Consider the following 144,179-nt stretch of genomic DNA (forward strand, 5'->3'; position numbering starts at 1 on the left):
TTCTACAGACGTCCAAAGAGTATCACGTTTGGCCAATAACCTTTTTTTGCTTAGTTTAAATCTACCTCTGCTCTTCAGTTATTAAAAATAAAAAAGACGCCAGCCTGGTGGTTAAGTTCGTGCACTCTGCTTTAGCAGCCCAGGGTTTGCCAGTTCGGATCCTGGGCATGGACCTAAACAGCACTCATCAAGCCATGCTGTGGCAGCAACCCACATAGAAGAACTAGGAGAATTACAACTAGGATATACAACTACGTTCTGAGGCTATGAGGAGAAAAAAATAAAAGAGGAAGACTGGCAACAGATGTTAGCTCAGGGCCAATCTTCCTCACCAAAAAGATATACACCCTGACTGGATAGAGTTTACAATTAAAAAATAAATAAATAAAAAATACTTCAGGGACCGGCTCCGTGGCCGAGTGGTTAAATTCACGCACTCTGCTGTGGTGACCCAGGGTTTGGATCCTGGGCACGGACATGGCACTGCTCATCAGTCCACGTTGAGGTGGTGTCCCACATCCCACAACTAGAAGGACATGCAACTAAGATATACAACTGTGTACAGGAGGGGTTTGGGGAGATAAAGCAGAAAAAAAGAAAAAGATTGGCAACAGTTGTTAGCCCAGGTGCCAATCCTTAAAAAAAAAAAAAAGGAAGATTGGCAACAGTTCTTAGCCCAGGTGCCGATCTTTAAAAAAAGAAATATTTCAAATGATCTTAAAGATAAGGCAATTTGGAAGACTAATGCATTGGCATCCAATTATCAATCTATTTATATTAAGAAGTTAAATTTAGAAGTAAATGTAGAATAAAAGACAAAAACGATGCATTGATTAACACATCCTGGAATTTTAAGCGATATCTAGATAACACTTTTTAATATAGATTTTATAAATTCATAGTAAACTAACAATGAAAGCACAGTAAACAAGAAAATCTTGCAAAAAGTAAAACTAAGATTTACTGCCAAGTGGTATCCAAAATCTGGGAGGTATTTCCACCAGTAAAAAGCTGACAGATTTGCACTGGAGGCTAAAATGAGTGATAACTAGATAGAACACTAATGAAATAAAAAGTGAGAATTTCATTAAACTCCAGGTGTATCACTTAGCGATAGCATTTGGCTCCGAGTAACAAAACATTTGACAAAACAGGGGCTTAAACAAACAGGGTTTATTTTTTCTCACATAACAAGAAGTCTGGAGAAGGGTGATCACTGGTGTAATTAATTAAATTAATAAAAGCATAAGGAAAATAGAAATTGATCTGAAAGCAGATAACGGTAGAATAGATAAATTCAAAAGCTGATTCCTTATAAAATTTAATGTGAAACACAAAATTCTTAAGAGTCTAATTCAGGAAAACTGAAATCCACAAAATAGGAAAGTGAAAGAGGCTCTGCACGCCTCCTTTCCTCCACCTCCCACCTTCCCACACACACTTCTTCCACCAGCTGAGGCCTCCTGGGAGTTTCACAATAAAGTCATGGAAACAGAAATGGATGCTGAAGTATTTTTAATTACTGTTTGATGTATATAGGCAAGGGGAAGGGCAATGAGATATCTCAAGCATAGCTCAAAAGAGTCAACTTTCATTTAACTTTATAAAAAAATAATCCTTCTCCAAGTTGCAACATTTTCCCCAATCCCCTCCTGTTATGCCGCTCTCTCATCACCATAGCAACTCTTGTCCTTTAATAAACAGTAACTGCCATTGTAAGAAGATGGAGTGAACAAGCCTGAAAATGTGATTTTTCTCCTAAGTCAGAGTTATTTCCTTGGATGTTTCCCCCTTGCAGGTGTCCCTGTAGATTTGGAAAGCTCCAGCTAATCAAGATTAGAAAGACTACCCACCTGGGTCTGAGCCTACAGATTTCTTGCTGTAGTGATATTTACTCAAAACCATACAAGTTCTCCTCAGACCAAAGTTATTTAAATTTTATATAGCATGTATGAGAAATGTGTCTAACTCACTCAGTCATTCTTAAATGTAATAGTGGGGAGAAAATATTAGAGATGCCTACAAAATTTTTCAGATTTCAAATCTACTTGCCCATGTCTTCCCATGCAAAGATTTAGTTTCACCATCTCTTCTTCCCAATTCCACAGCACAGATTTACACAATCATTGTCACAGAAAACTCCTGCTAGACTTGGGGTAGGAAAAATATCATACCTATGGCCCAATTAATATCACAATCATAATGGAGAATGTAAGATAGTATAATAAGAAAAAGAATGTCAGAGGTCAGTGGGTTGCTTATGAGCTATCAAAAAGGCACTAGCCAATTGCAAATGTCATTATTCAGAAGAGCAAAAGGGAATAGGAATGCAGGCCAAATGAGGGAGATAAATTTGACTTACCTTCTGGAAGCCAATTATACTTCACCAAAATTCTGCTTGATTATTCCTTGTTTAAAACATCCATAGAAGGTATAATCATATACACAGAATATATTAAATGTCAATATTTTTGGAATCTGAGTGAAGGTATGCAGGCGTTCCTTGTTCTGTTTGAGTAAATTCTGTTTAACTCTGAAATTACTTCAAATAAAAAGAAAAAAGATTTAAAACAGAAAATACGGCTTCTAGTTCCACATGTAAGAAGCTTGGAAGTCGCCATCTTGTCCTAACAACTGATCACACTGAAAAATCAACAACTCTTCTTGGGTCCATTAGAGAAAGGAGGACACTGAGCAAACTGCTGCCCCCAAAATTAGAGAGACAGGCAAATACAAAGTCACAACTTACTGGCACAGAGACTAAAGAGCAGAAACTTCGGGAACTAGTGCCTAGACAGGAAAACCTGAGCTGTAACTGGTGAATTGCTGGAAGCTCAGTGTGGACAACTCTGAGAGTTAAAAACTCTAGGGGGACCCAGTCATAGAGGAACCCCCACAATATTGTGAGATTTATCTCCAGGAGCCCAACTAGTTTCGCCAGTAAATATCAGAGCTTCCTCAGTTACCAGCAGGGAGAGGGGAAAAGAAGCCATTTTTAAATACTCCAGAGCACTAGGTTCTTCTTCACAAGGCCTGGCATCAAGAAAAACTAGGTAACCAGAGCCTCATCTGCTGGGATATTATCAGATCCTAACTGAACTGGGGGAAGGGAAATACCCAACTCCAGGCCACTGCAGTCATCTTGTCCTGTCTAAGGGGGAGAAAAAAACTGAGAAACACCTGTGAGGTTCATAGTCCAGATGCATAGGCTCCCTAAAAGACTGAGAGCTCATCACAGGACTATAGAACACTCTCCCCTACCCCACCTCACCACCCATTTAATAAAAGCCTATTTACAGTGGTTCCTTTTACCCACTACATCATGTCTGACTATCAAGAAAAAGTTAAAAGGCATACCAAAAGGCAAAAAGCACAATTTGAAGAGACGGAGCAAGCGTCAGAACCAGATATGGCAGGGATGTGGGAATTATCAGACTGGGAATTTAAAACAACTATGATTAATTTTCTAAAGGCTCTAATGGACAAAGTAGACAGAATGTAAGAACAAATGGACGTAAAGCAATATACAGATTCAATGCTATCCCAATCAGAATCCCAAGAACATTCTTCACAGAAATTGAACAAACAATCCTAAAATTCATATGGGGCAACAAAAGACCGCGAATTGCTAAAGCAATCCTGAGCAAGAAAAACAAAGCCGGCGGAATCACAATCCCCGATTTCAAAACATACTACAAAGCTACAGTGATCAAAACAGCATGGTACTGGTACAAAAACAGGTCCACAGATCAATGGAACAGAATTGAAAGCCCAGAGATAAAACCACACATCTATGGACAGCTAATCTTCGACAAAGGAGCAGAGGGCCTACAATGGAGAAAAGAAAGTCTCTTCAACAAATGGTGCTGGGAAAACTGGACAGCCACATGCAAAAGATTGAAAATTGACCATTCTTTTTCACCACACACCAAAATAAACTCAAAATGGATCAAAGACCTAAAGATTAGGCCTGAGACAATAAGTCTTTTGGAAGAGAATATAGGCAGTACACTCTTTGACATCAGTTTCAAAAGAATCTTTTCGGACACTGTAACTCCTCAGTTGAGGGAAACAATAGAAAGAATAAACAAATGGGACTTCATCAGACTAAAGAGCTTCTTCAAGGCAAGGGAAAACAGGATTGAAACAAAAAAACAGCTCACTAATTGGGAAAAAATATTTACAAGCCACTTATCCGACAAAGGGTTAATCTCCATAATATACAAAGAACTCACACTGCTTAACAACAAAAAAACAAACAACCTGATCAAAAAATGGGCAGAGGACATGAACAGACATTTCTCAAAAGAAGATATGAATATGGCCAATAGACACATGAAAAGATGTTCATCATCGCTAATCATCAGGGAAATGCAAATCAAAACTACACTAAGATATCACCTTACCCCCGTTAGATTGGCAAAAACATCCAAAACCAAGAACGACAAATGTTGGAGAGGTTGTGGAGAAAGAGGAACCCTCATACACTGTTGGTGGGAATGCAAACTGGTACAGCCACTATGGAAAACAGTATGGAGATTTCTCAAAAAGTTAAAAATAGAAATACCCTATGACCCAGCCATCCCATTACTGGGTATCTATCCTAAGAACCTGATATCAGATATCTCAAGAGTCCGTTGCACCCCTATGTTCATCGCAGCATTATTTACAATAGCCAAGACGTGGAACCAGCCTACATGCCCAGAAACTGATGATTGGATAAAGAAGATGTGGTATATATACACAATGGAATACTACTCAGCCATAAAAAAAGACGAAATTGGCCCATTCACAACAATGTGGATGGACCTCGAGGGCATTATGTTAAGCGAAATAAGTCAGGCAGAGAAAGACGAACTCTATATGACTCCACTCATAGGTGGAAATTAGTATATTGAGAAGGAGATCTGATCGGTGGTTACCAGGGAAAAGGGGGGGTGGGGGGAGGGTACGGAGGGGGAAGTGGTGTACCCACAACATGACTAACAAAAATGTACAACTGAAATCTCACAAGGTTGTAATCTATCATAACATTAATAAAAAAAAAAAATAAAAAAAAAATAAAAATAAAAAAATTGGAGATATGGATAAAAAAAAAAAAAAAAAGAACAAATGGACAATGTCAGCAGAGAGATGGAAATCCTAAGAAAGAATCAAAAATAAGTACTAGAGACCAAAAAACACTGTAACAGAAATGAATAATACCTTTGATGGGCTTATTAGCAGACTGAACACAGCTGAGCAAAGAATCTCTTAGCTAGAGGATATATCAATAGAATTCTCAAAAAACAGAAAGCAGAGAACAAAGACTGAAAAAGCAGACCAGAATATCCAAGGACTGTGGGACAACTACAAAAGCTGTACCATATGCATAATGGGAATACCATAAGGAGAAGAAAGGAAAGGAACAGAAGAAATATTTGAAACAACGCTGACTGAGAATTCCCCCCAATTCATGTCAGACACCAAACCATATATCCAGAAAGCTCAGAGAACACCAAGCATTATAAATGCCAAAAATAAAAAAAAAAAAAGCTACACCTAGGCACATTGTCTTCAAACTACAGAAAATCAAAGATAGAGAAAAAATCCTGCAAGAAGCCAGAGGAAAAAAAATCTCACCTATAGAGAAACAAAGATAAGAATTACATCTGACTTCTTCTTAGAAACCATGCAAGCAAGAAGAGAGTGGAGTGAAATAGTTGTGTTGAGAGAAAAAAACACCAGCCTAGGATTCTGTGAAATTTTCCTCCTAAATGAAGAAGAAATAAAGACTTCTCAAACAAAAACTGAGATTTGTTGTCATTAGACCTGCCATGCAAGATATGTTAAAAGAAGTTCTTTAGAGAGAAGGAAAATAACATAGGTTATAAACTCAAATCCACATAAAGAAAGGAAGAGCACCAAAAAGGAATAAGCGAAAGTAAAATAAAAGCTTTCATTTTTTTAATAATTGATCTAACAGATAGTAGTTTGTTCAAAATAATAATAGCAACATTGTATTCGATGATGAATGTGGATGTATATATCTTATGTATATTTGTATATGCTTATGTCAGTTTATATATGAGTGTCATTCATTATGACAGCAGTGACACAAGGGGCAGGAGGAAGGAATTAGGATTAATTTGTTATCATAAGGTACTCATGCTACCTGTGAAGTGATATAGTGTTATTTGAAAGTGAACTTAGATTCATTGTAAATGTATACTGCAACCTCGAGGGCAGCCACTAAAAAAGAAAGAAGAAACCCAAAGAATAACCGATAGGCTAAAAGAGCAAATGCAAGGCTCATAAGTTTATGAAAGATTTTCAACTTGACCAGTTGGCAAAGAAATATAGAAAACAAAAGTAATATGCCATTTAAAAAATTACAATATTCAATATTGGTGGCATTGTAGGGAAATTATTAGAACTTCTTAAATGTTCATATAATTTGTCTCAGTGTAATTCCACTTCTAGAAATTTCTCTTGAGGAGCTATAGAAATTCATTTAAAGATTAATGTGGAACAATGTTATCATGGCATTATTTATAATAGGAAAAAATGGAATTCACCTAAAGATGCAACAATAAGGATATATTTAAAAGAATTATGGTACTTCCAAAATAGTAACTATTTGTTAATAATAATCATCACACATAACTTTATTTTATTTTATTTTTTTGGTGAGGAAGATTGGCTCTGAACTAACATCTGTGCCAGTCTTCCTCTATTTTGCATGTGAGACACTGCCACAGCATGGCTTGATGAGCAGTGTGTAGGTCCACATCCAGGATCTGAACCCATGAAGCCTGTGCCACTGAAGCAGAGCATGTGAACTTAACCACTACACCACTGGGCTAGCCCCAGACATGACTTTTAAAATGTGGAATAGTGTAGTTTAGAATAAATGATATTTTTATAATATAATACTAATAGGAAAGAATGGAATATAAATCTGCATATAATATATGGCCTAATATACAATATAAGGACCTGTCTCTGGATTATGAATTGTGTCTTTTCTTTATATTTTTCTCCATTTCTAAAGACTTTTGTTTAATGTAAATACACTATTTTTATAATGAATAAAAACAGGTTAACACTTTAAAAAATCAAGTTACTTTTCCCCTTGCTACAAAGAATGGCTGATTTCCTAAACACATGTTTGTTGTGGTCCTACAGAAAGAAGAGGGAGGAGTTAGATATCAGATAAATCATTGGAACAACTGTGATGTCATTAAAAATTGGGAAATCTGAAACATAAGATAAATTCTGCCCTCCATCACTTCTATTTTATGACAAGTTTATCAGTTCTTTCAAGATTATTCTGCATTAAGCTCAATAAATGAATAGAAAAGTATTATCTCTTTAATTTTTAAATTGAAATTGCAGGTAATTATTGTAGCCCCAAAACCCACTGGTCCAAAGGGTCGCTATATTCAAATGAACAAATCAGTATAAAAGCCAACCTAGTATTTATACATGAAAAGGGGAAAATGTTTTTCCTTTTTTTTTTTTACCCAGTTGATACCTTTGATTTTGGGGGATCACCATGGGATAGCTTTAGCCTCATGAGTAGGGACTTGTCCATTAGGCTAATCCCAGAGTTGTGTCCAGAGTCACAGTGTCCCAGTGATCGTGGTGAATGTATACTCTTCTGAATGAGTGGGTGGAATACAGGATCCTGAGTTTCTAGACCAGTGCTCTCCAAAGGATTTTGATTGCATACCCTTATCAATGTTTTTTAATTGAACATGCCCTCTGCTATGTTTTACATATGTACTGCTGTTACTACCTAATATCCCAAGGCACAATATAAGACAAAACTTATTGTTATTAATGATGAGTGTACAGCTGTAATTCAAGTAGCCTTCCTGAGTGTTTGAATTTTTGGCGTCTTGTCAGATTACTGCTTTAACCATCTGTGGGACGACTGAAGACGTCATTCAACTCACAGAGAAGTAGCAGCTGTGCCTCTTCAGGATTTCCATGTCTGCTTGCATTATTAGAACACTCTTCACATCGCTTTCCCTCTGGAGGAATCTTTTTAAGCCATTTGTCCATTGTTGAGGATTAGTTCAAGTTGAAACTAGATAATATCAGGCATTATTCCACCTAACCAGTCACAAGTAAACAGCATGTGTCACAAAACACTGAAAATAAACTGAATGAGAACACTCTTGGCAGCCTCCCTGTTGTTTTCTACTCTGAATTATTGAGCGAACCTTGTGTAGTAGTTCAAGTCCTTTTAGCTACTATTACAGAGAAACCTCAGAACTTGTCTAGCTTAACACAAAAGCCCAAAATGGTTGTTCAGCAGCAGCTTTTCTCCAGGAAGTGATTTAGGGTCCCACGTCTCTCCCATTTTATGCCTTTGTTATCTCCAACATGTGGCTCCCAAGATCTCCATGTTCATCTCCACCAAGTTGTGAAGATCATGCATATGAGGTCTATTATGAGACAACGGGTCAAGAATAATGTGCCACACTCACTTCCATATTCTGTTGACCAGAACTCAGGCAAATGGCCACACCCAACTATAAGAGTCTCTATGATGTAGTCAGTCTTGGAGCAGGAGGATTAAAGACGTTTGGAGAAGAGCTAGCCAGTATGCAACAATTCCCATAACAAAAAGACTGAATGATAGCATCAGTGTCAATCTGAATATTAAGTATCAGTCATGCTTAATCTGTTTCTCTTAAAATAATCACACCCATAAAGATTTTTTAACATTTCCAATAGATCAGTAAATAGAAAGAGGCCAATACAAAAGGATTGAATGTCTACCTTGTTTTCTGCTCATATTATTGAGTATGAAAACTCTAAAACTAAGGAAAACTATAGTTTCCAATCAGAAAACTCACATCAAAATCAAGCTATCATAAAGCAGTGGTTCTTAATGTAGGGTTCATGGACTGCCAAAGACCTATGGCTTAGAATGTGTCAGGATCATACACCATTGATATTGTAGGTGAAATTGTGTGCATATGGTTTGTGTGTGTGTGTGTGTGTGTGTTCATTTTTGCAGAGAGGATTGATATCCAGCATCAGAATATGGGAAGAAGGTATGACAAAAATAGTATAATTTTTAAAAAAGAGCAATTAAGAGGCAAACTTTTCTCAAACTAGTTAGCAAACATAAATCTGTAAATCTATTCTCCAGACTCTATCAGAAGTCGTTATACATACATGTTTAATAGTATGTTGCTACAATACTATTCTGTTATTATCAGCAAAGAAAAAACCAATTATCTCGTTACATACGCTAGGAGGGAGATCATGGTAAGAAAAAGTATGGCCATACGATTATATTCTATACTTCTCACTGACAAATATGAAGAATTGAAGGATTCACTGGTGATGTTCGGATAGGCATACAGCAATTGGAAGGTCAACAAGCCTAGGAATGCAGATTAGTGAATTACATTTTATTTAACTCTCAAGTTATCCCCTGCACTAGGGAGAACTTGTACCTGTAAGATAATAATCCTTCCCCTAGGGAGAATCAGTGTACAATATGCATACAGTCTTGTAAATCCCAATGCAAATCCATTTTTTCCTAATATAAATGCTGTAATACAGTTTAAAACATATTGGTGAATCTAACAGAACTTGGTTATAATACCTGCAGCCTAGCTCCTTAGTTATTAGAGGATTGATAATATATTACTTTTGTAAGATTTAAAGTTCTTCGGTAATATGACTAATCAGTCGTTTAGCTACATTTAGCAAAAAAAGGCAATACCATATTTTGTTTGTTTCTTTATTTATTGAAGTATACTTGACATACAATATTGTATTAGTTTCAGGTGTACAACCTAGTGATTTGATATTTATTTGTATTACAAAATGATCACCTTGATAAGACTAGTGACTGTCACCATACAAAGGTATTACAATACTGTTGACTATTTTCCCTATGCTATACATCACATCTCCGTGACTAATTTTGTAACTGGAAATTTTTACCTCTTGATCCTCTTCACCTATTTCCCCCACTCTTTTAACCCTGCTCCCCTCTGGCAACCACCTATTTGTTCTCTGTATCTATGAGTCTGTTCCTATTTTGTTTGTTCACTTGTTTTTTTTAGATTCCACGTACACAAGTCAAATTATACAGTATTCTTTGTCTGGTTTATTTCACTTAGCATAATATCCTCTAGATCCATCCATGTTGTCAAAAATAGCAGGATTTAATTCTTTTTTATAGCTGAATAATATTCTACTGCATATGTGTACCACCTCTTCTTTATCCTTTCATCTACCAGGGGACACGTGGGTTGCTTTCATGTCTTGGCTATTGTAAATAATGCTGCAATGAACTTGGGGGTGCATGTATATTTTTGACTCAGTCCTTTCATCTTCTTCAGATAAACATTCAGAATGGTATTGCTGAATTCTATAGTTCTTTTTTAATTTTTTGAGGAACCTCCATACTGTTTTCCATCATGGTTGCACCAGTTTACATTCCCACCAACAGTGCACAAGGGTACCCTTTTCTTCTCATCCTCACCAACACTTTTTATTTGTTGTCTTCTTGTGTGTGTGTGTGTGTGTGTGTGAGGAAGTTGGTCCTGAGCTAACACCTCTTGACAATCTTCCCCTTTTTGCTTGAGGAAGATTGTCACTGAGCTAACATCTGTGCCAATCTTCCCTCTATATTTTATGTGGAACACCACCACAGCGAGGCTTGATGAGTGGTGCTAGGTCTGTGCCCGGGATCCAAATCTGTGAACCCCAGGCTACCAAAGCAGAGTGCATGAACTGAAGTACTACACCGGGCCAGCCACTTGTTGTCTTTTTGATAACAGCCATTCTGACAGCTGTGAGGTGATATCTCATTGAGTTTTTGAATTGCACTTCCCTGATGATTAGTGATGTTGAGCACCTTTTCATGTACATGTTGGCCATCTGCATGTCTTCTTTGGAAAAATATCTTTTCAGGTCCTCCGCCCATTTTTTAATCAAACTATTTGGTTTTTTGCTATTGAGTTGTATGAGTTCTTTATATATTTTGGATATTAACCTTTTATTGGACATGTCATTTGCAAATATATTCTCCCATTCTGGAGGTTGCCTTTTTTGTTTTGTAGATGGTTTCCTTTGTTGTGCAAAAGTTTTTTAGTTTGATGTGGTCCCATTTGTTTCTTTTTGCCTTTGTTGCCTTTGCCTGAGGAGACTGTCCAAATAAACATGGCTAAGACTGATGTCAGAGTTCAGTACCTATGTTTTCTTCTAGGAGTTTTATAGTTTCAGGTCTTATATTTAAGTCTTTAATCCATTTTAAGTTTATTTTCATATATGGTGTAAGGAAGTGGTCAGTTTCATTCTTTTTCGTGTTTCTGTCCAGTTTTCCCAGCACCATTTATTGAAGAGACTGTATTTTTCCCATTGTATATTCTTGCCTTCTTTGTAATATATTAATTAATCTTTTTCACAGAACTAGAACAAAGAATCCTAAAATTTGTATGGAACCACAAAAGCCCCCAAATAGCCAAAGCAATCTTTAAAAAGAAGAACAAAGCTAGAGGTATCATGCTTCCTGATTTCAAACTATACTACAAAGCTATGGTAATCAAAACAGTATGGTACTGGCACAAAAACAGACACAGATCAATGGAACAGAATAGAGAGTGCAGAAATAAATCCACGCCTATGTGGTCAATTAATCTATGACAAAGGAGGAAGGAATACACAATGGAGAAAAGAGTCTCTTTAATAAATGGTGTTGGGCAATACCATATTTTAAAATTGCCTGGTCCTCTGCCACCACCTCCTTACTAACCTTTGTGATTTTCAAACCCACTCACTTAAACCAGCAGTGCTTTCTCAAGAGTCACACAGCAATCAGTGGTAAAACTAACACCTCTCCTCCTGAAATAATTATTTTCCTTCCTGATTAGTGACATTTTGAATAAATTGCTTGAAGGCTATATTTGTGAATGAGATAGAAAGAAGGAGATGATTGAGAAGTAATTATGAGGTGGAGTTTTTCCAACATTGTAAATTCCGTGATCTGAGATTAAGCCTCTTTGGTCTTGGGAAAGTTAGAACTTCAGTTTCCTTAGGAGGGATTGTCTTGCCTTAAAAGTTCAACTCAGAGATAAAGGAGGCCAGAGTTTGGTGAGTCCAAGCAGCAGAATGAGAGTGGGCCATATCCACACTTCAGGGAGCCAAGGCAGTGTCTGCCCCTTTGAAGTTCTCCATTGTCTACCCTGCAAAGGACAAAATGTACTCCACTTAGAACGGGAAAATAGTTACACGTGTTAGAATAAGGCAGTATCATTCAGAAGAAAGCTTCTTCATTTTCTTTGCAAGAGGGATGGCTCTGTGTGTTGGGAGTGGACTAACATGAATCAGTTAAAAAGTAAGGCAAGGATTGGTTTTTAAGGCATATTAACATCCTCCATCATCTTTTGCTGGATTAATGCTATAACAAATTTTCATTTCAGAAAAAAGATATGATTTGATCATCCCCAGAATATAGTAGGCATGAAAACAGCCTGGAATTAAACTGGACTGGAATAATCTACTAGGTGGTAATCCAGGTTGATTTTTCTGTTTAGGGGTATCCATATTTTACATTTATATGATGCTATTCTTTTGTGACAATAGCAGAAGGGAAACTTGATTAAATTATGCTCGCATGGATTATCTAGTGTTAAATTACTTGTGTTTATCTAATGAATGTGTTTTGAGTAGCTGCTCTATTCCAGGCATCATCTGGAAGGGCGTCTTCCTTCACCATCGCCATCTATGATAGGAAGCAATGGGGACGTCAGATTCTATGGGCATTTAAGTGTAACTGCCCCAGCACAGCTCCATTACCAACAACTAATGGAGCTGGCTGATTTCTTGACTTTGAAGAACAGCAACAAAATGGCAAAACCATTCTGCCAAACACCTTATGACAACAACCCAAAAAAGGAAACTACGAGGGTCCCTGCGTTGTGTCCTCCAGAGGCATCTCATTTCAACTATCCATGTACTCACTCCATTTCTTAAGCCTGTCCTTATTTTCTCTGCTTCTGAATTCTAACATTGCCTCCATTATGTAAATATATGTCTTGGGATTCCAGGATTGATGCTACTGCTCTGATATTCACCTTGGCTCAATTCTTCATACACAGTCTGAATCAGACTTGCTTAAACCCCTTCAGGATATAGCCCAGCCCCACATATTCTATCTGCTGGCAGCTCAACCCATCAATGCTGAGTCTTTTCACTCCCAACATACATAGATCACAGGCCAGGGAAATACCAACCAAGAAGAACGTCAGATGAGACAATCAAAGTTATTCTCCCAGAGAGGTAGAGGGATGGCCTTCTACTCTACGTAATTTGAAAGGTGCTCAAAGGCCCTAAATTCTAAGCGAAATGGCAAGAACCCATTAGTGACACTTCTTTTAAGTGCAAATTAACTGTTTCATAATCTCACATTTTCTTTTCTTTCCAACCTGATTTATTCCAGCTATGAGGCATTAATTTACTTGGCTGGATTAATAATAACCAATCAAAAAGAAATTTTAAGTATCACTTTCTAGGTGAAAGGCACTAATTTCCTTCACAAATGACTTGAGTCACCCAACCACTTGTGAAATAACATCCTTTAAGAAGATTCTGCTCTGACTGCAGAATCTTAGTACGTCTCTTAAAGCAGGGATCAACAATGTTTTCTTTAAAGAGCCAGATAGAACATTTTTAGATTTTAGATTTTAGATTTTGCAGGCCATGCTCTGTTGCAACTACTCAACTTTACTATTGTAGCACAAAGCAAGACAATATGTAAACAAATTAGCTGTACCACAATAAAACTTCATCTATAAAACAGACAAATAAGTGGGGCACAGTTTTCTGACCCTAGTCTTATCTCATGATTTTGCTAAGATGTAATAGATCCTTCTTGTTTAATTTGTTTAAAAATATCTTCCTAATATAAGTGATTTCTGATAAGAGAATTAGAACTAACCAAGTCTGGGGAGGGTAAATAACATCTGAGAGAAAACACCCACTATATCTGGCATACAGTAAACATGAAGCAAATGTTGGCTGAGTTAAAAATCTAATTCACACCTCAAAAATATACCGACAGTTCCCAACTTATCATAGTTTGACTCACAATTTTTCAACTTTACAATGGTGAAAAAGCAATACAGATTCAGTAGTAACCATACTTCGAATTTTGAATTTTGATCTTTTCCTGGGCTAGTGATGCGCGGTAGATACTCTCTCATGATGCTGGGCAGCGGCAGTGAGCCACAGCTCCCAGTCAGCCACGCGATCACAGGGGTAAACAACCAACACACTTACAACCATTCTGTACACATACAACCATTCTGCTTTTCACTTTCAGTACAGTATTCAATAAGTTACATGAGATATTCAACACGTTATTGTGAAATAGACTTTGGTTAGATGATTTTACCCAACTGCAGGCTAATGTAACTGTTCTGAGCATGTTTAAAGTAGGCTAGGCTAAGCTATGATGTTCAGTAGATTAGGTGTATTAAACACATTTTCACCTTATGACATTTTCAACTTACAATGGGTTTATCAGGACTTAACCCCATCATAAGTCAAGGAAGATCTGTGTAGCACAAAGTTAGCCAAATTTGAAATAACCTTGAAAATAGTTTTCTTGTTTCATGACTTTTTGCTGTCTTTTCCTTCCAATTACAAGATCTTTTTTTAGATTTTCTCAGTGTCTTCATTATTATGTATATTCGTTTTTTATAGTTATTCAGCAACTGTAAGCTTTCAAACACACTGGGACTCTTCAATATTGCTGTATTAAGGGAAATTATAATAGCCTATTGACCGCAGTTCAGTCAATGATCCATTCATTATTCTGTCTTGAAGGCTAAGTTCGTAAAATAATGGATGTGATTATCACAAAAGTCAATATAAGTATAAGTGTGAGGATGGAACCAATGATGAGCCCAAGCAGTTAACTTACATTATCGTACCGTTTCACAAATATGTGCAACCAGATTTGGACATTCTTTTCCATCTATTGTCTACTTGAGTGATCATCAAAGTGAGGTGTGAGCACTTCAGTGGGTTGGCAAGATGTTCCATTGTGGTGCCAGGCAAAATTTTCAAAATTTCTTTCTATTGTTTTATCTCATTCTTTTATTTTCTGTTTTTGTGAATTTCATAATGTGATCAATATATTATTAGAGTTGTACATGTATATAATGGGGGATGCATGTTCAAAAACATTTGGAAAACTATTGCTGTACTCTATGTACTGCCATGTAAGAATGTCACATGCTCTTCTAAATACCTACTGTAAACATTCATAGAGATATTAAAGTTTTAACGAAATTTTTATACCATGGGTATAATACGAATATATCTTTTGATAAACAGAGAAAATAGATTGGAATATGGCTTCGATTACATAATTAGCAGCACTCTGCTACTTCATATTATATGTGTCTAACTTGTTCACTGGTCTGAGTATTTTAGAAGTACACCCTATAATGAATGAATGAAGAAGTAAATATCATTCAGAAAAATTACATGAATTTTGCTGCATCAAAAACCAACCCAAACTTAGTGGCATAAACCAGCAATCATTTTATTATGCTCATGAATTCTGTGGGACAAGAATTCAGGACAGGGCATAGCAGGGGTGACTTGTCTCTGCTCCACATTGTCCGATGCCTCAGCTCGGAAGAGTTCACTGGCTGGGGATGACCAGAATGACTGGGAGCTAAAATGATAGGAGGTTTCTTCACTCCCATGTCTGGTGCCTGAGCAGGGATATACTGAGGCAGGATTTAGCTAACACTAGTCCTTTCCACGTGGCTTGAGCTCCTTCAGCGCATGGAGGCCTCGGGACAGTTATAGTTCTTACATGGTGGCTCAGAGCTCCAAAAGCAAATGTTTCAGCCATCAAGCGGAACCTGCAATACTTGTTATGACCTAGCCTTAGAAATTACATAACATCACTTCCAAATTACTCTGTTAGTTAAAGCAGGCCAGGCCTGCCCAGAGGAGGGGACTTAGCTGTCACTTCTCAATGGGAGAGTGTCAAAGAATTTGCAACCATGAGTTAAAACTACCACAAACAATAACTTCACACACACACACACACTTGTGATCATCAGACTACTTTTTACCAACAAAAATAAGTAAAATTAGGGGCCAGCCTGGTGGTACAGTGGTTAAGTTCGCACGTTCTGCTTCAGTGGCACAGGGTTTGCCAGATTGGATCCTGGGTGTGGACCTACGGACCGCTTATCAAGCCATGCTGTGGCAGGTGTCCCACATATAAAATGGAGTAAGATGGGTACAGATGTTAGCTCAGGGACAATCTTCCTCAGCAAAAAGAGGAGGATTGGTGGTAGATGTTAGCTCAGGGCTAATCTTCCTCAAAAAAAAAAAAAAGTAAAATTATATTTTTAAAAATTGGAATATTTAGATTGAGAAAGAAAATATTTCTGATAACAGAAAAATTTTACAAAGACACATATATAGACTTTAAAAAATATTGCATTAGATGAAGATAGATATTAAATTTTATAGGAATTCAAATAATAGACCTCTGAGATTCCCTTCATTCATTCTTTGGGGAGGCATAGACTATTAAACACATGAAATTTTACATTATAATAATTAAATTGAAACAATTTACAATCTAAAAATGGTTGTAAGGCATTGCAACATGGAAAGAACAAAAATATTTTTAAAAAATTTACACACACCAAAATGTATTTCTTCTTTTGTTGTTGAAAACTATTAGGAAGACACTGTTCTAACTCTGAAATTTTGTTATACTATAAAAATATTTTGCACAATAATTTGCTTCAAACAAAAGAAAGCTCTTTTTGAAGACTTTCTGGGCAATCTCAAAGTTATTTAAATTAAATAGTATTAATTCCTAGTTTTACATTTTCCTATCCACATTTCAAAATATTCTTTTCTATATTTTTTTAATTCAAGTCTTTGAAACTCCATGTTATTTTTTCTCTAGGTAGGAAAAATTTAATTTGGAGAGTTATCATTTATTGCTGCAGGACTAGAAATTGACTAGGGTAGAGAAACGTTGGGAGTGCCAGTAGAGAAGATGGAACCGTGTAACCTCCATCTGGATATTTGGTGGAGTCTCTGGGGATCCAAATTAGTAGGGACCTGATGAAGGACTTTTCATTTCCATTATTACCAAGTTACATCCTCCCGGGGTTAGACACAAAGATATAAATATTAACAACCAAAGGAGAGTTTTGCTTGCAAAACACTCTGATAACAATGAACTTTCTTTATTTGTTCATACTGGGTAAAAAGATCATCTTTCTTATAAAGCTGCCAGGCATTGGTTTTTTTCCACACTAATATCTCGGTTGACCTACTTATCCTTCCATTTCTCCATTTGCCATGCTTCTTCTTTCATGCAAATGAAAGCATATCTGACTGGTGATAAGATTTTAGTAAAAACACATTAGTTTTGAAATAGCAGTCACTTATATCCACCATTGTTTGCTGTAGAATGATTCTCACTGGTGATTTCCCTGTGTTTTTTGTGTGTGTGTGTGACCAAAATCATCTCCACTGCTAGGGCTATTTCACATACAACGTGGAAAGTCCAATGTCTTTTTTTGAAAAATTGCTTTTTGGTTATTATAAGCCACCGATGAATCTTTCTCCCACCATCTCATTGAAAAGCTTCCAGGCTCAAAATGTGCAGACAGTGAGGATAAGGCCAGTGTCTGGAACAACACAGTTTTTTTTTTTCCTTAATAGAAAGGTATGAGGGGTGACTGTACTGTACAAAGACTGATTTCATGTGGGCCATATAGACTTCCTGCCAATGTGTCATTGCGTCATCTTCTACATATTGTAGAAAGAGAATACAAAGCAATATTCTGCTGAAACTACCTGTGGGTCTAGTACTTTAAAATACTAAAGCTTAGAAATCTAAACATTAATCATTTTCTTGCTAAAATGCTCATAGACTTACAGATTCATAGAGATAGAAGGGATCCCAAAGTCCTTTCTTCCTTTTGTAGATGAGGAAACTGAGGCCCAGAGAGTTATTTGCCCCAAGTCAGGACTCAGGTCCCAGTCCAACAAGCTCTCTGCTACATTGCAGGTCTTCCCTGGAATCAATTTTCTGGTAATGAGAACAATGAGCCTATTCTCTCTTCCTGGGTTAGGAAAAATTACTCAGTTTCAGAAAAGATGGATGACAGATAACTAGATAGGGAAGAAGGGAGGAAGAAAGGAAAAGATGATAAGCAGAGAGAAATGAATTAAGACAGCAAAGAAAGAACAGAAAGAAGGGAGGAAGGAGGCATAAGTCAAGTGGAGAAAATCTAGCTGGAAAGCACGATAAGGTGACTTGTCTTGAAGCTGGATTTGCATAAAAATCCCTTAGAGATTTTTTACATTGATTTCTTTATTTTGGGGGTTTGGATTTAATGAAGTGGAGTAGCTTAACCCCATAGGCTATACTCTGTCTTCTAAGCACATTTATGCTTCCTGTAAATTCACTCAAACACCCAAACTCAGAGAAACCTCTATTTTAAAACAAGAAGAAGAACAACAACAAAAGATCATGACACATGCATTTGATTGTGTGGCTGCCAGGAGGAGCCCACAAACTCACTCATTTATGCAACAAATTGTATTGAGTGCCTGCTGTGTGCCAGGATTGTTCAAAGTGCTAAGAATGCAGGAGTGTGTAAGAACAACAAGATTCCTGTTCTCATGGAGTTTATTTTAGTGGGAAAAACACACAGTAAATTAGTGAGACGTAAATGAACAAGATAATTTCAGATAAAAATAAATGCCTGAATGACAATAATAAGGGAATACTGTATGTATAGGGAAGAAGGTTTTGGGGGTTTTTTGAAACGGCAGTCATGAAAAACTTTTCTGAACAAGGAACGTTTGAGTTGAGACTGAACTCAATTATAAGAAATAGCCAACCACAGGACAATCAAGTTTTTTTCCAACTTTATTGAGATATAATAGACAAATAAGATTATGTAAGTTTAAGGAGTGCAACATGATGGTTCGATATATGTATATATTGTGAAATAATTACCAAAATAAGGGTAGTTAACAATCAAGTTGAAGGGCATTCCAAGTTGAGAATTTTGTAGGAGCAAAGGCGGCATACTTGGGAAGACATATTCTTGGATGGATTTCTGAACATATTTCGTTAACTGACCTGCTAAACGTGCTTCCTTCTAGTTCAAGTCTCTTTGCCAGACTTCCAGAGGAAGGAACTGTACTAGTTCTATAAATAAGTAGTATATATTGTAAATTGATATTTGCTACAAGAAAAAAATACATTTTCTAAACAGCTGGCACCAGAGGTTCTCTCAGAGATATAACTATCTTTGGGAAAATACTGTGAGAATCAGGTCAGGATCAATCCAGTCTAGATCCCAGGCATCAAAAGATGAGCGCTAAATTGTGCCACATACATAGAAACATTTGTTTTGCTCCTGATGCGCAGGGATGATATGAAAGAGATGATCTGATGGTCTGCAATAGATCTGTAGTGTGAGCAAGAGATACGTCTGTTGCTTTGAGCTGATGAGCTGTGGGGGGTTGCTTGTTACCACGGTATAACCTAGCTTATCCTAATTGATATAAAGAAATAGGAGAAGAGAAAGGAGAGGAAAGAAAAAAGAATCTAAGATGGGGAGAAGCAGAGACCAGGTGGAGTGAACAGCCCCTGGGGCTCCTCTCTCCGAAGTGTTGGCTTGGGGGCATTTTTAGATGGTTTAGTATTCCACTTGAAGCTGATGTGTTGCTGCAACATGGATCCCTCTTCCTAGTCCCCCAACTCTTCCTAACAATTCTTCTATGAAGCCTAGTACACAAACAAGACTTACTATGGGTTGCTTCTTTCACAGAAACCACGTAGGTTTCAGATCACCTTTGGGAGTGATATAATACACACAAGACACACGGAACACAGAACCAACCACGAAGAAAGAGTTACTCAGAGAACATAGGCCTCTTGGAAAGTCACAGCACTCCTGTGATGGGACTCGGCCTTTCCACTAGACGTGGAATGGAAGGTTTGAGTCAAACTCACCTACTTCTCAAGGGGACACCCCATTGATTTGCAGGTCACATAGATGTGAATGCACAACCTCGGCAGAGAGGCAGTGATGGAGTGAATGTAGACAGCCAAGGTGCTTATTCTATCCTCCCTGATGTATCTACCTTTTGATTGACAGTAATACCTGAATGAATGGGGTTCATACGGGTTCCACAGCACTTTGTGCCTCCATACAGTTTGGTTCTTCCCTCTTTCATAACTTGACATATAGTTATGGCTCTATAATTACTTAGCTTTATGTCTCTTCCCCACTAGACTGGTTACTCCTTGAAGCTGAGAGCCCCATTATGTTCCTTTGTGTGTCCCCCATACCTAGCACAGCGTCTGATACCCAGCAGATGATCAAAATGTTTGTTGATTCAGTTAAACTCTGATATGCACAGACTTACTTAAATAGGGGCAACTAGGTCTCAATAGCCATCAAAAGCAATGTCTCAAAAATATTTCTTTTAGGAGGAGAAGTAGATTAGCAATTGGTTCTGTTTCCTAATTATTCCGAGCTATCTATTTGCTGGGCTCTTTCTGACCCCCTCCCTGGGGGTGGAGTGGAGTCGTGGGACTAGTTCTGCCCAATGAGGTGTGAGCGGAAGTGGGGAGCGAGCGTCACTTCAAGGCCAGAGCATTTAATTGCTGGTGTGAGATACTCCATGACTTTTTTTCTGTCGAGCAAGCAGCAATACCGTAAAGGGTGGCTGCTCTATCAAACTGTATCTGGGCTTAAAGATGATGTAAGCAGAAGCCCTTGCTAATCTACAAAAGACATGAGACATAAGCAAGAATAAACCTTTGTTGTTTTAAGCTACTGAGATTTGGGGGTCGTTTGTTACCATAGCACAACCTAACCAATCCTAATCGATGGAAAAATGAACAAAATCCAGATCTTATTCTCCCTACCCTGCCCACCAAATCATTTTTAACACAGTAATAACTATTACAAGAAGGGATAAGCACAAATTATTTAAGAAGGAAAAATAGAAAATGAAAAGCCAGCACTTGGGAGCAGGACTGAGTAGCCCATAGTCAGAGAACGGAAAGAAAGAGGTGATGAGCTGAAACCTGTGCAGGTGGAGGGGCCATCTGCTCACGTGCCTGCCTGTGTGAGCTACACAGTTAAGAAGAATGGCGGGCCATAGGAAGAAATCATGTATAAATGGTGCATTCATTTTTGGCAGAAAAAAGCTAACAATAGTGGTTAAAACTCTAAGCATAAAAGCAACGAAGCTTCAAAAAGAAAAGCAATGAGGCAGAAAAAAAGATTTAATAATAGGCTGAAAAGAGTTATTTTCCCCAATACAGTGGCTATCTGGTATCTAACCAGACTGCATGATAAAACTCTCTGCAGATTCCAGAAGGACTTTATTACTAATAGTTTGTGGTCATTTATTTCCCCTGTAACACCTACATAAAATTCTGAGTGTGTTTGGAATGCTTGAATTTGACTGTCATTTTTAGGGCCTGAGTTAGTAAGTTTTAATTGAAGGGCATCTCAAGGTCCGATGTCTTCAAATTTGTATTTGCAAAAGTTCCACTGCTATTGTTAAAACGGGCTTTGTGCAGAAGCAAATCACTAAGTTCTTAACAGCATCTTTTCAGGCTGAATGTTTATTTTTAGAAATGCTTAATTTTTTTTCTGATTGTTGCTCAAAACTATAGGAAATAGGAAATAGAAAACATAAAAAAGAAAAGTAAAAGCACTCAATCTCATATTCAGAAGAAACTAAGGTAGCCACTTGCTGATAATCCATTCAGACTTTTTCCAGGCATGCACATGCATTTTAATATGATTTTAGTATTTAGGCCCCTACGTTTTTCTTCATACAACGTTTAATCATGAGCACTACTCTAGAAGATTAAAAAAAATCTTTAAAAATGTACACAATTATTTATTTAATTATTTCCCCATTATTTTGTAGGTCAAGAGCTCTCTTTTTTTTAATGACTATAAATGACACTTGGATGAACAGAAATACTTCACACATCTCTGATTATTTCCTAGACGAAGAACTAATGAAGCAAAGGATGGATATTTTTGGATTCTTAAAACAACAAGACCAATTAGCTGCCATAACGTCTATCCTAATTTATACTCCTATATGTTTATGAGGGTACCTTTTCCCTACTCTCTGCCAACTCTCTTTTAAAATGTTTAGCAATTTGTTTGACAAAAAATGGCATTGCAGTGTTGTAATAATTTGCTTTCATTTTTCTGGCTAATAGTAAACATAAACATTTCCTCAAGTATTTAAAAGTCATCTGCATTTCTTATTTTTTGTTTGAATTTTTATGCCCATTTCATTTTTCTATTTAGCATATTAGTAATGTTTCTATTGATTTTTAAGTTTCCTTTACATAGTTGGCTATTAATCTTTGGATATAAAATATTTCCAAGATTAGCTTCAGATTTAAGATATTTGGGGTCAATAAAATGAGACAACATATGTGAAAGTTGCTTTTAAGCTTAAAATGCTACAGCACTTTTGCTTTATTGATTTTTTTTTAGTTTTTCAGATTTGGATTTGTGTGACTCCTGTCTCTTCTCTTTTGATATTATTGAATGACTCTAACACAGAGTTAGCAATCACCTGAGTACTTGATTCTTCACACACAAATGTATACATAATTCCATATACGATAACTTTAGAGTTCCTTGATATTGGTATTACAGTGTGGTGGTTACAACACAAGCTGGAGAGCCAGAGTCCCAGAGGGTACCTCCCAGTTCTGTGCTCAATTAGTTATGTGACCTTGAGCAAGTTATTTAACCTCTTTGGTCCTCATTTATCACACCTCCAAAATCTCAGAATAATGTGTCAAACAAGGATGTAACAGACCTCGCAGTATTGCTGCAAAGATTAAACAAGATAACAAGGTAACTGGTTAAACTAGACAGCTAATTTAATTAATCCTGAAAACTGAGGCCAGGCATCTAGTAAACCGATCCAAGTGCTGGCTCTTGATAGGACATTTTGCATGTTCATTGATTGGAGATAAGCCTTTTGATCTAGTTTATTTTTTAGGCATTTGGAGTGAAATACATCTCTGCCTCTGATAACAATAGTTAACATTTTCTGGAGCCTTTTGCAAGACTTAGCTGGTATTCATGATTCATTCAATGATTATTTATTGATTACCTGAGCTGCCAAGCAATATTCCAAACACTTCAATTGTGAACAAAACTAATAAGCTCCCCCCGACAGAGAGTTTCCATTCCAGAGAAAAAAGATAAAATGAAGAAAAAATGCAACTAAATAAACTAGCTAATTTCAGAGAAAGATAAATGTTATGAAGTAAGTAAGGCAGGAGAATGCACTGGAAGATGATTGTTGGGCTAATTCTTTGGATGGTCGGGGCAGGCCATGGTGAGGAAGAGGCAATGTGCAAAAACCTAATAACAACAGTCTCATGTCATGGGCATCGTCTTTACTCCCATTTTATAAACAGAATGATTAAGTTACTGAAACCAAATTGTTGTTGCTTTAATAAAATACATATGTCTTTCTCTGATTGCAAATGTAACACTAATTTATGATACAAAACACAGCTAAGGACAAAAAACTAAAGAAAAATCATCTGTGATCTTATGGCTAATACTTTGTAAGTATATTTCCTGTTCTCTTTGTCTGCATATGTATCCATATATTTAACAAAGGGAATTGCCATATGCATAATATTTTTAACTAGCTTTTTCCATTGAGCAATATTTTTCCTTGTCATTAAAGAGCCTTCTGAGACATCATCTTTAATAGCCGTATAGTCTCATATTATATGGAACCATAATAGTTTCTTTAATTAGTTTCTTACCAATGGATATTTATGTCATTCCAACTATTCATTGTTATAAACAATGCTATGATAAAGAACCTAATAATAATAATAATAATAAAGTAATAGCTAATGTTTACTCAAGTGCTTATATACAGCATGCATTGCACTAACAAATTTATAACTCTTAACTAATGTGTACAACAGTTCTATGAAATAGGTACAATGACAGTCCTCCCTTTAGAAATTGAGGAAACTCTGACAAAAATGAAGTTAAGTAATTTGCACAAGGTCGCATACCCAGGAAATTGCAGAGCTAGGATTTGAACTTAGACATTCTGGTCCAGCCAGAGCAAAAACTTAATCATGGCACTCTATTTCTGCCCCTGGCAGGATTTCTACGGATTTACAGATAAGTCTTAATCTTTATCAGCATTATTTCTTTAGGATAAGCTTTTAGAAGTGAAATTCCTCAGAACTCAACTCCAGATCTAATGCTTCTATACAAGAACCACAGCTCCCCTCATCCACACGTAACGCCCACTCCGAGGTGCCCTAATGGAAGATCTGAAACTCTGTCGGATTACACATCAGACTGCAGCCTGCAACGAGAAGCAGAGAACAAGCAATAGTCTAAGTAAAAGGGATTTCAGCCCCTGCCAGCCCCTCTCGCCCTTGGTTCTCTTCACAGCCTTTGCCAAGGAAAGCTTAGCAAAAACAAAGAGGAGGCTGCTGAAGTTCAACCTGTATTCATTCAGTCAGTTCCTTTTTTTTTTTTTTTTGAGGAAGATTAGCCCTGACCTAACTACTGCCAGTCCTCTTCTTTTTGCTGAGGAAGCCTGGCCCTGAGTTAACCCTGAGCTAACATCCATGCCCATCTTCCTCTACTTTATATGTGGGACGCCTACCACAGCATGGTGTGCCAAGCGGTGCCATGTGCGCACCCGGGATCTGAACCGGGGAACCCTGGGCCGCCGAGAAGCGGAACGTGCGAACTTAACCTCTGCACCACCGGGCCAGCCCCTCAGTTAGTTCTTGATCCCATCCCCTAAAGAATATTCTCTGCACATATTCCTGTAGTCTAAGCACAGAGAGAAATGGAAAGGCAGAGGCAACACATGAGTGGCTTTGAGCTCACAAGGTAGAAGCTTTCCATAACGCCCAGGGTGTTTCTCTTAGGCTGGCTGTACGTCCTTTGTAACCTTCTGGACCTCCTTCCCTCTCTGTGTGGCCCTAGGAGGCCATCGAACAGATTAGCTAACAGATAATTGGGCCACACTCAGGGAACAAAAAGAGTCCCATGAAGGTGTACGGCTAATTGAGAGACACAAAGTAGACCCTCCTGGGTGCTCTGGGCTTGCACTAACTGGAAATCATGACTCACTAGACACCATTTTATCTCATCTTTCAAAAAGTGTTTTTTTCCTTGAGAAGCTGGTTGGCCAGAGAGATGAAACAATTCATCTCTGTTACTTTTCCCAGGATTCAAAGATAACCCAGAATCACACGTTTCTATTTTAGCAAAGGAGGCCCCTGAGTATAGTAAACTCTCTGTTATCTCATCTGGTCAAATGATAGAGGCTTTACTGGGGAGTGGAGAGATCAATCGAGTTACTACATCTACCCTATATAGTAGACTATCACTCTTCAAAGAAACAGAATATGGAAAAATAAACCTAACAAACAGATTAAAGAACAGGTAATCATTCTTTGTTAATTCAGAGGCCACTTTTGAATCTTAAAGAGCTTCAAGGTCATCAGCACAATCAAACTACTGCACAGGAAACTTCCAACTGACAACCTTGGGTTCCAATGATCTGCTTGTAAAACTTCTGGTTGGAAATCAGAGGCACGTTTGTAATAAATAGTGCCCAGGGCCTGAGGACAGCCCACACAAATGTTTTTAACCCATAATGTAGCTGAAGAAAAGTACTAATAATGCTAAAGAACTTCGCTATCATTTTCATATTATTCTAGTGTTTCTATCAAGAAAGTGTGCTTCAAACCAACAAAGTGAGACACCAGGAACATGTCTCCCGCATTCTGGTGGCAGATACAGGAACTTGCGCTTAATGTCTTTTGTGACAGAGCCAGGCCAGTGGAAGAGAGGGTATCTCATGAGACTGAAACACTTCAATCGAGATAGAAAAGGGACAGGAGCAAGGGTTGTATTGAATGGGCTTAAGGAGTCACAGCTGCCACTGAAATGTAAACGCCCCAATGGTAGGTGCCCTCATCTGTTTTGTTCACTACTGTATTCCCAGAGCCTAGAAAGGTGCCTGGTATACAGCAGATGTTCAAAAAATAGTTTCGAATGAATGAAGGTGGCAGTGATAAAGGTGGAGAGAAATTGAAGTAGAAGAAGCCAGATGCAAGAAGTAATTTGAAAATCAGTCAGCTTGCACCATAGTGGAGGATAAATACTAGTTAATATTCTTGTTGATAAAATGTCAAACAGAGAGATATTGTAAAAATGTAGGCACACCAGGAAATTTAGTCATGATGGTCTAGTCTTCAAGTGAACCAAGGAGATAACGCACACAATTTTCTAAAGATCAGGGAGTGAACTCAGGTATCAAGGATAAGAAAGTCTATATAACTCAATTTTCCCCCATTGAAAAAATGAGACCCAAGAATTATAAGCCTGACTTCACTGTGCCATTCAGGACTGAAGAAGATGGAGACCAGCATCACACCCGTCTACACAGAGGCAGGCAGAAAAATAAAATCAAAGGATCATATATGTGAGAGCTATAATACGCCGGATAAACCAAAACAGTGCTATTTAAAAAGCAACAGAAACCATTTTCTCTGGGAACGTCAGAGTTGGAGAATTCTAATGAAGGATAGACAGCTTATTGTATACCCCTATTAATCGTGAAAGTCTGGCCAAGGGCCAAGTATCATATAGCTCAATGTGGTATTTTACAAGCAATTTTAGACAAAATGCACCTCTTTTCTTTAAAAGCGTCTAATTTCATGAACCTAAGACTATGTTATAAAAACTAATGACCTTCACAAAATGTAATCACAAAGACTTGGACTTTCACTAAAATTTCAACTAGGGGGGAAATGTGTATCATGCCCTAAGTCTCTCTTAAAACGGCGCATGACCATCGGGCCATGGAACAAACTCCAATAGCTCAATCTGTCCTCTCATTAAAGCTAGAGAGAGGAGCACAGGGCTCTGGCTCAGACAAAGGTGTCTGTGTGTCAAGCATGGATAGAACATCACTTTTTCTCAAGTAGCTGGGTGAAAGTCAAGGAGGGTGAAATCCAAAGAAGACTCTTGGGAAAAAGAAAGCTTGATCAACAACAAGGCTGCACATCAGAAAATGCTGTCAGTCTGCAGAGACTCAGACAAGAGATGGTATAAATATGTGAAGCAACAGAAGAGAGACCAGGGATTCAGAGGGAGTTAAAGATCTCTAATTAAAGGATGGGAGGCAGCGCCTGGAGCAATTCCCTGGACCAGAAATGAAGCTGTTTGTTTTTATAGAATGCTTTTAATTTGAAGTTAGGCAAGGAGAGGCATGTTCAAGTTGCCAAAGTTATTCCAAGTCAGGAAAGCAGTCACAATTTCCTTCTTAGGAGTGGTAAGTAGAGGGGACAGACAGGGAGGAAACTACACAGGAACTTGAATTTTACCCCAGTCACACTGATGCAGCTGAGTTAGCCACTCACTAGCTGATTCAATTTAATATTTCGGAGGTGCAATCCACTATTTTTAATCATAATCTCTACATCCTAATACAACATTTACCTTCTTATTCTTAATCTCCAAGAGTTTTCTAATTAGCAGAGGGACGGAGGCTTAGAAATAATAATAAAAATTTTCTTCTAATAGGAAAAAATTATCTGCATGCCATGTTACATCTTTGATGAATACTTTTCTGTAAAACCACAGTGCAGAATATGAAAATGTACTAATTTGATTTGTCATAGAAATGTTCTTTCTTTTAAGATCCAAGATAAATCAGCAAATGCTTTCAAAGCTGCCATTTAATTCATGAATTCAAATCATTTCCAAGATTTATGATCCATTAGAAAGACAGTTTCAATTTCCTTTGCCCTTGTGAGAGTTTAATGTATAGCTGGCAGAAAATGCATTTACACTGCACACATTCCAGGACAACAATATCATTTATTGATAAGACTTTTCAAGTTTGAAAAAATGATGTTGCTAGTTATGTTTATTTTGATTTGTTTATCTGTAAGTAGTAGATGGATGCTTCACTCTGGTAAAGTTTCCTAAAATGTAGCAGATTAACAGATACCCATGTAACAAAGATTGCCTACTGAAGATTAAAAGATGTCTCCCACAATTATAATAATGATACTATAAATAGATAGGGATATCTAAGGATAGACTAGGTGTCCATATATAGACTCAAATACAGATACAGATATAGCCAAGATCTAAAGAGGATAAAACATCAGACTCACAAAAGGGCACAATTAACTCAGTTCCAATTTGCTTTTATTTCCCCTCTTCTATTCTTTAGCCTTTGTTCTAAGCTGAATGATTCTGCCTGCCAAAAGTATTAGCAAAATTTATTGGACTTTCAAGAGAAGTTCTCCAAGTATATTAACCCAGCCTTAAGCTTCAGAAACAGTACCAACAGATGGAATACCCATTAGAGAAGATGCTCCTCTTTTCCAGCAATTTAAGTCTTCAACATGTAGCTACTAAATTACTTATATATTAATTATTATACTAGGAGAGGAGCTACAGGAGTGCACAAGATGGTTATGCCTTTGAGGAGCTTAATGGCTTAGATGATAAATGAGTGGATTCTATGTTAGTGGGTAAGTTAATATATCTGTGGTTAATTAGAGGAAAAGAAATCTTCTCCTTAGGAACAATTTGACTCTGGCACCATTAGGAGTTACAGAACTTGTTAAATTTCATACAGAAAAATTATAAAGTGCTAGAATGCCAATTTTTTCACTATACATATGATAAAAAGGAATTCCAAAGAGGAAATTTATTTCCTCAAGGTCATAACCTTGTCAGATCTGTGTCTGCCCCAACTTGGGTATTAACCAGCAAAATGAAAAGTAAATGTTCTTCATTAGCTAATACCAGCTCATTAACTCTGTCTAACATGACCCATAGGTATCACTCAACAACCATGTTAGTTATCTACTGCTACATAACAGACTACTCCAAACTTAGCAGCTTAGAACAACAAACATTTATAATTTCATAGTTTCTGTAGGTCATTAATCTAGGAATGGCTTTGTTGGGTAATTCCAGCTCAAGGTCTCTCATGAAGTTGTAATCCAGGTGTCAGCCGAGGCTGTATCATCTAAGGCTTGACTGGGTCTGAAGGATCCTACCTCATTCACATGACTGTTAAGAGGACACTTCAGTTCCTCCATGTGGGTCTCTCTGTAGTGGTGCTCACGATACAGCTTTCCCCAGAGCAAGTAGTGATCCAAAAGAGAGAGACTGAGATCCCAAGGCAATACAATAAACAATACAACAATAAAACAATACAGATTCATAACTTAATCTTGGAAGTGACATACCATCACTTCTGCCGTATGCTATTAGTCACCCAGAACAACCCTAGTACATTGAGAAGGAGTCTACAAAAGGGTCTGAATACCAGGCGGGGATCATTAGAGGCCATCCTGGAAACTGGCTACCACAACTAACATCTCAAAATCCAGGGGACCTGCTCATACTTTGGAAGATGCATTACTTTTAGCAAATCTTACTTTTCTGATCCACAGATGACCCAGAACTGCTCCTGAAGAACACTTTCTACACTTCCCTATATCCAATCTGACTGCCTCACAATTGAAATAATAAAAACAATATAAGCCTAAATGCCTCTCTCATATGTTCATTCAGTAAATGTTTTTTGAGTAACTACCATATGCCAGGAACTCTCTTGGGAGCTGAAAATACAATAGTAAAAAAGGTATTATCTCTCCTCTAAACTATTTGATGAGAGAGAGAGAGAGAGAGAGAGAGAAGAAAATTGGAGGGGGAGGAGAGAGAGAAGGAAGAGAAGGAAATGGAGAAAGAAGATAAAAGAAACAGTGAGAGAGAGAAAGAAAGACATGAAAAAGGCAGAGAAAGGGAGAAGTATGGAGGTAGAAACCAAAATTCATGGGAAATAAATGCAATCATGGAGGTATTTGCTTGTGATGTCCTGCATTAAAATGCAGATATGAAACTTTCAGAAGAAAGAAGTAGGAAGATATTTGCTTAACATATACATCCATATTCTCAATGTATAGTGCATTGAGCACAAATTTCTAAATTTAGAAATTTTGCCTAAATGTATGCTTTTCTGTATGCAAGAAACTCACACCTCAAATCAGAGCTTCTCAAGTCTTTGAGTAAAGAAACTGATAAAAGCCTTGGACCCTCTTTTCATAAAGAAAATGAGGATGCATGCACATACATACACACACATGCACAAATTTCTGGAGTCCAAGGACCTAAAATTAACAACCACTATCTTAAAAATATTATTAAATAACATTTGAATTAGTTGTCCATGTTAGCTGTCTTTGTCAATATTCAGGATATGTTCTAGTTAAAGGCTTGCTAGATCTCCATGAAATGATGATGTTTGTCCAGAATTAGGCAGAATATTAAAGTATTTTGGTCTTCAGGATATTTTGCTAAGCTAACAGTTTCCACCCTGAATGCAAGAACTAGTCTTGGAGGAAGAAGACAAGAATGCTCACTCTTGCCACTTTTATTCAAAATAGTATTAGAAGTCCTAGCCAGAGCAATTAGGCAAGAAAAAGAAATGAAAGTTATCTAAATTGGAAAGGAAGAAGTACAACATTTGCAGATGACACAATATTAAGTATAGAAAACCCTAATTCCATCAAAAAACTGTTAGAACTAAAAAACAAATTCAGTCAAGTTGCAGGATACAAAATCAATACACAAAAATTTGTTATGTTTCTATACACTAATAATGAACTATCAGAAAGACAGATTAAGAAAACAATTCCATTTACAATTGCATTAAGAAGAATAAAATACCTAAGAATAAATTTAATCAAGGAGATGAAAGACCTGTCTATTGAAAACTACAAGACATTAATGAAAGAAATTGAAGAAAATATAAATAAATGGAATGATATTCCATGCTCATGGGTTGGAAAAAATTAATATTCTTATAATGTCCATACTACACAAAGCAACCTACAGATTCAATCCAAACCCTATCAAAATTCCAATGGCATTTTTCACAGAAATAGAAAAAACAATTCTAAAATTTGTATGGAACCACAAATGACCCTGAATAGCCAAAGCAATCTTGAGAAAGAAGAATAAAGCTGGAGGCATCACACTCTGATTTCAAGCTATATTTCAAAGCTACAGTAATTAAAACAGTGTGGCATTGGCATTAAAATAGACACATAGGTCAATGGAACAGAATAGAGGGCCCAGAAATAAACCCATGCATGTATGATCAATTAACTTATGACAAAGGAACCAAGCATATACAATAAGGAAAGGATAGTCTCTCCAATAAATGGCATTGGGAAAATTGGACAGGCACAGGCAAAAGAATGAAACGGGACCACTATCCAACACCATACACAAAAATTAACTCAAAATAGATTAAGGACTTGAACAAAAGATCTGAAACCATAAAACTCCTAGAAGAAAACATAAGCAGTAAGCTTTATATAGGTCTTGGTGATGATTTTTTGAATCTGACACCAAAAGCAAAAGCAACAAAAGCAAAAATAAATAAGTGGGACTACATCCAGCAGAAAAGCTTCTACACAGCAAAGGAAGTCATCAGCAAAAGGGAACGGCAACCTAGTGAATGGGAGACAACATTTGCAAATCATATACCTGATAAGGGGCTAATGTCCAGAATATATAAAGAACTCATACAACTCAATAGCAAAAAGAAAAAACAATTGGATTAAAAAATGGGCAGAAGATCTCAACAGAGATTTTTCCAAAGACACACAGATGGCCAACAGGTACATGAAAAGATATTTAACATCATTAATCATCAGGGAAATGCAAATCAAGACCACAATGAGATATTGCTTCACACCAGTTAGAATAGCTATTATCAAAAAGACTAGAAATAACATGTGTTAGTGAGGATGTGGAGAAAAGGGAATCCTTGTGCACTGTAGGTGGGAACATAAATTGGTGCAGCCACTATGGAAAACAGTATGGAAGTTCCTCAAAACATTAAAATAGAACTACCATATGATCCCACAATTCCACTTCTGGGTATTTATTCAAAGTAAACAAAAACACTAACTGGAAAAGATTTATGCACACCCATGTACATTGCAGCATTATTTACCATAGCCAAGGTTTGGAAGTAACTTCAGTGTTCTTCAATGGATGAATGGATAAAGAAGATGTGGTGTATATATATATAACTGAACATTAGTCAGCCACAAAAAATAATGAACTCTTGCTATTTGCAATAACATGGATGGACCTCTAGACATTACGCTAAGTGAAATAAGTCAGAGAGAGAAAGACAAATACCATATGATCTCTCTTGTATGCGGAGTTTGGCCAAAAAAAAAAGGTCATAGATTCAAAGAATCAGAGAACAGATTGGTGGTTGCCAGAGTTGGGGTATGGAGGCAGGTGGGAGAAATGGGTGAACTGCTTTTTTTTTTAGTTTAAATAAATTGAATTAAAAAAAAGAACTTGTCTTGGCAAGGAACAAGGGTAAACAGCATTGTGTCTAAAGACAAGCTCAGGTCAAAGTTGATCAATCTATATGTAAGAGCCACTTAGTCTAATTCCTTCATTGTACAGATGGGAAAACTGAAGACCCAGTGGCTGACTAGGACACAGTGGCTGCAAGTCCAATATCGGTCAAGCATTCAGGATCTATGTAATCTTGGTCCACATGGCAAGAGGCTTATTCACAGGGATCAGGATCAGACTTGGTAAGCTGAGGTTAAACTCTCCATTCTAGGAGAGCACTAAGTGAAGCCAGATTAGCTACAGATACCTCAGTCCAGCAAGCTATGAGGTGGATCTTGGATCAACCAAAGGACAGGGAATAAGACTAGGCAGACAGTCTTTGGGGTGTCTCCTAGTAGACACTTCTATGAATCTTTATTTAATAGTCTGGGTTTTCTCCCCTCCAGAAGACACCATGACACATTTACTCTGCACCATAGTGATTTTATAGCTGGAGGAAAAAGGAAGGTTGGATATGAAAGCCAAATTCTCCCTTGGAAATGTAATTGAAAGTCTCCAATGCACCTATAATACTGGTATGCTGCCATTTCGTCTGGCACTCAGGCCTGGAAAGCTTAGTAAATGCTATCAAAAGCAGGTGAGCAAACGGCTGCTATTGCTATTCTACTGCTGATAGGTTAGAAAAGACCTGAGGAGGCTCTGTCTCAGGGCTTTGCCAGACCTGCAGTGCCTAGTTATGTAAAATCCTCTCTGAAAACACACACTGCCATTTGAGCAGTGGTAGACTGACACTAACGGGAGCTGTGGTTTACCAGCAGGTTACTTTCCATAAGCTTTGAAGGAAACCTCCTAATTCTAAACCAGCTGTAGAATGCTTAGTGCTCCACCAGAACTTTGAGGGGCCAGGCATAGAGCTCTTAACCTTTTCCCTATTCCTCCTTAATCCTTCATTGTTTAAAAAAAAGACTAAGATTGCAAAATGCACTCACCAGCTCTTATCCTGTACCACAAATTTTTCGAAAGCAATTTATTTTCAAATGTACTCAGGTATAGATTCTCAAAATAATGCCAAAATAAACACCAAATGGTATTTTCCCTTTTAGATGAATTCTTCCTGCTAGCTTGATCTCTGCTACATTTTGTTTTCTGGAATTCTCAATGACCTTTTCAAAAGTTAGGGGTCATAGTGTGTGAAAGGCAGGATTGCATTGGGCTGACCTGCTGAGAGCACCACACTTTTCTACTTTGCTTTGTTCTTTGAGCTGAAAGAAAAAAAATGCCACACATCATTTAGATTTTATTTTAGTAAGAAGTGAGCATAAATACAGTGAACTGTCGAGTTTGCAACACACAAAATGAAACATTTCTATAGATTATATTAGTTCAAGGAAAAACTTCCCAAATGTCACTAGACATAGTGAAAAACTGATAAAATGGATAAGAAAGAGACAAAGTTGATTCACTGAAACAGAAAGTGAATGTCACTGGTCCATTTTTGTTGCTGTATATAGCGTTCCATTTTACAAATCTACTACAATTGCTTTACCCAGTCCCTTCCAGTTTGGAGCAACTGTGAATAATCTTCCTATAAGTTTTCCTTACAAGAATCTTGATTTACATGCACCACAGTGTTTCCATATTATATAGGTAAGAGAGGAATTGCTGGTATATTGCTCAACATTGTGCCAGAGGGTTTTCTAAGATGGTTGTACCAAATTTTGCTCCCACCTGCAGCGTATAAAAATTCTTACTGTTCTTCATTCTCATCAATACACAGTGCCGTTACACTTTTAATTTTTCTCCAATCTGGCAGGATTATGGTGGTATTGTTCAGAGGTTTTAATTTACATGTTCTTGATTATTAATAAGGTTGTACACTTTTTAATATAATCTTGGCCATTTGAATTTCCTCTGTTTTGAAGTCTCTGTTCAAGTCTTTTCCAATTTTCTGTTGGATTGTGTATATTTTTCTTGTTGATTTATATCTACCTAAAACCACATGAATAAAGTTTACAGCCATAATATTAAGCAAAAGCAGCAAGATACAAAAGAATGTAAATGTATGTTTCTATTTATATAAAGTTCAAAATCAGGCAAAACAGAATTATTTTGTTAAGGAAGACATAAGTAGGTAGCAATAATATTTTTAAAAGCAAAGAAATAATTGCAATACAATTCAGGAGAGGTTACTTACGACTCTAAATAGATCATGCTTGGAGGAAACAATCTCTGTTTGCTGAGCTGTCGTGGTTTCTAAAATTTGGTCAATAAACCCACCAGTGCTCAGGATGTTGAACACTGAAAATGAATCAAATAAGAAATCCTACTGAAAAAAGAGAATATAATCTTATGTGTAGATAAATAGCAAAAATTAAGCATATACAATGGGGAATGTCAAGTAGTGGTAAGAAATTCCAATTTTTTGACAACATATTATTTTTGTATTTAAAATATACACTTAAGTATAGAATTTACACATTTCCTTGAGGAGAAGATTTATGAGTATCACTGAATATGTATTCTTTTCTCCCCAGAACCCAATGGGAGGGCAGGAGAATGCAAAGTAGATTTTCTATAAATTAATATGTCTTTAAAGGGGAATATAAGGTAATCCCCAGAGCAACAACTGAGAAGACTATTTTCAAAAATTGTACAAAGATATACACTAAAAAACACTACAGATAAGGCAAAATGTAGCACTACAAAATATGCAAGTAACCCTCAGGCAAGGTAGGAAAAGGGAAAGAGAGAAACAGAAAACAAAAAGAATGCACAAAACAAATAATAAAGTGACAGACTTAAATCCTAACATATCAAAAGTTACGTTAAATATAAATGGTTTAAATATACCAATTAAAATAGAAATCATCAGAATATTTTTTTTAGTGACCCAGCTATAAGCTGTCTACAAGAAACTGATTTAAAATACACTAAAATAGTAGATTAAAATCAAAGAGATTAAAAAATATATATACTGTGAAAACACCAATCAAAAGAAAGCTGCATGATTAGGCAAGAAAAAGAAATAAAAGGCATCCAAATAGGCAATGAAGAAGTGAAACTCTTGCTGTTTGCAGACAACATGATTTTATATATAGAAAACGCTAAAGAATTCATTAGAAGACTATTAGCAATAATCAACAACTACAGCAAAGTTGCAGGGTACAAAATCAACTTACAAAAATCAGTTGCATTTCTATATTCTAATAACAAACTAACAGAAAGAGAATGCAAGAATACAATCTCATTTAGAATCACAATAAAAAGAATAAAATATCTAGGAATAAATTTAACCACGGAGGTGAAAGACCTATACAATGAAAACTATAAGATATTATTGAGAGAAATCAATGATGACATAAAGAAATGAAAAGATATTCCATGCACATGGATTGGAAGAATAAATACAGTTAAAATGTCCATACTACCTAAAGCCATCTACAGATTCAATGCAATCCCAATCATAACCTCAATGACATTCTTCATGGAAATAGAACAAAGAATCTTAAAATTCACATGGGGGCAACAAAGACCCCGAATAGCTAAAGCAATCCTGAGAAAAAAGAACAAAGCTGGAGACATCACAATCCTTGACTTTAAAATATACTATGAAGCTATAGTAATCAAAACAGCATGGTACTGCTACAAAAACAGACACACAGATCAACAGAACAGAATTGAAAGCCCAAAGATAAAACCACACATCTACAAACAGCTATTCTTCTACAAAGGAACTAAGAACACACAATGGAGAAAGGAAAGTCTCTTCAATAACTGGTGTTGGGGAAACTGGACAATCACACACAAAAGAATGAAAGCAGACCAGTATCTTTCACCATACACAAAAATTAGCTCAAAATGGATCAAAGACTTGAAGGTAAGATGTGAAACCATAACACTCCTAGAAGAAAATATAGGGAGTACGTTCTTTGACATTGGCCTTTGAAGGATCTTTTCAAATACCTCGTCTACTTGGGCAAGGGAAACAAAAGAAAAAATAAACAAGTGGCACTTTGTCAAACAAAAGAGCTTCTGCAAGGCAAAGAAAGCCAGGAACAAAACAAAAAGAGAACCCACCAAATGGGAGAAAATATTTGCAAATCATGTATGTGACAAGGGATTAATCTCCAAAATACATAAAGAACTCACACAACTGAACAACAACAACAAAAAGCCCAATCAAAACAGGGGCAGAGGATCTGAACAGACATTTTTCCAAGGAAGATATACAGATGGCCAATAAGCACATGAGAAGATGTTCAACATCATTAATCATCAGGGAAATGCAAATCAAAGCTACACTAGGTTATCACCTTATACCCATGAGAATGGCTATAATCACCACAACAAAAAATAAAAAATCTTGGTGAGGATGTGGAGAAAAGGGAACCCTCATACACCGCTGGTGGGAACACAAACTGGTGCAGCCACTATGGAAAACAGTATGGAGATTTCTCAAAAAATTAAAAATAGAAATACCATACAACCCAGCTATGCTACTACTGGGTATTTATCCAAAGAACTTGAAATTAATAATTCAAAGAGATGTATGCACCTCTGTGTTCATTGCAGCATTATTTGAAATAGCCAAGAAGTGGAAGCAACCCAAATGCCCATCGACTGATGATTGGATAAAGAAGACGTGGTGTATATATATGCAATGGAATACTACTTAGCCATAAAAAAGACAAAACTGTCCCATTCACAACAACATGGATGGCCTTGAGGGTATTATGTTAAGCAAAATAAGACAGACAGAGAAAGACAAGCACAGCATGATTTCACTCATATGTGGAAGATAAACTAACATATGGACCAAGAGAATAAATTAGTGGTTACCAGAGGGGAAGGGGATTGGGGGGCAGGCATAAGGGCTAAAGGAGCACATTTATATGGTGACTGACAAATAATAATGTACAACTGAAACTTCACAATGTTATAAACTATTGTGTTCTCAATAAAATAAAAATTTAGGAAAAAAGAAAGCTGCATGGCTATACTAATGTCAGATAAAGTCGACTTTAGAGAAAAGAAAATTACCAGATACAAAGAGGGGCATTACATAATGACGAAAGAGTCAATCTATCAAGAAGACAACAGTCCTTAATGTATTAAACAACAGAGCTTCAACAACAAGACAAAAAGAATGATGAGGAGAAGATAACTTCCATTTTTGAGCAGTTAGTATGTGCTAGACCCTGTTTCAAACATTCTCCATTCATTATCTCATTTAATCTTTACCCAAAGAAAAGTAATTACAAAATGCACATTATCTTCATTCCGCATAAGAGTAAATTAAAATTCTAAAGAAGTTTAGCATCTTACCCAAGTTCACACAGTTAGCAATCATCAGGCCAAGTTCTTTTCATTCTTCATACTGCCTCCTTTAAACACTTCGAAAATAAACAGTGTGATTACCACTTCCAACACTGCAGTCCAATATCTCCTCTTCTTAGCCATAAAGCCTTAGATAAACTTTTAATAGGGATTCTAAATTAGTCACAGGAATAAAGTGACCTGAGAAGGCATCAGTAAGTACAAAGAGGGAATGGGGAGAGCCTGGGGCAAGAAGCAGCTAATCATGGGGAAGATGGAAGTCACATTATGACCACAATGATGCCAGAGAGTGTCAAGACTGCCACATAAGATTGGGAAAGCTGGGCACTGCACAACTCCAGGGATGCTATTATCATAGACTAAAACAGACTATCATGTAAATGGCACCACCTGGAGTCACAGTCCACACCATGCTCTACCATTCATGGCATCCCTGACAATAATTATTGCTGTGTGAAAGTAAAAGACTCAAGACTAAAAGCCTAGAAAAGGGTCATTAGCATACGTCTAGGTCCGGGACTCTAGGGCAGAGATGGTTGTCCGATTCAGTGAGTGTAAACCCTGGCAAGCTAAAGCAGCAGTGCCTAGACAGTTGCGTTTAACGGACCAGGAAAAGTGCCCCAAAAGTTGTAATGAATCCAAAAAAGACCCCAAAACTTCACTTTGCCAAGCAATTGTTTTCCTTAAAAACTGTTGTTGACCACAACCATAATTTCCAAAAAGAAACTTTATAAACACATTTTCCTTATTTTGCCAAGACTTGGATAACGTGATCACAGATCAACATTGGTCTGTAAAAAGAGTGACAGGAACCATGGACCGAGCAAGTCAGGGAAAAGGACCAAAGAGAAAAAATAGAAAGAGAGAGAACATTTTCATTTGTGTCCCTTCCCCATAGCCTTGTCCTCCTTCCTCAAAGCCCAAGGATGATCATTAGACTTTGAAGATAATTTCTAAGATTCTTACAGACATTTGACTCATAAACCATCTGAAAAGCCTCGCTGTGATGGCACCTATCAGCGCCAAACCTGCACCAAGTCTTTTTAAGGGTATCATCACCAATACTGTTACACAGGAATGTGGGCTACAACAGACCAGCGTTAGCCAGGAGAGTCCAGGACCAAGATGGCAGCAAAGAGGGAAGTTTTCTGAATATCAAGAGTCTACTGTAAGCCTACTCTTTTATACAATTCTCTATCTAGGTCATTTTGCAGAGTTTTTAACACAACATAGGCACTCAAAAAAATGTTCCCTGAATTAATTGCAATTGTCAAATTGACAAGGCAAGTGTACAGAGGTCACTTAAATAAAGAAATACCCAAGGGGTTCCAAGACTTTGCAAGTCTAGAGACAGGTCCCAGCACTCAGAGAGAGAGAGAGAGAGAGAGACTTATATAAGTGAGTTTGAATGCTGACTTTGGTTTAGAAGCTGTGCTGTCTCTGACGTGGACTGTGCTTGACTTGAAAAAGTTCATTGCGACCAGAAAGGGGTAAAATCTCTGCAGTGCATCTTCTGCCTGAGTGAGCACAGGTGGTCAACATCACTTCGTCTAGAAGCCTATCCTTCCCGTTTGACTGGTTCTGATGGTAAGGAGCGATTGCTTCTGACATTGTTGGTTACATCTGTGCATTACTTCAGCAAAAGAAAAATCAGTCCAGGAGAATTTAAAAAGCACAGACTCTGAAGTTAGTGTTTTGATTCTGAACTCTGCTGCTCACCAAATACAAGATCTTGAGGGAAACAGTCAATTTCACGAAACCACCATTTCCAACTTGTGAGATAACAGGGATAACATCCACCTTGCAAGTTTTCAAAGGTAAAATGAGATAATCTATGTCAAAGGCACTTTCTATGCTGAAAGTTCTATGTAAACGCTAGTTATCGTTACCCTTTGAATAACCCAATTGATCAGGGATTTGGAACCGTATTTCTGAGCTTTGCTGTGTGATAGCAATACTTTTCTTTACAACTTCAAAGAGGGATGAGAGGGATTTGAAGTTGAACAAAGATAAATACCATAGTGAGAAGTTTAAAAACATTGTTTCTGATGGAAGGAAAATAAATTGACTGGCTGTGTTAATCTCCATTAGTGTTATCTACTAATTAATAATATATTTTAATTAAACAGAGTCAGAGCAGTTTCCACACCAAAGAAAGGTTATTCTTTTCATTCCATTTGCTTAATTCCTACAGCCGAGGGAAGAGAAACTTATTTCAAGTATCAAAAAGCACTGGCAGACACTAGTAAAGCAAGCAATGGATGTAAGCGGTCTTGCCACTTGATCTAATACTTTCAGTGAATAGTCTCCTTCTGTCTTGTAATAATCATGGAGAATTGTTAGGATTCTCCACCATGCACAGAACCTTATTGGGGTTATTGGGAGACAATCCTTGCTTTCTCCTTGCAACAAAGACCAAAAAAAGCAACCCAACTCCTCTCCTTCAAAAAAACACTCCCACTCAAAGAAAACATGCCAACTTGAAGTGAGATAATAGTGATTTCATCTGAATGGAAATTTTTCTTCCCCTGCTTTCCCCAAAGAGAAGAGCTTCCCAAGCAAATAGATGAGATGATAGCCAAGCTAGAGAAGATCAGAAAGGTAAATGTGTCGAGAAGCCCTATAAGTATCTACACAAGCAAGATAAACGAGCCTCTAGTCTTATTCCCCTTCCCTCTGTTCTCCATTACACCATTTTAAAAACTCCAATAACGCCACATAGTACAAGCTTTTTAGCTGGTGACAGTTCTTCAGGACCTTGGCTTCAGCCAAACTAAAGTATTTGTTGTTTCCCAAAGAAATCCTGTTCTCTCCTTCATCTGTGATTTTACTCATGTTTCTTCTTCTGCAAGGAATGCTGCCTAGGGCTCCCATCCTCCACCTGGATAATTTCTCTTTGAATTGCAAATCAAAAATTCAAAGACTGCCTCTTCATGAAACCCTTTTGTAAACTACATCTTCTGGCCCTCCCAGCAGAGTGACATGTTTGTTATTCTACACTCATTAAGCATCTACCAAATTCACTTTTAGAGCATTTATTATATTTTGTGATTAAGCTGTCGCTGATGGTCTGTTTCTCCAACAAGACTGTTAGCTCTGTGAGAGAAAGGATTACATCCTTTCTACTTGGATCTATAGCATCCAGCACATAGTAAAATCTTACACCCTCAATAAATGAATGCACAGTTCAGCAGTTAACAAACTTGCTCACAAAGGACCAGATAGTAAATATTTTAGGTGTCATGAACCATTTAGTCTCTAGCAAATCTGCAATTGTAGTCTACTCAAGTCTACTCAACTCTGCCATGGTAGACCAAAAGCAGCCATGGTCAATATATAAACAAAAGAGTGTGACTGTGTTTCAATAAAACTTTGTTTACAAAAAAAGGTAATGGGTCAGATTTGGCCCAAGGGCCATAGTTGGCTGATCCCTGATAAACCAAAACATCGAATGAATGAGAAAGCCCCAGACAGTTCTTCTCACAAAGAAGACCTCAAGCCCAAGAAAAGATCTGATGATGTAAGGGTAGAAAATGGTAACAGAGCCCTTTCAAACAGAAATAGAAGGGAAGAAATGGCACTATAACATTCCCTTGCCCTCATTCTGGAAACTAGGAGTAATCTAGGTTAACATGCATGCAACTGGGAAAGTGTAAATCCATGAACAACATTATGAGGCTTGCAAACGTAATGTTTTCTTATACTATATTCTAGTAATTAAACATTTTAGTTTACAGACCAAGAGTGCCTACAAATGGAGGACAATGGACTGCCCTATAGAGTGAATTTTTTTTCCTACATTGCATGGGAGCTAAATGCCAGGGGAAGATGCTAGCTACCCAAGACATGATTGTTTATACCAGGAGAATGAAATAATAGAGATGGAAATTCCAGTCATGGTATGAATGATGGATGATATTTGGCAGAGTTCTGAGAGAGAGGGTTTGGACAGGTAACCCCCAAATTAAAATGCACAGGCAATGTAGGTGATACTGAGTATATTTTCAATTCCAGACCAACATACTATGCTAACATCATTGAATGGAAGGTATGTAAATAATCCAATAATGATTTTTTAAGGCATGATGCTGCTGTATATATTTAATATTTTCTTCTCAATATCATATGTTTTGGGGGAATTTCTGGGGCACAAGAAGGACAAGCAGATAAAAGAACGCAGCATGGCAAGTCCAATCAGTCAGAAGGAAACTGTAAAAGAAGAATGTTCACTTAGGTTTCTATCCCACATTCAAATGGAGATCCAAACTTTGAGATACATTTCCAAATGCATATAACACAGATAAAATGTTGGAGTGGTGCCTGATCCCATATAATCCCCTTCTCTGGAAGGCAAAACATCTGACAGTGCTACAATGAAGGAGCCAAATCGTCGTGTTTGAAGCAGCGACATCATTCCCAGCAGCACCACCTGGCTACTGCAGGACGAAGTGGAATTACATGCAAAAGGGGATCCGGAGAATGGAGTGGCACAAACATAAAAAAACTCTGGCCATAAAATAAGCTAAGCATGTTTACTGCCCTTTTGGGAGGAAAGTGTCTAAACAAAGCAAATGGCTGTGTGCGTTTCCAGCCTCCATACTTCCCCCTTTCCTTCTTTCTCTAAAAAAGTATTTCCAGAATTTCAAAAGAGTTGGGCCAAGCTGTACAATACATGAAACATCAATTCATCACAAGTGATCAATGCCCCGTGGAAAAAGGTTGGTACCATGGTCTTTTCTGTTTAATTGGCTTCAGAGGACACACCCTGATGTGCCCTTAAAGCATCGCTGCTCTTTCTATCTAAAAGTGCCCTCTGTGATAGATCTAACTCATTCAGGGGCACAAACAGTGTAGACAACCCATCAACCTCACTTAAATGGATTCCCTTTAGTGGAAAGCCACTATGGTAAATCACTTGATGAGCTTTTGGCCTGAATTTCCTGGACTAATTGTTAGCACATCCCAAAACCACCTGCCATTTTTCCACTTTGGCTCTGAAGACACAGCAAAACATAATAAAAGCTTTGTGAATCCTTTAATCCTATTCTCTTCTCAATTAGAAATGATTCTAGTAATCAAAGCCATGAAAATATCATCAGTCCATTTTACCACTGAGAATAGAATAGAGCTCAACTTTGGTTAAGAACTTTTTAACATTTTGTTTTAAACTCTGAACCCATACTTCAGTTAGTAGTCCTTAATTTTTTGTTTCTGCACTATTTATTTCAAGGATCATAAATTAAGATACCTTCATGGGCCAAACACATAACAAAAATGCATGAAGTAGGATGGATGGAAAAGTATTGGAGAATTCAGTAAACCAGAGATGGAGCCACTACTCTATTCCAACCAAATATTGCCATACAAGAATGTGTGCAAGTATTGTCAGCTATTTTGACTCCCAGAGATTTTTGAAATCTAGATTCTTATGTATGTGTGTAGATTTTAAACATTTACAATTGATTTTTTTAAAAAGTGTGGGCTAACAAAACATATTTAAGGATCAGCTATAGCTCATGACTCGTCTGCTTAACCACCTTTCCTTAATATCCACAAACACATAAGTGACTCTACAAGCTCACCTTTTGTTAATTGTGTCAAAGGTGGAGGAGCATACCAGATACAACACTGGATTCATGTTAGAGGCCAGTGTTTGAATCTGCCACTTAGAACTATCTAACCTTACGGAAGTTATTTCAACTAAGAGCCTTAGGTTATTCATCTGCAATGTATTGTAGATAAGATTTTTAAAATATAGCCTATAGATGCAACTAGCAGAAGGTCTGATTTAAAAAAAATAATAATTTTTTTTGAATCTTAAAGTTTTAAATACCAATACCTCAACACATAACAAACCCTGTTACAGAGCTAATGTTTGGACCGATAAGCCTCTGGTTTCTTACAAATTTGGTTGAGGGGAGGGTACAAGTAAGAGTTAGGTCTCATGAGTTCTCTGATAACAGCAATAATAATAGCTAACATTTAATGCCTACCACTTGTCAGACACTAAATATTAACTCATTTCATTCTTACAACAACCCTACAAGATATCTTACACATAAGAAACTGGGGCCCAGAAAGTAGGTTGTCCACTGTCACCCAATTAGCCATGGTGGAACCAGGATTCAAACCTGCAAATAAAAGCAATGATTTTCAAATTGTGAAAACAAAAAGATGTTAAACATAAAGAAACTCATCAAGTATATTTAAAGTTCAGTTTAAAATGAATCTGTCTCTCAGTGATAGAATAGTATGTTCTTTGAGTTCCTAGTGACTAAAAAGTATTTATTGCTTAAAATCAAACATGTACATGATTCAAATTATATATATTTAAAAACAATATGCTCTAAGAGCTTACACAAAACAATTAACAAAGATGATTCATTGCCACTATGTCTAACAGTACATTCTATAAATGGGAGATACTTTTCAAAATATTCAACAAAATTTAAAAAATTCATTGTCAATCATCTGTTTTGCTGGATATCTCTTTCTATGACCACCGAGAAAGTTTCCAGACACTGAAAATCCAGTTATTAGAAGGTCCAAGATTTTTGAATCTACAGAATCAATTCAGAAGTTAACTCAAGGTTCTCTAGTAAATCTGTATTTCCCTTTGCAATAAGGTTGGAGCTAAGAAGGAATCATCTAGCTACACTTGGAGGAATAATCCTGGCTTATTCAGGAGACAAGCCAACCATTTACATACAAAGGAGAAATGATGTACCAAGAGGACCTTAAAATGCATGCACTGAGAGTCAGCATATACATAACATATCCACAAAAATATATTTAAATATCAACATTCTAAGAACACAAATCGCCACATATATCTGTTCCTTGTCCTGATACGGCCTTTTTGATTCCATCCTCCCACATCTGAACCTTTTAAAGGGTTCAAACACCTACGGATGATCCCTTCAAACTATTTCTCCTCCCTTTCCTTGACAGAGCTCTAGGGAAGAATCTTAACCTCTCACTCTAGAACATGTATCTAGACTAGAAATTTCTCTACATGTGGGAGACAGTTGGCTGGAAACTGTCTTTAACAGATTTCCATTGTAATAGAGCCATTATTCTAAGCCCACTATGACCACTGATAACTTTGCAAAATCCAGAAAAAATTTCTACTTGGATATTCTCTTTCCTCAAACTTAGTATGACTGAAACGAGCCGTATCCAGGTCCCAAACACTGGTTACTCATGATTTCTCTCTTCAGTCCATCAATCTTCTAATCACTATGTTCAAACCATGAGCCTCTTCTTTCTTTTTGTAGATTCTATCTTTTTCATTGTGGCAAAATGTACATAACACAAAATTTACCATTTTAATTCTTTTTAAGTGTGCAATTCAGTAGCATTAAGTACATTTATATTGTTGTACAACCATCACCATTATCCAATCTCCAGAAGTTTTTCATCATGCCAAACTGAAACCCTGTACCCATTAAACAGTAATTCCTTATTCCTTCCTCTCCCAGCTTCTGGTAACTACTATTCTACTTTTTGTCACCATGAATTTGATTATTCTAGGAACCTCCTGTAACAGGAATATACAACATTTGTCCTTTCATGTCTGACTTAACTTCACTTAGCACACAAGCATTTTCTTGGATTTTATTTCTCTTGCTTTGCACTCCATTCAAAAGTTCTATAAAGTCATCCTTCTCTATTACTTTGCATCTGTTCTTTTCTCTCAACTTTCCCTATCATCTCATCTCTCAATTCCTGAAAGAACTTTCTAACAGATGCCACAAGCTTTATCTAGCTACGTTACATTCAGTTCTACATAAAATCTTCTGGAAACATGTTGTTACTTCAAAATGTTTGTTGGTGTCCCACAGACCCAGAGAAAAAGCCCCAACTCCTTAGCCTGCTATGCAAAGCCCTTCACAGTGTGAATTTCATCTATGTCTCCAGCCAAACTCCCATTTACCCTCATGGCAAACTCTGTACTTAATCAAGACAATAAACCCTCTCACCTTGCAAAGCTTGCTTGGGTATGTTCTTCCATTCCCCCACCTTTAATTCTCTTGTTTGTGTATATAAAGCATGCTCTAAAGCTTCCCTGTTAAGCCTGTCCCAGAGGGCTCACTCCTTCACCTTATAACTCCATGACAAATACTTTCTCTAACAGGTGCTGGGCACTTTCTCTTCACTGCCTTTGCATTGTGGATCCTTCCAATATTTGCCTTGTCCTCCCACCTATGTTATGACTCTGAACCTTACACTCACAGCCCCTGATACAGAGGGAGTGCTCAATCAGCATTTTTTTAACTTATGGCACGGGAATTCAACACTTACAGATAGGTGGATTGGTTGCTTTTTACCTAAATCTTTCTCAGAGCTTCCTTTTTGGTCAAAGTAGAAAGCAATCCAATCTCTTAATTCCTGAATAAACCTCGTGGCTTTACCACCACCATGGGTGATGGTTGAAAAGTAGAACTGGTATAGGACATGCCAGGTAAACGTTTGGCCATTTGGCACACTACTATTCAAGTTCGTATGTTATCCTAGTGCCCATAGCTGCTTCCACTGATGGGATTTGCACTTAACTTCACTTGGCACCTCTTGCCTGGGCTGAATATTTGGTTTTCATTGCAAATCATTTTCTCCTCATGTTTTAATACATTTCCACTTGCTTACAATTTATTATGCTTCATTGCACTCAAAGTATATTTTTAACAATGTAAGAGTGCACCATTATACAGAATGGTTGGCCCCTCAGAGACAAGTTAATTTGTGCCCTATGACAATGATTATGAATTTGATTAAGTCATTTCCAGTGATAGATATTATCCCACAAAGGATAAGTTTCCATTCTCTTATTTGGCACCAGTCTGCCAGGTCCCTGCTGACTACATTTCCCTTCTGTATCTTTTTCTTTTACTCTCTCTCAGTGCTATTACAAATGGTGGATGCCTTATAAAAACACACGCTCCATTCTCTCCTTCCAGCCCTGATCAGTGTGACCCAGCCAAGGCAGTTAAGTGGAATGCCCCTGTTGCAAGCCATTTGGGACGCATAACCTCAAGAGAACTAGGAGTCAGATGGCAAAAAGCCATTATTTGAAAAACAAATCTATGCAAGAAAATACCTTTTGCCCATCAGCAAAAGAGCTCCTCATGCTGCAGACCAGAGTTGGCAGGTAGATTGTCTCTTGTGCAGAATTTGAGCTGACTCTGCTCACTTAGAAAGAGCCCCATGTAAGTAGCCTGACAAAGGACATAAAGGACATAGTTCTCATATGCTTTTATTTTGGAAGCGCAAACAAACATTTCTAGATCCCTCCTGCATTTTGTCTGAGAGAATTTTAAATCAGAGTAAAGGAATATTCTATCTTCACTGATTTTCTTACCAATCCACAGCAATGTAGTCACTTTTCACTTTGTTCTAATCATCCGCTTATCCTCCCTCCCTATTTGAATCTATCCTTAAAAGCCCAAACCTTCTATGAAGGCTTCCCTGACTTACATCCTCCCTTCTTCCAAGTCTTCCAACCCCTCCTGCATCCATCATTGATTTTGACTTTGTTATTTCCTGCCTTGGTTTGTGATGGTTTCTGTGTCTGTGTCCTAAAATATAATCTCCTTGAAAGAAGGAAACTTATGTAGTAGAAACCTTATTTCTTCAGGCTTAACACCAATGCCTTACCTAAAATGAAAATGTAAAAAATATTAGTTGCTGAATTTTTCTTCTTCTTTTCAGTCCAAATTAATATCTCCTGCTTCAAGACTTTATCTAGAATATCGTTTGTTACAAGGTACCTTTCTTACAGTGAAATGTGTGTGTGAGCCTACCACACAAAGTTCTTATTTCGAAGACAACAAGGACAAGCAAACATGAGTTGCATACGTATGTGGGGTCCACTAAAGCTGCCAGACTTAAATTGACTCCTTGAAACTAAATATCTTAGATTTAAACCATCCTGGGTGAGGAATTTACTGAAGCAAAGGACAAGACAATAGCATGTGGGAATGCACAAAAATTCGGGTGAAAAACCACAAAGACAATTCTGGAGAATGTGAAAAAACAAGAAAAAGAAATCATAATAAAAGCCCCTAAAGCAGGATGTGGATACAGCAGAGAATCCAGGCTGCTTCTGGGAGACCTTGCCCAGTATCTCATCAGTTCCTTAGCCAAGATGATCCAGAGACAAGTATGAGTACATATTGTAGATTCTTCAAGGTCATTGTATTTAAACATAACACATGCTTCTCATCCCTGAGTATAGATTCCAAATTCTCAACTAAACAGAAAGGAAGCAAGCACTGCAATTTTTCATTTTCCTTGCTTCCTCCTCCTAAGTGACTAAATGCCTTCCCTGTCCATGGCTGGGGTCCCAGGCAGGATTCTGGACACGCAGAGGAAACCATGGAGCTTATCTCGAGCATTCGTGGCTTAATCTTGGAGAAGATAGGATTTCCTAAGTCATAGGATGACCTATTAGTGAATTGCTCATAAATATTGTAAAGGACCACGTTTTCTAAATCCATGATGCTTGGCTGCGGTATGGGAGAGGAAACAGGGAAAACGGAAAAATTAAATAAAAAGCCAATCATGCAGAAACAGAAACAAACCAAAAAAGTGTTAATCATCAAAAAAGTGTGAGCGTCAACAGGTTCTGGCTTGGAAATTCCTGCAAAATAACATACAACTTTTAATATCTTATCCCTTTAAATGTGGAAAAGTAGAGAGTCAGAAGATAGCTCCTAATCTTTTCTATTACTACTTAACTAATTTTAGTCAGCAAAATTAAGCAACTTTTATTTGCTTGGCAAGTGAATAAAAAAAGAACTTTAAAGCAGTTGAAGCATTAAGCTTTCATCGAACGTTACAGGTAGCTGCCAAAGGAAAATCTTATCTGTTGAAAAAGCAAGTTCAGCACTTAGCTGTAGAGCTACGAAAGTCTGAAGATAAGAAGATGTGGTATCATTTAATTAACAGCCGCCCAATGATGGCTCAGAAGAGATTAATTCTGCTTCCTAAGAAGTTGAGACCAACCTTGGTCTCTACCAGAAAACATGCTTTAACCTATGTTGTGCTTGTTCCTTCTTCCTCCTCCTTCCTCGTTCCTCAGACATTTTCATATTCTCTCTCCACTCCCTCACTCCTCCTTCTCTCTCTCCTTTTTCCTTAGTAAAACCAGTCTTAACTTAAAAAGAAAGTGTCCATTTTCAGTTGCACGAGATATTTCTAGCAATGTATAAGCTTGTTTATTCTTCTTGTAAAAATTAGCAGCTTTCACTCTCTTTAAGAACAAAGAAGGAAATCGATTAACTCAAATTTATGTTGTTAATGAAAGGAAAGAGTGTTCTAATATCTGAAGGGATAGTGGATATAAAAAATTTTTACTACAATGACTTTAACCAAAAATGGTAGTTTTAATTAAGATATAAAAGAAACTCGTATCTCAAAAAGCCATATTTTTATAGAAATACATTGTGAAGAAAGCTGAATAAAAATCTCATAAGTCTATGAAAGTAAAAAATATATAATATAATATAATATAATATAATATAATATGACAGTCAGGAGAAAATATAGCGTGTCACTATGGATTTTTGTCTCTCTTCATTCTTCCCCATTTGACTTTTCCCCTCCTTCATCCCCTTCAGGGATTCTAACCTTGTTGAAGATGCTTCCTAGGAGTATAAAGCATCCAATACCATTTATGTGTGCATGTAGCAGAGAATTCCACTGAAATGGAGTTTTTAAAAAAGATTAATAAAGCCTGAAATGGAGCAATAGATATTTCAGTATTTGAGTGACAACAAAAATGGATGTGTGTATAAATCAGAGAGCAATTCTTCTCCTGAGACAAAATTCAATGTACTATATTGAAAAGGTATTATAGTTAGACTCAAGAAAGAGTGAATTACAGTGACAAAAAGAGAACCTTCATCCAATAATCTACTTTTGTGGCTGTGAATCAACATGATACTAATAAATACATGAAATAAAACCACAGCCTGAATAACTCTTAAGTACACAGAGACCACAGGATAGGAGAAATAAGTAACGAAATTCAATGTAGCCACTAGAGTATTTCCCTGAGCCAAGCATGAGTTTTTAAAACATACGAATCTCCTTCCTTACATAAGCTAAGTACTGGGTTTAGTAAAATTGGCTAAATATACTCCCCAGTTTATCCCTTCTTAAACCACAGGGCAATCCTACAGCTTTCAAATGGAAATAGAATAAAATTGGGTGTCTAGCAGGTAATAGAAATTTTGACCTAACTCACAGAATATTCCATTTTTATATTCATATTAATATATAGATATATATTTATATCTTTACTATTTCTATCAATAAAACTAATAATTGGTTGTTACAAAAAAGTATTAAAATAAAGATCATCAATAATACCACTAAGCCCTGTATTATCACTATTGACATGCTAGAGTAGGAGTACCAACTTTCAGATATTTTTCCCTTTATATATACATATGTCTTTGTGTTTACGTATCTTTTTTTTTTACAAAAACAGGATCATAGCAGATGGACTGTATACCATTTTTTTATTCTCTTGATAATATGCAGTGGATTTTTTCCCACATTAATAATATAGATCTACATCACCATTTTGATATACTATATAATCATACCATAATTATATAAATGATCCCTTAGTAATAGGCATTTAGGATTTTTTACAAATTTTTGCTGTCATAATCAATGCTTCAATAAACACCCCTATACATGTATCTCTGCATACTATATATCTTGAATTAAACATGAAATTTATGTCTCACAAACGTTGGAGAGAACAACATTTCTATAGTCCTCTTCACTGCTCTCCAAGTTTTTATCTGACAACTCTATACCCAGATAAATTCTGAGAAACACTTTGCTAAAACTTTATATAGAACACAGACACATACACAAACACATACACACATAATATTCAAGAAAAACAGGGAAACATCTTTTAAAAATGAAGGGCAGATGGATGGCAATCCAAAATATGAATAGCAACTATTAAGGGTATTATACAAAATAAAATACAAATTAAGCTCTGAAAATAACTAGGCATTGTGTAAATATGGCTATGGCATAATACTGGACTTCCAGAAAGGTAATTTACTGTGGCTATTTAAGTTTAAATACATTTTGATATACAAGGAATGATGTATGCTGAGTGAGGAAATACACCTGTATAAGCTATTATGATGTAAATATTTGAGATTAATACTCCCAAAGCAGCAACTGTACTATCCAGAATTTTGAGTTGTAGACTACTCCAGTTTTCCTAGGAAATAATGCATTGTAAAAGCCATAGCTGGAAACCACAAGTTCAACAAAATCTTACAAGAGGATGAGACAGATAAGGTCTCTATTTTCAAGCTGGTCACATTCTAGTGGGAGAAAAGACAATAAACCAGTAAATATAGTAACAAACAAGATCATTTCTTAGAGTGATAAGTACAGTAAAGAATATATGTCTATAATTAAGGATGATGTGGCAGAAAGAAATTGGGGTGGGAGGACGGAGCAACATCAGATGAAGGTGTCTGGGAAGATCTCTCTAATGAGGTGATATCGCACAGGTAACAAAATGATGAGAAAGAAGCACACATGAAAAAATCAAGAAAAGGCATCTTTGGCATAAACACCAGCAGGTGCAAAAGTCCTAAGGTGAGAGTGAGCTTGCAACGTTTGAGAAAAACAAAAAGGGCACTATCTGCAGATAGTGAGTAAGAAAGAAATATTAGGAGGCAAGTCTAAGAAGTAGGAACCTTCTATCCAAGGGCCAGTTTCAAAGCTGGCAGTCCAAGCTGAAGATGATGAGGAACATGATTCGTAGATGACTCAATGACAAGTGATCTAACACAAACATTCATTTATTCTAAAGTCTACAGCATCTTCAACGGAAGGCCAGTCGCTGCTCAAATGGCTCCAGAAATAAGAAATTCATTTCTAATAAATAGCAACAAAAATGGCATACTCCTTGTTTAGACAATTCTGAAAAGGAGACCACTTAGCTGATGTTGTTCACTCTGGGCACCAAAATTTTGATCCTAAAAACTACAGGGTCCATCCAGGCCAGAGAACTTATAGGACAATAACTAGTGGAGTCATTACTTAGAACTTCATGAAGATGTCACATCCCTTTTCTTCTGCTATTATGAGTCACTATGGAGTGCCAGTGTTGGTTTAAAGGTCAAAGATGGAGATGAAATGTGGAGACAAAGAAGAAATGAAGTCAGGACCATGAAGAATTCACCGAAGAAAAGACTGAGAAAATAATAACCTGAGCCCAAGATGCAGCCAAGATGAATACCAGAAAATTGTAAGGAGAAACAAAGATCTGAATAGCTAAACACAGGGAAAAAAGAGCAGAGAACTGAGGAAATAGTCAAGTCAATGGAGGTGGACACAAAAAAAGGAAATTACCAGGATGAACTGACCAATGCATCAAAAATGTATCTTTTTTACCAGTGGTGATTTCATAAGCAACGTTCATGTTCCAGTTCTTATCCCCATAGCATCTTACAGGCAGGCCCAACATGGAGAAATCCTGTCCCCAGTATACATATGTAATTGATCTTAAATACAGGGGACAGGGAAAAAAATGTTTTTCCAAAGGTCGTAAAAGTATGGTAGGTCCCTCTCCCTGCTACCTATCTCCCAGGCTCCTTCATACTCACTCCAGCTTAAGAGATTAGTTTTGTCTGAAACCAAGGACTTTGTCTTGCACAATTGGTATCATCCCAAGGTCAACCCCAGTCAGTTCCCCATTATAGCAATTAATTAAATGGAAGATAGCTAACTGAGATATAGTCTCAACCCAGGATTTGAGACAGTTAACTCAAACCTCTATCCAACAGCTTCTTTACACCTCTTAACTTTCTCCTCTTAAAACACACATACAAAATACAGAAAATTAAGGTGACTTGAAGAAGCTAATGTCTGCCTGGTGCATTATATAATTCAGCTAAATCTAGTATCTAACTTTTTGAAAAACATTAGAGAAAGACAAATCTCTTTGTTCTCCTGCTCTCCTCTTCAAGCTCTCTGACCAGAAGTCAAACCCACACACTAGATGAAGTATAGAACTAATTTTAGATGGCTCCATCAGCAAACATGTCCTTCCAGACTCAGTCACCAAGTCCAACAGTTCTCGGAGCTTTTGAAATTAACTATGGGGAGAAGTTGTCTGAGTCAGACGTAATTTTCAGTTTTTGAGGTTATAAACTTTTAATGATAACAGGAATTTTGCAATTTGAGAATTAGCAACTCCTTGATTTTGCATCTTTCGCTTTGCTTCAGTGGTCTAAAAGTCCTTCAAATATGAAGGAACCAAGAAATCAAGACTTTACCAGGGTAACGCTTAAACTTCCAAGTCCCATTAGCCACTAAGAGCTCCCAATAGAAAAGTATATTAACTGAGTGTTCTTTTTAAATAAGCAAATGTGCAAAGATTGTATGGCCTAATTATCCATCTGACTAACTTCTTATAGGTGTTGAAAGGAGAAGTAAATGCTCTCAGGCAATACTTTGACAAATATATCTTGCTCCTCGACCTGGTTATTCAGATTCTTATGTGTGGGCTTTTATTAGTGTTGGAGTCAATTTTTCAAGTGTACATCTCTGAAGTTATAATAAAAATTAACATCATAATTAAATATACAAATATTCATCTTACACCTCATTATATAGAGCACATGTAATTCACAAAGCAAGGGCGCACTGTTTTCTTATTGCAGTCCCTCACTGGGATTGCTATCAAATTTGCTGATGCTGCAATGGAAGCCAGCAGCTGTTAGGACAAGAACATTTCTGTTATTATGTGTGGCAATAGATAAGGATATCCAAAAAAAGTATGAATTGAAAGATGAGTTTCTAGTTTGAGATGGTTCCCTGAATAAAATAGTGAAGTGTTTCATGATATTTAGAATTAGAATATAAATTGATATTCTTTCATATCCTCTCTTTTGAAAGATGTTCCATTAACATAGACGATTATTTTACAAAACACTTTTAAGAAGAGATAACAATAAAGAAAAGAAGTGATTAATTATGTGAGATCTTCAAGGCTTATCCTTGATTGCTTTCATTGTAACCAAAGTAGAAAATCCCTTTACTATGTGGTTCTGATTATTCAAAATGGTCGGATCTAGCTTTAAATACTGAAAGCAGCAGTAGGGAGAAACACAGGGCAGGTGACAAAAAAAAAGGAAAGGCTGTCCCTGTTGGGGAGATGATCCACGTAAGCACTAATGAATCAGACGATTCACATTTTCTCTTTGGATTTAATCTCCTTTTTAATGTGTCTAAGACTTTTGCTGGTTTGCCTTTTTACTGCTCTCTCAGCAGAGTTAGCACTCCCCAGCAAATATGTTCAAATGAGACAGCACTGGATTCTGCTCAAGATGACACAGAACATTCACATGTTGATACTAACATTTTATTCCAAGTACATAGACAAAATATCTTAGAAATAAAATCAAAAAGCCATCAACAAGTTCAAACACAAGTTAAAGGTCTTAGTAACTGGATCCGTGAAAACTCCAAATGTGACCACTGGGTGGAAAATTCAAGCAGCTGGTACTATTAGATGTTACTAGACTGAAAGCCCAGGAGGCTGGTCAAGGCAACATCCAACGGCAAACACAGACATTGTCAAAGCATGATTGTAAACTGAATTATTAACTATAAAAAAATGATAACTAATATTTATGAGTTTTTATTTTATTTAGTTATCATAAGATACTGGTCAATAAAATCAAAAAGGGAAAGGGTATAAAATGAATAACAAAAGTCCTTTTTATATTCAGAAAAAAGCCGTAATATATAATTTGTAAAAACAAATATATATGTATATGTGCACTTATAAATACACACAAACATATATATAAAGTACACATGTTAAAAATTCAAGAGTAATTACTAATAGAAATAAAATATAGAGCTTTCGAACCAGTGAAGAATAAAAAGAAATGTAGAAAATGCTTTAATTCAGTCAAAGGCAAAAAAGGAGAGCAAAATAAATCACAGTGATAAGAAAAGAACTAAAGAAAAAGAAAGAAAAAAGTCCAAAAATATTAGTTATTAAAATAAATATAGTAAAGCTAATAATAGATCTATTAAATGCAGATATTATTAGGTTGGATTTTTTTTAACCCAGTTTTATGCTGCTTCTAAGAATCATATTGAAAATAAAACAGAAAATTTTAAAATAAAGAATGGAAAAATACATCTTGCAAATAATAACCAAAAGGATGCTGGAGTGATAACAATAAGAGCAGATAAAATAGAATTTAAGGAAAAATCATTGTTAGGGATATAGGCGGGAAATTATATAACAACAACAAGAAGAATCCATCATGAAGACATAACAATCAATCAGTATATACCTAACACCAGAGTTTGAAATATACTTTTTTAAAAAGCTGACATAATTGCAAGGATAAATTGACACATCCAAACCATTCTGGGAGATTTTAACACAGGTCAATCAGAAACTGATAGTTCAAGCTTCTTAAAAAATGGTATGCATATGGAAGACTGAACAACAAAATCACCAAGTTCACCAAGCTTGGAGATAAAAGTGTGTGTGTGTGTGCACGCATGTGTGCATGCACGTGTGTATTTATTTATTTATATACACACACATATACCAAGAAAATATACTCTTTCCAAGTACACATGAAACAATAGAAAATTAACCATTTCGTAGGTCCCCTCAAAATGCTAATAGTTTTAGGAAAATGATATCATTTAAATCATATAATTCCTCAGGATTGAATTAGAAATTAATCATAAAAAGATAGTTAACATTAAAAATTGGAAATTTTTAAATTCAGTACTAAATAACATGAATTAAAGAGAAAAACATTATAGAGTTTAAGGAAGTTTTACAGTGGAATGATAATGATAGCACTACATGTCAATAGCTATTGGATGAAGCTAAACAGATAATTCAAGAGAAATTATTAGCGCTTTGACATTCTTTTCCTGCCCACACACCTCAGAGAGGATTATCTTAGTGGATCAGAGACTACCATGAACATCAAATCTCAAAAGGGAGGGAGATGGCACCTCAATCTCTTTCCTCTTTGTAGCATCCTTGCCTTGTAGCGTTCATTCACTCTGAGTCTACTTATTCCACTTTAACCTCTATCCCAAGCAGCCATAAGGATTTTCCTTTTTCATGTGGAAAGGGAACATCCTTTATGTCATGATTTAGAAAGTGTGAAATATATGTTGGTTTAACATTTTCAAAAATAGCATCCTCATAACATTGAGGGACTCATAAATAGTGTTATCATATACCAGTTGTTAGATAAGAAAGGAATTATACTGTAATATCAAATGTCTCCCTTGCTCTAAGGAATCTGGAGCCTAGAAGAGGTGTTAAGACCCATCTATGACAAAAGAACTTTCCACATATAGGAATAAGTCAGGGTATCAAATGTGTGATCTTGGAATAGAGTTGGAGCAGGAGAAGGTCATTTCAAGTTGGAGTATTCAGATAAGAGGGGGAAGTTATGGGACCTTGAGACATCATAAAACTGTGATAGACAGGAAGGAGGCATTGTGAGCCAGTGTACTATAGGGAGAATGATGTGAAAGTTAAGGTGTATTGATGCGACATAGAGCAGGTCCATTTAACTGGGGCTGGGAATGCAGGTTTCTGTGTAAGGGAGTAGTGGAAGATATGCCTGGAAAGGCAAACTGAGGCAAAGTTGGCAATAGGGTCAGTAGGGGGTGGAGGGACTCTAAATGTTTGTTTAAAATGTGTAGACTCTGATCATTAGGCAACAGAAACCTACTAAACGTTGCAGTGAGGAAAAATGCCACAGTTGAAGAATTTCTAGAAAACTCCACTTGGAAACAGCATGCAGGTAGAAAAGAGGGTACTTGAAGCAGGAAGAAGGGCTCATGATGTAAACAAATCACTCAATTTGTCAGATGAGTAAACTGAGACAGAGATTCAGTGATGTGCCTCAAGTCCCACAGACAATAGAGCAAGGAGTAAAAATCAAGACTGTTAACCTATCACGTTGGACATTTTTATTAATCAGTCCCATTCCTTTTGGGAATTATTTTAGGCAAAATTAAAATCACGAAGTTTGTGTCCAAGACCTACAACTTTCTCTTTCCCTACAAGTATCATAGTATATTCTCCACCACCATTAACAAACCCCACCTCAGCCATGTCATCTCACCCCAAGTCACAGTGTCTCAGAGTTCCTTCTCAGCCTTCTAAAACTCTTCAAGAAAAGGCTTTGAAAACTGATTTATACTAAGATACAACGTCTAATAAAATTTTGATGAATAATTTCTCTCTGTGGTATCTGGTTTCAAGATTTAACACAGCAAAAGGATACTCTAAATGAAAATATCAATAAGAAGTTTTCGGGCAAAGGGAAGTCTTCCCGAACAGCCTGCAAACACAGGCACATAGGGGGCCTTCTATTCAAAACCAACCCCATTTGTGGAAAATTGCTCCACAAATGTATTTACACTTTTTTGTCCTACCAGTATGGGAGACAAGGGTAATACCAGAGAAAGTGAGAGAAAAGAGAATAGGTTGCAGCCCACAGGGAATGTTGGTGGGTCAAGCAATGAAAATAATTTGCAAGCATCACAAGTTATTATTGCAGCAACAGAGTATGGCAATAAATCGTCACACAACAAGCTCTGAGTCTTTGGAAATTGTTTTCCTGTAAAAAAAAAAAGAAGTAATTCTTGGTTTTTTAAAGAGTAAATAAATGCAAACAATCTTGAGTTGAGAAGGAGGCCTCCCCTAGAAAGAATAGGGTTCAGTCTACAAAAAGATCCATTATTTTGTTGGTCAGCAAAGGGAAGTATCCAAAAGTGTGGTTTAGCCATCAAGAAATTACATTTATGGAAGTGCTTTGACTATATATTTTACTGGTCAAATCCCATTACAGGAAAGATTATTTTGCTAAAAACTGTGGATAAATATTTGTCATCATTTTGTGGATTTGCATTTACCCAAACCAGTGTGCTTTCCATCTGAGCATCCATTATCATATTAGTGTAGACTTATTCTCTTTCATCTTGGACACTTCTGGGAAGGTGATTCAGAAAAAGTAACACTTAGGGGAAAAAGGAGAAGTCACAATGCCCTGCTTCGAGAACTATAAAGAAGTGCTGGGAGTTGAGCCCTGTGGTCAACCTCTTCTGGTACATGTCATGGTTACAAGAAAATGAGTCAAACTTATGAATGGAAAAAATTGGCATATGCCTACTTCTTTATTTCAGGGTTAGCAACAGGCTCTCAGCTTCCCAAGCCTTTCTCCCCCCAGCATGTTGCTGCCTAAAATACCATTGTACCTTATAGCTAACCCAACCATCTCTCTCATTTGTCATAAACCTACCAATAGGCAACTTTCTGATCAGTGACCTTTGGAAAATTTTAAGGGATACTAGTTTATAAAAATTCTCAATCTCCAGTTAAAAACCCTAACAGTGTCCTTTAACCTAATTCAATGCCTCAAGGATGTAATAGAGTAACATTTCTTGGCTGAATCAATATTGCATTAAAGAAAGGTGCTATCATTGAAAAGTTATGAATACAAAACAGTTCAATGATGCATTAGTGTCATTGCTTGCTGTCTCTTTCAGTTGGTTTGCATTACTAAACATAACCAGAAAAGAACCCTTCTCATGTTTAGATTTGTCAGTGAGATCCTATTGGTATTCCATTCGGTCCTGTGTAAAGGTGTTTTACATCTTGCATTCAAAGCGCTGCAGGTACAAAAGAAGCAACCTAAATAACAGAACAACCACGGAAGCCTACTTAGTATTTGTCGGTACATTCTCAAAGAGTTCACGTTTTAAAAATCATTTAGCAACTTGCTTATTGAAGAAGGCAAATTATTCCTGCCAAGACTCCCTTTGCTTTGTGATCCAGGAAGTCACAAAGCAATTTTATCAAGGTCACTTAGCACAAACTTAAATATAGTTTTCAAAAATTAAGTTTTTTAAAGGGCCCATATCCTTGATAGACAAAGTGCTCTTATAAGTCAATAAGAAGAGACAAATACCTCAGAAGAAATTATAATACCCTGTGGTAATGCAAGTTTATTACAACAGGCATTCTCATCCATTGCTGTTGGGTAGCAAATTAGCAAAACCTTTCCAAAAAATAATTTAGTAACTTCATACCAAAATCCTTAAAAGTGTTTTACCCTATGATAAAGCAATTTCACTTCTAGGAGTTTACCCAAACAAGAGGGAAAAAATTTCAGACATAGATAAAAATGCTGATGTGTGATCTCTGAGGCTACTAATTATATCATTAGATTCCTGGGAAATTAGACAGTATGTTAGTAGCCAACAATAAGAGATTGTCCAGAGAGTCACTATGACCCACTATCCAGCACAATACCTGGCAGGTGGTAAAAACTCAAAAGAATGTTTGTTGACTGACTAAATACCTAAGTGAATGTTCATTTTAAAAACCAGTGCTCCTGAAAGTGAGGGCCACAGATTGGCAACACCAGCACCACCTGGGAGCTTCTTAGAAACGCACATTTTGAGGCCCCAGCCCAGACCAACAAATTCATAACCTTTGGGGATGGGGCCAAGGAAATTGTATTTTAATAAGCCCTCCAGGTGATTCTGATGCAGACAAAGGTTGCTTCATTCTATTTTTAACAATTTTTTTTCTACTTCTATCTCTACACCCGAGTAAGCTATTTCAGATTCTCCTGACAGAAGCAGAGCTCCCCTCTAAGCCCAGATCCTTCTGGAAACCAAACACAGGAAGAAACTGAAAGGTAGAGAAGACTTTACCGAATTTCTCTTGTCCAGTTTTATTAGGATCCCTGCCTGGGCGGTGATTGAAAGGCTCCGGATTCTGGAGACTGTGTTCGGAACCGTGTTGAAATTCTGGCTCCGCTACTTACTATTTGTCATCTTGAACAAATTATTTGACTACTTTGAGTTTCAATTTCTTCAGCTATAGAATAGGGCTAAAGAGGCCTCTGTGCCAATGTTTCAGAGTGGGGATTAAATAATATAAAGCTCCTTGAATAGCATATATTCAATCCCCAACAAATATTAATCCCCTCTCCTTAGGTCAATGCTAGTTTCTTTAAGATACTGTATCTATGCTTAATAGGAAGGAAGTTATGTAAATATCTTACCATTTTTGGTATTTGTCACAGTGTTTGACACATGCTGGGCTATTCATAATTACTCGATGATTGACTGACTAGTGTGGTGAGTCAGAGCATTAAGGGATCCAGTCCTTTAAACCCCACCGCACTGTATTAAACCTCTTGAGAGAGAAGCAGAATGCTTAAGCCTATTGCCACTAAGAGAAAAATGCCTGTGAATACAGTAAAATTCCCACTCCTGACCCTGCACTGCTATCCTCCACTATCTGTGCTTTCCTTCTTCTAAACAAGATCAGATCTCTTCAAACATCTGGCAGCTGCCTTTAAAGCAGAAAAACTCTGGATGATATTTACCAAGCTGTAATAAGAGATACACAACTTCCAGATGTCCCTCCTTTTGGCAAATGGAAGTGTTGAAAACACTGGAGAGATAAAAACTGAAGGAATTTAGTATTTTTTCCCAAATTGGCAACACAAATTGAAAAGATGACGTTATGAGACCAATTTGAACACGGAACAGAAAAATCTCTCAAAATATGCACTGAATCCTTCTTTGGGAACACATTATAAGCCAGAAGTTTTTTTTTTTAATAAAGATTTTATTTTTAAGGCCAGAAGTTTTTGTGGAAAGAGACTTTATCCTTCAACATAATGAACCCTCCACATTGCAATCTGACTCTGAGAAGCAATACATGCACACTCCCTCCTAGAGACTGCCTGATGTGAAGTGAGAGCAGATGGACAAGGCTGTTAAGCCCCTACTAGGTTCTTAGCTTGCAGTAGTAGTGCTTGGGGAAAAAGGTAAGTAAGATATGGTCCTCACCATGAAGGAGCTTATAGACCAATAGGCAGGCACATAAATGTGTAAATAAAATGAAGAATTACAGGCGCCTTTATAGAGGTTAGATTAGGATACAGCAGGTGCACAGTAAAAGAAAAGGTCAATTCTCCTAGTGGTGGGGGGAGGGGAGAGGCTTAATTGGCTTATCTTGAGATAAATCTCTAAAGATGAGCAGGTCCTCTGAAGCCTTGCTATTGGGAGTGTGGTCCATGGACCAGCAGCATCATGTGGGAGGTTGCTAGCAATGCAAAATTCAGGCCTCGCCTCAGAACTACTGAATCAGAACTCATTCTTGCATTTTAACAAAATCCCCGGAAGATTCATGGGCACATAAACCTTTGAGAAGTGCTGGTCTAAAGGCAGTTTCTGAGGAGGGTTAGAGACAGAAAACTGATTGCAGTAGGTTGAATATATGCAGGCCAAGAGTTAAAAACTAGGATCAATAATCCAAATTCAGCCCACATATGTGCTTTATTTGGACTGTACATTGTTTTAAACATTGAGAAATTTCAAATAGAAATCCAGATTTCCTGCTTTTCTTGGAAGAAAGTCTGAGGCTTTGGCCAAAGTGGACCCTCATTCCCATATGACAGCAAAGGGCAGAATAGAGTGTCAGTTTCAGACAGAGGTGAGCTACAATCACCTTACATTCAGCCTCTTTGCTCATGGTCATTATTGCCTCTCTGGTCTCCAATAGACATTTGAGACTGTGACCCTTGGAGTGAATTGTGCTTTATAGAAACTGAGCAAGGACTGAGGGAGAGTAATAGGACAGCAGCTTAAGTGGAATATAGAGTGGAGGAAGGAATTCTTTCTGTAAATATGATTTAGGCTGTGAAAGAAATGCCAATAGAAAAAGTGAGGGTAGAATTGTGGGAAAGAGAGAGTAAGGAGTATGATTCCGGAAGAAAAAAGGACATTGTATCAAGAGCACAGAAGAGCTTAGCCTACCTGTTCCTTTGAGACAGAACAGAAGGAGATGAGGTGGTTCAGACATAATAATTTTTCAGGTGCTTACACAGAAGGCTAAAAACTTTCTGCCCAAGAACTCCAAACTGTCTATGCAATCAGAGGCAAGATGATCTACTGAAAGTAAAGCAGCAGTAATGGGAGACTCAGAAGAGTAGTGAACAGTTAGGATAGCAACCCACTATGGATAATGGGAGCAGAAAATCACTAAAGCATGAAGGTGAATTTTCAAGTGATCCTGGGAGCCCCGCTGAAGTCAGGAGCAGAGAAGAGAAAACATTAAGCTCCACAACAGCGTGATGTATTGGGGCTCTTCCCTCCAGCTGCAATGAGCGTCACAGGAATGAGAAAGTGGATGTATGCATGGGCCCATGTGAATATAGAAGAAGGTCAAGTACATACAGATGCTGAAGCTATCAACAAGAGTGGCTGAAGTGACCTACCATAAGGTTCTGGGACCACTGCAAATAAAGGAAAACTCTAAAAGTGACGATAAACTTGGAGAAGAAAAAGGAACTAGAGGAGCTAGAGGTTCCAGTGGCTCAAGCAATAAAGGATTTAAAGAGTCAACTAGTAGCCACTGGTGGAGGCAGGAGTTGAACTCAGGGCACCTGACTCAAAATCTACACCCTTTTGTTATAACCCTCCACCTCTACGAGTTACACAGAAATACAAGAATAAGTCTCCACTTTCCTGACGTGGCTCCAAGTGGGGTCAATTTTCCCTGGAATCCCGAGTGGGAATCACCAGGAAGTCATCTGCACATGGTTAAAGAAGCTGGCCGCTCCCACTTCTGTTGCCTCCTCTGCTTCCCTGTGAGTCCTCATTTCCTCATGTCAGCTGTTTTTTATATTCTATTAAAGTCTGCAAAGTAAGGCAAGGGCAGGGATGTTTATATACCATCATCTCCAAACCTGCCAGTTCAAAAAAGGACAAATAAACAATTGTTATACAAGTTCCGTGTGTTGTCAAAAAGGCAGAGCTGTCAACACTGATATTTCTGGCTTCAAATTACCATCTCTGTAATTGTAAAAGATTCCATGGTGCATCCTGCGGATTCATTAAGCTATAATGATGATAAGAATAACCATTATTTTTATTCTTACTATTAAAGCTGAAACATTTGAGACTTCAAAATGTAAATATCAAAAATACTGGATAGTGGGCCCATGGAAAAAGAGAATAAGTAATTTTAAACACATACTTAATCCCATCTTATATCAGTCATTATTATTGTCATTAAAACTACTACTTGTATTTGAATGTGCTTTTTTTCAAATGACTTTCTCTTGCTTTATTTTACTTCATTCAGTTCATGTGAGCAGTTATCAAATGTCATTGCTATGCACATTATACATTCAGCATCCAACAATTAAAAATATAGTAAGTGCAGACTTGGAAGGAGTATAATCTCCAACATGGAATGGGTTTAAAACAGCAGTAAAGAAAACTCTCCATAACTGGGGAGTTTTCAAACTCTACTTTAGCAGTTGAGGAAAAGTCCTTATCAAAGAAGGCAAGAAAGAACCGAATAGAGAGAAAAAGTTAAGCAATGGGGAAATGTGTTCCAGGCCACATTCATTCCGGAAACCACATTTCCTCTGCCTAAATTTAGGGAATAGGGAGAAGAAAGGCATTCAGGAGTCTATAAGGCTAACAAGCATCAATGTGAAACATATAAGCAAGGAATGTTAAATCATCAGGATGAAAAAGGGGTCCGGGCCCACTCAGATATTTCATCAGCTGCTTGACAGTTTTTCATCCATAACCTAGTGAGAACACTCTACTTTGGGCATTCTGGTCCATGAAAGGACTTCAGTACATTCATAGGCCTTCTGGAATGAAAGTAGATTGAATGGATGACTGAATTGGTCTACGTCTAAGTATTCTTAGCTTAGCTACTTTAAAAATGTGCATTTTATTAGAATTCATTCAGTTCTTACCTAATTCTTCTACTGTTTTACTATGTGCTGAATTTTAAAGAGAATGTCTTCAAATATTAACAATTATCTAGACAATATTTGCTATATTATTCTTATTTTTCTATATTTTAAGATTGAATCAAACATTCAAAAGGGACATTCCTAGTCCCTTTTCTTGGTGTCCACCACATGAATAGATTCCTTCATAATGTTGACTGAGAAGAAACCTGATTTTGATTGACTTGAATGAGCCACCTCTGCTCAAGACTCTGTGCTAGGTACTGTAAAGTTAAAATAGTTGTAAAATACAATTCCTTCATTCAGAGAACTTACAATGTGGTACTAGAGACTAAATATTTCTATAAACAAGAACGTAGAAGGGCAGGGCTTCTGCCCACCCCTCCAGCTCTGTCTTTCACCATATCATTTTATCTGTGCTCCATGAACACAGAAGTACTCATAATTCACCTAGAAGGTGGTGCTACCTTGAGTGTCTACGATTTTGCTCATAGTGTATACACTGCCAGTAATAACCTCATTTTTCAGCAGACACCTTTACCCCACTCACTTGCAACACTCGTAACTATAGACATTGCCTCATCTATGAAGCCATTTTTGATCCATAATGAAAGAAATGACTACTCTATTTTCTCTTCCTCCATTATATCTTATACTGGATTCTGTCATAGCACCTAGTAGTTATAGACTAACATCTTCAGAATCCAGAGAAAATAAATGCAAGGATATGTTATTGAGTTGTCCATGACTACAGGGAATTGGTGCTCAATTCTCTGGAATCTTCTGAGAACACTTATGAAATACATTCCAGAACTATCCACCTGGGGTACAAAGGAGGGAAGCACTTATCCACGGGTTTTTGTCCTCCATTGTTCACAGATGACCCTGTGGGCATTAACTCAGCCACATTCCATTTTGCACATATGGTGGTGACCAGATACTCTCCTCCTTGATATCAAAAGATCTACAGGGAAGGAAGCAAGACATATGTAGCATAGGTGCAAAGCAAGACACTATCAGGTTGCTCCTACATGAAACCAGTCAAAATCTACTTGGACCCGGTCACCACGGCAGTGCCCAGAGTAAGCAGTGGGGCTCAGCATGTGGCACACAAAATCAAAATCATTAATATAGATAATTTACCAAACGTTTCCCCATCTTGTCACACATTTTACCAGAATAGTTCTGATGTAGCTCACGACAGAAAGTACTGTAAAAGAAGAAAATGCTCATATCCAGCATATGTATTTTCTATATCAAGTAAATTTTTCTAGCTAAAATGTGCTGTTTTGACTCTGCCTAATTTCTTTCAGGCCTCAACCTTTGGACACTCATGACATATTTTCCAAGTAATATTTGACAAGGAACCATGTTCCTATCTCTTTTATAAACACAACAACTGAACCTTTTACTTTTACTATCTTTCCTATATCTCTCATATAACAACAGGGTTTAAGGGCTAATGCAACCACGCCTGGAGTGCATTTCAAGCCCCCAAATGGAAATGTCCATCTTGTTTTCTAGTCTTATATTCTAGTCTTATATTCTGCCTCTTTCTTAATCTATTTGCCTCCCAACTCCCTCCTTTCCAGTTTATTTTCATAAATTGGCCATTAATCCAATTCCTGAGAAATTAAATTTGAGCAAGAAATGATAGTTTCCTAGCAAATAATATAGTGTCTTAGAGTTAGTTTTTCAACATAAAAATAATAATCTTATACGAGCAGGGCACACATGAAGATTTGTAGACTTGTTTTCTCAACTCATTGGCTCACTCTGAATACAAGAAATTCTTAAATTGTGCCTGGATTAAAGATGAAAGGAGACCCCACAAAGGAATAAAATATGGACCCAAGTGTTCACATCTGGCTCCATCCCCCTTGAGAATATCTACTCCTATTGAGAAGGCATAAGTAGTTCAAAACTAGGCTAGGAAGATTTCTTGGATAAAATTCTCAATCTTTGCTGGAAAATTACATTACCAGATGTCTTCCTTCTACTCCCATATTCCCTAAATAGATCAAAGCTTCAGTATAAATAAAAAGGAGAGGGCTAGGGAGGAAGGAAATGTCTCTGAACCCTGCTGGGAAACAGGCCCATCAATGATCTAGATGAAGTAAACCAGTGATTTCTCTTAATAAACTGACACCCAGCCCTTCTAGAAACCATGTAGAAGCAAGAGGCAAAGTCAGGTCCATTTTTCTTTCAAAAGCTAAGAATTCTTATACCTGCATAAAACACTTTTTAAGAGATTCCCCGTAGGTCTATGAAAAAGTATTTTTATCCCTCACTCTTCAAGACAGAACATTCTCCATCAACTAGATAACATCTGGTACTGTATAAGTTCAAAGCCACTACCCCTTCTCTTCCACATTCAGGAAGTTCTAGGAGATCAGTGGATAAAGTTGCTGGCCTCACTAAAGTGGAGAAATAGCAAAGAAAATGGACAAAAAAAGAAGTCTTTCAAAGCCTCTTAAAAACAAAATAAAAATATCTTGCTAATACTATTAAGACCAATTGAAGTTGGCAGAGATGAGAAACTCTAATTTCCTGTAACCTGCAGGGGAATAAACCTGGTTGATTTAATACTTAAGATTGAGTGCCTGCCTTCCTAACTTTAACATGCACTAGCTGGAAGGAAGGAAGGAAGAAAAGAAGTAAGGAAGGAGGCTAGGAGGGAGAGAAGGAGGGAGGGAGGAAAGGAGGGAAGGAATGAAGAAAGAAAGGAAAGAGGGAGAGAAGGAGGGAGGGAGGGAAGGAGGGTAGGAAGGGAAGGAGGAAGAGAAGGAAAGAGGAAAGGAAGGAGAGAGGGAAGAATAGAGGAGGGAGGGACATTTTGTTGTCACCTACTATGAGCCAGGTGATATATAAAATATTTTCATATTCACTGTCTCATTTTAGTCTATCTAACTGATGGACTAATTGTCCATCAACAGGAGGCTATGAAATTGTGGAGGAAGTCCATTTTTAGAGAAACAAGACAGTAAGTCTATGTTAAAGACTAATTCGTGAGATAACCCTGAGCCATTCACAAAATCTCTTCATGCCTTGTACACTCATTATTAAACTTAAGAGGTTTACATAATATTATACATAATATTTAAGGTCTAATATTCTATGGCTTAATGATAGATTTCAACAGAAATCTATAATTTGAGCCATTTTCCAACCCCTCTCCCTTCTACCTCACTGGTATTATTAACATATATTTCATTGGGTTATCTCCTTCGATTTATGCAGTAGCAAATGTTTCAACTAGAGAGATGAGAGGAGTCCCTGACTCATAGAACGTGAAATTCATTCAAGAACTGGATAGCAGAGGCCAATTCCTGAGAAACTGTACATAAGACACATGGGACGTTCAGAACATTTTTCTTCTAGCCAAACTTCCCATACTCTTGTCTTAGAACAAACACTCTTATGCATAAATAGTGTAATCCCAAGAGCTACTGTGGTCACCTGTTTTTAAGCAAGTTTAAGGTATCGTGGTGTTGGGCTCCAGAACTTAAAGTCCTGAACAGGGAACCAGGCTCATAGGAAGGACTATCCATTGCAGCAGTGGACCCAGCTCATTCACTTTCCTCTTTTACTCTCCCACAAGGACAACTGAAATTAATTACCAACACCCAGGCTTCTAAAGCAGAAGAAATTTACTTGAGGTACATGGGACAAAGAAGGACACAGATTCCACATCCCAGGACCCAAAAGAAGTTATACCCCTAGCATCCTCCAGGATGAAGGATGTCAATGGTGGCAGAGGGAGTGATAATGGCTCCTCTTGGCCCACAGACTGGCCATGAAGGTGCCCCACTTCATGACTCCTATGAAGAGGAGACGACAGAGTTCTATCTCAAGCCATTATTGAGACAGGAAAGATGTAAAAGTCAGCAGGGGCAGCCCCGGGGTGTAACATCTAGGATTCAGTCCTTCTCTCCTATCCTTAGGGTAAATAAAAATGATAGCAACTATAAGTAACTCTTAAAAATTAATTCCTAGCATGTGAAAAGCACAGTACTAATTGCTTTACATGCTTCACCTTATTTAAATCTGGCAATAACCCTATCAAGGAGGTACTATAATTATATGCTTTACAGTGTTATCATCATCCTCATTTTGTAGATAAGAAAACTCATTATAAAAGAGGTTAAGGCATGGCCAAAAGTTATATTCCCAATAAAGGCAATATTAATAACTCACACTCTGTCTTTTGAAAAAACTGTCCAACAGTCCTCTTTGCAGACAGAGTCCTAGGTGTTGGGAAAGCTTATTAAAAAAGAAAAAAAATTCTAAGAAATTGAAGTGAGATCTATTGGGCACCCAGCTTGAGGGCTAGGGGTCTACAGCCAGCCTGTTTTCCCTTCCCTTAATTACGCTAGATGGTGCTCTTATTGCTAACTAGGATCCTGTATTCCTTTTATCTTAGATTCTCTTTGACTTTAGGGTATAGCAGATAAAACTGGAATTCTTTATCTTGCCCATTTGGCTATAGACAAGGGAGACTCTGTACAGAAATCCTGGCTCCAAGTGGGAGCTTAAAATGCTGATGGGCCAGTGCATGTCAAGTCCGCATGAGATGACACGGTGACACATTTGTTAATAATTCCTCCACACTGGGGGAGGGGAGATGGAAGGAGAGCCCCATTTGCAGGCTCATTTCTGGCACCTTGTTCAAGTTTTCCTCTTTGAGCTGTCATGTGGGCTGATGCCTACTCTCATGATGCCCACGGGGAGTCTGTGGATACTTAAGTGGGTGAAAATGTTGCTAGTGGTGATACTACTTTTAAGTCTAACTCTGATAATGAATGTAATTTAAATAGATAGATAAAACTGTATGTGTGTGTACATATATATATCATATAGAATGTAGATATATACATTTTACATATATAGACATAGCCATGGACAGGGACATAGATGTAGATACAGATATAGATATAGATATAGACATAGACATAGATATAAAGATATAGAGATAGAGATAGATATGTGTTGTCAGGTTTCAAATCCTAGCTACCAATTTCCAGGTCAGATTACATGCACTTCCTAAACTTGCTAATTTGTAAGACAAAAGCTATAGAAACTATGATATTAAGAGGGTTTAAAATAGACATTCTTAGAGTTTAACCATACTCCCTTGGCTATCTCAAACCTACCCTACAAGTTTAGTCTGCACTTTGTGTGACATCCTACATCATGCCCTTCTATATTAGGATATTTTATAGACTTTCATGCCTAGGATACGGTTGGTGGTCCACGTATTTGCTCTGTGGGATCAATGTGATGTTAGCATTAGCTTTATCTTTGATGTATTGATGCTGCATGTTGGATAAGACATTACTGCTCTGAGTATTATCCCTGGAGCCATGATACTGGGAGCACCTTGACCCAGAGAGGAACTATTGGTTAGAGCAAATATGCTTATAACTCAAGGACCTAAACATAAGATCCTGAGTGAAACCCTAGAAATAATTATATTATTGACCCTTTTTCCTCTCTCATTAATGGTTCCCATTGTTTGTTACGCAATGTACAATAATACGATGATTGGAAGAAGTTGAATGAAGAGGGGATATGTACAGTCATGCGTCGCTTAATGATGGGTATACGTTCTGAGAAATGCATCGTTAGGCAGTTTCATTGTTGTGCTAACACCATAGAGTGTATTTACACAAGCCTTGATGGTATAGTCTACTACACACCTAGGCTATATGGTACTAATCTTATGCGACCAGCGTCATATGTGTAGTACGTCATTGACGAAAACATGATTATGCGATGCATGACTGTAAAGAGATTTGCTCTACATAATAACTAGTTCCAATGCTAATTCTACATGGAAGGCATTTGGGCCATCTAATACGGACAGCTGCTACTCAACTCCAGTTATTAGTGATCTAAGAGAACATATGCCTGATATTGTCAGATCATCCCATTTTCTCAAGAGGCACAAATCAAATTTTACATAAGGAATCTCCAAGTTTTAAATAGTAGCAGCCATCTAAAATTATTTTTTTTAATATGTGAGGACCAAACAGTTATGTCGGCAAGCCAGACTCAGCCTGACACTAGCAGTTCCAACCTCTGGTATCAATTGTTGTAAATGGGGGCGACTCCGTGGCCAAGTGGTTAAGTTCACACACTCTGTGTCAGTGGCCCAGGGTCTCACCGGTTTGGATCCTGGGCGTGGACCTAGCACCGCTCATCAGGCCATGCTGAGGCAGTGTCACACATAGCAGAGCAAGAAGGATCTACAACTAGAATATACAACTGTGTACTGGGGGTGCTTTGGGGAGAAGAAGAAAAAAAAAGAAGATTGGCAACAGATGTTAGCTCAAGTGCCGATCTTAAAAAAAAAGAAAAAAATGTTGTAAAAGTTTACTTCCCGGAGCTGGGTGTGAGGGGATGTCTGTGTGCACTGTGAGGGGAATAAATCTCTCATACACTGCGAGCATATTTATCTCTTTCTCTCAGTAAAACTGCAGAAGGCATGACTATTCAAGGAGTTTCTGGTACCAATCTCAAACAGTGCCTACCTTCCTAGTTCTACTAAGGATCAAAAGAGATCCCACCACAAAATACTTAACAGGACCTGGCACATACAGTGGATCCTATAAACATTTGTTTGGTTCCTTCTTTGAGCTATTATTATCACTTTCTAACCAACCTTTGAAAGAGTCATTCATCAATGTCCCTCATAACTACTTAAATTTCTTTCTGGAAAAAGAATTGTGGGTTCACCAGCAAACCATTTTATGATAGCAGCTTTGAGATTAGAGTTCTATATGTGATTAGAAAATTAGCAAGGTGGCTTTTCATTAGACCGATACACACTAGAACCGAGCCTGCAACCGCATGCCCTTTGTCAGCAACAAGGGGATGGTGCTTAGAACACCTAGATTTCCTTTCCTGTATTTTAAAGGAAGTACAGCTTCCATGCAAAATGCCAATCATCTCATGCAGAAAATATGGATGTCATCCTTTCCCAAGAATAGATACTAATTAAATGTTCCATCAGTATTAACCACTTTACTGTACTGTACTAGGTAACTTAGCATGTGCACAGAAGCATTGGCAATGTTCTAGGTTATCAGCAGCAAAATAATGAACCAGTCCCAAGAGCAACCCAAGAGTAGGGACGTAACATTCGGTAGTACAAAGAAGTGCTCAAAGTGTGAAATATTTGAACCCAGAATGGAATTCTAATTCTGAGGACAAAGATGAGAGAGGGAGAGAGAAAGATTCCAATTTTTCCAAAACTAAAATGGTTCTGGTTGGTTTCTTATTTGTTTGTGGCTAGACAAAATTCTCTGAAATTACAAAAGATGGTATGCCTGCCATAGTCCTGTCTCATTTGGGAAAACCTGCATTTTCTTTTAGCCCTCATTTCCATTTCAAGTTAAATGGGTTTGTCCTACCAGAATTTTCAGCAACATGGCAGAAAGAAACCCATCTTTGTGACTGCCAGAGTGAAAATAAAACAAAAGGTGAAATAGGATTGAAAGCTACTCCCAACAAAAAACTTTTTAAACAGGTCCACGGAATGAAAGGAGTGAGTGGATGTAATTTAACAATCTATCTTTTCATTGCAGGTAAGCTGGCTCTAAGAGGAGCGTGTGACATAGGAACCTAAGAGTTAAATTCAATCGGCTATTTGTAAATGAGCTGAGGCCAATTTCTGCCTGCTGATTTCATCCTATTTCTCTATAAACAGCTGAAATGTGGCCAAGGGCAGAAGATGTATCTGCTCCTAAGTCAGAAGTTGACAAAGAAGCCAGGCTACAAGGACGGCTGCAACCAGTAGCATATATCAGCTTCATATGACCATGGAAGTCCCCATCTTCTGGTGCACATAGGACAAGAGAGCACATGTAAAATCTAAATCCATAGATAATCCAATGACATTCACACAGCTGATCACTTCGCCTTTCTTTGGCATTACATCTTACCTGTTTTGACTTCAGTAGGTCCTAGGAAACAATCCCTATTGCTGACCGATGCCCTATAATGCAATCTCTGCCCAATTTTTCTACTGAAATCATTCTCTTGGACATCATAGGAGATCTAGTGATCCTCAAATTCAAAAATCTTTCTGATCTTGACCTTCATTGGCTTCTATCTCATATTTGACTCTGGTGTTCATTTATTCCTTCCTAAGATTCCCTCTTTTCCTGGCTTCCTGGATTTTACTGGTTTTCTTTTTCTCTCTCTGACCATTTACTCTTTGTCTTCGGCTGATTTCTTCGTGTGACAACCTACACATGTTCTGCCATCAGTCTTATAACCATAACAGCTAATATTCATTAATTTTAATAAATTGTATTATCACATTCAATACTCACATCTACTCCATGAAGTAGGTATTATTAACCCCCTTATGTAGATATGGAAACTGAGGCTTGAAGGTTAAATAAAATGCCCAAGGACACAGAGTAAAAGGGAGAATCAAGATTTTAATTCATATCCATCTCATCTCTGAGCTCACATTCTTAACCTCTATCCTATATGCCTATTTTTTTCTTTTCTTAAGGATTACAACCACTTTACCTACTACCTCTCGGTGAATTCTAAACCTCATTTTCTCCTACCACAACTTTCCAGGGTATCAAGCCTGCTTTTTATATGCCCAGCACTTCTGTCCTCTTAGCCCTCAAATTGAATAACAAAGTTGAGCTCATTTTCTCTCTGCAATCTCCCTATATCCCAATTTCTGTTAATAGTACTTACCCAATGAGGCAGTTTGGTGAAATATACTTGGGAAACTATGGTGTTCCTATATCATAAAGAAAGGGTCTCATCAAAATGACTTAATTATTATGAAGGAAATTATCAGAATGGTGCTCTAGTCAGTTAGCTAGTTATTGGCTCTTTATTGAATTCAGAATGGCCTTAGAAAGCATTGAACTAATTCCAACTCAAATAAACAGGGGACTTCAAACTCTGCCCAGAATGAGGGAGGATAAATAAGTATATAAATTGAGCAGGTCTGCCCTCAACCTCTACAAATCAGGAATCAGGTACAAGCCCAGGCCCAAACCTACAGAGCTCAGCCGAGAGACTGCCAAATTGGGAATGGAATTGGTTAAACAGCAATTCATCTTGCAGCATTCCCTCCAAGTTGGACAAAAATGACCAAAGATGTTGTGAGAAAACCCTCTATGAGGCTGGCATCCGTGGTTCCCAAGGCAGAAGCTTGGAGGACTTAAAATTTCCTAAACAATCATTGAATACTGGATTATCTAAAAATGCTTTGTAATGCGTATTGACATAATTACTTACCCAAGCGTTCTGGAAGGCACGTTGCAGTGTACATTAAAATCCACAAAAAGGTTCAACTTTTTTAAGGGAGTTTATCTCCATCTGAGGAGTTACAAATAATGTAACTAGAAGGGGAAATATACATATATAATCTAGATATCTTAGCCACATTATTTAATGATAAAACTTGGGAAGTAACCTAAATCCCAAGAAGAGGGGAATGCTTAAATAAATATGGCAAGATACTTGACTGGAAAGCTACTAGAAATACAATTTTGCAGGCAAAGTAAGCAAAGTGTTCTTTAAAAATATTATTTGAGGTGAAAAAACAAAAATACAAAATTGTATCTATGACATAATTCAAACTACATAAAAAGTATACTTCATGTGAAAAATATGAAAAAATTTTACTTGTAGTGGCAGAATTGTAGATGTTTTTAAACTTAATTTCTATTTTCATTCATGCTGAGATTAGGTTGTGCAAAAAATTGTCATTTGTAAACAACTAGTGTTCACCCTAAAGACGTGCAGCCCCAAAACAGGTGCACGGAGCTTTGCAGACGTGGCTGAACTCTCCCCATTCCCCTTCTCTCAGGTTTCCCACTGCCATTTGAAATTGCCTCTTGGCACAATACTGATTTAATTCTAACAACATGGGCTAGCTTCTGAGCTCATCAGACTAGAGCAACGAGAGTACGGAAGAGTAATGAGACTGCAAAATGACTGAAAAATAACATTTTCACTTCCACATAGGCATTTCCTGCTCCATCTATTGCTTATCATTAACCAATATCACTTGGATTCATCCATTCATTTGCCCTGTGCCCTTGGACAAGGTATCCACCTTCTGTTTCCTTGTCTACAGTTCATGTGAACAAGTGCACATGCAGATGCTAGAGCTGATCTTTAAGGTCCTGTCCTAATCTAGCCTCCTATAATTGATTTGTCATCTTCATGAAAACAGAATATAGAGTTCCGGAGAAAGAATAAATTGATATAACCTTTCCTAAGGGCAAGTTGGCAATATATATCAAGAGACTTAAAAATGCCCATACTCTTTGACATAGCAATCCCATCTCTGGGGTTTTTTGCAAGGAAATAATCAGAGATGCCCACAAAGATTTGTGAACCAAAATTTGCCTTATGCATAATGATGAAGAAAATAAAAACAAATGCCTAGCAGATAGGAATTGGCTAAGTAACTCCTCTGTAGACGTATGATACATTTTGAAATCATTAGAAAATATGTTTTAGAGGGACATTTAATGACATAAACAAAATATTCAGCGTAAAATATTAAGTGAAAGAGCAGGCAGGTATAATCATTAAATAGATATGTAGATATACATATATACACATATGTATTGTATATATAATACATATATATATTATGAGAGACAGAAAGTGAGAGAGAGAGGAAGGGAGGAAAAGAGAGAAAGAGACTAGGTTTAAATCTTAAACTTTGCTACTAATTACCATCTGTGTGAACTCTGGCAAGTTATTTAGCTTCTCTGTGCCTCCATTTTCTCGGTGTAAAATTGAGATAATAATAGTACTTACCTGCTAGAACTATTTTGAGGATTGAGTTAATAATTTGAAGCTCTTCATCAGCACTAGCCAAGACCAAGTACGTAGTCGATATTGGCTGGGTACTCAACTGAGACAGGAGGAAACTATAACAAAAATCCTTCAGTCTCTATGCACTTAAAGCATTTCACACACCGGATTTATTAAGGTCCCACAACAATCCTAAAGAGTTATTAGACAAAGATTTCCATTTCTAGGTTTCAGGTGAAGAAACTGAGACCCAGAAAGGTACCATAATTGGCCCAGTGCTATCAAATACATCAGTGGCAGAACTGGAAGAAAAATTTCTCTGTTACTCTTCTTTTCTAAGGCTCTTGCCATTATTTAAGAAATTAAAGAATAATTTATACTATTTGAATTTTTTACCATCTGCTTATATTTCCTGATCAAAAATCTTAATGTCGACAGTTTAAAATAAAAAAAATGAAAGGATGTTAAAGAAACATGCAGCCTCATTAAAGGGAAGGAATGGACTATGTGACCAGTCCTCTGCCAACTTGCCAGCCACCCAGCAGTTACGCCAGCCACGCCAAAGACATTTACCACCTGACAATCTCTCCAGGTGTGAGCAGACTATATTAAATTCTAAGCACACAGTTCCTCTATAACTGCTTGTTTCCCACTAAGGTACAAGGAAGATGATGCTGGAACAGGTGGTAGAGATTCCTTCACATCCCATGAATCCCTGGTAGACCATTTCAGAGAAATTGAGATAGGACAGGACCCTCCAATATTGGTGGCTCTCTAGGGACATCTGAAGATGACTGAAGTTTCCAGTTGCTTCCAGTCTTACAAATTCCCTTTAAACCCAACTGAGTTTATCATGTGTTAGCATAAAGAGATTTTGCCCAATCTAATGAGAATTTATCCAATTCACTTGGCTCAAGAATAAAAGCCTGAGTGTGCAGCAACAGGAAAAATAGACATGACCTTTGATGACATCAGGTACAAGCAGGAGTCCTAACTTTGGTTAGATAGGAAAGAAAGCATTCTGCATAGAAGACATTTGGGAAGCACTTCTCTAGTAAATTCAGCACATTAGTTGGAATTCTGCTGTAGGGTCTGCTTTTCTATAACTGCACCAAGCAGTGTTAAATTAATCCATTCACCTCTCTGTGTCACACTCACCATCCAAGAAACCAGGCTCTCTTCTATTTCAATTGCCCTATAAACAAATCAACGGACAATATGGAAGGCCCCTACAAAGTTAGAATTTCTAATGGAGAGACCACCTAAAACCTACACTGCAATAAAATACCACTTAGAATGGAAGAAAATAATATAGAAGCATCCCTTTCTTAATTCATGCAAATTTGTGGCTGATGTCAAGGCTGCTGAATAGAATAATAGCATGTCTGACTCACTGTCACAAAATGTAAAATGCAGGAGAAAAAAAGCGAAGGCAGAAAAGGCAAAAGTCATTATCCTCAAACTTGAAAAGAATTAGACTCATAAATTCCTCTTCTTCTGCTATCCATCAAGGATTAGAATACTTTCAGCTCATTGCTTCAACCACATCAATGTATTTAATGCTATACAGGGAAAGAATGTGAAATCTAGCAGCTAATGTCTATGGTTCATCTTGGAGTATGAATGGGAAGAACAGAAAGGGATAATTTATTTGGTTTAAGAAAAAAATCTATTCTCTTTACTCCAAATACTTTCTTCCAGAAATACAGAGTAGGTGCAGGTGTAAAATATATGGTAAAAAGCAAATGTAGAATAGGTAAAAAGCAAAATAGGATCACTACTCAGTAAACACATGACAGTAGCTCCTTTTACTGTCTCCTCAATTCATTTAACAGCCTCACAACCTCCCAGTTATGATGTCCTCACATCCTGATCCCACATCCAGTGGTCACCACGTGCTTCAAGGCTCTCCTCCCCACTCCCGCTTCTCTTCCCCACCCCACAACTGCCTGAGGTTAAGCTTTCATCATCTCTTAGACTCCAGCTGCCCAATTGTCTCCTTGACTCAAGTGCCATCTTCCTTCCATAAGATTGAGTCATCTCCTTGAGTATAAATATTTGGGGGTTCCCATTTGTCTCCTTCTGTAGTTATAAGCCACCGGCATATGGAAAGATGTGAACTTTACTGCTGGCCTGGTTTGGCTCCCAGGTGTTTCAAAAACAATTTTTATTAGTTGCCAGCATTTAAATATCATGAAAGCTCACATTTAAAATGAAATTGCAGGTTTTTCTTAGAAAATTGGATATCTGACCTCACTCCCATCAGAATGGCTATAATTAACAAGACAGGAAACAATAAGTACTGGAGAGGACATGGAGAGAAGGGAACTCTCAAACACTGCTGGTGGGAGTGCAAACTGGTGCAGCCACAAGGGAAAACAGTATGGAGATTCCCCAGAAAATTAAGAATAGATCTACCACATGATCCAGCTATTCCACTGCTGGGTATATTTCCAAAGAACATGAAAACATGAATGCGTAAAGACACATGCATCCCTATTTTCATCACAGCATTATTCACAATAGCCAAGACTTGGAAGCAACCTAGATGCCCATCAAGGGACGAATGGATAAAGAAGATGTGGTATATATACACAATGGAATACTACTCAGCCATAAGAAAGGATGAAATGTGGCCACTTGTGACAACGCGGATGGACCTTGAGGGTATCATGCTAAGCGAAATAAGTCAGAGGGAGAAAGTCAAATAGCGTATGATCTCACTCATAAGTAGAAGATAAAAAACAATGACAAACAAACAAACACATGGAAACAGAGACTGGATTGGTGGTTACCAGAGGGGATGTGGGGAGGGAGGAGGGCGAAAGGGGTGATTAGGCACATGTGTGTGGTGATGGACAGTAATTAATCTTTGGGTGGTGAACATGATGTAATCTACACAGAAATCAAAATATATAATGATGTACACCTGAAATTTATATAATGTTATGAACTAATGTTACCGCAATAAAACAATTAAAGAATGAATAAAAAAAAAATTTTAAATTGAAAAAAAAGAAAATTGGATACAATTTTCTTGCAATGCAGGGTTTACGCACTAGAAAAACCACCATCTGTGGGAATGGTGTCTTAGCTGCCTTCCTTTGAAGGGACCTTACTACCCACGTCACCACAGTTACTATTTGGTCAGTGTCACTCATTTATATTACCTTCTTAGCCTCTGTATACAACTGAGTCTGTGACCTATGACCTACAATATCAAATCCAAACTTTTTATCATGGTTTTCCAAGTCCTTCACAATGTTGTTCCAATTTAAATATGCCAGGCCTAATTTCCAGCTACACCCATCCCATAAACACCTGCCACCACACATCCTCCCCCACCATATGTCATGCCTCTGTGCTTATTATCATGGCTTTTATGCTCAAAGTATCCTCCCTATCCTTGCCTTGTCTTGTAAAATCCATTACCAATCACCACTTGTCAATCACCACTGATCAACTCAAATTGTATGACTTCTTGATCATCTTCCCTGATTACTTCCCCCAGAAGTCTCATCATTTGTATTTTTGTAACATTATTATAGCACTTGTCAAGATGTATTTAAAATGTTAAAAGTCAGTATCCCTAAACTGGTGGGGATGATGTCTCATCTCTATTTTCCCCAAGGAATCTAGCATAAATATGGCCAATAGTGGATGTCCTATAAATATTTGTTCAAATAAAATTAGATACCAAGAACCCTGACTGGGATGCTAATGCTATTCTATGCTTCTTCCTTCCACTACAGAACTTCAGCCAAGGGAAAACAGCTGTAGTATCTTGCTCTAAAATCTCCTCAAAACATGAGGTTGATTCCACTAGTATCTTTGACCCATGTCTTCTCTTTTAATATAACAGTCTAGGAAAAATTTCATCTTAAATTCCTAGTTATGTGAGAGTGACTTGGTTGCAACTCTTTCTCCCCTGCCAAAGAGAAAACTCAATAATTCATGGAGGCAGCAGAAAGCTGTCTAAAGCTTCCATGGCCTGTCTGTGGGGGGCAACAGGAGCAGGCTTTGAGCAATTTTCTCTCCAACCCTGTCACTAGCAAGCCACACTCCCATCCTCTGCAATCAGAATTGACTCAACTCTTACAATATTGTTCTGCCAAGACAAGAATTGGGATCATCACAACCATAGCGTTAAAAATGTTATAGGCTTCATAAAAACAATCACATCAGCTATAAAACGGTAGGTGATCAAGGTTGCTGCTCCACTTTCATAACTTAGTTTGACGTGCCTGGATGGAGAAACAAATTATAGGTAATTCCTAGCCCACCTTCCGCTATTGTGGAAAATGATACATTGCACCTATTTCCAGGCAGACTGCCACAGTGGTAAAGAGAGAATAAATGTTTTTCAAATGATAGGAAATAAGGCTGGAAGAGATCTTGCTGGATAGATTTAGATAATAGTGTCTGAGAGTTGGAGCCATCCCAAAACTGTTCTGGGGTTCAAAGAGATGGCAGAAAAATCACAATACTCACACCCCTGATTTATTATGGAAATAGCATATTCTGGAATCTGACACATCTTAAGTTATCTAAAGTCACATTACTGGTCCAATGATTGTGTGTATGACCTTGATCAAGGTCCAATCTCTTTGTCTGTAAAAAATGTTTGTCTTCATCTTTAAAAAATCAATAGGAATCCTGTGACTGAACCCACTGCTGCTTAACTGCATGGAGCACTTTTAAGGGTTAAATAAGACAATGCATACGCAAGCATTAGCCTAATGCCTAGAAGACAGCAGATTCTAAATAAATCAGTGTAAATGACCTTCCTCTATCCACACCTCTGAAGTTTTCTGCCATTCAAGGTGAACTACCTTCCAAGTAACTCACCCTCACTCACACACACGCAAACACATGCAACACTTCCATCCCCACTCCCACTACACACCCTACCCTTTCTCTTGCTTTGTCTCACCACATAGACAACCCCCTGGATGTATGGAGGTGCATATGCTAGGGTTTTATACAGTATGCTTCTATCTATCTATCACGCCAGGTTAAAGTCAGGTATACGAACTTTTGCTTCCGGATATTAAAAAAAAAACAGGAATTTTGGAAACCTCACAAGAGCAAGTCAAGGTAGAGTGACTCAAATGTTCCCAGCTTCAACTTTTTCCTTCTTCGGCCTCCCTAAAAGATTTCTCAGAAATTCCCTGTCACGTCTTATTGCACTGCCTTGATCACTGCTGACAGATCATGGAACCTTTTGGAAGCTGATGAAGTATAAGTATTATGGTTCAAAACTCGGCAACACAGGTATTACAGTGACAGATGGCACAGCTAGGTAAAAGAGATGGAAGCACAGAGATGCCTGACTAGCGAAGTGCTATTAATGCAGAATGACTGTTCATTTGGGGACTGCAGAGAATCAGCACTGGGGGAAAAAATTGTTTTAATGACAACTACAGACTGGGGAAACGTAGACAGTAGGGCGGTGGTGATTCCTGCCCTGTCCTAATCTTTAGGTAATCTAGGGACAGGTCCTTTTTCTCAAAGGAGTGTGGAATGAGTTTTTTTGTTTTTGGGGTAGGGGAACAGGCCCACAGAATAAACCTATTTATTTCCCTCACTAGGTTCTCTCCCTAGGTGAGTCCATGTGACAAAATTCCAAGCGGAGAAATTTAGGAAAAGTGCCAAGCTACCCGGTACGGGCACCCTGTAGAAAAGCTTGATGTCTCACTGCACGGAATTGCTCTGTCTAGCTGGACATTCCTTAGGCCATGGAAGGACTTGTGCACAGATGCCTCTGGTTCTTTAATAGGTAGCTTCTAGCTTCCTGACTTCCCCCTTGAAATCCCCGCGTCTCCTGTCTTTCACAAGTGCTAAGTCCCCCCCAGCAGTTAATAAGGTCCAGTTTCCGCTGGGTCACAGGAATGTTCAGGTCCTCAGTGAGGCTTTTATGTTCCAGATCCTTTTTCCAATATTCATTTCTGTTCCTGGGTAGAAGGCTGTGGGATGAACTTCACACCAATGTGCAGGGCCAGAAGAAAGATGTGGGGTGATATGCCCTCCAGGGTGCAGGTTGCTTTCTGACTGATTTAGCCTTAGCTTTTGTTATCTAAAAATATTAATATCTTATTCTAAGGGTTAATTATCTACCAATAACTGTTGATATCTACATATAAAATTCCCATTTCCCCAGCTACCACTTCTTTCTGGACCTTATTTTGGTAAATACACATACATGTATATATGTATGTCCTTCCTGTGTTTGAAGCAGAGTGCAATAACTCCGTTACATGGGATCTTCCCATTTGAGGGAAGTCCCATCCTGAGGGGGTACACCATCAAATGGGGATAGAGGCAGGCTGCTAGACAGGCAGGTGCAGTGCACAGCTGTAGCCCAGCCCTTTATCTAAAGCAAAGAAGACTGCATACAGGATCAGAAGGATGAAAGGGCCCACAGTGGAAGTAGGCAGGGCCAGCCAGCCCAGGTCAGTTGGCTTGTGATGGGAGGTTGATGTCCTCAGAATGGCAAGCTTCAGTTGCTCCTTCAGCCAAAACATTCTTTTCAGTACCATCTAGTAACTTCCCTTGGGTATATGGCAAGGAAAAAAACTATTTTCAATCAACACTTCTAGTTAGATGTACCTAAATTCTTACTATGCTAAAAGTTCCTTAGTTACAGAACTAGGCTAAAAGAGCCTGGACTAAAGCTTGGGCTTCTCAGGAACAGAGTAGGAAAATGGAAGAAACCATTCTGAGTTTTCTCTGATGTCAATCCTTGTTATACTAATTAATATCAATAAATACAAGCTGGTAAAGCTGTCAAGTAAAGACAAGACAAAATAGATACACTTCACAAATAGGTTTTAATTGCTTTTTTTTATTATTGAGATATACTTGCCATTTAACACTGTAAATTTAAGGTGTACAATGGGTTGATTTGACACACTTATATATTGCAATATGATTACCACTGTAGTTGTTAGCTAACATTTCCATCAGACCACATAATTATCATTTCTTCTTGGTGACGACATTTAAGATCTAATCTCTTAACAATTTTCAAGTATATTACACAGTATTTGTTAGCTACAATCACAATGCCGTAAGACAGATCCCCAGAACTTATCTTCTAACTGCAACTTTATACACTTTGACCAACATATCCCCAATCCCCCCACCTCACAGTCCCTGGTAACCACCACTCTGCTGTTTCTATGAGTTTGGTTTTTTTAGACTCCACGTATAAGTGATAAAGATTTGTCATTCCTCTGTCTGATTTATGTCACTTAGCACAATGCCCTTAAGGTCCATCCACATTGTTGCAAATGGCAGGATTTCCTTCTTTCTCAAGGCTGAATAATATTTTATTGTATATACATACAACATCTACTTTCGCATTCATCTGTTGATGGACTCTTAGGAAGGTTCCACATTTTGGCTCTTGTGAATAACGCTGCATTGAAATTGGGATTGTAGATATCTTTTCGATATCCTGTTTTGATTTCCTTTGCATATATACCCAGAAGCGTGATTACAGGATCACATGGCGCTCTATTTTTAATTTTTTGAGGAACCTTATTCTATCTTCCATAGTGGCTGAACCAATTTACATTCCTACCCACAGTGCATAAGGATTCACTCTTCTCAACATCCTCACCAATATTTATTTCTTGTCTTTTTGATAATAGCCATTCTAACAGGTGTGAGGTGATATCTCGTGATTTTGATTTGCATTTCCCTGATAATTAGTGATGTTGAGCATCTTTTCATGTACATTTTGGTCATTTGCATGTCTTTGGAAAACTGTCTATTCAGTTCCTCTGCCCATTTTTTAAACAGATTAAGTGTTTTTGTTATTGAGTTGTATGAGTTCTTTATATATTTTGTATATTAACCCCTTATCAGATATATGCTTTCCAAACATTTTCTCCCATTCCATAGGTTGCCTTTTCATTTTGCTGATTGTTTCTTTTGCTGTGCAAAAGCTTTTTAGTTTTATCTAGTCCCACTTGTTGAGGTTTGCTTTTGTTTCTTGTGCTTTTGGAGTCATATCCAAAAGATCATTGCCAAGACCAATATCAAGGAGCTTTTTCCCTATGTTTTCTTTTAAGAGTTTTATGGTTTCATGTCTTATATTTAAGTCTTTAATCCATTTCAAGTTAATTTTTGTGAGTAGTATAAGACAGGAGTCCAATTTCATGTTTCCACATTTAATTTCATTTAAAAAGAATAGTAGCAGGATTGCTCGTGTATCACATATGTGGAAACTACTTTAGAGAGAAACCAAGATATGCAGGACTAGTTAGCTGATTGATCGTTTAACTGGCTGATTACTATGAATGTTTCTCAGTCCTATAGCAAGATCGAGGCCAATTAGGAACATTTGTTCCAAAACTGACTCTGTTACTATATGTGTCCAAAAGAAAAACACATTTTAAAATTATCCCCTAAACAGATCTACCTGTAAAATAAACATAGCTTACCTGCTACTCTTGGTATAACAGAGAGGATATAAACATGTTTTCTTTAATGGAAAATTTTTGCACATATATTAAATAGTCAAATTCTCACCTAAATATAATATTTTCCTATTATTATCTTCTAGGCATGACTTCTATAGACATTATGCCTAGTTTGTAATAGCTGTTAGGAAGAAGGGCATATTACCAACTTCTACAAAACTGAAGAGCCAAGGCAATCATCTCTAACACCAAGAGCTAGTAATTCCATACCGCAGATCAACTCATTCAGTTACTAACAGGTTCATTTTGAAAACTGCTTTATCTTGAAGAATTCAGCTGAGAAATTTGTTGTTAAAATTTAAATATTCTATGGGAACTTTGTGGAGACTTTTTTATGGCCGAAGTGGGCATTTGGAAACATTTTCCAGATTAAAATTAGAAGGGCCATGCTCCCTGATGTCAAATGAAGAGGTCCCGGGTAACCATTTGTTCATGGATTGCAGCAGATTCCACTTTCCCTTCCAAGGCAAATCATGTCACTGCCCTCGGGTCTCTTCTCAACCCATCTTCCTGATGAGGTAAGGTTTCTTCCCATCAAGCTTCTCGAATTTCACGAGAGGGTGTCAACATTATCCAAAGAGCAGCAGAACACTAAAGCCATAATAAGTGTGACAGAACATTTCCAGTCCAAGTGCTTGTCAAAAAGTATAACTTCAAACTCAGTGACACTCAGAACTTATCAAAATTTTGGTCAAGGGAAATAATATTTCTGGAAAATTGCCTGAGGAACAAGTAGTCCATCCACTGCTCTAACATTCAAAACAAGTTATCCTCAGACTGAACCACACCACTACAGAGCTATATATATAGGGCCTTCTCTTTTCTGTACTCTCTTCCCCCAAGGAAAAATTTCCAACTGCTTTTACTGAGTCATACTGGTATTACACCACCACACACACTGAAGAATGTTACTACAGGGATACTGTTGAAAACATTATTCACAACATACCCTATGTCATCCTAAAAATGACCTACAGATAAAAAATTACTCTCAACAATTAATAATACATTGCTTCCTTTGAAAAATTGGTTTGTTTAATCTTACAGATGTGTGAACTGTGTGTCTTGATTGCTTTCTTCTTTTATTGATTGCCAGAAAGTTCAGAGGCAAATATTGGTACCATTCCCCCAGGACCTTACAGTACAATTCTGCATTTTAATTTTACCCCTAGCTTTACCCTATTTACCCTTTACCTTTATTTTTATTGTTGTTGTACTTTCCTTGATTAGTTACTTTCATCTGTTGTAGAGCATTTTAGCAATCCTTTTTTTTTTTTGGAAGGATGATTCTATTAAAAATAGTTTAATTCACTTAACTAAGCACTTGACATAGCATTTTCTTAGGCACCATGATACCTTTTGTATGACTTATCCTATAATCCAAGTACCTTAACTGGGATCTGAACATTTGATTTAAGCGGAGGCAAACATTCATCGATAACAAGCACGGATTAGAAAGTCTCCAAGGATTTTCAAGATCATCAAGGAGGCTACACTGAAAATTTTTGAATCCTGGCTATTTTTTTTCCTTAAAATAAACAAAAGCTGGTAAAGAGCCATTATTTCCCTCAATAAATTAAGTACATTTTTATTTAATTATACATTTATAAATATAAGTTACATCTTATTCCACAATGACTGAGGGAAAGTTTCAGAGACAAACTAAAGCTTTGATAAAATGTTCTCAAGATTGAATTTGGGACTAGGATAAGGAGAAATTACTAAGTTATTTCCTTGATATTAAGAGGGCTTCAAAGAGAACCATGCTCTTCCTCATCAATAACAAACATGCGTTTAGTATTTACAACACTGAAGTCTCTGTTCCCATTCTCGAGAGGCTTGAAAGTCTCATTCCATTTCCTATATAATATCACAGAAGAGGTAAATTTTACTAGCTGTTTTTCAGCTTTCTTCATCTCTACTTTTCTTTTTACTGCATGTCTAAGTCTGAATGCTCTCTTGCGTTTCTTTATATCCAACATACTTTAGCTAACTATCCCATATTTCAGGATTAGTGAACTAAATTTACAAGGTTAACTGAGATTCTTTGCAAATTCACATGCTAAAATGAAGCAAAATCAGTTTTACTTCAAGATTCTCATTAACGTGTTACTTATTTTACGTAAAATAAGACAATAACTTTGAGAACTACCACTTTCCATAGCATGGTCACATCAGTATGGATCATCACTGAGCATGTCTCCTTTTTTGCCTCCGTAGATCTTCATCTCCATGGTAGTAATGCAGCCAGTAATAACACAAAGTGCAATGAGGGCACCACCACCATGCCTGTCATGACATGGAATCCATTACCAAAGCTGATCATGAAATCCATTACCTCCTTGTTCAGGGCTCTCTTCACTAGCAGTGACTGATGGAGGTCACTTTCATCAACAAACTCATGATGCCAGGAATTCAAGAGCCTCCCTCATCAAGACACTAGGAACAAGAGCAGCCTAGCAGTGGTTTTGTCTTTTGACATTGTGTGAGAAACTCATGCCTGGAGCACTACTTGACAGCCACAGATACTTGTAATCAAATTTCTCCCTTCAACTTCTCTGAAATGTTCAGCCTATATAGCCTCATTAGTCCCTCTCCACCAAAGAAACTCCTGCTTTCTGCTGAAACTCAAAGAACAGTGACCACCAGAATTTGCTTGCATGGAAGTTTCAACCGAAGCACCAAGGTACTACACATTTCAGTTACCACAGTGTGCTGTCAAACAGAACAAAATGTTGATTTTCAAAGCAGGCAGCATAGAATCAATCTGAAGACTGACCCTCAGTGAAGATTTAAAAGAATAAGCAGAGAGAGAGAATTTGTGAAGAAATTTCTTTGGAGAGAACTGTTCCCTTACTACAATTCTCAAGCCCCACTTTATCCTCCCATTACCAAGAGGCAGGGCTAGCATGAGTTCTCCTCTTCATCTCAAGCCAAGATAGTGGCTTCACTTTATCCATATTAGCCAAAAACTGAAGACAATCTAGGTGATCATCAGCAGAAGAATGGGGAAAAAACTGTGCTATAGTCATAAAAGAGAATACTACTCAGCAATAAAAAGGAAATACTGATACATATAACAATGTAGTTGAGTCTCAAAAACATTTTAAGTGATAAAATCCATACACAATAGAATAAATACTAAACAATTTCATTTATCACAAGCTCTAGAACATTAAATCTGATCTACAGTGGAAAAACAAAACAAAAAAGTGGTTGGTTCTGGTGGGTGAGGGGTGTGGGGCTTAACATTGAAGAAGTATGGAAGAACTTTCTGAGACAACGTCTATCTCTTGATAGAGTTTGGATTACACAGGTGTAAGCATTTCTCAAAACTCAATAGAAATACACTTGATATGTACATTTCATTGCACGTAAGTTTTACATCTAAAAAATATAAACATATATTGAACTCTAGTTAATAATAGGCATATTGAAGTGTTCACAAGAAAATATACAGATGTCTGCAATTTATTTTGAAATGTATCAAAAATTAGATGGATTGGTAGATACATAAAGAGATGAATAAATGGATATATATGTAATAAAATGAGCATAGTAAAATGTAATGGTAGATGGTAGGCATATGGATGTTCAATGGAAGTTTTTTCAACTTCACAGCATATTTGAAAATTGTCGTAATAAACTACTGAGGGAAAATACGTTGGTGTCTTCAATATGTCTCTTGTAGAACCTCATACCAGTCTCCCGGAATTAGACAAGCACAATGGACTAGTGCCTGTCTCTGGCCTGCAAAATCAGAGGGCAAGAGAGCCAGGCTGGCCAGATATTTTGGCAGTAGAGCAAAGGTTGCTGCTGTGTTTGATTTGCCCCACCAGGCAAGGACAAAGGATGTGTAAGCATTTCCTGTGGACCAGGTAAGGTTCTACAGGAAAGCAACTAGCTTGGAGCCACTGTGACTCCTGCCCAAGATGACTATATGGGAGGGCAAAGGCTAGAGGAACAGAGGATATTATCCACAACAGGAGATTTAGAGTCACAGGGGCCCAGCAAAACAGCCTCTGAAAATCCCACACAGGTATTCATGACAGAAAGTATCCACTTGCCAGACCCAGAGAACATAGTCATCTTATACTAGTACTGGTCAAGGAAGACCATCTTCCACCTTTTCACTGATTTCTGATCCACTGCAACTCTACAATGGTCAGTAACAGCAGCTTGCTCAGGGGAGGTGGTAAGCAAACAGTGTCATCCCACTCTTTTCCTCCTGAAGCACATAACCAGCCTGACCATGCCAGACCTGAAGAAGTTGGCATGGATAATGGGGAAGGAGGGTAGATATGACTTATCTTAGAATAAAATCAGAAGTACTATTTAACATGTTAGACTGGGCATTCTAACTTCTTAATCAAAATGCTGTCTTTTAATTTAAAGAGACTATAGGACTCTCAGTTGTCCAGGAGTACCAGAAAAGCTATGGATCATAGTGGCAGGGAAAATAAAATCCCACACTAAATAAATTTTAAAGGACAATAGATGTAGTGGATATTTTTCATGTCCTACCCAGATCCCCTCCTTCAGGTCACTGCACCCACTGTGCTGTCAGTGTCGGCTGTTTATGGCTCACAGCAGCCTCCTTCTCCAGAGAACTGCCTTCAGCAGAACAGAAGCCACCTCACCCAGATGTCATCACTGTCCATGACTACCTTCCAGTAGAAAGTGGCCAATGACAGACTCAGAGTACAAAAGGTGGGATTTCAAGGCGGAGCTCAGTTCCATGGGGCACCATGTGCACCATGAACCCCATGGGACAAGGCTGCTGTTAAGCTTCAGGCAAGCCCTCAAGCCCACATCCTGCCTTAGTTGTCTTCCCCTGTCCTATCGTGCTTCCTTATTCCCCTTCTCCTAAAGTTACCCTCAATAAGTATCTTGCACTTGCACATGAATCTGCAACTCAGGCTCTGCTTCTAGAGACCCCTACCTGAGACAAAAATAAAGCTGAATTTTTATTATATTGTGCCCATTCTAGAACAAACAGCTTGACATGAATGCACAGACAAACTCTCATCTGTTGGCTGATCTTCCACAGTCTCAGCGCCCTGTTTATTACGGCTTCCCCAGCTCTCCCCCATCCATCAGGTAAGTGTGCACAAGCTTTCCTCAGTCCAGCCTTTCTTCATTGTCTCTGCATCCTCATTTGCCCTCAGACTGTTCTGCACTTAAAAACAAATTCATTTTTTCATTTTTCTCTTCATAGAAAGTTCAATTGTAAAATTTTAACATATTTGTCTTTTTTAAGGGGAAAAAAAAAAACCCTATATCCTTCATGTATAGCAATTTTACATAAATACTGCACTGAGGGTTAAATGTGGGTCCCAGACCTCTTTGTTGTAATAGTATGATCTCCAGCTAGTGGACAAACCCTGGTCATGGCGGGCACTGTAGTGGAGCCAGGACAGACAGATGGGGCAAGTGCTGCTTCCAATACATTTCTCAGATGAACCTGGGAAAAAATCATTCATAATGTTAAATAAAAACAAGAAACAATATTGAGGGCATGCAGCCACCTAGGAATCAGGTCATCAGAAAATGTGACCCTTGATGAGTGCATTGACCATCAAAGAAGAGGGCCAGTTCCGTGGAAGTTACAAAACAGAGCTAAAGTACGGTTTAATTATAGTTAATCTGGAGAATTTTTTTTCACTATACTTTCAATGATTGAGGTTAAAAGCTAAGCTAAACATTATAAAACAGCTATGCTATAAACATCACAGCCCTTTACCTCAGGAATCTATTTATGTCCCTTGGAATGGGGTCAAAATTCTGGAAACCACAGTCACATCTTTTTGGTGAAAAATTTGTACTGGAAATTGTCAGGTTGGACTTAACACATAAAGGGAGGAAATGCGAGCTGCATGGGGGGCGGGGCACAGTGAGGTAACAGAGAAATAATTACACAGGGTTTGGGGCCATGCAAAAGGAGAACTGGGAGATAAATACTCAGCTATCAAGAGAGGAAATGTACTCAGGACCTATCCTCCGTTCTCACTGTAAACCTTGAATATGTTACACATCATCAAAATACTACAGGAAACCCTAAATTCAAGCCAGAAATGTCAGATATTTATAGCAATTTCCAGGATAATCTTTAACACATTCCCCGCTAGGAATTTAAGGATCGAGTTTCTATAACTGGTTCAAGTGTCTCCCAGAGGTTCTGGACCCCGATTTCCTCAAGTATTTAGAGGAAAAATTTATTCTTTAGTTTGCCATGTTTTGTTTCGTTTTCCAAGTCTGGTCCTTGGAGCTTTGGTATCTAAATCAACTGGGGAGCTTATTAAAAAATGCACAATCCAGGGACCAGCCCCAAGGCCTAGTGGTTAAGTTCAGCGTCCTCCTCTTTGGCAGCCTGGGTTCGGTTCCTGGGCACAGACCTACACTACTCATTGGTGGTCATGCTGTGGTGGCAATCGACATACAAAACAGAGCAAGACTAGCACAGATGTTAGCTCAGGGCAAATCTTCCTCAAGCAAAAAGAGGAAGATTGGCTACAGATGTTAGCTCAGGACGAATCTTCCTCAGCAAAAAAAAAATTGCACATTCCAGGCTCAACCAAGATCTAATGCTTCAGAATTCTGAACTTGGGGCCTGGGGATTTCATTCATTCATAACAAGCTTTCCAAGTGTATCTGAGGCACACTAAATTGATGCATTACTGAGATAAAGAAGAACTGAAGACTATCGCTTCTCCTCTGTTTGACCCCGAAGTCAAGAAGGCAAGAGTAGGGACTCAAATCTCCCTAGTCTATGTGCCATTTCCAGCTCCCAGTGATGCAATGTTATAAGATATCCAATATTCCTGGAGAAGTCCACCAAGAGTAGAATAGACCACTGTTCCTCTAGATGCCAACTCATAATAATGATTTTTTAGTGTTTTCTGGAGGCAGCGAAAGTTTTGCACACTTTCTAAGAAGGAAAACTTCTCCTCAGGAAATTATTAAACATCTTCTGTCTAGAATTTCACTTGGAAATATTCATGCTACTTCACTTTTGGAAACTCTTTCACTTCTCTTCCATTGTTCTCTGAGTCAAGGCCTGGATAAACTAAGTCTTAATTGTACAACTCTTTAGTAAGAATTTATTAAGCACCTACCATGTGCCAGAAATGGTGCTAACTACTATAAATACAAAAATGAGGAGAAAGAGCCCATGCTGTCTGGGACTCAAAGACTAATAGGAAGAAAAGGCAAGTAAACTGATGATTATAGCTCAGTCTGATCACCCTCAACAGACGGCTAAGAGATTCCAGAAAGATGGTATCTAAGTCAACTCAGGAATTTCAGGAAAAGTTTCTTAGGAAATTCCCTGTCTGTGAATAATGTAGAAGCACAAAAAAGAATTTACCTCTTAGACATGTACGAGTGCAGATGGCCAGAGGACTTATCAACATATTCACCCCATATGAAGAGGGAAATTTATGCAAATCAGATGTCAAGAGTACCCCACAGTTCTCTAAAGTAGCACACAAAAAAGGCTCAATGAAGCTCTGGTGTTCCAGTTACTGTGCTGTATAACAAATCACCCCAAAAGAGCATGGCTTAAAACAAATAATCACTCATTCTCTCATAGTTTCTGTGGGCAAGAAAGTCTTATCTTTGCTCCACGATCTATCTGGGGTCTCAGTCAGAGGACAGAAAGGCTAGGGCTGGAATCATTTGAAGGCTCATTCACTCACGTGTGGCAACTGATGTTATTGTCAACCGGGGACCTCACAATGCAGGTCTCTCTATATGGTTACTCTACATGGTTAGTCTGGGTTTCCTCATAGGATGGCGGCTGGGTTCCAAAGACAAGCATCCCAAGAAGAAAGAGCCAGGCAGACACCGTGCTCTTTTTATGACCCAGCTTTGGAAGTCCACAGCATCACGTCTGACATACGCTATTTGTCAGAGCAGTCATAAAGTCCTCGCCCAGATTCAAGGAGAAGAAATACAGTCCCCCTTTTTGGTGAAAGGGGTGTTAGTCATATGATAAAAATAACATGTGGCATGGGATATATATACATATATTTGTACAGCCATCTTTGGAAAATATAATATGCCACATCTAGATTACTAATATAAAGAGAATTTTGGAATATCCAGCTCAAGTGTGTTATTCAACATATAGAAATAATAGAACAGAAATTATTAGCAAACAAATCTAAGTGGTAATAAAGTATATTTGTTTGAGACATTGTTAAGTCAACTTTCTATTTCGTCTCCACATCTATAAACACACATGCCATATCTACATATGCAAATATACTCTTTCATGACCCCATCATATAATACCTTTCAGAAATTTGAGCTTTTTAAAACTCTGCGGGAAATGTGCCCAGCATGTTCTAAAACTTGTTGCAATAAAACATAGCGATGATAACCCAGGGTCCAATTTTATAGATCTATGACTAGGAAAATATTGTTACTCCAGGTCTAGCTTCTTGGCCTTCCAGTTCCTTGCCTGATGAACGTGTTGACAAATTGCTCCCTCTGCACTCCACAGAGTCATTAATCGAACTGGTCTGAAGTTTATCATAAAAGGTTCTTAGATAGTTTCTCAAGAGGAGGTCAAAAGCTATGACCACATGAGTAGCCACTGTTCACACTGCCACAGTGTGCTCTGCACTAGACAGGATGATTCATACGTGGCCAGCCTGGATGCTTTGACACCCAAACCAAAATTTGCAAGAATAGAGCACACAGCATTGGCTGCCACTGCACTGCTCCCCTCCATTCTCCCTGAAGGTTTACATTTAATGCCTGCCCGACAGCCTTTCTCTGCCACGCTGCTGTTACAATGACACATGCTTTATGCCTGACTCAGTAAGGGAGGGAAGACAGGCACCACTGAGATGATGGAGAGGGCCCACAGCTTACCTTTAAACTTTCCGGGTGCCTACTGCACCTGAGTAATCACTGATGTGACCTGTGAAGTGTGACCCAGTACTGTGCGTTAAACTTCAACTCTAATCCTAAAGTGTATCTTAGGGGATTTAAAGCCAGAAGTTTCTCATCTAAAGGACATGAAAGCATCATATTGATCCACCAGACAATGTTAAGAAACAACGATATGGCCCACAGATGTTTGCAACCAGTTAAGGATTAAGAAGGGGAAAAATTCCTCCAAAGTCCAATCTCTTTAAATCTTTCAAATTTCCCAGGGTAACTGAGACAATAACCCTTGCTCTCAATAGTTATAATAAAACAAGGACGTCATTTAGACTGAAAGCTAATGTATTTTGGTAGCTCTATGGATGGAGTTTTTTAAGAAGAATAACTGCTTGGAGCATTAGCATTAGAAACTGGACCCCAAAGTGACAGATTTAGGCATAAAGAAAGCTTTTTAAGGAAAATTGTGGCTTTTATAGAGGTCAGATGCCAAAAACATCCATTACTCTCAGCTCTAGCGATTCTTTTAGGCTTAAATGTTAAAAAGATTATGAATAAACAGATACAGATTGGCCCCAGAAAATGGTCGTAATGCCTCATTTATAAAACTCTTTGACCTTTACAGGTACTGATTTGAAGCTAACCCCGGAAGTCATCTTGCTGATGGTTAAAATGATTGCTATATGACAGAATGAACCCCCTTCATGTGAAAAGAGTTTGCCAGCCTGTGGGCTGGGGCACAGGTGTCTTCTACAGTCCCACCGCCAAAACCCAGTCCATTCAGTGAGGTTCAGTCATAAAAACAGTGGTAGTCTGTATCTACCCCAGCTTAGATGATCCAGGTAAATGCTCAAAGGTTTAAGGTGGTATTTTTTTTCTCCCCTTGCTGGTCTCCAAGACAGCACCTGGGTATATTAAAAGTATGGCTTGTATGACCTTATGGTAATGTGAGTGGAGGAAGATGAAGTCCTCAAATTTTCAGTGTTCTTTCAGATGGCATGGAAAGAGATCTGGAATAACATCCACTTAACGTTAATTATAGTTCTATAAGGATAGTGATTTTTGGGAAAGATATTTTTGCTCTTGTAGTCTTACTTTTCAACATCGCTTGTTCTTTTCCTAATTTATATTTATTACTGTAAAGAGTTGGTCTTAGCCTCTCCCTGGACTGTGACACTGAGCCAGTGTGAGACTGGCCTTTGGATAGGGGAGGGGGATAGGGGATAGGGAATAGGATATCCCCTTTGGATAGGGGAGGGGCTAACACTCATGCACCACCCCTGGATGGAGGTCATGGTTCTAACAATTTACCTCTGGTTCTGCAGCCTCTTCCCCCTAGAAGACCCTTAGCTCTCTTGGTTCTTTTGCATCCTATTCCTGGGACATTCAGGAATATTCTTGGTTCTTTGCCTTCAAGCATGGAACATGGGGAACTGGGAGCTCTGTCCAGGCTCATCGACTTTTCTGTCTTCTGCCGTCACCTCTGCACCATTGCTCCCTGGCCTTACTGCAAGTAACACTGAGCTGAAGGCTAAATTTCTCACAGGAGCCAAGAGTCTCCCCCTGACTTTTCCCAGGAAAGTGGCTCACCTGATCTTATGTCTTCAGAGGTTCACTACTTCTCTGGATGTTTCTAAAGCCATTCCTTCATGCAAAGATCCATCCTCAAAGGGTCAGGTCAAGGAATTCAACGAGCGCTGATTTTTTCATTCTCACTTAGCCACTGTTTCTCTCCCTGACAATCCACTTGAATAATCAAGCCCATTAGGCTTAGATTTTAGATGTATCCTGAAATTCTTTTCTCAACACCATCTAACTTTCAAAACTCTTGTTTTGCTATGGAGGTATTAAAAGAAATATCAGCATTGAAATTCAAAGCTGATGAATTTAACCTGTAGCCTTTAAAAATCTTTGAGGGAGGTGCCACAGCATCTGCATTATTTTTTTTTAAAGCTCATAAGGCTATTCCAACTCACAGCAGGGCTGACAACCACTGAGCTCAGCCCCTCCTTCCTTGGAGACATAAGCTGCCTGGATCTAGAGGTAGAGTGCTATATAGAAACATACTTTAAGAGGATAATTAGACATTTAATATTTACAGGACAGAATCTCCATTAACCTCTATGTTGGCATAGAAAGATATCTGGAATAATATTCACCTAATATTAATTATCCCTCTATAAGAATAGTGAGACTTGGGATGGATATTTTTGCTATTGTCACCTTACTTTTCAACACTGCTTGTTCTTTTCCTAATTAATGTTTATCATTCTTATAAAATAAATAATAACTTTAGGAAATAAAAAGACAAAATATGAAGCAAGGCACATGCATAAAGATAACCAAAACAGTAATTAATGATAAGTCTAGGGCAATCAATAACAAGGAAATAGTTAAATCAATCGTGGTATATCCACTCAATGGAAATCATGCATCAACTAAAAATTATCATCATAAAGTTCTATGTAGGAGCACAAACAATGTTTATATTACAATGTTAGATAAAACAATATAAATAGAAATTATGAGTAAAGTATATTTATAGAAGGATAAAAACATAAATATTGTTTACAATGCCCCATGGCTTAATATCTTAATTATTACTTCCTCCCCACCTCAGTTTTAATTAAATAGTGACTTCTTAAAGATTTCAAAATCATGAATCCCTAAAGGTATAAAATTGAGTGTCCTGTGAGATAAGAATGAATTATTTGGGGACATATTATCTCTCAGCAGAACAGCTCAAATCATATGATGGCCGCAGTCACCTCTTTGACAAATACAGATACAGTTAAATTGATTCATTTCAAGAAGTTACAAGGAATGTGGGAGCTACTGTGCAAGTCTGAAAGAAAGAATAAAAATGGGAGAAAGCCAAGAGAGCTGCAAATGCTTTCTTTTGTACAAAGGGTAAAAATCTTCCAGGATAGCAATGTAGACAGGTCTCGGTTTCTTTGTGGAGTTGCATTGATCCAGAACTTGTATCCACTGAAATAAATGATTATACCAATAATATGAAATCAAATACCAAGCAAGAGAAACTTATTATGCAGAATTCTCAGGTGTTTTAGGTAGACGAAATAGACAAGAGGTTTACCCCTTGGAATTAGTGGGTGCAAGCTGAGCCTTGAACAGTTAGGGGTAGAAAGAAGGCATAATCCTAGCTGTAAAGCCCCTCTTCATAATAGGATGAAGAGAAGAGTAAGCAATGTGGCCTGGGACCAAAAGAGAAGAAAATTTGGACAATGAATAAAAAGTAAATGAAAAGATATGAGAGATGACATGAGTGACTACAGTGTGAAGCCAGGAAAGCTTAAGATAGGAGGAAGGTAACATCTAAGTTCAATAAGGATTAGAGGCAAATTAAAGATAAAATTAAAAGAAAAACAACTTAATAATCTGCTTCTGTAATCTTGGTTTAGAGCTATTAAATGTAGCTCCTGTGACCCTCATTTATAATTATTACATCAAGCTTCTATTTCCATAACTCTAGTGTCAATAGGGGAGGCCTCATAATATGTATCTACTGAATTCCTCAACCTGTTGAGGGGGCCACTTACAGGTGTTGTGGATCCTAATACCCATGACAGTCTTAGCAGGTCCCTCGTTCCTCACAAGGTATCCTCTAACTTGCCTGTATGAGTGACCTGATTGTAACAATGGCTAGAAACTTGTCATCATCCTGGTACTTCTACCTTGCAGGCAAACAGGGTGAAGGAAGTGATGACTTTTTGTTTATTTCTTATAATTCCTTGAACACATATATGTTGAAGTTTTACCATGTCTATGCGTTATTCTAGTACAGTGGATACAGTGGCGAACAAGACAAACAGCTTCCAGTCCTCATGGTGCTCACATACTGGCAGGAAAGAGAAACAATAACCAAGCAAATAAATAAATCTGACAAGGGCTGTTTTCACAGTGTGGAAGAGGAGCCTTGGAAGATTCCACCTTTAAAGCTCATTTCTGAAGGACACAGTCACCATAATGATCACATTATGCCCCTCTGATGGCAATGTTTTGAGTAGGTACGTGTGTGTGAATGTGAGTATACACGTTTGTATTCGGTTAATGTAATAGATTCACAAGTTTGCTATGAATTTCAATACCATCATATGATCTCATACCTGATCCAGTTTTTCTGATTAGCGATATGAGACTTTAGAAGAGACACTGAGTGGAATACCAGGTGAGCAGGATGCATCTCTACTCCACACACTTAGGATGTAATGGTAGAAACAGGTAAGTATATATGTAATGATAGTAGAAGAAATAACGTAAATGCTGGAAGAGGTGAAGTCCAACTGTTATGAAAGCATCGAGACCCAGAGTGGTCAAATGACCAACCAAAGTCACACAAGTTACCAATGAGAGAGCTAGAAACACAGCAAGTACTTCTCCCATAGAGCCCAGGAAATGTCAAAATGACACAGAATCAGCATCTTTCAACAGCCCCAATATAGAATTATCCTCTCCTACAGGGTTTCCTCCCTGCCTGTAGATCTAGGTCTAACTGGGTCAGTAGCTAGAGCAGCAAACTGGAAATTAATAGGGCTAGATTCTGCTTGGGAATTTGGTAAATCTCTCACTTCTGTTTCTATTTCTCCATCTGCAAAATGAGGCAACAAGATTGAAACCAATCCTCCATCCTGCGGGGAGGAAAGAGGCAGAAAACTAACAGTGTCTGACCTTTTATTTTACACGAGGCTCTGCATTAAACCCCATATTACATGTGTCATTTAATCCTCACAACATCTCAGTGTGGTAGAAATTACATTATTTTGTAGAAATTATGTTAAAAGAAGTTAAGAACATTGCCCAAGGTCACACAGCTGTGCAAGAGCCAGGGTTCAAAGGTGATCCATCTGCTCCTAACCTCTGTGCTGCTAAGCAGCCACCCGTTGGAATAATTTGAGCTCATTCTTAAAAAGGTACTACGTGGATCCAAGACATTAGAAGCAATATCAGCCACGTGAAAAACCCTGCTATAATTATGAATAAAAAGGCCTCATTGGAATTTTAATTTTAGGACTTAATCACTCACATAATATATGTTTTATAAATATACAATTTAAAATAATTTTTCTTCTAGTAAATTGTATTTTTAAGAAGTTTCCTGTAATTATATCCAGAAAAAAGAACACAGATAGAATTATATAACCTCTGAGGTGAAGGAAGAGCACAAAGAGAGAATTGTTCTGCCTGGAGGAGAAGCCAGAGCATGTTAAATATTCACGCATACCAAAGATGCTCTGCTCAGGAACATCTCTCCCTCCCTCTCCACCTCCTCCGGCCTCCACTGTCCTATATCGGTGCTAATTCACCTAGCTTTTCTCACCTCCTTTGACAACCCAGCTATCCTTCCATATTTTCTCCTACATTCCTGCTTAAGTGCCTAGAGTATCAAAGGATAAAGTGCATTTGATGGCTGATGTGACCAATTACAAGCTGTGTAACTACGAGCAAATTATTTTAACCCTCTGAGAGTCAGTTTCCTCTGGCGTAAATGGAGAAGATGATATCTACCTGTCTGTTGTGAGATGACGGAGCGGGTGGGCAGGGACACTTCTGTGATGTCTGCAGCTCAGGAAATGTTTTCCCCTTTCAAAACCAAAATTTCCAGGTAAGAACCAAGAATACTGGGTATGTCATATCTGCTTCCTGTTGCCCATCCTGCTCAGGTCCACCATCTATAGATGAGAAGGGAGGTGGCAGTGTTTTGAGGGAGGAACACTTGTTTGCTGCTCTTAAAACTGGCAAAGGCAATCCTAGAAGGTTGTCTACCCGAGGAAACTTGAGTTTGTTTAATATGGTTAGTGGGCACAGAAGCCAACTGAGTTCTTGCTCCAACACCTGGTAGCTGTGCGACCTTGGACAAGTGGCTTCCTCTGTCTGGATGTCAATCTGTAGCTTGGAAATAAAACCACTACTGGCCTAGCCTCCCTCACAGGGACGGGGCGATCTCTGATGGCATCCGGGATATGAAGTCACCACCACTGCGTTAGTAATAACCTTAAAATGATTGGAACTGCCTGGGAAAAAAAAATTCAGGAGACTGGAAGGTGGATCTGTTCCTGCTCCTGGAAAGCAAATTACTTGTGCTCCTGAGGGCAAAAAGTAAGTCAGAATTCAATTTTGTAGTAAAACAGATGACTTCCAACCCTTTTCTCACATCTATGTCAGTATTGGTTCTGCAAAGACGGTCTGAAACTCACTTCATAATTCATACCCTCTACTTTTCTTTTATATGACTCTGATCAATGCAGCTAATGTAATTTCAAAATCTATACAACAAATAAAAATTACCACTCCAATTACATCTTACGACGGATAAGAACCTTAAAGTCCAGGAGTGTCTTGTTCATCTTTCCATCCTCAGTATTTAGCACAGTTCAAAAATAGAAGCCCAATAAATAATTGCTGAATGAATGACTAAATGAAAATCCATACACATATATGCATGCATGTATGTGTGTGTGTGTGTGTATAGTGAGTGTGAGTGTGATATGCTAGCAAATGTACATCCTGGGAAATTTTTCAGAATAATTAGACATTTGAGGCCTATTCAAGACTGAACCCTCACTTCTTATAGAACTTGTGTGAGCATTTATTACAAATATAAAAACTATTTTAACAGAATCAAGAATTTTCAATAGGTACATGTGATAAACTTAAAGAGAAAGAAACATTAATCATATTGCTTACTCCACTGTGCTTGAACTTCTCATGCCTGAATGTCACTCCATACAAATTGTGTCCTTACTCTATATCAAATATACAGACCTGGGCAGTGGAGCTAATATCAATATAGCCACTGCCTGTGGGGTATTCTAACTATACAAACTATCCAGCAGGTCAGCTCAGAACTCAAGTCCCTAACAAGTATAAGGACCTCATGCCGGAAATTTTAACACTTCTTATGAGGATGAAATGAATAACGGCAATGCCAGGCCAGAAAGTTTCACGGTACACAAGTTCTACGATGCTCAAACCCAGCATCTGTCCCACGAAATGCTGTCTCCCATGCTGTATATGAATAGAGATGTGGCCCTCTCTGTGCCCAGGTGGAGTACAAAGGCCCTTTGTCAATGCAGTGGAGGATAACAGCTATATAGATCTGGCCACCTTTTCGTTGCAAAACCTCCATGGCAAGTTTTTTTCAGAATGATGCCTGTACCAGCACCACTGGTTACCATATCATCATATTTAAAGGAGGTGTCCAGCTTCATCCAGAGCTTCGCATACTTTGAGGAGACCTACAAATTGCTGAATGGGAGTGGGAGCCATTCAGTGACACTCACCAGTTCAAACTCCGTGCTGTGTGGCAACCTGCGTGTCCTGAGTACTTCCTACCCACCAAGGATGGAACCATGAGCTAGAAAACCATTCCCACTTCCCTTAATTTTTAACTTTAATTTTTTGCCTTTATTTTTAACTTACTTTTCTGTGCATCAATAAAACTGTGTATTGGTGTACTCAATTCAGTGTCCTAGTTTTTGTTTCCTTCTTTCCTATTCCACAACTGAAAAAAGTAAATTGAACAGCTCATGATGTCGCAGAGGGAAGATACCAATTCCCGACTCTCACTTAGGAAATATAATGAGTAGGGTGTCCTTCTTTTAAGGGAATGTGGGCAGAGAAGAATTAACAGAACACATATCCCATAGTCCCCTGAGTGGGGTAGCCGTTTGGTTATGTAAATATAACAGGACCCCAAATCCTTTTGTGCAACCCTGAGGCCTGCAAATAAAATGTAGCTTCCTGATTTGTTTTTATAATTGATTTGATCTACCTAAGCCCATTGCTTGAGATAATGATAGCGCAGTAAGGATGCAGTTTGGGGGTAGGATCCTTTATCCCAACAGAAAGAATTAGTCAGGAACACTTCATGCAAATTTGTGACTGAGTTTTCCTTTGTCAGTTGAACTTTATCCAGAGTTATTTTTCTGTTACGATATTAAGATTCTACCTCTGCAAATCCAACCACCTTTTTCTTACCCTCTTAAAGCCTTCATTTATTCCATTTCAGGAAAATTGCTACCTGCAGGTAGATCGAGACCATAAAAGTATTGTATTATTATAAACGCAATGCTTTCTCTTCACCATACTCCACAAAGGCCACTACTAAAATCAAACATACAAACAAAAATAGGCTATTCATCTTTGTTTAGACTTGTGGTGGGCAAATAAAAGATACACGAGCATCTTGAAATAAACAACTTCATATGTTACAATAATAATTTCATCTTTTCAAATGATTAAAGATTTAGAAATAGATGCTTTTCTGCCGGCTGCCCTAACAGTGTGGAGATTGGTGATGTCACACTGACCTAAGCTATATACGCCCTCACCTGTAGCCTCAATCTCTTTCCCAGAATTATCTTTCCAAGTCCCACTCCCTCCTAATCATGCTTTCTGCCAGACAATCTGATTAGCTAATCCATACCATGGTAATATACTATTCCAACAAAAAAATAGTTCAGTTGTAACAGACTTACTTGGACTTCTACTCTGGCCAAGATGGAGTACCAGGGACTGGATTTATGCTCCTACCTGCAACAACCAAAAAAAAAGACAAAATGTATGAAACAGTGGGATTTTTCAAGACAGTGGTCATCAGACAAGTACAATAATAACTGAAAAATTGAAAACAAGCAAAATGTGTCCTATAATAGTAATAGTCCCAGCTTAGTGCTTCCAATAACTTTCTAGGCCACTGTGCAGGGAGGGACAGTCCAGACAGAGCATCATGTTCTCTCTTTGTTGAAGAAATGAAGCTATGGGTCCAGGGAGACCAAGGTGGCTAGAGTTACAGGGCAGAATACCAGAGAGGAGAAAACTACAGAGAGAGAACTATGGAGATGTGCAGAAGGATCCCTCCTCCAGTCTTTAGTTGGATACTAATCAGCATACGCCTGTGAGGAAAATATCTAAGGCTGGGGAAAGGATCACCCAAAGGGATTAGAAGTAAAAGTGCCAGGAACAGTGCCTGATCCTGCCAGCCAGCTACTTCAGTCAGACTGGAAAACCTCATATCTGACTGGGGATTTAGTAGAGCAGTCAGAAAGGTTCTGCCTCACTAGCAGGGAAAATTAGCCCCATGCTAAATACTGTTCTGGCCCCACCTAACAAATCTTAAAAGCAAGACCCGATAAGATCGAATTGTTTAAAAGTAAATTAACCATGTTCCAGAGCAAAACTCAAGCACATTTATAGGAATAGAAAAATATCCAGCATCGAACAAGGTAAAATTCAGTGTCTAACACACAAACAAAACTTACCAAACATGCAAAAATCAGGGAAAAAAGGACACATAGCGAGGAGAAAACTCAATCAATACAAAATGACTCAGAAATTACACAGATGATAGAATTAGTAGGCAGACACTAAAACAGTTATTAGGTATCCCACATGTTTAAGAAGCTAGAATATATGGTAGAAGAGATACAGAAGATATAAAAATGATTCAAATCAAAATTATAGAGATGAAAACTATAATGTGAGAGATGAAAGATAAGCTGTATGGGATTAATGGCAGATTACACATTTCAGGATAAAAAATTAGTGAACTTGAAGGCATAACAACAGAAAGTATCCAAAATTAAAAACAAAAAGAGAGAATTTTTAAAAAGGGAGTGAGAGAACAGAGCATCAGTGAGTTGTGAAAATTGTGAAAACTTCAAGAGGCCTATTATACATGTAATTGGAGTTTCTGAAGGAGTGAAAGGGAGCAAGAACAGACAAAATATTTGGCCAAAAATTTCCCAAATTTGATAAAAATGATAAACCCACAAATTCAAGCTCAAAAACTCGGAGCACAAGTAGCATGAAGAAACTTACACTAAGGCATGTCATAATCAAATGACTAAAAAAATTTTTTAGAAACTTGCCTCTGAGGAAATTGCTTTCCTATAGCCCATTTCACAGCACCTGGAAGTAGAAAGGTGTCCTTACCCTCATCATCACTTCTGGACCATTCTCTCTCACATTTCTCTTAAAATTCTCAGCTTTTAATTTTATGTTCACAGTAAATTACCCCTCACAGTAAATTACTACCCCTCATTATCGTTGTCATCTACTGCCCATGGGTTACTCCTTGTCATTTCTTAATATTTTTAGCCTTTGGTTCACTGTCCTCTCCTAGACGGCTATTGTATCACTTAATAACAATGTCAATATATAAATAAATGATCTTGTTAACACTTTGACTGCTCGGTTCCTTGACCACCTCTTTATCATAAATTGTGTCCCTCACTGCTCCAGTGGTCCTGCCTAGAACTTGTCATTACAATAACTCATCCCATCCATATCTCCATTTTATGAACCCCATTCTTGGCCTTGCTTCATATTTCACTGAGAAAATTGAAGCAATCAGAACAGAACTGCCACAGATTTCCCCCAACCACATCTAACCACCTACCAGCATCCGTACAATTTATCCTTCAATTCTAAGTGTTACTGTAAGCGAACCATTCATACAGTCCCTTCCTTATGTATCCAAGTCCATCCCCCTTTCCTGTTCAAGAACTCACTCTAGTAGGTCTTCCCTCTCTTTCCTGTATCATCAATGATTCTCTCCTGCTGGATCATTCCATTCAACTTGTAAACATGCTGTTATTTCACCTACTTGAACAAACGAGCAACAACACACACACACAAACCTTCTCTTAAGGAAAAAAATCATTTTCCATAATAGGAAGTAACTTCTTGTTCTGATAATTGGTAATTAAAGGGAAAGAGTTAAGCTTTCAGGAAAAAGTTGATTGATAAAAATAATTGATTTAGGCACTAAATGAAATATAGAGAGAAACAGAATATCCACACAGTGCCAAAATATCACTACACAGATTGTTTGCTAACTGTAAAAGGGACACTGTACCTTTTTAACAGAAATAGCTGTTGAACACAACTCTAACCAAATAATACAGAAACATAAAAATTTAGAATCATTAAGACAACCTGATATTAGTGCCTCCTAAGGAAATGCAATATGAAGTACAGAATATCACCCATGAAGTATCAAACCTAAATTTAATCAAACCTTTAAACTTGTACGTAGGAAATTACATATTTACATATGTGTGCGTGTGTGTGTGTATGTGTGTATTCACATATATTCTTAAAATTTCTTTAAAATAAAAACCTTTTCTGGACCGCATCTTCCAGTTCACTGTTCTCTGTAGCAAAACCTCTTGAAAACATCATATATAATCACTGGCTTCAATTTCTCTCCTCCAACCTTCCTGTGAACTACTTCTAGTCAGTCTTTCACCAACAACATGCCACCAAAACTACTCTTACCAAAGTCACCAATGTCTTCCACATTGCCAAAACCAACAATCAATTCTCAATCCACAGCACACTTCACATATCAGTAGCATTGATGTCTGACCACACCTCTTCCTTGATATCCTTTCTTCATTTGGGCTCCCCCTCTCAATGGTAGTTCTTCTTAGTCTCTTTTTCAGACACCTTATCTCTCTTGGACCTTCTAACTGGAATACCTCAAGGCTGACTCTTTGGACCTCTTCTCATTGTATGCACTCTCTTCTTTGGTGCTATCATTCCGCCTCCTGGCTTTCACTAACATCTCTACACTATGTCTCCCACATTGACGCATCTCTCCTAAACACGAGAATCATATCTCAAACTTAATCATAAACTCCAGTCATATTTCCTACTTAATATTATCTCCTTGGACATATAATAGTTACTTTAGGCCTTACATTGTCCACAACTGAACTCTTTCTTTCCCAAAACCTGCTTTGTCCATACATTTTCCCATCTTAATTGATGGTAATTCCATCCTTTTAGGTGTTCAGGCCCAAAATCTTGGCTTCATCTTTTACTCTGCTTTCTTTCTCTCACCCTATATCTAATCAGCCCTATTGGCTCTACTTTTATAATATATCCAAGCAACTTTTGTCCAAGCATCCATAGCCTCTTGATCGCTGCAGTAAATCTGTCGTGATCTGTGTCCCTGCTTCCACTTTTGCGCAGCCCCTATCCACTCTCATCATAGGTTTTAAAAGGATCACTTGACAGCTAAGTCCGATCAGGGCAGAATTCTTATCTGTCCTGCAACACTCAGCTGGCTACCTGAGGGTTACCGTAGATATTCAATAAGCAGTTTGCTCTTTTCCAGTTTAACTTGAGAGCTGACTTGGGTCTTGAGGATTTGTGAGCCTGTTTTGCATAGGAAAGAGAATGATTTCAGGGAGGTTGCAATCACTGGATGGCTGGCCCCCAGCAGCTGTTGCAGATTGCCCAGCAGCTTACCAGGAGTGTCCCCTTTGTTTATCTGAAGCTCCTCCTGCCAAGCCTTAGCTCTATAAAATCCTCTGTTTTCTGCTCTTGCGAAGGTAGATTTGAGCAAACCCATGCCCCCACCTTCTCATTTTAGCCAATTGGAGTAAATCTTTCTCCATCTCCAAACACCAATGTCTCATTTACGGTGCACTGGGCACACGAACTTGAGATTAAGAGGTTTGGTATCAATACCAGCTTTTCTTCACCATAGTCCAACAGAACACTTTTTCCTTGAAATGCACCATGGTTTGGTAGAGATAATTTTAATATTAAAGGACCTTCAATCACTCATTCATTCTACAAGCATTCCCCGGTCACTTTGGGTCAAATCCTTAGTGGGTGTAGATATATGAGGCAAGGTCCTTCCCTTCAAGTCAGGTGGGGAGAAACAAACACAGAAGATAATTACAACACAAAGTGGTGGATGTGGATGGATTTCAAGGCATTACAAGAGCAAGAGGAGGAGTACGTTAATTTGGCTAAGGAGGATCAGGTAAGACTATCCAAAGGCAATCATGTCTGAGGAGTTTGTCTTTTCACCACTGCAAGGGAGTGACCTTAGGCATGCTGGAGAAAACCCCTGACATCGGTTTGCTCATTTGTAAATTTGGAATGATAATACTTGCCTCACAAGTTTGTTCTGAGTGTCAATAGAGATGATATATGCTCATTAAAGTGTCATGGGAGTTACCTATAGTCATTATCCTTCTCTGGCCTCTTGCCCACCACCATCCACACAGAAGCAAGTACTTTAGAAAATACAGTCTCTGTTCACACAGCTTCAAATATTTGAAGAAATGAACTTATTAGCTCAGTACCAAAAATTCAATATCTTGAAAAACATAGGTGCTTCTTATTTTTGTTCTATACCTTATGCATCTTTTTGAAGAAATGAATCATATTTTGTTGCGGGCAATGCTATCATGTTCATCTACACAAACCCAGTCAATATGCATTGATTTGTGTTCTAATATTCATGGAAACAATGGCTCAGTTCAAAAGCAATCTTCTGTATTTGGGTCTATTTTAAGCTGCAAATCAACAGCTAATAGAGCTATAGTTAATGATGGCTACATCAGAAGAACATTAATGCAACAGCCTGATTGACTGCAAGGGGCTTTGGAAGAAACATAATTCACATAAAATTCTCTTAGCAATTATTTTCCCCCTAACATTTTTCTGGAACCCATTGTGTGTAGATTGATGAACTGGGTAATATTGGGAGATGCAAAGGAATTTGTTGAGAAGATTTCTACACTTGATTGTTTCATCATACATGGGACTCACCTCTGGTTTCCCCCTATAAGTACCAGATACATTTTGCTGCTTTTTTGAGATAACAAGTAAGGAAAAATCTCTCAGGGAAAAAATACTATAAATTGGCTGTTGGAGTGGTTTTTAAAAACAATCACAAATTCTTTGATACTACTCCCATGTAGAGATGAAATCTGTATCACCTTCCCTCGAATTTGAGCACAGCTGTGAATGCTTTGATGAATAGAATAGAATAGAAATGACATGCTATAATATCAGAGGTTAGGCCACAAAAGGTCACGCAGTTCCAACTGGATCTCTTAGAACTCTCACTCTTCTGATGCTCCCTCTTGGGATGCTCCCATTCAGAACACAGCCATCTCGCTATGAGAGGCGTAATCCACATGGAGAGGCCACGTATATGTGCTCCTGTCAACAGCTCCAGCTGAACCCAACCTTTGCATCATCCTGGCCCACATATCAGACATGTGAGTGAAGTTGTTTCCAAATAATTCCAGCCCCCATTCATGTGAGCCACTGCTCAGCCATTTGAGTCTTCCCAGATGAGGCCCTAGACTTTGCACACAGAAACAAACCATCTCCATTGTATCCTGTTTGAATTCCTAACCCACAATGATTTTATACTACTACATTTTGGGGTGCCTTTGTTTGGCAGCAATAAATAATTAAAAATGGTGGTTCACAAATGTCAAATGGTAACAATGAAAATATCTAACATTTAGATAACCAAAAGAAGTGAATACTTTTTTCGTGCTAGAAGCTACACAAAGCTCAACTGAAGAGACAGGAAGGTTTTTGGAGAGAGAAGGTTGGACTCAATACTCAGAAAAGTTTTCAATGAGATGCTGGGACAACTCATTTTTTTCCCACATACCTCAGGATGGACACATAGTGAAGCTGGGTACCTGAGAAGTACTCTAGATATTAAACCAATTTGCTGTTTTTCCTGTTTAACTTGAGGGGTGACTCAGGGATCTCGAGAATGTGTGAGCTTGTTTTCCAGAAGAAAGAGAATGCCTTCGGGGAGGTTTCAATCACCAAATGGCCAACCCTCAGCAGCCACTGAAGCCGAGGAGTCAGATTGTGCTGGAGCTTATCAGGAGTAACCCCTTTGTTTCCCTGAAGCTCCTCCTGCCAAGCGCCTTAGCTCCATAAACCCCCCCTGCTTTCCGTTCTTGAGGAGGTGGATTTGAGTAAACCCAGGCTCCCACCTACCCATTTTGGCCAGTTTGAATAAAATTTTCTCCATCCCCAAGCACGGATGTCTCAGTGTTTGGCTTGCTGTGCATCAGGGACATGAACTTGAGATTAAGAGGTTTGGTATCAATAGTGTTTTAACTACATTTGCTAACTTACCAGTCAAGTCAGAAAGACCAAAAAAAAAAAAAATCATCCATTTTTGATTCCCTTGTCTTGGTCAGTCTTATTTTCTAGATATGAGAGAAATTAATTGGAAAGCAAAAATGCAGGTGAATGGCCTTACCTCTGTTTACTATAAAGTCAACTCTAGTGTTACAAAATTACTTAACAGAACTAATATTATGGGCTTTTCTCAAAGTTGTAGAGAAGATGCAAACTCTAAGTTTTAAAATTTCAGATCTTAATACACGTTAGAGGACAAAGACCACAAAAATTTAAAACTAAATAATGTTTAAAATGGCCAAAATCTTCATCTTTTTTAACGTACAAAAAACCTTTCATTGTTAAGACTTCCCCATAATCTCAGTTTAACTCAACATTTTTTTTCTAAAAGATTTCTAATTACTAATTAACTTTCAAAAAAGCAGAAGATATCTCCCTTTGCACCAAAGGTTGTAATTTTCCATAGCTTTGACTTTTGTTTAATATACCGTAAAGAACACTGTATATTTTTGCTGAATTTTAAAATGCGAACATTCTGTGAGGTAAAGAACTAAGTGCTAAGTGAAATGTGAAACCATCTTCCTCAGAAAGGTGTTCCTCAGAAAAATTAAAATGTGCCAAATATATCGCTACAAAGAAAGGAAGGACATTTTTCCTGATATCCACTTCAAGAATAACCTCCTTTGGGAGAATTTTGAAAGGATTTGAGCATTCTAAATGTCCTAAAATAAATTAGTTAATTAAAAATATGGGTGAGCAAAGTCTACTGAGGTTAAAGGGAGAACAATAGCCAGCAATCATTTATCACAGTGTCCTGTTCAAGGATTTTAAGATACCTGATTAACAGTGGCAATTCTCATTTAGATTAGTTATCTGATCGAGCAGAGTTGCTATTGATCCAACAGTTGACCTCACTGCAGGCTTAGGATATGACAATAATCATCTTGCCATAGAGTGTGCCTGCAGTCATTGACAGTGTGAGTAATGATTAGATGAAATAGATGATTAAATAGCTAATTCCTTAAAACTGTCATTCCATTTCTATTGATGTTTCAGACTTTCCTCACACTTCATATCTTATCTTTTTATCCTTCTTTCTTTATTTCTTCCTTTCCTATGTTAAAATGATTTACTAAATTTTTAAAAAGGAAGTTTTAGTTAAAACTGTTAGGGAGGAAAAACTTTTATTCTATACTCAGATTCAGTGACTGGGGACATGCAATTTTAACTGACAAAAGGTCCATTAACAGGTAAAAAAGAATACAGATGTATTAATATTATGTACACACAGGAGTCCACAGAAAAGAAGTGAAATTCATGTGTTAAACTCAGAGGTTTATATACCATTTTAACAAAGGAAAGGGAGTTGGGCTTTGAGGAACAATAAATTGTAGGGAAGTGACTAGGAAAATACATAGGGAAAACTAATGGAAGTGAAGGGTTATTCTAGGACAATTCGTTTATGCAGACTCATCTCCGCATCAACCTTCCATCTCTGGTAACAAGAGTTGCTCTTCTCTTTCTGGTACAGGAGAGGGGCATCTTCACAAAGATAAATGTATGCCCTGCTTTAAGGCAGATCAGGAGAGGGCAAAAACTTGTCCTATACCAGTTGATTCTTAATTGCCTTCAGCTCAAAATAATCCTTGGGCCAAAATGACATATGTGGGGGTGGCATATTCTAAACCCCTTCAAAATTCTTCTTTCATTTCATCATATCTTAATGATAGTGACTAAGAATATCTTATACATCCACTATATAAAACGGCATTTTAATGCAAAAGGGGGAGGGGTAACTTGACCAAATATTAGATTTACAAGACTATAATTTTCATGAAGAATAGAATATAGACATGAAATCAATGCTTTCAGAACTTTTTCTACTAAAAATTCATGAAATGTCTGAGAGCAGTGGGCTTGAGCTATATCAACACAATGCTAAAACATTTGGAGAAGAAGTGGAAAATACAAGCAATTTTCCAGATCCCTTTTCTACACAAAATTCAGCCATCCAGATGTTTGCTCTCCCCAGACCAAACATCTAGATAATTGACGGAACTCCTTTCATTTCTATTTGTGCTTGTGAACATCCCTCATCTACTCATATTTAACAATGAACTGCATTCCCCTAGAATGGGATTCTAATCCAGCTGTCTCCTCTACCCAACTCTTTTTCTTCTTTCCACATGTTTATATTTTTTTAACGCACGAATGAAAGAAAAAATAGGAAAGTGTCTGTGTCTTCTTGTTTTAGAGTAAAGTAACTGTAGAACAATGGCTGGGTGGTGTGAACTTTCTTTGCAGCATCTAGCACACCAGGTGCAGTCGATAAACATTAAGCCATCAAATAAATCAGAATTCCAAAGTGTGGTCTGCATTGAAGAATACATCACAGTCAGCTGCTTTTGCAGCAGGGCAAATTTCAGCAAAAGACTCAATTGATTGGCTTTTCTCAAACGTTAGTGTGCACACAAATCTCCCGAGGATGTTGTTAAAATGTAGATTCTTATTCGATAGGTTTGGGGTAGGACCCAAGACATTGCGTTTCCAGCAAACTCCCAGGTTACACTGATGTTGCTGGTCCATAGCTGAGTAGCAAGCAGACTATTGGCAAAGGGAAAAGACCAAATCCACCCCTTCACAATTCTAAAGAATATCTCTTGTAAACACTATTTCAAATATATTTAATTATCAAAGGAGATTTTTTTTTTAAATGAAACATCACTGTTTTTTGAGTCTAAAAAATTTGAATAAATCTAAACCATCAAGACTTTTTAAAAACTCTCAAGATAGAATCTCTTATGTAAAATTTAAAGGGCTATTTACCTGGGAAAAAAAAAAATGGTTTGCCAAACACAGGTGAGAGGAAATCAGTAACTCTGATCCAATAGGAGTGAATAGGAGGAAAGAGCCAAAAAATAGTTTAAAGCTAGATGTACAAATATACACCAATAATTACTCTAGTACAGTCTTTAAACGAACCCCTCTCCAAAATGTTAGTCTTTTAGAGCTACTTATAACAAGAAAAGTGAAATTATGAATTAGTTACATTTTCAAGTATAAAATTGTAAACATCATAAGTGCATTAATGATTTCAATAGATTAACAGACTGGATTGTCTGTTTTGAGAAAATCCTTATGATTCAAAATTATATAAAGTGATCTCTTAAGTTGTTTTCTTCACTCTTCTACCTAAATCATCAAGTTGTGTTTGCAACGGAGAAAAAAAGTTATTCATTTAATCAACATTTAACTCAAACAGGAAAAACCTTGTGCTAGGCACTCTCTGGGACTGTAGTACTGATCTCACTTGGAATCCAGGATGGATCTTTTAGACTAATAGGGAGAAAATATGCATGCATAAATAACTAGAATAGGAATTCAAAGCGTAACTGTCATAAGAAATATGCAAATACTGGGTTTTAGAAACTCAGAAGCATAGCAGAACTGTGGTTGGAGAAAAATTCCTTTCCAAAGTTTCTTGAAATGAAATACCTGGATAGAGCACTTAATTTTCTGAAAAGACTCCCTGATCCAATAATTTAATCATCATAAGAATTCTCATTTTGTATATCCTCTTCCAACTGCGGCTAACACGGTTCCTCATCTGATGAAAATACCAAGACAACATATTGAACAGTACTAACAATTCCCCAAATGAATACCTGCAATATTCAGTCAAACAGCTTTCCAAATGTGTCTGTAACCAGTGGTGTGCTGGTAAATGTTTAGCAACCAGCTCCGGAGAGGCAAGAGGAGCTCTGATTACAGCATTTACTGATTTCCATGGTGGGAATACATTTACCACAGCTGATTTCAGGCTACTAATGTGAGGTCACTGAATTCAGACTTGGGAAGACATGCTCACAATCAGCCCTCACACATCTCTCTGTTGACATTTATGTTTAGTGGTGAAAAAGAAGGCAGGCTCTGGAGAAAAACTGCCTGGGTTTAAATCTTGTTTCCACGATTGATCGGCTATGAAAACTTGGGTAAGTTACTCAACCTCTCTGGGCTTCAGTTTTTTCTTTTGTAAATAGGCAACACAAAAACAATCTGACTGTCATAAGAAATAAATGATTTAACATGTGAACAAAGCATTATGTGAATGTTTATCATGAAGTGTTTACTATTATTATTAACTACAACAATTCCATTGAAAATTAATCTTTGTGTAACTTTCTAATCATAGTCTCCATTCACAAGATCCTTCCATAAAGTAATATATCTTGCATCATTTTAGAAATAACCCTACCAGTCGTCTCTTCCTGAACACTATTAAGACTCTGAACCTTAAAATAAGTCTGCATGGTCATGAAAACACTGGTTCTCTGGACCATTGTATGAATATTCTGAAAGGTTTAGCAAACATATTCATTCAGGATTGAGTATAAGAAACCTTCACTTGACGGAGTGCTTTCAAATTATACCACTCATTTAGCATTTGGATTTATTCTTTTTTTTTTTTTTTGATTGGCACCTGAGCTAACATCTATTGCCAATCTTCCTTTTTTCTTCTTCTTCTTCTTCTCCCCAGAGCCCCCTAGTAAGTAGTTGTATATTTTAGTTGTGGGTCCTTCTTGTTATGCCATGTGGGATGCCGCCTCAGCATGGCATGACAAGTGGTGCCATGTGCACGCCCAGAATCCAAATCAGTGAAACCTTGGGCCGCGATGCGGAACACACGAACTTAACCACTCAGCCACGGGACCAGCCCCTATTCTGTCTTATCTTGGTCTCTCATTACATAGTGTCATAGTAGAATATTAAAACTAGAACGTGACTTTGAATTGCAACCCTTTGTGTACAATCTTAATTCCCACGGCCATTCACCTCACTTATGGATCAGATTACAAATGACTTTGGGGCAGAGCCAGGTTCTGTCTATCACCATTTCTCCATCATCTCTTCTCAGGCTTTCCCATTGTAGTTTGATAAGTATTTTTTGAACTACGATGATTTAATACTCTTTCCCAAAATAAGTTCCATTAACCTATTCCCACAAGAATCAAAATAAGGATTCCAAAGCCCAAATCCTGGAATATTCCCCTTTTTGAGAATCATAAGGTATATTAGCATATTAAAGGGTCTACAAAGTTTTGTAGTTAAGAAACCTGACCATCCTACCTACCTACAACCATCCTACCTACAACCATCATTAGAAAGTGGAGAGAAATGTGGAAATTCTCATAACGACTGATATATACATACATAGATCAAAGTTTAGGAAACAATGATTGGCCTAAATCCCTCATTTTACTGATGAGGAACACGAGATCACAGAGAAGTTAAATTGCTTCCCATTGGCAAGTCCCTTGGAAGGCAGTTAGAGGGAGAACTGTGAATAAAATCCAGCTCATTGGATCGCCACTTCCAAATTAGTTTCTGAAATTATTTAAATCCTGAAATTAAAACAATTAATTATTTGGCTGTATTTTCACAAAGAAGAAAAGAAACTCTAGACTTCCATGCTTCATTCAGACTATCATTTTTCATGCTGAAAGTACCGATTTTGCATACGTGCAAATATAAATCAGATGTCAGCTGGGGACCCCGTGTCTCTTTGAAGATCTAGGAATAATTGTCTTGAGCTCTCAACAATTCTATAGCCTAATAGAAGCCCAAGGTTCTGCTCCACAGTTTCTGCAAATTTCCATGGGCCTACTTCTCATGGCCTCCTCTGCCTTCTGGGTTCATGTTTTCTCTGTGACATACTACATTGACCTGGTCACAAAACTGGGTTCAGGTCCCTCAAAACAAGTATATTCTCACAAGTTCTTAAAAGATTTTGAAAAAGTTTATGAGGAAAAAGGGAGAATTTACTTTACAGCAAAGCAAATAGTCAAAATTAAACTATAGCATTTAAAAATATATTTATTGGCTTTCCTCCTATTAATTTTCACTAGACATCTTCTTATCATCTTCTGGTTCTTCACCCTTACTCCTCTCGCCTTCTATTTCCTCTCCTATTCTTTTTCCTCCTCTTTACTGGGTATTTGACAACAATCTCTTTCCCCTATGCTTATAAAAAAAATAACTTTCCCCTTCCCCTAACACCTTGGTATAGCCTAATATCCTTAACTGTGATATGATACAAGTGTGGGAGATTTTGGGAGTGGTCTTCTAATCGAGTCATTCTTCCAATGAAGATAGAGCCCACTTTGAAAGGAATCCAAGTGAAAATAATATTCTCGATAAGAATATTATTCTTGTTAAGCCTCATTAAGCAATTATATAGCTCAATTAGAAGGTAATTGCATTTATTCAAAAAGAAATGATGGTAACTTAGACTAGGGTGGTGGCAGTAAAAGAGGAAAGAAATGGACAAATAAATACAAGAGACCCTTAGGAGTTTGAAGCCACAAGTATTGGTGGTTGACTAAGTAGGTGAGGATGAAGAGGAGCAATTAAGTGCAACCCCTAGTTCTCGCACTTGGACAGCTGGAGAGTTGGTGGCCCATTTACAAAGATAATGAGCCTTCAGTGGATCAGGTTCAGAAGAATTAGGATGAGATCAGTTTTGGAAATCTTGAATATGAAGCGTCCATGAGACAGCCTCTGAGAGATGCCTCCTAGACAGTTGGATGCATGAGGCTGGCACTCAGGAGAGTGATACTGAGTAAGGGCAGAGGCTTTGGATTCAGAAATATCTGTCTCCGAGCCCTTGCTCTCCCATTTAATACTTGTATACCTTGAGCAAGCCACCGAAACTGTCCATGCCTCAGTCTCTTCATCTGTACAATAAGGATGACTGTTATAAGTCTACGTTGTAAAGATATCTCAGGATACCAGAGGCAACATATGTGAAGCTCTTAGCATAGCTCAATAAAAGTAAGTAATTCAAAAAATATTTATTCAGCACCTCCTATGTAGCAGACACTGCTCTGAGCACCTTAGATATATTTACTCATTTAATCTTCACAACAATCTTCTATCATAGATACTACTATTATCTTCATTTTAAAGATGAGGGAATAAATGCAGAGAAGGTAAGCAGCTTGTAAAGCAGGAAGTGATCAATCTGAACCCAGTCTGGCTCCAGAGTCTGCATACTTAACCATCACACTGGACTTTCTCTTAATGATGTTAGCTAGAATCATAGCTTTGAAAGTCACGAGAACATGATGTAAGAGCATGTGGGTAACTAATTATACTAATAATAGCTAAATTTCATTGAATGCTTATTCTTTGTAAGGTAATATGCTAAATGTTTTATACGGATCTCTCATTTTTCTCAACATTTCTATGAAGTAGGTACTCTCATTTTATTTCTCTCACTTTGAAGAGGAAGAAACTGAGACACAGAGAGGTGAAGTAGCCTGCCCAGTGTCATAGAAACATAAAGTAAGGTGTCAGACTCAAATTCAGAAAACTTGGCTCTCACATTCTAAAATAAAATATATGTTGTGGCTAAGAAGGATATGTAGAGATGAGAAGAAAGCATAAGACAAGTTATGAGGAACACATGCTTCCATTACCCTTTTAAGAAATCTTCTTAACTATAAACGACCACCTTTTACTCCCTTTGCCAAAGAGGACTAGTAAACACTCCTTCCTCCACCCTTTCACAGCACATTGCCTCTACCTCACTTACAGCACCTGGTCATGCTGTCATCATCACACATTCGTTTGTCCCACCAGGATGTAAACCCAGCACATCAGGAACCCCTCACTCATCACTAAATCCCCTCTAGCATCCAGTGCCTTTAGCCCCTCTTTAAAGGTTTGCTGAATTAAACTGACAAGGAAGGATTAGGACGGATGGAAAGCAGGGAAAAGAATCAGACAAAAAGGGCCAGGAGGAGTAAGGAAGAAGGAACACCGAGAAGCAGCAAGAGAAAGCTTCTTTCCCTGTCTTTCTAGCTTAAGCAAAGTCCGGAAAGAAGACAAAGAACTTCCCCCATCACATGAGGGTGATGAGGCCTGGAAGGGGACATTCCAGCGCACGTTTGAGGAGCCACTCTGTATGTCTTGACGAATGGAAGAACAGGCTACTAAAGAAGTCAACAGGACCAATGACGAAGAGCCTTGTGCGCCATACAAGGGAATTTAGGCTTTAGCCTGGACAGCAGAGGTTCTCAAACGCAAAAGTCCTTAAGCACCAGAGAGCCAAGATCCATGAAACACATATGGGGGTCTACGTGTCAGATTGGAGAGTACTTGCCCTGTCTATAAGAACAGCCTCTACTGAGCTTCAGCCTTCTGGAGCCATGCTGGAATGCAGACTCACTGTGGCCAGATTTTCACTTCCCCAAGAGAAACCAGAAATCTACATTTTTGTGTAAAATTACCCTAGTTTTAACTACTGACAACCTCCTCACAAGGGAGAATCACTGAATGTCATAAAGCAGAGAAGTAATAGCATCAAATTTTCATTTTAGACAAACTACTTTGGTATCCATAAGGGAGATTGACTATAAAGACCTACTATTAGCCACCTAATAGTAGTAGCCAGTACTAGGCTACTGCAATTGGACTGGCGAGCCTCAAGAAACCTAATCCGGGTCTGGCCCTGTGGCCTAGTGGTTAAGTTCAAGTGCTTTGCTGCAGTGGTCCAGGGTTTCACTGGTTCGGATCCTGGGTGTAGACATGGCATCGCTCATCAGGCCACGTTGAGGCAGCGTCCCACATGCCACAACTAGAAGGACCTGCAACTAAGATATACAACTATGTACCAGGAGGGATTTGGGGAGATAAAAGCAGAAAAAAAAAAGATTGGCAATAGTTGTTAGCTCAGGCGCCAATCTTTAAAAAAAAAAAGAAACCTAATTCAAGGATGAAGTTGGAAAAAAACAGTTTATAGTTAAGAAACGTTTAGGCAGTAGAAGGGCTAGACTTGTAGACTGAATGGAAGAAGGGGATAGTAAGTGAGAGAGAGAGGCTGAAGAATTTTTCTGTGTAAAATTGCTAGGTGTTGAATGGAAAAGCTGAGTCCAGTTATAGACACGTTAATTGTGAACTGCCTATGAAATATCCAAGAGGTAATGAGTAACACTATTAAAAATAATATTATGAGAGGCTGGCCCAGTGGCATAGTGGTTAAGTTCACGTGGTCCACTTTGGCAGCCAGGGGTTCACCAGTTTGGATCTCAGGCGCAGACCTACACACTGCTTGTCAAGCCATGCTGTGGCAGCATCCCACATACAAGATAGAGGAACATTAGCACAGACATTAGCTCAGCAAAAATCTTCCTCAAGCAAAAAGAGGAAGATTGGCGGCAGATATTAGCTCAGGGCCAATCTTCCTCGCCAAATAAATAAATAAGTAAATTTATGAAAATCATGGGTAACCTGAAAAAGTCATCAAGCATTGATGTCAAGTGGGGAATGACTACAAATATATATATGTGCCATGATTACAAAAATATCCAATGACATACAAATTATATATGCATACAAGGGCTGAATGTAATTTTGGAAAAAGAAAATTGTTTAACTTGTTTAAACAACAGGATTTTAGATGACTTTTTCTCTTCATTTCTTTTATCATGAGTTTGTAAAAGTTTTCTTGCAGTGGAAATGATAAAAAGATGGCCAATAGTTTCTGTGGGAGCTCAGAGAAGACAAGCTTGCTGTAAACTGAAGAATTTAGGGAAGGCTTACGGGAGGAGGTGCAGCTCGAACAAGGCCAGGAAGGAGGGGAAAGCAACTATTGCCTAAAGGTCAATGTTTCCCATGCTTCCACTTCAAAAACTGTACTACTTCCAGGAATAAAAATCACAATTCACTTCTGCTATATATGGTGGCAAAGGGTAAATAAAGCTATTTGCAACCTTGAAACTAATCTGATTTGCATCTAAAAATCCGCTCTGAATTTTCAAAAGATAAACCCGTGTTTTCGTTTAAAAGATGGCTTGATACAATGGAATTTTCAGGGACCTAGAAATCAGGAAACCTTGATGTAGCACAGATTCAGCCATTAATTAGCTGCCCCTATTATTAACACTATAGACACTCTTTGTCTCTGGGCCGACATTTTTCTTTTGTAAAACGGGCAGTCAATTAGTTGATCTCTTTATCTTTCTATGCAATAATAAAACATGTTTTTCTCCGCTAAGACTACGTTATTCAGATTCTTCACGTAAAGCTTGAGGCTTCTGAAATTATTTTCATACTCTGTTTTATGTTTTCATTTTATTGGTGATTAAAGGATCACGCCTTTAAGATCATCCATGCCTTTCTAACAAATGAGTTCATCACTCAGAAGCAGCCAACCTAAAACAACTCTGGAATGGTCTGTTAAAGGCTCAGCTGAGGTACCAGATCAGGAACAACACACTGGATTCGAGACTCTGAGCTCCAGGATGCAGTATATGCACTACACCAATACTTGACACATGGCACTGTCTCCAATAACTTGAATACAAAAGTCCAAGAACAAACAGGTAGAAATAGAAGTGTTCCCTCTCATCATCCCGCTCAATAACTCACTTGTGGTATTTGTGCTTCCAGTCCTACAACCCTAGGCTGTGTTGGGTTACAGGTCCTGAGTGCCAGAGGAGGATCACTTTTGTCAGGTGACATAATGGTGATTCTACCTACCACTGGGCTAGTTTGAACTCTCCATGAGAGTAGCAATCAAAGAAAGGGAGTTACTAAACTGGCTGAGATAATCAACCTTGATTACCATGAGAAGTTAGGGTTGCTTCTACACTACATGAGCAGGGAGGAATATGTCTATGAATACAGGATATTAACTAAGACATCTTTTAGTATTTCCATGCCCAGTAATAACTGTCATTGGCCAATTGTAACAACCACAATACAATAACATCAGGGCAACAAGGGTTTAGAAGCCTCAAAATGAAAGTCTGGGTCACCCTACTAGGCAAGCATACCAGTGAGGGGGAGGGAAATCTACAATGGATGGTGGAGGAGGGAGATGATAAATATCAATTGCAGCCTTTGGACAAGCTGCAGCAGCAGCAACTGTAGTTGCTTTTCAATGACCCTCTTGTCTTGTCTCTTCTAGGAAAATGCAACTTGAAGGTGACTCTGACTGGTTGGGTTTGTACCTCCACTTTCCAAGAAGATGTGATGTCCTCCTGTTCTAACAAAAAAAATGTTGTTCCCATATTTTATTTTGTGAACCAGATATAATTGAAAGACACAAATGGATCTCAGTGGTTCAAGGGGCAGACTGTAAGACATCTTTTTGCAACTTTTCAGATTGTATTGGCTTCACCTATCTTCCAGACAGCCACCACCACAACCAACCTATTCAATACAGGGCCATGAATTTTTGCTATCTGAGGCCAACCAGCCACACTCAAGTCTGTCTTCTCTTGCCACTTTCTAACTCAGATTCAGATGAAATGCCACACCAAAGAGCATTGGTTTTGGCTTCTGAGAAGGTGCTGAAGGTGTTAGATGGTGCAAAGCAATAGTGCTGAGGAGTTAACTCCTTGTGAGGCCAACTTCGACCAGTGAGAGGCAAGAGATGAGACAAAGCCAGGCAGACAAATTCTCTTTCTCTTCCTCACTCCAATGGAATGTTCTGAATCATGATTTCACCACACAGGCTGGCCAAGTCATCGACCTGCTAAGTGACCTGCTGTCTCTTTCAACTTCTTGAGAAGTAATAGCCAGCATGTCACCTTGCATTACTTACCACGCTTCTTGGCCTCACTTTCCTTTTCTCTCACTCTTGCTGCACGGACTTTTATGTCTCAAATAAAGCATTAGCACTTACTCCTTGCCTCAGATTCTATTTTCTAGGGAACTCAAGTTAAACAACTACATTATCCAGACTCCTTTGAAGTTAGACGTGACCGTGCAACTGGATTCTAACCAATGGAATATAAGCAGAAATTATATACACAACTTACAAACTTGGCACATAAAAATTTGCTCTTTTTCCCTACAAACATACTAGAAAGGAAAAAGGAAAAGAAAAACCAGAGCCATTTAGAAGCCTATATGTGGCAGAGCCTCTGTTAGCCTGAGTCTCTGAATGACAGCGGAGGAGAGTGTCTACTGACTTGTTCACACTCCCACTACTATTACATGAACAAGAAATAAGCTTCTATGATATTTGAACCATCATATATTTGAGGCCTACTGGTCATGGCAATCAGCGTACCCTAGTTAATAGACTTATGCTGTCATTAAACCAATAACTACAATTAGTAAAGATCAAAGTCCTAAAAAAGTATACTGCTAAGGCTGGAAGTCACATTTTCCTTTTTTGCCTGCTTACCTGAAACCATATTTTATTTGTAAATTTGTGTAAATGAAGTGAAACAACGAAGTCATGATACATTTCTCCAAAATTCACAGTTAATAGGTCCTCTTTAAAAGCCACTCTTCAATCCCTCTCCTCACACCTCCAGAAAAAAATCAAGTGATCTGAACTGGCGAATGCTCATCTGCATAAACAACTTTGCTCTGGTTTCACTAACAAAGGCTACAATCCTAGGAACACAAGAGAAACAAAGCTAGATGCAATCACTGAAACTAACAGACTTCTTCATTTCTACCCTACATGTTACCCACGAATGAGAACAATTATTCTCTAAAAAGTAGAAAAGTCCCTATGGGAGGAACACCTCATTTCCTGATATTGTAGTAGACAGTACCCTCTAATCTTAAAAACTCAGGAGGACACTATGGCACAGAACCACTTCTTCAATTTGCAATCACTGCTCAATCTCTTATACAAACAACTCAAATCCCTCCACCTGATTTATTCTCGTCCTCCCTCCTAGTACCCACACAATCACCCCCTAAAGGTACGCCTGTGATATAGTGGAAACAGTAAACTTCCTGCCTTTCTCTCCCAGCGCTGTATTCAGTAAGAAAAGAACAGATGCTGGGTCAGTCATGTGCTGAGAATGGATAACAGCAGCAAACCAGAGAGGCCGCCAAGGAGAGACACAGTGCAAATCAAAGACCAGGGGGAGGCGAGTCAGGAATGCTAGATGAAGTCAACATCTGCGGTTTCCTGCTGGGGTGAAAGAAATAGTTCATAGGTCTCGAGGATCTCAGCCTCATTAATGGCACAGCCTAAACGGAGGAAAATCTTTCCATTATCTTTATTTGCTCACTCAACAGATACTTATTGAGAACCTACTACATACCAGGTACTACTACATACAGTCACTAGGAGTATGGCAGTGTACAAGGTAAGTAGATACCTGTTCTGATAGAGCTTGGGTCTAATCTAGAAACTCCACACTACACTTGCAACAGATCAGAGATGCCAAGAGATTCATTCCCACTTGCTTTCCTGAGAAAAATGAATTGCAAAAGAAGTGATTTTTATTATCTTCAATATCACTTATAACCTTTTAAAAGAGTCCTTTCAGGGGCCAGCCCTGTGGTGTAGTGTTTAAGTTAACGCTCTCTGCTTCAGTGACATGGGGTTTGCAGGTTTGGATTCTGGGCGTGGACCTACACACCACTCATCAAGCCATGCTGTGGAGGCATCCCACATACAAAGCAGAGGAAGACTGGCACAGATGTTAGCTCAGGACCACTCTTTCTCAAGCAAAAAGAGAAAGATTGGCAACAGGTGTTAGCTCAGGGCCAATCTTCCTCACAAACAAAAAAGAGTTCATTCACAGCTTAAGATAGAAATCTCAAGACCCTGGCTTCTGAACTAAAAATCAGAACAAAAGTTCTGATAAATAGTAATTCCTACCATCTTTCTAGGTTCTTTCCTCTCCTAAGATCTTTAAATATATTATCTGATTTGCTCCCGTGAGTTATATAGTGGATCCCCATTTTCAGCTGAAAAAAAAGTCTCAGAAAGGTTTAAAAAAAGTCACATATCCCTTCTTTCATTTTTGTGTATTTATTTATTGGGAATCCACATTACACATTTATTTGGCATCCACTAAATATTTGGGGGCACATTATTTGAGTATCCACATATTTATCAGATATCCACGAAATTTATTGTTCATCCACTATAAATTAGTGTGCATGAGTGTATGTATACTGTTCTAGGATGGAAAGAGAACGATAAACAAAAGAGATCTCACACACACCCCCAAGAAAAAACACCTACCCTCACAGAGCTTGCCTCCTGGAAGGGGGAAAAATGGTTAAAAATTCTTAAATGAGTAAAATAAATACTCATTAGATAGTGAAAAGTACAAAAGGGAAAAAGAAAGCAGGAGAAGGGAAAGGAAGTGTCCAGGTTGGGGAGCGGGGTGCAATTTTAGATGGGGAAGGCAGGAAAGAACTGAGTGAGAGAATGACATGTGAGTAAACACCTGAAGAGGTGAGGGAGTGAGCCATGTGGACCCCGGGAAAGCTTGCCAAAGGAGGTTACATCAGGGCAGATTCTGACCTGGGAGCATGCTGGCCTGTCTGAGTTACGGCAATGAGGCAACTCCAACAGGTTGGAGTGGAATAGGCAAGGGGGTGAGTAGGAAGAAAAAAAGTCAAAGAAGGAAAGAGACAAAAGGTCATGTAAAAACTTTGGCTTTACTCAGCCATGGTAAGAACATTGGTTTTTACTCAAAGTAGGATGGAAAGCCATAGGAGGGTGCTGAGGATTGGAAAGACCTGCTCTGACTTATAGTCTAATAGAATCACTCTGGCTGTTTTGCTGAGAATAGACTGTGGAGAATTAAGGGCAGAAGCAGTGGAACCAGGTGTTGTTGCAACAATCGAAGTGAGAGAGCTGTGGCTGAACCCAGAGCAGGAGCCATGAAGGTGCTGAGAATGGGCAGGTTCTGCATAGTATATCGTGAAGGTGGAGCCAACAGGATTTTCTGACAGATAGATGTAGATTGTGAGGAAAAGAGGTGAGTCTGAGATGACCTGAACATCTGTAGCTGAGTAGCAGGAAGAATAGATTGTCATTTACCGACATGAAGAGAGACAATGGGATGGAATGCTTCAAATCAGAGTCCATGAGGACTATAAACTATAGGCCACGCCTAGTTCCACACATAAATTGTAATCTAAAAGTGTGATTTACATTTTTACTCTTTCAAAACAACAGCAAGGAAAAAGCAAGTGAAAAGCAAACAAAATAGGAGGAATAATTTTTTTTTTAATTAGTAAGAAAGTGTAACTAGCCTCCATCAACCTACCCTTCTGGACTTTTGTCTTACTATTTTTCTGGAATATTGCCTCATTTCTACCAATTTGGTTGTCTTAGTTTGGGTTCCCCCAAAGCAGCATCTTCAACAAAGATTTGGGTGCAGGGAGTTTATTTTGGAGGCAGTTCTCATGGAGCAGGAGAATAGGGCAGTGGATGTGGAAGAAGGAAGGAGGGAAAACCAATGCAGAGATGCCTGGTTGAGCTGGTTACCACTGGGAGCAGTGGAGGTTCAGCCCCATTGGGAGCCCTCTGAGAAACCACGTGGACTGCTTCTCAGAATTGTCCCTGTGACGATACTGGGACATTTTCCACTGACTCCCAGCTTCCCTTAGTTGAGGGCTGCTTCCACAGACATTGACCCCCCAACACTGGTGGACTGTCTCTACCATATTGAGTAGTCTTTCTAGGCATCAAAGAAAGCCGAGGCCAAAAAGCAGAGAAATATCATAGTAGACACTTGAGGTGGGACACTGTCAATGGGTGGAACTGTCTAGCCCACTTGACCTTAAATCAGGTGGGAAGGGGGCGATATGTGGTGCAGGTCACCAAGAATAACTGCTACACTGGCTTATACCTGCTTCCCCGCACCTGGCCTGTGCCTTCACCTCTCCACACTTTGCTTATCCTGTCTTCCTTCCCACTACCATTGCACTCCCAAACACTCTACTCCTTCCTCTTTACCCACGACTGCGATCAGCAGTCAAAGTCGAGGTGGAATCTCACTTCCTCCAAAAAACATAAGACTATTTCCAGTTAAAGTGCCTTCCACTCTTTTTAATGCCCACAGCATGAACATCCCTAACTTTGGACCCTTAGCTCCAATGTCTTATGGATGGGAAGATCTTCACATAATGTGCTTCACCTTGCCGAGTAGATCATAAATACTTGAGGGACAGAATTCTTTGTATCCACCCTGTTGATTAATCCTACTCCAAACAGGTGGTTTTGACCTTCTCTAGTAGCAAACAGGGACAAAGAGAGCAACTACTTTGGGAGCTGGTTGCCATGATTGTTACGATCCCAAGTTATCTCAGAGAGTCACTATGTGAATGAGCTTCATTCATTCCCCCCAAATGAAGGCAGAACAGGCAATTCCATGTGTATCTATAAACATTTGGCATATCTACACTGCTTGAAATTCTCTAAAAACTCTCAAGCTAAGATTTTAAAAAATGAACCACTTTGACATAGTGGGGTGGGGGGGTGAGACTTGAAATCAAGCTGGATTAGTTTACAGACTGAATACATCTTTCTGCTAATTAAATATCAGGTATGGGCTGGACAAAGACAAAGTCCAGAAAACTTCAATCTTCATAGATGGTGTTTTGCAAATGGAAGACTGCTAGCACAAGGAGAATGGGTGTAATGACTGACTCTAATCTCAGAAAGACAATGGCTTCAGGCATAATTGGGAATAGTATATACAGCCTGACAAATGAGTGGGTTGAGGAGCAAGGGAGGGAGCCAATCTCTTGAGCATATTAAAACCAAGCCTGGATATGATAATGGCTTTGTGGTTATATTATTTTCAATATCCTTATCAGTTAGAGATGCATACTGATATATTGATACATGAAGTAATATGAGTCTAGAATTTGCTTTAAAATATATCAGTAAAAAAGGACCACAAAATTTTGATATTTTTTTAAAACCAGGTCACGGGTACATGGGTAAAATCTCTCTATTTTGCGTGTTTGGTAATTTTCATTATAAAATATTTTTTTAAAGAGCCACACACTGGTTCAGTAAGTTGTGTACAGCTGAGGTACCAAGCTGTGAGTCTCTAACTGTAGCAGCTGCTACAGCAACAATAAATAGAAAATTCATGAACTTTTATTGCTCATCACTACTGAGGCACTGCTGCATAGAGTGGGAAGGTTCCTCATACTGGGGAGAGGAGAGTCCTGGTGCAGTGAAAAACATCATCGCAGTCTTTGTTCTCTGCACAGACTTTTCCCAGATGCCACCCTGTCTCTCTCTCCCTATAGATATAGTTGACAGACTGTCAGAGCCATAGAGCCCCATGCTCTTCACCATACCTACAGCTTCAAGTACCTTGTTGACCATAACATTCATTTTCCTGCTGGCCAGTTCATGTTCATCTAATCCTACTACTTCAATACATTTCATTCCTATCCAAAAACACGTGCAAATCCACCTCTGATATGGTACGTTTCCCATGCATATTACTCAACCTAACAATGTTTTTCCATAATATCATAAATATCTCCCCTATTCAGTAGCTACCCTCCCATCAGCTAGTGTCTGTCCTTCTGAATGTACTTTCTCCTAAAAAATGAACCGACATCTGCATTAGCCCAAACCCTTCTCTCCAACCAGTCTCCCTTCCTTCCCAACCCCCACAGGAGACCTGGTCTAGTGCTGGGCGGACTCCTAGCAGACAGTCCTCAGTTTTACTTCTGGAGCTAGTAACTAAATACTGGGATTTAAGCATGAAAACTTCATTCATCCAATAGACAACTGTTAACCACTATGTGTCATGTCCTAGATCTACAAAAATAACTAAATTAGGTGTCAACCTTGAAGAAGGTCAAATCTACTAGGGATGGTAAGTGCATAAACAACTACAATACGCTGTAAAAATACATAGTTAGATATGTTTACTAGATAAAGTGGCAACCACTGAATATACTCACTTTGACTTCTCAGAGTTAGGAGGTAGGGAGATGAGGGGGGGCTTCCAAAGAGGAGAAAACCCTTGATTTTGCCTCTAAAAGGTAGAGCAGCAGTTTGTCAGGCATATGTAAAGAACTGGAGATATAAATTATAAAAACTCTATGTGAAGCTAGAATTAATAAAGGAAAGGCATGAGAAAAAGAGTTGGAGGAATAGAATGTGAAGGTTCTCAATGTTATAAACTTTGAGCTTTATTCCGTAGAAAATAGAAAGTCACTGAAAGCAAAAGCAGGGCTGTCCAACAATAATATTTGCATTTTAGAAAAATTTCCCTGTAATAGAGGAGGGGATGACTTTGAAGGCTTGGAGAGAGGCAACAAAAGGAGCAATGGAGGCAACATCAGCAGTTACAGGATGACTGTAGCTGTCCGGAGCAGAGAAACGGTGATCTCGATAAAGGCATGGCAGCAAAGGCTGATTGGAAAGACCCATAAATGTATTCACCAGCCTGATTTAAACTTTTACTCCCACCCCCCTCTCAAAAGAGCATATTTCCTCTAAGAAGTTATCCTGAGAGTTTGTCAAGGAAAATGTGGGAGCAGATGCCAAATAACTAGGAAATCTTCAAAAATATGTGCCCTACTGTGCTCTATCATCCATTCCCTAGGGACTTTCTCCCTTCTCCCTCTCCACAAAGCCCTCAGCAAGATCAGCTTCCATGTCTGTGTAGACCTCCTTCCAGCCATTTCTTGGCTCCTTTCTTCCTGATTTTGAGCTCTGATCTTTACTACTCTTCCAACTCTTGGTTTTAAATGGCAAAGGCTCCTAGTTCTAGAATGATGGCCAAGTGGACAAAATACCTCTGCCTGAGTAGACAAGAATGTGACATTGACACACAGCCATTGTGATACACAAGTCAAGACTGATTTTGACAAGAATGAAAGGCTTCTTCCTGCTGCCGCTGTCTTATGGGATTTTTAGCGTTTGGAGAACTAGCCATTGTCGGTCTTAAAATTCTTAAATGCTTTCATGAGATTGAATGCCATTTAGATAAATGAGCCATTTATAGTGATGGTTCATATAACAGAATTATTCAGTTGGTTGCTCTGGAATATGTTCATTTTATTTTTAAAGTTCAGTGGAAGTTAGTTTAGCCAAGTACTTTTCAAACTTTGTTAGAAATTAAGTTCCCAGTGGTAAGGTTCTGGATGAGTATGAGTAGGAATGGTAAAGGTGTCAGAAGCATTATATGTTTCATTAAATAAGTGTTTACTAAGCACTAACATAGCTATACTCTACTCTAAGATAAACATTGATGTATAAGACAGTTCATTCTTCAGGAGGAAACGAGCCAAGTACTTCTTCAAGGTAGACAAATGCAGAACCATGACTTAGGTGTTATTCGGTAGCATGCCAAGCAGAATTCCTATCACCATTGTGGTAGGAATGTCTGTTTTAGCTACTTCTGTTTCTGGAGCCTTGACCACGTCTGCTCCTCTCCCTACCTCCATTCCCCAACTTCCAAGAACTAGGACGCTGTTAGAAGCTGTCTTAAGCATCCCACTTCAGCACTTTCCCCCAGGTCAGCACCTTTTCCGAAATATCTATTGCTCTAAAATTGTCTTTTCCTCCTCCTCCTCCAGCTCCCTCCAAACAAGATCTCTATGTCATCTTCTCAGCTAGGTGTTAAAGGAAAAGAAATAAAAATGCCTGATTAAACCAATTCACACTAAAGTATAGGTGGTAGGATGCTTAACTTTCATAGCAACTTTTAGAAGAACCTACTATTCTAAATGAATTTCTGACTGGTGGGATGCAGGAGGGAGTGTTTTTTGAGGTGGGGGGAGTTACACTTTTTCCTCATCTATTCACACTGACCAGAGCCCCTACATCAATTTTTCCTCTTCACAGAGATTCCCTTCTGACCTCAAGACAATGCATGCTATAGCTCCAGTTCACCAGGTTATAAATAAGGAACCTCAGTAGAAACCTGGTTGGTTTCACATTTCTTGCAATCTGTAGTTTGGTTCCTTCTCTAGAGTCATGTGTACACATTTGAACTTTTTCTGGATAGGCTTCTAGTAAAGATAAAAGTTATATTGATTTTCTGTAGCATCATCGTCTTTATCAAACAGCAAAATATCTAGCTTGGAAGTTAATATTAGCTACAAATATAGGTGAAGTAGTGGCCACAATGCACACCCTCTAATGAGAGTAAATTAATATGGAGATCACAAAGGAGGGAGTTCCATCTTTATGACATTACTTTCTAACATCAGCTTATTGCATATAGACAATCTGCCCTTAAACAATCCTAAACATTACCCATAAAATAGGGAACAAGTAGGAAACACACACACAGTTGCTCACGAATGCTCTTACAGTCAGTTCTGCCTCCAACTTCAGGTCAGACTGCTGTTTCTTCAGTTGTACACCAGATGAAATTGTGGTTTGCCTTCGGGGGTTTTTTATAAGAAAAAAATATATTTCTTTTAATACTAAACACACTGAACATTAAGCACATACAGTAGAATTCCCTTAAGTTAAATGCCTAGACAGAGTTCACTGATTATTTACTTTTCTTTCAGAGCTCAAATCCTATCCTCGCGGTGTCTCTAAGCTAAAGAATCGCAGCACTAAGGTATAAATAAACTGAAGAGACCGTCCTTCATGCATGCTGTGACAGGACTCGGCTCTGGGTGTGCTGAGTCCCAAAGCTGTGCTGCATCCCTGCTATGAAACCTAAAGAGCAAGCCTAAAATCCACAGCAGGCCCCCAGAAGACCAAACGTTGGATAGAAGACCGCGTTCCACTACCTTATCACTCAGCACCTCTGTAATGAGTTTCTTCTCTGTGCCAGAATTAGCTAGGCTCAGGTGGCACAAAGGTGGAGAGTAAGACGGGGTCCCTGCCTTCCCTGCCGGGGCTTGTAGTTTAATGACATAAACAGGTGGTCACAGTACAGTGTGATGGGTGCTGTGACAGAGAGACAGGCTGCAGGTCAAGGGCGCACAGAGCAGGAGCACCTACCCCACCTAAGAATGGGAGCAGGCGAAGATCAGGGGAAACTTCTTGGAGAAGGAGGGATCTGAGATGAGGCATTTTATGTTTTATTTATGGTTTTTATTTTCTTAACCTTGTATTTTGATGTAATTTCAGGCTTCCAAAAAGAGTTACATGAATAATACAAAGAATTCTCATATTCCCTTCACCCAGATATACTAAATGTTATTATATCAAAATATGCTGTCTCATATATAATACATATATTTATATACAAATATACACTTTTTTTTTTTTTGGTGAGGAAGATTAGCCCTGACCTAACATCTGTTGCCAATCTTTCCTCATTTTGCTTGAGGAAGATTGTCACTGAGCTAACATCTGTGCCAATCTTCCTCCATCCTGCCTGTGGAACATCACCACAGCATGGCTTGGTGAGCAGTGTGTAGGTCTATGCCCAGGATCTGAACCCACAAACCCCAGGCCACCAAAGGAGAGTGCACAAATTTAACCACTACACCACCAGGCCAGCCCCCAAATATATACATTTTTCAACCATGAGAGTAACTTATAGAGATTATGTTCCCTTTACTCTTCCAGTGTGTGTTTCCTAAAAGCAAGGACATTCTCTTCCATTGCCTACAATTAGCAAAATCAGGAAATTAATATTGATCTTATACTACTATCTTATGTACAGACCTCATTCAAATTTCACTAATTGTCCCAATATGTACTTTACAGCAAAATAAATTCCCAGCTCATGCTCTGTGTTCAGTCATCATATCTGTTCAGTCTCCCACAGCCTGAAAAGTTTCTTTGTCTTTCATGACCTTGTCATTTTTGAAGTGCATGGTCTAGTTATTTAGTAGAATATTCCTCAATTTGGTTTTGTCTGATATTTCCTCACTATTATATTTAGCATAAGTATTTTTGGCTGAAATGCCACAGAGGTGATACTGTGTTTTGAGATGAGTTTTGAAGAATGGAGCCAGCCTGTATAACATATTGCCAGATTAATTTATTTTTACATTCAAACTTGGGAGGATGGGAGGTGTAAGGAAAAGGGAAAAAGTATACTATTATTAGCTAATATCTGTCAAGCACGCACTTACAACATCCTCACAATTGTTATTTTCCCATTTTTCAGATGAGAAAGACTGAGGCACAAAGAGATGACAAAGCTAGCAAGTGGGGCAGCCAGGATTCAATCCAGGCACACTGACTCTGCTGGCCATACTGTCAGCAGAAGAGACTTAGTGAAAGCAAAAATCTTACAGAAGGAAAGGCTTGCGACGAGTTCAGGACCAGCTGGCTTTGAGAACAGCGTGCAAGGGTTGGTCCAAGGAACCGCAGTCAAGAGCCTGGTTTATGGCCGTGGCGCTCTCGCCCCCTGCTGGCTGTGTGCGCTTATTGCATGCTTTCGACGGCTTTCTCTTCAATTGAATGGAGAGAGCGCCTCCATGCAGAGCAATGATCACTGAAATTTCTGCAAAACTCCTGAATTATGCCTGACCTATAAGCATGCGTCAGGAAGAATTTGGCATTTCTTCCATTCTTCTTCTCTGTGCCTCTCAGCCCCCTGCCACATTCTAAAGGTTGCTCAGCAGAATAAATCCTAAACCCTGTTCGCACCAACTTCTTTTATGAAACTTCCCAGGAGAATTTTTTTTTAAACTGTGACAAATTTGGAATCCACCGAAGCAGTAAGGAAGCTAAAGTTAAATTAATCAGAATACAATCCCCAGACAAGACAATCATTGCAGCTGAAGAAACCTGTAGGGATGGCGTTTGTCCTTGGGAAATATTTGAAAAAGATCCAGCGGCGCTGAAGCAAGTCATCGCACAGTGGGCTCTGAAGGGCCAAGCAGGATGAAGTCACGAGGCAAATACGATGATGGGGAAGAAAAACTCCCCTGAATGAATCGTAAGTAGCCTCTATTTTCAATCAAATTCTCCTTCTCTTCAGAGGTAAAAGCCTGTCCCTCTGAATTCAAAACTCCTGAGGCTTCCACAAAATTCCATTGTTTTCTAGAAGTAGAAGCAAAATAAAGCCAGAAGACAATGGAATGGCAGTTTTAGAAGGATGGCATACTGATTCATCCCGTCTGTACCAACAATCAAAAAAGTTTTTTAAAAAAAGAGTCTGTTTAAATTCCCAAAATACATTCTACGGGAAAATTTATTCATTGTGTTTTTGATGGCAAATACAGATAAGTCCTTGGCCATTATTAAGCCACTTCTAATCTCCAAGGGGAGCAAGCTCCTTGCTGGAGTTGTGAGAACGCTGATGTAAGGAGGTCCTGTGTGAGTATTAACCTGAGCCCTTCTAGACACCTGTCTGTCTATCTGTCAAGGTTGGAGAGACAAAAATACATCCGCATACTGCTGCTACCAAGCAAAGGGCTGAAACCTTTGCCCCCAGGTCAAATCGACTCAGTAGATAAATGTCTTGTGAAGGTGCTCGGGCTAAGCAAGCCTATCACTTCAAGGACTTCTTGTTTATTAATAAAGTATCAAGTGTCCCATGAAGAGTTAATCAGAGCTCCATACCTTCAGTCAGTCTGCAAACTAGTGCCCTGTCTCAGTTATCTATTGCCACAACTGTGCTGCGTAACAACCACAAAACATGGGTGGCATGCAGCGTTAAACATTTATTGCTCTCATATCTGGGGTGGCCAACTGGATGGCTCTGCTGACATTGCCTGGGCTCTCTCACGTGTCTCACATGTCTGTGACTGTGTCTGCCATCACCCAGCAGGCTAGACCAGGAAGGTTCTCGTGACAGTATTCTCAGCAAGTGAACAAATGGAAAACACAACGCTTTCTTAGACTCGGAAATGGCATGCTGTCACTTCTGCTGCATCTATTGGCCAAAACAATTCACAAGTCCAGATTCAAAGGAAATAGACTGTCTTTTCATTGAGAGAAAATGCAATCTCAGGGCAAAGGTTGTGGATACAGGGATGGGTTAAAGAATTGGGGCCATGACTGGAATCTACTACAGGCCCAGAAAATCAATAAAATCTGCTAGGTAACTCTCCATTTTCCCAATATGCTCTTTGTTCACATATCCCCTTCTCAATCTACCAACAGTGCTCTCTGAGTTGTCCTGGTAAGCTTTAATAAAGAGGAAACTCTTAAACCTTAAGGACAACTTTTCTCCCTGTGAGATCTGGAACACCCCAGCTAACTGAAGAGGATACCAGAGCCTTTGAATCTGACATAAATTGCCACTTATTGCCATCAATTTCTCATTGCTACCAAGTCCAAACTTCACTCTAGAGCAGTCTAGAGTTTAAGAAAAAGCAAGAAAATGTCCCTAATTTAGTCTCCTACCATATCACAATTTTTGGTCAAAAAATATGTATTTATCTATATTTTTAAAAGTTAAGAAATATGTGATGAAATAAGATTTTAAAAATTAGAGTAATACAGTTTAATTTTTTGATCAATTGCAATAGGACTCTTTCTCAGTGAAAACTAAAACACACATATTATCTGGAATTTCTTTTTTACTTGTAAGAAGGAGCTAAAGAATTCTTTTTGTTTTTTTATGCTTTCATCTTTGGCTTTTGGCTTTCAAATAGCCATGCTGAATTCTCTTGTTTGAATATGTTCATATAATTCCAATTTAGTTCTCAAATAACTAGGTTTTAATCAAGTCATTATTTCCTTCATTCTCAGTCTTTTATTGATCTTTTTCCATTCCGTAACTGCTCTGCTACCACTCTAGAAATAATATACAAATGAAAAACAAGACCCCTCTTCTCTCTGTTTGCAGGTCTATAAATATAATTTAGTGAGAGAATCTAATATTTTTACTAATTATCTTTCCTTCAAAGTCACCAAGTGACTTTGCAAAGAATGAGGCAAAATTTTACTCTTGTTCCATTTTTCTTTTTCTTTTTTTTTCTAGCTTAAGTCAAGACTAGAGTAACAACACGATGAACCACAATATGCTTCTCCTGGTATCTCCATCTTGCTGAATTGATGATATCCCAGGCAGCCCAATTTTCCCCAAAGGCTAAGTGCACATTTAAAATACTAACCTCTTAACAGAGACAAACGTGGAAGTAATTTGAGATTCCCCCATTACTTCCCAAGTCTACTGAATCTCTTAATTTAGCCCCTGACCAATGATCAACTCTTTTCACTGTCGCACAAGTTCTTTTTTCACTCCACCTGACAGTCTGCCTACCTTTTTGTATGTTGGAATGTAAAAAACAACTTCAAGGAATAAAACTATCTCCCATAACCTATCTCTGCTAATGCCAACCATATTGATTGCCTGACCTTTGCTAAGTCTACTGACTGGATGGTGCATAATGTTTGGGGATTAAAGATGCTGACTTATTTCTTTTCCAAGTCAAATTTAAACTCTGACTCCCGAAATCAAACCCTGCACACTGTCTCAGCCTGTCCTCACTTCACACCACTCTCTCTGACATTTGGACGCCACTTATTGATTGAATTTTTAGCAGCTGTCATTCAAGGACACCCAGCTTTAGCTGGACCATCATGGGAATGGCACACTCCCAAGGGCCTGAAAATGACCTAATTTGACACAAATGTGTATAATCTTTCTGCAGAAAGAAATGGGCTCAATGAGGTTATCAGTTTAACTGATGATGCTCATCCAATTATGATTATCACAATTAACAGACAGTTTTAGTAACAGAAGCATTTAGAGTGACGGGTTTCCTTTTCAAGAAAGGAAATAGGATAAGAATCATTTACTTTTCTCATTTCCAAGTATTATGGGTGTGAACTCCATGGACTAAAATCTATTTCTAACAAATGAGTTGTTAGCTTAGTGATTCAAGAGCATCATTCATGACCATAAACCCCAACCATCACCACACACACAGAGGGAAAAAAAAGATTAGATAATGCCCTTGTTAAAAAAAAAAAAGGTCTTTGCCAAGTTTGATTACGATACTTAAATCTAGCCCTGGCTGCATATCAATTAAGTTTTGTTTAGCTTGCAATTAAAAGAATAATTTTCCATCTTTCAAAAAGGATTTCTAAGCACTTTAAAAGTGGCAAATATTTTTAAAGTTAAGCACATTGCTCACTTTTGACAGCATATTTGCAAGTCATTCATGACCTCAAAGATCAAAGATCACTCATCCATTTTCAATTAGTGAGCAAGTCAGTCTTACAATCTGACTATCCACAACCAGATATGACTATAAACACTTCCTCTTAATAGAAATAATTAATAGAACACCATTGTTGACTCAATATAAAATTCAGACTAGAACATATGCATCTTAACATCTTGCATGGTTTAGTTACCAAGCACACAGGCACTATAAGATACTGGTGCCAATCTGCTTTGAGCAGTTTTCCCATCGACATGGAAAAGATTTTTTAAGTTAAATTGTATATTGTATATCCCCACCTTATACCCAAAATAGATTTAAGGTGGTCAAGTTTGTGGCCATTTTTAGTATGCTGTTAATACTATGTTCTTGGAAAGCCAGTCTCATTGCAAAATGAAAATAGAATGTAAAGAATAGAATCAGCACTTTCTGCCATCAAGGAAGAATTCCACCCATAAAACCAGTGGTGACCTGGAAACAATTTGTGTTGGCTCTCAAGAGTTGATTGTGTGTATCTCTTTCCAACTCCGCGTTCAATGACACCAAGTTGGTAGCTTGAAATTGGCTGTGGCAGGAGTAGTTACACCATAGAAATTGGCAAACACTATTTGTAGGTTTATGAGTTGAGTATCAGAGAGATGAAGGTGTTCTATATCTGTATTGTCCAATAGAGTAGCCACTAGCCACGTGTGGCTACTGAGCAGTTGAAATGTGGCTAGCGTGAATGAAGAACTAAATTTTTAATTGTATTTAATTTTAATTTAAACAGCCGTATGTGGCTAGTGGCTACCATTTTGGACAGATGAGTTCCACTGTGAAATAACAAGTGATGGCATCTGCCCAGGGTCAGGGGAACTGAGGTAGCTAAGGCTTGAGAAGAAAGAGAAGCACCCAAGAAAGCAGTCCTTCAGGTCTTAGAATAATGAAATGTAACAGCAAAGCCCTTCCTGGTTCTATTATCACTTTTTGAATCTGCTATCCACACATTCATTCATTCACAGACCGGGAGCAATCAGTTGTGGGGACAGGAGACAAAGGCCACCTCCTTATTAAGGTAGCTCGGTAAAGAAAAGTGGCCCCAGTGCTCTAAAAGAGTTGTGCTCAAATTTCAGCATGCATCAGAATCACTTGAAGGACTTGCTGAACCAAAGATTCCTGGGTCCTACCCCCAGTTTCTGACGGAGTAGGTCTGGATTGGGGACCAAGAACTTTCATTTCCAACAAATTCCCAGGTAACGCTGATAGTGATGGTCCAGAGACCACACTTTGAGAACCACTACTTTCAAGCTAATTTATGTCAATCTCCAACTCCTGCTTCTTTGATCACAGTCTACATGATTTTCACTCAGGCTGAAGTCTTATTGACTGTGTTTCCTGAGATGCTAGAGCAAATCCCAGTAGTCTTTGTTGGTTAATTCTGTTCTTAAGGTCTAGAGTTAAAAATATGAGAAACTAACAAGCTCTTCTACTTCACTTCTTTTGGGGTCCCTGGAGCTCTGTTGTTCCCACTATGCCAGGTACTACTCTTAAATGTGCAATTTAAAGAGTTTCTGCTCATAGCCCCAGCTGTTTAAGAAAATCACAGACATCAACTAATCCAATCCCTTTCTTCCTCTCCGTAACTCTCTCCCCAGCCCTCATAATACCTATGGAATACACTTAACATAAGCACAAAAAGTAAAAATAACTTCCAGTATATACCCAGACTTTGCAAACTCCTTGAAAACATAGATTCAGCAGGAGCTAAATAATTTTCTTTCCCAGAGGAAGATGGTATGAAGGGCCTCTTCCCTAAATGGAAATAGATCCATTTGAGTAGACTGGAGATGCAGGAATTTGGATCATGAGAGTAAATGGCCTCTCAGAGGCTTCCTTGAGACTTTTTCTAGTTTAACAAAGAAAGAATAATAAAAACTTTGTGCTTTCTCCTCTTCTGTTCCATCCTCCCTCATCCAGAGGAGTAAGAGGATGGTGGTCAGGAGGCAATTTTAGAAACTGGTCCTGAGAGAGCCAGGATAACAAAAGGTTGATAAAGACAAGGTTAGTCATCAAGATCGAAATGATAGCTAAAAGCACATGTTGGAGATATAAAGAGAAATTATAAAGCAGGAGAAATGCAAAAGGGTCAACTTCTGAGGCACCAGCTATTGCCTTGACTGCTCAGAGTTTTATTTCTTATCCGGATGTCTCCTCATTTTCTAAGACAGGCTTCTGTTATGTCTAATCAGCACATTGTTAGGAAATCAAGGAACATTTTTAAAGTGAGAGCAGAGGTAACAAACTCTGTTCTTTCAGCAAGATGTGGCTATTTTTATCTCTAGGCTAAACCATTTGTAGACAAGGGAAAATTCCTTAGCTTTCCACTATAAACAAGGGATTAAATCTAAACTCAAAGCATAGTATTGAATAAATAAAAATGAGCACTCCCTATTATTCCTCTTTGCATTTAGATTATTTACAGTATAGATTATTTGCATACTTTTAACCCACCTAAATTGGCCGTAAATAGTCTTCTTAGTGGCAGAAACAATTGATGTGTGTCCAAAATGCAAATTAACTTTAAGGTTAACCTGAGCAAAATATTTTGAAACAGTAAACCAAACTGTTCCCCCCACACGCAACAAAAATTTCTAATGCATACTTAAGTCAGTTTTTTACAAACTCCACTACCTCCTCTACACAGAAAATCAAAAGTTGATTTACTTGTCTAGGAATAATATCCATATTCTCCAGCCTCACAAAAGGGTAAAAATTGAAGTTAATGACATTCTTACAAAATAGCAATGATATATGCAATTTCACCCCATATATTTATATATATATATAAATACACACACACTCCATATATATACATATATATACTTCATATCAAGAAGCTACTAATGTTTCTCGCTCTCCTTCTTTCCCGCTCTCTCACACATTTTCCTATACTATCTACACTCACCAGGCCCTGTAGTCACTTCTTTTTCCATTTTACACTTTCTTCACCTTTAAATGATACACACTCTCTAACACCTAGAGGAAGGGTTGAGTTGACATTCACATTAACTGGTTTTCATTCTCCACTAACTAAGGTGCTCTGATTCAAGACGTATTATACACTCCGACCCCTAAGATAAGATATCCTTTAAAAGAAGAACATCGAACAAATGGTACATATAACACAGAAGTGTTTGGTACCAGAACTTGAAAAGATGTCTTGATAGCAGAGCAGCTGTCTATCACTTGTGTGCTAAAATTACTAGTAATTTATAAGTTAATTAAAAAGAGATCTTTGTTTTTCTAGCACCCCCCCCCCCGCACCCCCGCCCTTCAATCAGTCAGCTTTTCCATTTCAGGGTTTCTTATTAGTATTGATCTCAACCTGCTGGTATGTGCTCGTCATACGCTGGATACTGTTAAGCACTTTACACCTATAACCTTAGCATTTTATTTAATTATCATAACAATCCATTGTAACAATCATTTTACAACTGCAAATATGAGCTTTACAAAACTTAAGAACTGTCCTGGCTCATATCGCTAACAATAGCAGAGCTGGATTCCAAATTCTGAAGCTTCAAAGCTCAGACATTAAACTCCATGCACTGAAGCCTACCTGGAAACCTGTAATCCCAGCAAAAAAAAGCTCAAGATGGCAGAAGTTTTTCAAAGTCTAATGAGATCCAAATGTCAACTAAAGCCTCCCCTAAGAACTATTCATTACAATTATCAGCTCTCGCTGGCTTACAAATAGGTTAAAGAGGAAATTAGCTGAAGTAGATTTTAATCACTTAAATGGCTTTTTTTTCTTCAACAGGTGATTTGTTTCACCAAAAGCAAATCTTGCCAAGAGAATTAGATAAATAAGCAACCTGTAATTGAACAGTTCTTATCTAGTCTCCCTCAGAAGTTAGCACAGTTGGATTCACAGTTTCTGTCCCCTTAGCTATGGAAAAAGTTAACATTTCAACTAATATCTTACAGCAAAGAAAAGGAGCTAACAGTGGCATTTTTCTTTTCTTCTATCTTTACCATGTTCAGCAATTTGCAACAGAACTAATAATACCAAAAGAATGTAGCCTGCTCAAAGACACAGACCTTGACGCTGCAAGCTATTTCATAATTTTTTAAAAGACCAGTGACATAGTTCTTTGGGTATTTATATTTCATTCATTTCTTTACCCATGGCACATAGAGATTTCATCAACTCAACACTTGTTCAATAGTTACAAATGAAACAATTTTCTTCTTAGAGAAATTTTGATGATGGGTTTCTTTTGAACTTAGAGAAAAGAATTGGTTAAACAAAGAATTTGGTGAAGGGGTAAAATTTCCAGTAAGCTTAATTTAGATAAACCCTGGAACCTGTGATTATAATCATGAGTTCTGAAATGAAAACCGCTTACTGGTAGAATATGGAAAGAAGCCTACCAAAAACTGTACCATTCACTGTTCACTTGCTTGTCCTTCTAATTTAACAGATAATCATTGAATGCTTCCTAGGGTCCAGCCACCATGTCAGGCTCTGAGGACACAGTTGTGAATAAAACAAACATGGTTCCTGCTCTTTAAGGAGTTTCCAGTGCTGGTCGGGAAGTCAGACCTTAAGACTCCCCTAGTCTTAAAGGCACACAAATATAAATATAATCTTCCACAAATCTTTAGAATTGTGTTTCCCAAAGAAAATTCCATGAAATACCATCTGTCCAGAGTTCTCCAGCTTTCCCTTAGGGTCAATTCCATTCTCTCCTCAGAATTTTCACTTCCTTGGAAGGTCACAGAAAACCAGCCAAGACTTATACCTCTAATTGCTAGGGCTGGGAAAGATGAAGAGCTTCCAAGATTGAACAGATAGTAAGAGCTCCCAGAGGATATCAGTGAGCATAATCACAGCTCTTCCATCACGGATGAAATTCAAGCCAAAATCCTGCTCCAAAATCCCCTCTGCACATTTACTATAGCACCCCGTGAAAAGCAGGAAGCAGCAGGGACCGTGGAAAGATCCCATGTTTGGTGGTAGGAATCCTTTATTGGGAGTGAGAGAAAACCCAAATCAAGTTGATGCAAACAATAAAGGGAATTTACAGGTTCAAGTCACTGAAAAGTCCAGAAGTCATGAGGGCTTTAAGTGCGATTTCATTAAAGCTTTGGTTTCGTTTCTCTGTGATTCTTTAGACACTCATCTCTGTATTCCCTGGATCTTCAGGATGACTTTTCTCATGGACAGAGAAGCACTGCTAGCAGAAAGCGGAGCTACAGTTCTTTCTCAAACACGTCCTGGGTACAAGATGATAGAGTTTTCCACACGAACTGAACAAAAACCTAAACTTTACTCTGATTGGACCACCACTGAACAATCACTGTAGCTGAGAGAATATCATCTACAGACTGGCTTCTGCCCTGTCAGGAATTTCCCCCTTGACCAATCTTTGTGGCAAAAGAACTCAGAGAACCCTAAGTGGCTTTGCCTATTCACAGCCCAAAGCAGGAGACAAGGTGGAATGGACGCCAGAGAGACAACTAGAATAACTGTTTTGCATAGCTTTCTTTTAATTGATTGTCTATGTAATATGATTCCTCCCAACAGGAGCAATGTCCAGCAAGCAAAGCCTAGACTAGTTGACTCATAACCCATAAAAGGAGTACAACAGTGTTGCAAATTCTTTCCCCAGCTAAATCAACAATAATGTAGGAACTCACATGCTGCTCTCATAAAGTTTTATCAGCTACAGTGAAGGAACCTGGAAAACATCCCAGCTAATCTCTCAGCAGCAGCTGGGGAAAGCATGAAAAAATTACTTTTCTGATTGTCCAAGTATTGTCTGCACTTAATCTTCAGATATCCAACTGTTAACACTAGGAGGCTTCACTCAAACAAAGCAACTCCTACAGCACCCTGGGCGCTGCCCCATGTGACCAGCCTCTTGGAACGTTAATTAAGAATTCCATATTCAGAGTAGGCTTTGTTATTGTCCTTAAACCCAGCAGAGCAGGCTGATTTCTCTGCTAATTGCTCTGATTCCCAAATGCTAGGGGAGGCTTTTTGGCAGAACCTATTCTAGGGGAAATGTAGGTTTTCCAACTCTTCCCAAATGAATTTATTTATCTCTTCTTTTCAATCTGAGTTCCCCACGGAAACAATGGCTTTAACCATTAGCTCATTGGTCTCAATAGACAACATGCTTTTGCTTCTCTCCTTTATCCTTTAGCTTCCAAGCAGAACATGATTGAGTAAGAACACATGCTCCGTGGCACATGTCTTGTGTGTGAGACAAGTCTCCACTAGCTGTGTAGCCTACATTATACCAAAGTCTCTATATTTTAAAGGATCATTTTTTTAAAAAAAGATAAATCAATATTCTCATCAAATGAATACAAAATGAACATGTGTCAAAGATTTTATGTAATACATTAATTTAGGAGGAAACCAGTGAGATGTTACAACCAGTTCAAAGGATAATTTAAAGAACTACACCTATATGGACAATAAGGAACGCTGAATTGAATTTACGCACAGAGGCAAAGAGGTCTATCCTCAAGGCAATAACCAGTTACATTTTGGACGCAGTTTATTTGCATTTCTAAGGAGAAGAATCATGATTATTATCAGTTTTCTGAAGCTTATAAAGTTGTAAATTAGCTGAAAGACATAAATAACTCTGAAGAGTGTGCTAACAGGACATTTGATCATCTTTTTTGGGGGAAGGAGAGGTTTGACCATTTTGAAGTCTTTCAGTTTTTTTCTGAAAATGTCTGTCAAGTAAAAAATCCATCAAGAGAATGAAAAGACGAGCCACAGACTGGAAAACAATATTTGCTAGAGACGTATCTGATAAAAGACTGTTATCTAAAATTTATGAAGAACTCTTAAAACTTAACAACAAAAAGCAACCAACTCAATTAAAAAATGGGCCAAACACCTCAACAGCCACTTCACCAAAGAAGATACACAGATGGCAAATAAGCATCTGAAAATTTGCTCCACATCATATGTCAGGGAAATGCAAATTAAAACAACAGTGAGATCCCAGGACACACTTATTAAAATGGCCAACATTCAAAACACTGACAACACCAAATACTGGTGAAGATGTGGAGCAGCAGGAACTCTCATTCACTGCTGGTGGGAATTAAAAGGTCACAGCCATTTTGAAAAACAGTTTGGCAGTTTCTTACAAAACGAAACATACTCTTACCATACAATCTAGCAGTCACACACATTAGTATTTAGGGCTTTTCTTTTATAGGGAGGAGTAAATAACACTAAAAAGAACCAAGTGTGGAGAAGTAGGATGAGCTGTGGCCTGATTAGACAGTTGACCCCAGAATGATTTTCCCTGAGGTCAGCTGATTGTGGAGAGGCTCCACTAAGGAGGGGTTGTTCCACATTCCAATGCTCAAGGGTGAGCCAAAGTTCAGGAGCCTGGGGGCAGGACAGAACCCTGACTAAAATTTGGTCAAGTCAAATTAATGGGCATTTTCTTCAGTTTGGTCAATGGGGAAAAATATTTTAGCTAATCATTTATAAGATAAAGAATGAGGATTTGAAAAGTCTCTGTGTGTGGCCTACGTAAACAAAGGGTTCGTCCTTGAGTCTCCTCTAAGTCGTATGGGGAAGGCTGGTTCTTTGCAGTAAGCCATTTCCCAGAACACGAAAGGGTAAAGAGATTTCTTAGCGTCACTGTTTTCCAGGAGCATGGGGCTCAGGGAAAGTTCAACATTATCAGTCCACTCTTTTGCTCCAGGTGAATGAATATCATCCATATCTGAACAACACGGAGATGATCATAACCTTCCTGAAGCAGGGTCTAAGCAACAGCCTCCTGAGGACTCTTGTTCACAATTTTCCTGCAAAAATGGTTGAAACATCTATTGAGAGGTGGTGGCAAAGGTCAGTTGTTTTAGAGTCCTACTCTTGCAGGCATCTTAAAAGAGGGATGCCTAGAAAGAAAAAGAGAAATATTAGTATAAAATGTGGTATTCGACTAAAGAGCTGACTCCTGAGGGTATCTAGCCCAGTGGACTCCAAGAGATTGATAGACGGAAATATTTCAGTTTTGTAGCACTGCTCACTGAGTTTCTTGAAGCTAAGATTTCAATGCTTTTGATAATGGTGTTCACAGTCTTAATTACCTTGCATACAAGGGCATGCATGACCTGAGCATTCAACCAGACTTCCTTTAGTGGCCCAGACAGTGGCTCATCCAGGAAGAAATCCAGCCCATGAATGGTCTGCTTGTGGTGATGAGTCCTTCAAATGTATATATCAAGTCAGTCAGGCTTTAGCTCACAGAGCTTCTTCAGATCCTGGGGGAAAGGTCGGCTACACAGCCAATAAGAATCCGGGCAGTCAGATTTTAGGTCTTGGTGATAACAAGTCAGAAGGGAGGGAGAAAAATTGGAAATATTGGTTTGGAGGGTTGTAGCCAGATATTGAAGGAAACTAGAAGAACTGAAAATTTGACAAGGATTGACAATTTATGAAAGGTGACAGGTTACCATCCAATTTACAGGTAGATAACAGTGAGAGAAGAGATTAATTAAATCTCTACCAGACAAGACAGTGTTTGCATCTATCAGTTACCTGTAATTTACAAAGAGGTACAGAATTGCACAAAGACAGGAATAGACAGAATCTGAGAACCCACAAGAGTGTGCTATAGTTTTCTACTGAAACACAAAATTTCTCCCTATATATCGAAAAGGGTGGATAACAACATAGACTTCATAGTATAGCCTTTGGAGAACTAAACAGCCCAAAATATAAAATATGCCAAGCTCTTAATCTTAACACAATGTCAGGTACAATAATGCTAAATAGAGGTGAACTATATTAGTATTGCCATTATAATTGTTGTTGTGGTAGTCAAAATATCTTTCTTACACCTGGTTTGGTTTTTTAACTTTTTTTTATACAAAGATCATCTTTGCCCATTATCCCACTATTCAAGATAAATTCTATTAATAATATAGTTTATTTCTTTTATCACTGCTTATGGATAAAAATGCACAAACCCAAATATCTAATAATAGGAGAATAAACAACTAAATTGTGGTCCATCCCGCAATGGTGCCATGGATGGTAGCCAAGACAGCCTAAAACTGGTGTCTGTGGAGAGTTTTAATGATATAGAAATGTATCAGAATACATTAACTTTAAAAATACATAAAATTGCATAGCCAAATAAATAGGATATAGATACACAGATAGATAAATAGATAGATAGATAGATAGATAGATAGATTTATGTATGAAAAATAACGGAAACAACACTTGTTATATCTAGACATTCTGCATCCTCTCTCTTTACTCAATAATACATTCTGAGCATCTCCCCAATTCTACAAATAGTCCTTGAGAACATACCCTCTTAAAGTTATAGCATAAGACACATTCCCTCTATGTTATTTTTCTATTAACCTCTGACTTTCTCATTAAGAATTATATGGTAGTGGATGGAACATTAAATTGGCAAGCTCATGCAGCAAGACCCCAAATAAATCTTCATTGGAGACAAAGAAGAGTCCCAATCACAAATGCCAAGGTCAAAAGAAAACCAGATGAGAGAACTAATAGGGAGAAAATTGCCTACTGGACATAGGAGGGAAACATTCATATTATAGTCTGGAAGTTGGAATGATCAATTTGAAGAGATTGAGGTCCTTCTCCCACCCTAAAGGTGAACTGGAAAATCAGAGTAGTCCTTCTTCCATTCCTACTCATTAAGCATTAACACTACTATAAGTCACCAATACCTGTATTTTCTCCTGCCTCTTTGGTTTTGCACAGGCTATTCTTCTGTCTGGGACACACTCCCCCACTCATCCGTCTGGCAAACTCCTCTTCATCAAGTGTTAGTTCAAAGCCACTTTCTGCACAAAGCTTTCCCTGAGTCCCCCAGGGAGAGTTAGAGTTTCTTGTCCTAATGGGCCTCTTCGCCTTTGCGAGACTTCATTACAGCCATCATTTTATTGTAACATAACCCTTTGGATGTTGGCCTTCCCTAGTATACAGTGAATTCCTCAAAGATAAGGTTCTCACCTCTTCATTCTCAGTATTTAAGCATATTGTAGGTGCTGAATAATTATTTCATGAATAAATAAATGGACAAATGAACAAAACTTTGTGATGGAATAAAGTGGAATTACTTGATTATTTATGATCAAAAATAAAGTTTGGGGTCACATCAGTTTGGGCTGCGTAATTCCTAAGAATTACTAATATTGCCTTTTTACAGGTAAAGAAACAAGTCTAGAATGATTAGATAAGTTACTGAAGAAAGTAAATTTCAGAGAAGAAATACAAATAGTCCTTAATTATATGAAAATATAAATGTAAATGAAAGCCATTTTTTACCTATCAGACTGGCAAAAAAAAAGTTTTATAATAGAGTCTTTTCACACGATGCAATAGGCACTTTCATATATTGCTGGTAGAAGTATAAATTGCAACCACCACCAATTTGGCACTATATATCAAAATTAGAAATTTATATAACCATCAACCCATAAAATCCACTTTTAGAAATTTATGCTATAGAAACATCTATACCAGTATGAAATGGTATATGAATAAGAATATTCATTGCTGGATAGTTTGTAATAGCAAAAGGATGGAAAAATCCCTTTTGTCTGTCCACAGGCTAAATATACTATAGTACATCTAGAACAGTGGTTCTCAAGGTGGGGTCCCCAGACAACATCAGCATCTCCTGGGAAACTTATTAGAAATGCAAATTCTCAGACCATCCCCCACCCTCCAGAGCTCTTGAATCAGAGACTTGGGGGTAGAGCTCAGTAAACTATATTTTAACAAGCCCTCTGGATGATTCTGATGCGTATCAAAATTTGAAAAATACTGATCTAAACAACAAAGTACCATGCAGCTAGAAAAAATATGAGGGAGCTCTCAATATCCTGCTAAGGCAAGATCGCCAAGATCCTTTGTTAGGCAATGAAGAGTGGCAGAAGAATGTCTGTAATACGTTACCTTTAGTGTAAAAGAGAGGAGGAAAGAAATCACATTGCAATTGTCTTTTATATAAATGTTTTAAATCTCTGAAATTCTGGATAGGTAAGAAATTAAGAAGAGTGATTACCTATGGCTGAAGGGTCTGCCAGATGGGAGACAGTGAATAGGAGGGAGCCTTATAATTGTGCATTTTTTCACACTTTGTGATTTTTTAACCATGTGAATGTATTAACTCTAAGATACATAAAGAGAGAAAGATATAGATAGATAATTTTTTAAGCATATGTATCTCCAAGAAGTGGCTAGAAAGGATTACTACCTTGGCTGATTTCTTCCTACTACATCTTTCTCATCAAGATTCTGCAGAATTGTAAACAGTTTCATCTTTTTCTTAAGAGTTGCTGATGACCCGTAATAAAATCTAGCAGCTAACACACACAGACGGTCACACATACACTCCGATGTGCACACACACACATATACACACATGCAAAGAGAAGTACTGGCTGATTTCCTTGCTTTATTTTCAAGACGATTCATTTTCCAATTGCTATTTCCAAGTTTAAGGACTTGTCCTGCCCCA

General features: G+C 38.1%; 1 long non-coding RNA gene across 5 annotated transcripts; it reads right to left on the bottom strand.

Annotated features, from left to right (window-relative positions):
• Nucleotides 1-11,900: 11,900 nt before the first annotated feature.
• On the bottom strand, nt 11,901-88,875 carry LOC103558016 (uncharacterized). 5 transcript variants are annotated; one of them, XR_011527550.1, is made up of 5 exons: nt 88,745-88,861; nt 88,344-88,465; nt 46,945-47,062; nt 43,904-43,978; nt 11,901-12,200 (listed from the first exon to the last, which is right to left on the bottom strand). It is a non-coding gene; the product is annotated as an uncharacterized lncRNA (long non-coding RNA). The 5 variants fall into 5 exon arrangements; XR_011527548.1 differs by lacking the exon at nt 11,901-12,200 and adding an exon at nt 22,518-24,435; XR_011527549.1 differs by lacking the exon at nt 11,901-12,200 and adding an exon at nt 41,925-42,056.
• Nucleotides 88,876-144,179: the final 55,304 nt, after the last annotated feature.

This window comes from Equus przewalskii, chromosome 15 (genome assembly GCF_037783145.1).
Source record: "Equus przewalskii isolate Varuska chromosome 15, EquPr2, whole genome shotgun sequence".
Taxonomy (NCBI): Eukaryota; Metazoa; Chordata; class Mammalia; order Perissodactyla; family Equidae; genus Equus; species Equus przewalskii.